General features: G+C 41.1%; 3 protein-coding genes across 5 annotated transcripts; 2 read left to right on the top strand and 1 right to left on the bottom strand.

Annotated features, from left to right (window-relative positions):
- Positions 1-56,677: 56,677 nt before the first annotated feature.
- Positions 56,678-80,092, top strand: IRF6 (interferon regulatory factor 6). The gene is made up of 8 exons (XM_044004570.1): positions 56,678-56,817; positions 62,662-62,838; positions 68,357-68,561; positions 71,199-71,324; positions 73,905-74,066; positions 75,746-76,135; positions 77,075-77,193; positions 78,326-80,092. Exons 2-8 carry the CDS (start codon positions 62,665-62,667, stop codon positions 78,548-78,550), a joined length of 1,401 nt encoding a protein of 466 aa, XP_043860505.1. The 5' UTR covers positions 56,678-56,817; positions 62,662-62,664; the 3' UTR covers positions 78,551-80,092.
- A 20,249-nt stretch (positions 80,093-100,341) lies between these two features.
- Positions 100,342-106,439, top strand: C4H1orf74 (chromosome 4 C1orf74 homolog). 2 transcript variants are annotated; one of them, XM_043962338.1, is made up of 2 exons: positions 100,342-100,379; positions 104,926-106,439. In XM_043962338.1, the coding sequence occupies exon 2, from the start codon at positions 105,023-105,025 to the stop codon at positions 105,821-105,823; it is 801 nt and encodes a 266-aa protein (XP_043818273.1). In that variant the 5' UTR covers positions 100,342-100,379; positions 104,926-105,022; the 3' UTR covers positions 105,824-106,439. The 2 variants fall into 2 exon arrangements, with proteins under 2 accessions (XP_043818273.1, XP_043818274.1); XM_043962339.1 differs by lacking the exon at positions 100,342-100,379 and adding an exon at positions 103,019-103,074.
- Positions 106,440-106,632: 193 nt separating this feature from the next.
- On the bottom strand, positions 106,633-143,603 carry TRAF3IP3 (TRAF3 interacting protein 3). Of its 2 annotated transcripts, XM_044004409.1 has the most exons (16): positions 143,422-143,603; positions 138,125-138,514; positions 135,615-135,756; positions 135,368-135,431; positions 134,996-135,020; positions 134,479-134,508; positions 134,291-134,386; positions 123,505-123,576; positions 121,323-121,463; positions 121,097-121,234; positions 119,428-119,563; positions 117,884-117,946; positions 111,149-111,208; positions 109,235-109,371; positions 107,661-107,774; positions 106,633-106,834 (listed from the first exon to the last, which is right to left on the bottom strand). In XM_044004409.1, the coding sequence occupies exons 2-16, from the start codon at positions 138,464-138,466 to the stop codon at positions 106,742-106,744; spliced, it is 1,653 nt and encodes a 550-aa protein (XP_043860344.1). In that variant the 5' UTR covers positions 138,467-138,514; positions 143,422-143,603; the 3' UTR covers positions 106,633-106,741. The 2 variants fall into 2 exon arrangements, with proteins under 2 accessions (XP_043860344.1, XP_043860346.1); XM_044004411.1 differs by lacking the exons at positions 138,125-138,514; positions 143,422-143,603 and adding an exon at positions 136,342-136,428.
- Between the last annotated feature and the right edge of the window lie 576 nt (positions 143,604-144,179).

Raw genomic sequence — 144,179 nt, 5'->3', positions numbered from 1 at the left:
AATTGGATTTAAGTGAGGGAGGGCTGTGCAAGGTCACCAGCCTTACTCTCTCCTCCAGAGCTACCTGGGTCCAGTGGCAAGATCAATATCAGGATGACTGGAGATGGCCCCATGCAGTGGGAGACTTTGGCTTTTCTAAGCTAAGGTCTTTCCCAGGTCTCAGTTTGCCTGAGGCAACACCCATTCAGTAATGAAGTCTTTGTAAGAAGTGAGGCAAAGAATAACCTCCTTTACCTAGTGAAAACAAATGGTGGTGGTGGTGGCCCTTTGTTCTTGAAAGTCTCCCAAAGAGGGGGCAGGTAGGTGGCCCTGCAGTGGATAAAGCACTGGCCCTGGATTCAGGACGACCTGAATTCAAATATGACCTCAGACACTTGACACTTATTAGTTGTGTGACCCTGGGCAAGTCACTTAACCCTCATTGCCCAAAGAACATGGGACTTGTAGGAAAGAAGATATAAGATGAAATTACACACACACACCCCAACACTTACTAGCTGTGTGATCCTGGGTAAGTCATTCAATCTTTTTCTGCCTCACTTTCCCCATCGGCAAAATGGGGATTATAATATCACCTACCACACAGGGTTGTTGTAAAGATCAAATACATTAACTTATGTAAAAGGCCCTGCAAAACTGAAAGTACCATATGCTTTATGTTATTAATTTTAGAGGGAGAAGAGTGATTGTAAATTCTTTGTAATTTGGAAGCTATTGAGGGCCTGACCTAGGTGGACGACTGTTTGAGTGGAAAGAAGAAGATGGATGTATCCACCACAAAAATAGGAAGGTTAGAGTCCTGGGGGGTTGAGCTTCATGGAGGTGGTGTCATACTCTATCTAGTGCATGACACAGATTGGTTGGCCCTGGCCAGATTGCACCCTTGTCCCAGCCCCCTCATCTATAGATATGGCCTGTGACTATAAAATGTGAGAGCCTTGAGGAAGCAGGCTGAGTCAAATAAACAATTCACCAGTGCTCCTCTGTATCTTCTGATCACCTGGGACTGACCATCTCTAGCTTGAATCTCAACTCCAGACAGACAGGCTGCCTAATGCGATGATCCAAGATAATTCAGAAGGATTTATGTTGAAAAATGCTATCCATTTCCAGATAAAGAACTGATGGAGACTGAATACAGATTGAATTATTATTTTAAACTTTCTTTATTTTTCCTGCTTTGGTTTGTTTTGGTCTGTGTTTTCTTTCACAATGAGACTAACATAAAAATAGATTTTGCATGACTTCACATGCATAATCTATATCAGGGCTTCTTAAACTTTTCCCAATCGCAACCACTTTTCACCTGAGAAATGTTTGTATGACCCCAGGTATATAGGTATATGAAATAGGTATAAAAATCAAACATTTGTTGCCAAAGTTTTCGAGACCCCCACATTCAGTTATATGACCCTATATGAAGAAGGTTAGAGGAGAGAGAGAATTTGGAACTCAAAATTTATATATATATATAAATTTCTTACATGTAATTAAGGAAAAATATTAAATTAAAATATTAAATTAGACACGGCCACCTGTTCTGCCTCAGCTCTTTGGATCTTTGCATTCCAAAAAAATCCAGGTTTTGAACTCAGTTTGACATTTGGTTTATGTCCTCTTGGACTGAGATTCTGACTCTTCCCCTTCAGGAGGTATTTTTTTCCATTCATATCTCCAATATTCTATCACTGGCATGTGTTTTCTCCATGCATAGTATGAGACAGTGGGTCAGTAATGTCACTTTCATATATGAAGAATTGTATCTTATTAAAAACTTTTTCTCTCTGGCATGGTACTCAACATTCAACACCATAGAACAAGATGCTATTCCCAGGATATAAAACTCATCAAGTCTAACTTCATAACCATGCTGCTAATTCAAACCTGGATACCACCTCCTTCAGCCTCCTCTTCCCTCTGATTGGAGGACTGGAGAGTGGAGTATTAAACTCCTCCCAAAGCCAGCCTTTATAGAGGACAGAAATTGGACTCTCAACTTGATCCACTTTGCATTTGCTGCTCTATCTGGTTTTAACTCCACTTAACAATGATGTTCCCTGGTCCTTCCCCAGGCCCACCCCACCCATTTCCTGAGTCCTGTATTGTCTTCCTTTGTTAAATTGCAAACTCCTTGAGAGTGTTGTTGTTGACTCCTGTCAGCCATGTCTAATTCTTCCAGACCCCATTTGGAGTTTTCTTGACAAAGATAATGGAGTGCTTTGTCATTTCCTTCTCCAGCTCATTTTATGGATGAGGAAATGAAAGAAAACAGGGTTAAGTGACTTGCCCAGGGTCACATAGCTAGTAAGTGTCTGAGGTAACATTTGAACTCATGAAGATAAGTCTTCCTAACTCTAGGCCCAGCATCTATCCACTGTACCACCTATCTGCCCCTGTTACCTAGCTGAGGACAGTCTTTCTCTTTCTTATTTCTGTCCCCAGCATTTAGCAAAGTATCTGACACATAGTAGGCACTTAATAAATGTTTATTGAATTGAATTACTCAACCAACCTGCATTCAAGCTGGAAGGTCTGTGGTTCCCAGAGAGGCCACAACCATGCTGCTGATAACTCAAAAATCTCTTACAGGGACCTAAAAATAACCTTGGCATGTAGCAGATCCACTCCTACTGTAATTCTGACAGTTTAACTCCTGAAGACTCACTGATATGCTTCCAATTTATACAAAATTAGTCATCACAATGACAACATTAATTTAAATTAAAACATTTACTTAATGATAAGGCAAAAGCAAAAATAATCCTATCATAGTTACTCAATATAAGGCAAATGAAGCAATATTAAAAATATCACAATCCACACATTAACCTATGACACAAATGCACATCATATCTGTGATGTAGAGTAGGCACACACTCATAGAAACCTAGCAGGAAGAGAATGGGGAAACCTTCGGGCCTTAGCCTGTTCAGGAAGCTGTTTCTCTACTCTCTGCTCCCCTTCTGGTCCTCATCATTCTCCTTCTGGGAGGGAAAGGAAAGGTGTTCTTCTGTTCCTGAGCTGATGAAAAAGTAACAAGCTCTTTAAATACATAAATAGCCTTATCCGAGCACTGAAAAAAGTATCATGCTATTGCAATGACAAGCGGTTCCCATAATCCAAAGAAAGGCAAACCTCCTCAGTTTGAATCTTTGGGCAACTCAAACAAACCTAGCAGTTCTTCCCTCAACAAGATTTATCTTTATCCCAGCAGCTATCAGCCAATTAAGCTTCTTCTCACAGCAAAGCAGATGCAAAACCTATCTTTTTCCTATTTCTCCTTTTCAAGCCAAAGAAGGGAGTAGAGAGCAACCCCACATCTCTCAGAAGTTTCCTCTCTCAGTTTGCTAGAGGGTAAAAAGCAGCTTTCTTCCAATGAACCTTTTAGCTTCTCATTGACCAATTAGTTTCCCAGAAACTATTTCATCATTTGTGAACATTTTTTATTCTGAAACTAAACAATAAAAAAAATTTCCAATACACAGCAGAAAACAAAAAGAGAATTCTACCTGCTTTTTTAAAAAGTAAGTTCTACATGATACTTTAAAAAGCATCCTGCTTGTCGGTGCTTCCTTCTATATATCCTTCTGTTCTTTTAGAAAAAAAATTGCTACAGTGGCCTTCTCTTTTGACTTCATTAATGCTAACCTCACTCACACTGACCAGTCTCTCCTAAAATTAACCAAGAAAAAGAAAGGGAGAAAAGAATCCTTGTAAACAGGAATAGACAAAGAAAATGAATCGATTCAGTTGTTATTGTTGTTTAGTTGTTTTTCACCTTTAGTGACCTCTTTTTGGGGTTTCTTGGCACAGATACTGGAGAGGCTTGCAATTTCCTTTTCCAGCTCATTTTACAGACAAGAAAACTAAGGCAAACAAAGGTGATTTGTTCACAGTCACACAGCTAATGTCTGAGGCTGGATTTGAACTCAGGAAGAATTCCACTGCCTCACCTAGCTGTCCTGAATCTATCTATACAGTTGTCACATCAAAAAAAATGTATATTTTTGTACTTTTTGTCTATAACCTCTCTGTTAGGACGTGAATAGCTTGCTTTATCATAGGTCTTCATGGTTAATTTTGCTTCGGTCAGAGTTCTTAAGCCTTTCAAAGTTGCTTTTCTTTACAATATTGATGTCCTTGTATAAGATTGATTTATTAGGGTGAAATTTGAGTATAAATCTAATTTTGAGTTTTCATATACCTGATTTTGTCCATGAGAAACAATGAGAATGCAGAAAACTACCCTTAGCAGAGCATTGTAAGAATACTTAGAATTCACATGCATGTACACCTCGTACATCTACCTTATTTCACCATGTGGGTTATCCTACAAGGTTGTGTTTTTCTGTTCTTTTGCATTTGTAAAATGTTCTCTATTAAAAAAAAACCCAATATTTAATCAATATCCCAAACATGTCTAAGTGCTATTTTTATTATACTCTGTATCTTTGGGGGGCAGTAGGAGCTGTGGGAAGAAGAGGGCTGCTCTTCATCCACAAACTCCATCCTCTCACCTTCTGCCATAGCAGCCCCCATATCCCAAAGTTTCGGCCCATGGAGACAGCTCTCTTGCCAGGAGCTGTCGTCGACTTGCCAGCCCAGGCATCTTAGAATTAATATGTACCTCCTCACATTTTATCTCACAAACTGTACTTCTTCATAAATTGATTTCATCATTTTTCCTCATACAAAAATTCTTTATCTGCCCCCTTTCACTAACCAAACTTTTTTAACATGAAAGGGGAAGAACTTTATAATAACAAATTTGTTTGATAATTTATAACTAAAAAGGTGTATTCACATACATTAATTGTCTCATTTGAGGTAGTATAAGAATTATTATCCCTATTTTGCAAATGGAGAAACTTAGGATGGAAAAAACCAATTGACAGGTTGGGCAAGGACTTGAACATAGATATTTCAAATTCCAAATCCATTGTTTTTTCTTTACCCTGCTTTTTCTTTATTAAAAGTCCAAATTCCTTGGGGCAGCTAGGTGGAACAGTGGTTGGAGCACCCTTGGAGTCAGGAGTACCTGAATTCAAATCTGGCCTCAGACACTTAACACTTACTAGCTGTGTGACCCTGGGCAAGTCACTTAACCCCAATTGCCTCACTTAAAAAAAAAAAGTCCAAATTCCAGCTAATGTCATTATCAAATTATTCTCAGTATTAGCCAGAGGAATCTTGATAACACTGGATATTCAAAACAAACAGAAAGTTTGCTTATTAACCAGGTTTGGCAAGGTGTCATTCCAAGCACTACAGTGTTTGTCCTTGGTGGTGTTAATTTGGTAATAATGTTTTAGCTGTAAGCAACACAGCTTCTCACCTCCATTTCCTGTAGAACTGCCCTTCCCAGCTACACTGGAGTACACCATTATCCTATGCCTTAGAGGTACTATCTATCATAGAACTTATCAAATGTTGGAGCTGGAAGGGACCTTAAAAATCATCAAGTCCAACTTATCAGACCAAGGTCTTTCTAACTTAGATTACTTAAAAGCTCATTCTGGAAATTGAAAACATTAGTCATTTTCAGTGGGGGATTTTTGTCACCACTGATGAGTGTGTGAGACGACGTGTGGTCCCAAATTTATAGCTTCCACATCTGATTTGTGGCAACAGCTTTGCCCTTCAATTACTCTGACTGATCACAACTGACATTCACAGTGGGTGATGATGTCGTCAGCACACTGATGATGTCTTCTGGCAAACTTAGAGGGAGCAGCTGGGCCAGTTTATCAGAATGGAACCATGGCTTTATTTTATAATATGTAAAAAAGGGAAAAGAAGGAAATACAGGAATGATAGTAAGCAGGAGTACTCAAAGGTTGAATCACTACTTGATGATTTAGTGAACAATAAATACTGAGAACAAAGCTTCAAAAAGAAGAAATTTGTGTTTTTAATCAGATTTTTGCCCTAGGCTACTCTATTTCAAGGGCTGATCTCCTCATAATAGGCATCTATGTGTCTGTCAGTCAATCTGTCACTTGGGCATCTACTGGGGATAGAACTCAAAATACAGAATGGGAATATACAGAAGATATGGAAGTCATAGTCTCCGATAGATACATAGTGGAAGAGGGGGCTATGGTATACAAACACTGAAATACACAAGAACACTTGGAATGGTACATTAAAACAATTGCAAATGAAGCTAGTGCTCAACAAAATTATGCAAAATTATGTTGGAAGCTCAGAAAAGATTAAATGATTTGCCCAAGACAACAGGCTTAACAACAACCCACATTTGAATAACAACAACAACAACAGTAATAATACCTAGCATTTATATAACACTTACTATGTACTAGGGACTGTGCTAAATGCTTTACAAATGTTATTGTACTTGATCCTCCCAAGAACCCTGGGATGTAGGTGCTTTATTAGCTCTATTTTACAGAGAAAGAAACCGAGGCAGGCACAGGTTAAGTGACTTGTTTCTTCCTCATATCTTAGTCTATTTTGTGACTTTTAGAGTTGAGGTCTGCTCCTGGGGCACAGGGTCACTGTTCCAAGTTTCTTGTGCTGGGGAATAGGGTCCTGATCACTGGCTTTCTGCTCTGAGGCCTCTGGGGCTTGAGGATTCCTAACCACTCTGGGCTTGCTTCCTGTGCTGGGGTGGCTTGGCCTAGTCTTGCCTGTCCTGTGGGTGATTCTCTAGCTGGAAGTTGCCCTCTCAGTTGCAGCTGGTGGGTCTCACAACTGGCCTGCAGTACCACCAGCCTGCTGAGACAGGACTGAGAGGCCTCAGCTACTGATCTGTGCTGTGGCCAAGAGCCATAGTGAGACAGACCCTTCTTGAAGTCTTCTAAATTATTTCAAGGTGGAAGATTGTGTCTTGCTGTCTTTTTGTAGGTTCTGTAGTTTCAGAATCTGTTTAGAGGCTTAATTTAATGTTGTTTCTGAGGGAAATTCAGGAGAGCTCAGGCAATTTCCTGGCTTCTCTCCACCATCTTGGCTCCGCCTGATGATTAAGTGATTTGTCCAGAATCACACAGCTACTGAATATTCCTGACTGGGTTGGAACTAAGGTCTTCTTGACTCCAGGCCCAATGAGTCCATTGAGTCACCTAGCTGCCTCTTATAGCATTTAAAAGTTACTATAGGGGCAGCTAGGTGGCACAGTGGATAGAGCACTGGCCCTGGAGTCAGGAGGACCTGAGTTCAAATCCAGCCTCAGACACTTAACACTTATTAGCTGTATGACCCTGGGCAAGTCACTTAAGCCCAATTGCCTCAGGAAAAAAAAAAGTTACCATAGTACTTTATATAGAACTTCAAGGTTACAACAACTTTGTGAGGCAGGGAGCACAAATATTATAATCCCCATTTTGATAATGAGAAAACAGAAACTCAGGGAGATTGTAACATGCCCAAGGTCACATCACCAGTGTCAGAGCTGGGACTAGAAACCAGGTCTTTGGACTCTAAGACCAAGACCAGATAACATAACAAAATTTCTAGGATTTGCTAAGGTAGTGCATAAGAGGAAAATTATTTCTCCATAATCATATATTAATAAAATATAAAAATAAGATTAATGAATGGGATGTGAATTTTTTTTAAAATTGAAAACCAACAAAATAAGTAGAGTGGAGAAAATATCAAAAGTTAGAGAAATCAATAAATTGGAAATCAGAGGATAGAAGTGATAAAACAAAAATCATTTTCTGGGAAAATTCTACTCCATCATTCCTCTTACTGTTGCATCTTGCCATCTCTCCTCACTTTAGGCACATCATCTCATTTAGAGGGAAGCAATTTGGAGAAAAAGGCTTTTCAGTTCATTGAGTTTTTGATGAGAGCAGGATAACCAGATAGAGCTCATGGAAATACATATTGTCAGAGCTGGGAGAACTATGGGATCATAGATGGGGCCAGAAGGAACCTTAGTCCAAACCCCTCATTTTACTAATAGGAAAAATGACACATCAACATTCATACAGTGAGCCACTGACAGAGTAGGGACTAGTCTCCCAGTTCTCATGTTAATGTTCTTTCAAATATGCCAGGTTACCAATATACCCAGTGGAAGGATAAATCTAAATTAACTATAAACAGATTATAGGGGTTTTTTTTCTGTATTATCATGATAGCATCATTAAAGGAAGCTGCCTAATTTCATAGAGAGAGAGAGGGCAGAGAGAGATGTAGGACAGAGGCTCAGGAGAGGTTGAACTGGAGATGCAGATTTCATATCAACCCAATCAGGGGTGTGTTGATAAATATTTTAACAACCAGCTCTCTGGGGAAAAATGTATTCATGACATACTTTTAAGTTTAATTTGCATTATCAACATTTCCTCCTTCACTTTCTTTTAAAAATATATTATTTATGGGGGCAGCTAGGTGGCACAGTGGATAAAGTACCAGCCCTGGATTCAGAAGAACCTGAGTTCAAATCTGACCTCAGACACTTGACACTTACTAGCTGTGTGACCCTGGGCAAGTCACTTAACCCTCATTGCCCCACCCCCAAAACATATATATAATTTATTCTTTTTTGGTTACACTTTGAGTTCCAAGTAGTCTCCCTCTGTCCCCACCCCTACCCCTGCAGTAGAGAAGGCCAACATTTGATATAGATATATTTTGTGGAACCATATGAGACATACTTCCATATATCAATTCTTTCCCTGGAGGTGGATAGCATTTTCCTTCATAAGTCCTTTGTAGCTGATTTGAATGATCATATGACTCAGAATAGCTTAGTTGTTCATTCATAGTTACTCTTTGAACAATATCACTGTGACTGTATATATCTTCACTCTGCATTATTTCATGCAAGTCTTTCCACATTTTTCTAAAACCAAACTGCTTCTCATTTCTTTTTAAAAAATTATGAAAGTATTTTATTATTTTCCAGTTACATGTAGAGATAGTTTTCAACATTTGTTTTTATAAGATTTATAGTTTCAAATTTTTCTCCCTCCCTCCCCTCCCACCTCCCCTCCCCAAGACAGCAAGTAATCTGATTTAGGTTATATATGTACAATAACATTAAACATATTTCTGCATTAGTCATATTATAAGAGAAGAATCAGAGCAAAAAGGAAAAATCTCAAAAAAGAAAAACAACAGCACCAAAACCAATAGAAATAATATGGTTCAATATGCATCCATATTCCACAGTTCTTTTTTTTTCCTTGGATTTGGAGAGCCTTTTCCATTATGATTCGTTTGGAACTATCTTGTACCATTGTATTGCTATGTTTCTCATTTCTTATAGCACAATAGCATTCCATCCCAATCATATTCCACAACTTGTTTAGCCATTCCCCAATTCATGGGTATCTCCTCAATGTCCAATTCTTAGCTACCACAAAGAGAACTGCTATAAATATTTTAGAAGATAGGTTCTTTATCTTTTTCCCTTATCACCTTAGGAAACAGATCTAATAGGGGTATTGCTGAGTCAAAGGGTATATGCGGTTTTATAACTCTTTGGACACAATTGCAAGTTGCTCTCCAAAATGGATGGATCAGTTCACAATTCAACCAACAGTGTATAATGTCCCCATCCTTTCCAACATTTATCATTTTCTCTTCTGTTATTTTAGTCAGTCTGCCTCTATCACTTTCTTAAGCCTAGACAATCATTGAAACAAAAAATCGACTTCTGATTTGTAGCATTTGCCAATTTCTGAGGTGTAAAATGTTCATGCCAAAAATGTAACCATTACGAATGAGAGTAATAGAGGAAAGAATGAAAAAATAGGTAATAACTAGGGAAGAAAGATGTGAAAAGGGAATTAAGAATTTGAAAAAAGAGGTACAAAACCTTCATGAAAATTTAACAGTAGGCTCTCTAACCAGTACAAGGTGGCTCAAGCACTCCCCTGAGGCCAATAAACATTTATTATAGGTGTACTATGTGCAAACACTGTACTTTGTGTTGAGGGGTACAAATGAAGTAGTCGCTACCTCCCCCCTCCCAAGAAGTTAACACATTCTTCTGAGAGAGAGAGAGAGAGAGAGAGAGAGAGAGAGAGAGAGAGAGAGAGAGAGAGGGGGTGGGGGGGTGGGGGGGTGGGGGGGAATAGTCTAGTTTTACTGTCACAGAAAATATATAAATATATGCAGGGAAATAGTTATGGATGGACTGCATCACCATAAAGAGGGACTTACTTACATGTTCCACCCAGAGTTACTGGCCTGTTTTAGGTCCAGATCAAGACCTAGCAGAATATAAAAGAGGAACTGGGGCATAATAGAAAGAACAATGGTCAGGGAAGTAAGAGAATTGAGATGTAGTCCTTTCTCTACCACTAATTTAGAGAGAGTAGAACCCATACTAGTCTTAGAGTCAGAAGGGGCCTGGGTTTAAATCCTGTCTCTGAAATTTGCTAGCTTTGTTACCCTTGGCAAGTCATTTCCCAAGCCTTTTTTCTCAACTCTAAAATGGAGGTAATAATGCCTCTATTATGTATTTCACCAAGCTCTTGTGATTATGAAATGAGATAATCTATAATAAAGGATGTTGTAAATCTTCAAGCATTATATAAATATCAGCTATCATTATTAGTGAACTGTGTAATTTTGGGGAAGTTCATTTCTCTGACTTCAGTGTCTCCATCTATATAAAAAGAGGAGATTGGACTAGATGAGTTCCAAGGTCCCCTCCAGCTCTCGTATTCTATGATTTTATTTGAATTAAATTTATCTTGAAGAAACACAGAAACCATGCAGAGGATGGGAAAGGTTCTCAGAGTTCCCTCTTGTGGAAACTTTGTGTATTTGCACCTCCTTGTCCTATAAGTCTTAGTGAAAGCCCTCTAGTCCAGCCCTGCTTTTAAACATAAGGAAACTGAGGCCCAGAATGAATAAAACAATGAATAGCATTTATTAAGCACTTTATGCAATAAGATACAAAGACAAGTAAAAATGGTTCCTATCTTTAAGGACTTTTTATATTTAAATGGAGGGTACTAATAGGTAAATAGCTAAGTATAAGAAGGCAATCAAAGAGGGGAGGGCATACGCATCTGGAGGGAACTGAGGCTCCCTATAGAAGGTGGCATTTCAGTTAAATCTTGAAGGAATCCAGGAAAACTAAGATACAGAGGTGAGAGGGCAGAGCTTGCCAGAGGTGATAGACAACCAGTAGAAAGGCACAGATAAGGGCAGCTAGGTGGCGAAGTGGGTAAAGCACCAGCCCTGGATTCAGGAGAATCTAAGTTCAAATCCGGCCTCAGACACTTGACACTTACTAGCTGTGTGACCCTGGGCAAGTCACTTAACACTCATTGCCCCACAAAGACAAAAACAAAAAAGAAATAAAGAAAGGCACAGATAACAGAGATGGAGGGCCATCTCTGGGATGCCAGCATTGGGGTGGGGGTGGGAGTCCAGTGCTGGTGGAGGATTGTTGTTTATCCTTCATTCCTGAAGAGGACCATGACATTGGGTAATGTCATGACTTGCACTGAATTGGATTTTTTTTAAGTGAGGGAGGACTGTGCAAGGCTTTCCTTGAAAGCCATCTGGGTCTAGTGTCAAGATATATACCAGGACAACTGGAGATAGCCCCGGGTGTTTTAAGGTAATTGGGGTTGAGTTGCCCAGGGTCACACAGCTAGTAAGTGTCTGAGTTAAGATTTGAACTCAGGTCCTCCTGACTCCAGGGCCAATGCTCAATCCACTGCACCACCTAACTGCCCCAAGATATACATCAGGATGACTGGAGATGGTCCCAGATATAAGAAGACTATAAAAGTAGGAAGAATCCAGGTATTACAATTTAGATATTTGTGTCTGAGTTTCTGTGAGTTCCATGAAGACTTTCTTATCTAAATGTATCTAACCTTAAGGCCGACCCTAATAGTAATTTCATTCATTCCTCTCTAACTGTAACGATTGGAATGACACCACCTGCTGGAGACTTACTGTAGAAAAGCTCCGCCATGAAAGGGAAGGTTTTTGAGGGCAAGACCATGCAGTCTTTTCTTTGGTGTCAGGAAGTGACGTTTGCTGGTGGGAGGAGGAAGGGGGAGCCCGGCGCTCTGTCTCTCTCTCTTTCCTGGGGACTCTGACGGAAAGTGGAGCTAGAAACGTGCTCTCCCTTTAATAGATAGATGAATGTAGGCCTTTCTCTCTCTTTACCAAATTCTTATTCTCCTTAATAAATGCTTAAAAGTCTAACTCTTGCTAAAGCTTATAATTTATTGGTGACCACTTGTTAGATATTTTAGACAGAATAGCTAGAATTTTAGCTTTAACATAACCTTTTCCCAAACATCAGAAGATCTATAGTACAGAGGTAAAGGGTTATATACTTCAATGATCTGGAATTGGTGTAGGAATTCCCTATGTGGTAATTTCCTCTACCAAGGCAGAAATCAACATATCTATAATTTATAGTCTTAGAGAGGTTCTTAAGGCTCAAAGAGATCACATGACCTGCCCATAGTAAAGTATCAAAGGTAGGATTTGGATCCCTGGTCTTCTTGACTCTAAGCACCCTAGTCACCATGCGATGTTCCCTAAGAATTATGATGGTGGCCTTACTGTTCATTTAAGAAACCTCTGGAGTTGAACTTTTAAAATAAGGGCTCTGGGGGCAGCTAGGTGATGCAGCGGATAGAGCACTGGCCCTGGAGTCAGGAGTACCTGAGTTCAAATCCGGCCTCAGACACTTAACACTTACTAGCTGTGTGACCCTGGGCAAGTCACTTAACCCCAATTGCCTCACTTAAAAAAATAAATAAATAAAATAAGGGCTCTGAAAGACCTTGCCTCATTGAAGATGATGAAAAGCAATTAATGCCTATCAAGGACCATTTCCATGATAAATGTTCTTTGTTCTCACATTCGCTCAGGTCTAGGCATTTTCTCTGCTGTCCCCCATGTCTAGAGTGTTCTTCCTTCCTCATATTTGCCTCCCAGTTTCCTTTCAGGTCCCAACGAAAATCCCACCTTGTACAGAAAGCCTTTCCCAATCTCTCTTAATTCTTCCTTTTGTAATTATTTAAGTAAAAAGAGTGCCTTCCCTCTGTTAATTATTTCTTATTTATCTTATGTATTGCTTATTATACGTATTCATTTTCTTATCGCCTCTGTCTTTAGACTGGCAGCTTCTTGAAGGCAGAGACTGTCTTTTGACCTTCATTGTATCCCAGCACTTAACATAGTGCCTGGCACATAGTAGGTATTTAATAAATGATTATTGACTGGCTGACCATGTCACTAATTCCATGTTTAGTAACCTGAAAGCATCCTTCAGGCTGAAAACTGATGTCCTCTTTAAAATTCATTATTTCTTCCCTGGGCACGCCATTCTTGCCCAAAGATGTCCATAACTATAATAAAGACAATGAGGCTTTCTTGTTGGAAAGATAGAGACTTTCTTATTTTCAACAGTGGAAAGAATGAGGTTGAGACCCTATCTTGAATAAAACTGCCTTAATTTGCTAATTACTTAGAATCAGCTGCAGGTCCTAAAATAGCTCATGGGTTTTGTTTTTGTTTTTGTTTTTTGGCTCATACCAAATCAGTGCCTAACATGGATCATACCATTCCAGGCTTATGCCTGGAACCAGTAACATCCTGTGTTTTTAGGAGCTGGAAACAGTCTTCAAAGCACTTGTCTTTTTTTTTTTCTCCAGGCAGTAATTTACATTCCAGTCTGGAGAGGTTTTCTTCTGAATACGATGCTGCTGATGGTGAAGCCTCAGCCATTTTAGTCTCTCTCTCAAATTTATTTCAACAGCTATAAATTTCTCCCTACCTCCAAAGTGGCTCTTTATCACCCTCTTCTTCAACATGTTTAAAACTGAGACAACACCTGCTCTCTCTCTCTCTTTCTTTTTTACTTGCAATCATTCTGGTTAAAACTGAGAATTTTAAAGAGGGCTTATATAGCTCATAAAAGATATATGATACATGTATCTTTTATTTTATTTTATCTTTTTTTCAAATCAATATTTATGTTCTCTCTCCTCCCCCTCTACCTCCCCCTGAAAAAAAGATAAATGAAACCTTTGTAACAAGTATCCATAGTTAAGCAAAACAAATTTCCCCATTGACCATGTCCAAAAATAGGTGTGTCATTCTATATCTGTAGGAGGTGGGGGTAGCATGGTTTATCATCAGTTTATTGGAGTCATGATTTGTTATTTTATTAATCAGAGATCTAAAATCCATCAGAATTATTAGTCTTTATAACATTATTATATCAGTTATTTTCCTGGTTCTTCTTGCTTTCTTCCACATCAGTTTACATAAGTCTTCTCAGAATGATTTTTATAGCACAATAGTGTTCAATTACATTAACATACAATCATTTCTTTAGCCATTCCCCAACTGATGGATACCTCCTTAATTTCTAACTCTCTGCCACCACAAAAAGAGCTGTTATAAATATCTTTGACCTCATTGGTTCTTTTCCTCTGTCTTTGATCTCTTTGGGGTCCATGCATGTCTTTTCATGACTTGTAAAGTGGGGATAACAATAGTGCTTACTTCAGAGGGTTGTTTTGAGGATCAAATAAGATCATGGATATAAATCATTCTGAAAACTTTAAAGCTTTATATAAATGTCAGCTACAGTCATTATTATTATTATTGCTTCATCATATTGTCTTCTCCTGAAAATTTAAGAAGGGCTTATTGCAAGATGGTTCATAGCAGGGTAGTCTGTGCTGGGTAATGCTGTACATAAGTTCATAGATTGACAGTTACTACTGCATATAGAGAGAGAACTACTAGGGATTTTGGTGTCTAAGTTTCTATGGTTTTGCCCTCCCAACTCTGCAGGAACATCTTCACCTATAGTTGACTGAGGAAATGAGGGCAATGGTGTTGGGGCTGGTTGGCAAAAGAGGGTAGTGGTGTGGGCTTGGACAGGGCACAGTGGGCATGGGTTAAGGTAATTGGAGATAGAGGACAGATGCTCTATCATATGAGACAACTAGGGCAGCTAGGTGATGCAGTGGATAGAGTATTGGTCCTGGAATCAGGAGGAACCAAATTCAAATCCAGCCTGAGACAATCACTAGTTGTGTGACCCTGGGCAAGTTACTTAACCCTGCTTGTCTCAGTTCTTTGTCTGTAAAATAAGCTGGATAAGGAAATGGCAAGCCACTTCAGTATCTTTGCCAAGAAAACCCCAAATGGGATCATGAAAAGTCAGACATGACTGAAATGATTAAACAACAAATCATGCAAGAGGCAAATGATGTAGTAGAAGGAACAACACAATTGATGACAAAAGACCATGGTTTGAGGTCCAGTTCTGGCCCTTATAACTGTGTGACCTTGAAAGAAGCCTTTCACTTGGCCATGCCTCAGTTTCCTTTTTTGTAAAATGGAAATGATAATACCTGTTCAAAAAACATGGTTGCAAAAAATCAAATGAGATATGTATAAAGTATTTTGTGACTATAAAGTATTATTTCATTGGGGTTTTTTATTTTCCCCATAAGCATTCATATTTGCTCTTGTAAGCAAAATATAAACCTAAATAATACAGCATAAAAAAAAAACATTAAAAAAGGGCACATAGCTGGTGCAGTGGATAAAACACTGGCCCTGGATTCAGGAGGATCTGAGTTCAAATCCAGCCTCAGACACTTGTCATTTATTAGCTGTATGACCCTGGGCAAGTCACTTAACCCTCATTGTTTCCCCCCCCAAAAAAAAATTTAAAAAATAAGGATAAGGGGCAGCTAGGTGGCACAGTGGATAGAGCACCAGCCCTGGAGTCAGGAGGACCTGAGTTCAAATCTGGCCTCAGACACTTAACACTTACTAGCTGTGTGACTCTGGGCAAGTCACTTAACCCTAATTGCCTTACTAAAAAAAAATAAGGATAATAGAACCCTATTTTGCTATACAACCCTGAGACTATAGTGGGAACAATGTTAGTTTTTCACATTTCCTTCCTTTGCAGTCCTTTAAGGAGTTATTTTCTTCAGTGAGCTTTTGTACCTCCTTTTCCATTTGGCCAATTCTGTTTTGAAGGCAAACAGGTTATTACAGTAAGGGGATGGCAGAGGTCATGGTGTTAAATGCTCATTACAAAGTATTTCAGAGAAAGGACAGCAGAGAATCTTCCCTGTGTTTCCCACCTCGAATTTCAAAATAAAATGTCTGCAGCAAGTTTTAAGTCTGAAGTATGAAAATCTGCTTGTCCTCAAGCTGATCTCATTTCTATCCGAGGAAACCATGAAGTGAAAACATAGTTCTTTATTTCTCCTTGTTTCAGTGAATGGGAAGGATTCAACCAACAAAATTCATGACCACAAGATGCAGGATGGTGCTAGCAAAGAGGAAGTCAGCAAAAGCTCGTTCTGGAGAGATGCCCTGGAAATCTCCCTTGTTCTGTGGGTTGATCTGTATCCTCAGACAGACGGCCAGGATGAAGCTTCCCACACAGGAGATGAAGCCGGAAAGGAAGGAGTTGAAGGGGAAGGTCCCCACGAGGAGGCAGTAACCGAACTGCAGCGCCCCGGTCAGCAGGCATTCTTTTCCTCATTGGCTTTTTGTACCTCTTTTATCATTGGCCCATTCTGGTTTTTGAGGTGTTATTTTCTTAAGTATTTTTTTGTATCTCCTTTACCAAGCTATTGACTTTTTTTCATGATTTTCTTGCATCGTTCTTATTTCTCTTCCCATTTTTTCCTCTACCTCTCTTACTTTATTTTCAAAGTCCTTTTTGAGCCCTTCCATAGCCTGACGACAATTCATATTTTTGCTTGGAGGCTTTGGATGTAGGAGCTTTGATTTTGTTATCTTCTGAGGGTGTGTTTTGATCTTCCTTGTTGCCATAGTAACTTTCTATGGATTTTTCTGTTGTTTGCTCACTCCCCAACCCTCTTTCTTGACTTTTACCTCTTTATTCCAGAGTGGAGGGCACACTGTTCCAAGATTCAGGGGGGTTGTGCAACTGTTTTCAGAGAAACTTCTAGAGGCTTGAAAATTTTCAGTTCTTCCAAGGTGGTATGATCTAAGGAAAGGTGTCTTTACTAATCTCCTAGCCTGTACTCTGATCTGTGAGCAACCACAAGCCCTCTTTTCTGCCCTGGAAATGTGAGGAGGGTCCCCACTCCACTGCAGGCCCAAGCTCTGGTGTGCTAGTGCTTCTCCCCATCCTGGGACTGTCACCCAGGACCATGACCTGGATCTGAATATATGCAAAGTAAGAGAGTCCTACCTCATTACTATCAAAGAGACCCATATAATCTCCTTCTGGCCAGTTGTTCAACCTTCTTATCCTCTGTGGGCTGAGAGTTCCATAAGCAATTGCTGCTGTTGATGATTCAGTGGCTCCCAACAGGTTCTGGTTTTCTGGGGCTTGGTCTGCACGGGCACAGCCTGCATTGCACTATGCTCTACTTTCACCCCAGTACAACAGACCTTTCTTGTTGACCTTCTAAGCTGTCTTTGGCTGGAAAATCATTTCCCCCCCCCCCATCCTTTTATGGGTTCTACTGCTCTAGGAATTGTCTTATGGCATTATTTAAAGGTAGTTGGAGGAGTTTGGGAAAGAACTCAGGCGAGTCACTGCCTTTCCTCTGTCATCTTGGCTCTGTCCTTTAAAATCTATCAAGATAAAATCTTCTAGGGGCAGCTAGGTGGCACAGTGGATAGAGCACTGACCCTGGAGTCAGGAGGACCTCAGTTCAAATCTGGCCTCAGACACTTAATACTTACTAGCTGTGTGACCCTGGGCAAGTCACTTAACCCCAATTGCCTCACATACACACAAATAAAGATAAAGTCTTCTAATTTCCCCCAAATATTAAGATCCACCCTCCAAATTTCTTGTATTGACTTGCTGTATATTTTATATTTGTTTATCTGCATGTTGTTTTCTCCTTTCCACCCCAGTAGAATGTAAGCTTCTTGAGGGAAGAGACTATTTAAATTTTTGTTGCATAGCACAAAATAGGCAATCAACCAGTCAACCAACAAGCATTTATTCAACAAATGCTGGTTGAACGAACTGAATTAAATTAAAGCTTATCTAAATTTTGGCTTGAATAGCCACATTTCAGGATTAGCTAAAGTCAATAATGGATAAGAACAATTAGCAAGTAAATACATTAGGGTTCCATTCATACTTCTGTTTCTATAATCTCCCCTCACCCTCTACAGCAAGACATCATGCTTTGAATATGGGTTTCAAAATATGGAAATATTGTTTTGTTTGGCTCCTGCTTTGAAATGCAAGATGTTTACATTTTAGAGATTCTATAGGGAACTCATACACATTTTCATTCCTTCATGGCTATTATTACCTACTATTCAAGGAAGTTTCTTTCTTCTATATCCTTATGGCCAAACTTGATAAGAGAAGTGTGAAGAGAATCTTAATTTATCCATTGCCTAATTCTTCATCCCTGCTGTTCCTGTTACTGATTTGATTCTTAGCTATTATAAACACATAATGAACACTTAAAGTGCTGTCCTAGGGTCCTTCTTTTCTCAACCCATGTTCATTGGACACTCCTTCACCTTTGGTCATATTCCAAAGAACACTTGGAATTAGCTGATGACAATCACCCCAATAACATTCTAGGCATGTGGAAGCTGATGTGCCATATCCCAAACTCCTCCATTATATTCACCCCATTACCTCCTGCATCCCGACCCCATGATCACAAACTCTCTAAGAACAGACTTTGTGTCTCTTTTTCCTCTACATGCCTCTTAGCCAATGCATGATGTCATCTGAGGATTGCCAAAGGGACAGTAGAGATTATTGACCTGCTTGATGAAGGCCTGCCTCTACAGACTCTGGGACCTGAAGTCCTCTAACAAAGCCTCATTACACTATGAACTTATTACTCTTTGTGGTCAGTGTTCCTAAACTAGCATGTCTTTGTCCCTTCCTTCTCCTCTTATTCTGTCTTCATTCCTTCCTGAGGCAGCCTATAATACAGGAGACAGGAATAGCCCCTCAGCTCTTGATGTCCTTTCCCCTACTCATGTTTCAGGACATGGGATGAGAAAGGGACTAAAGGAGAGGAGGCTGGGAAAGGTTACAGTTTCTATTTGCTAAGCCTGGAAAAGAGGCCAGGATGAAAGAGACTATCAGCTGCCTATTATCTGCCCAAGACCTTTCTCTAGCACATGCCAGTGCTAGAAGGAAAAAAAGGAAGGAAGGAAGGAAGGAAGGAAGGAAGGAAGAAAGAAAGAAAGAAAGAAAGAAAGAAAGAAAGAAAGAAAGAAAGAAAGAAAGAAAGAAAGAAAGAAAGAAAGAAAGAAGGAAAGAAAGGAAGAAAAAGAAAAAGAAAGGAGAGAGGGAGGAAGCATTTACATGATAGCTATTGGAATAAGAATTCACTATTTGACAAAAATTTCTGGAAAAACTGAAAAGCAGTCTGTTAGAAACTAGGTTTAGAGCAACATCTCACACCATATACCAAGATAAGCTCCCAATGGGCATATGTCTTATACATAAAGGGTGACAATATAAACAAATTAGAGAAGCAAGAAAGAAATTATCTCACATCTATGGATAGGTAGAGTTCATGATCAAATAAGGGATACAGAAAATCATAGGAATTAAAATGGACAATTTTGATAAAATAAAACTTAAAAGTTTTTTCACAAACAAATGGACGAAACCTTTAGGAAAAGTAATTTTTACATAATGTGAATTTTCCCAGATGTGGAGAAGGGAAGGAGGGAAGTAGAAAGGAGGCAACACTATGAAGGGGGCAAGACACAGAGAAGAACGAGCAGGAGGAGGAACATGTAGGGCCTGGAGTCAGCCATGTTGGAGCCTGGCCTTAACTGAAAGGAAGAAGGTGGGGATAGGGTGCAGGTGCAGCAGCTAGCACTGACCAATGGAAGACAGATATGTGGGGCCAGACAAGCCTGGTGGGTGGGCAGAGTGTGGCAATGGTCTCCCTTCATAGTGCTGGAGGTCTCAAGCCAAGTACCTAATCCTGAAGCAGGGTGGTGATGGTCTCTCCTCCAGTCCATTCATCTGCTTTCTCTTTTAGTTTTTTTTTTTTTTTGGGGGGGGGAGGCGGGATAGAGTGTGTTGGAGGGATTGGAAAGCTGTAGTGCACAAGGGATAGGAACAGAGAGAAGGCATTGTACTGTATAATAAATTTAACATAGGTTTTTTTGGGGGGGGAAATGCGTATTTCTTTCAGCCAAAGTTGAATTTGCATAAGGTGAATTTTCAGTAAAACAAGAATTGTGACTAAAATGAGAAGAAAAGCAGATGAATGGTTGAGGGTAATCTTTGTGGCAAGTTTCTCTGATAAAGAAGTTAGTTATTTCTAATATGTATATATATGTGATATAGGAACTGATTTAAATGTATAAGAATAAGATCTATTTCCCAGTTGATAAATTCTCAAAGGATATGAACAAGCAGTTTTCAGAGGAAAAAAAAATCCAAGCTATCAATAACCATGTGACAAAAGTGCTCCAAATCATTGATAATTAGATAAATGCAAAATTAAAACAATTCTGTGTTTCTACAATATATCCATTAGATTGGCAAAACTGGCAAAAAAAGAAAATGACAAAATCTAGAGGGGCTTAGGGAAAACAAGTAGATTAATGAGCTATGGGTGGAATTATGAATGGGCCAAGCCATCCACTACTAGCTCTATGCCTCAGAGAGATTTAAAACAAAACAAAACAAAAAAAGGAAAAGGACCTATATGTCCAAAAATATTTATAGCAGTTCTTTTTGTGGTGGCAAAGTGCTGGAAACTACGGAAGTGCCCATAAATTGTAGAATGACTAAACAAATTATGGTATTTAAATGTGATAAAATAAGATTTTTCTGTATTAATGATAAAGAAGACAGTTTCAGAGAAACCTGGAAAGACTTGTGTGAACTGATGCAGAGATCAATTTATATAAAAGCAACAATATATTGTGAAAACAAAAAATAACTGCGAAAGATTTAAGAACAGATTAAGAGCAGATTAATTGGGGGTGGGAATCAGTGCAATGAACAACTACAATTCCAGAGGACTGGTGATGAAACATGCTGCCCCTCCCCGAATTTCCTTATTTCCCCACCCCCAACAGAGAGGTGATGCACTCAGAATGAAGACTGAGACATGTATTTCTTGGATGTGACCAAGTTGTTTCATATATGTTATCTCATTTGATCCTCACAGCACCTCCAATAGGTAGGTGCTATTATTATCTTCATTTTACAGTCTGAGAGAGGTTGTCACTTACTTGTCACCACTTGGCTAGAAAGAATTTGAGGCAGGATTTGAACTCCTTTATTCCTGTTTCTCACTTCAGTGCTATTTCTACTAGCTACCCACCTGCCTACAAAGACATAAACTGAAGGCAAGAGTGAAACTGACATTTAGCATAGTCACTTTCAGGGGGGAAATGTGACAGCTTCCAATTGTTCTTCATGGGAATTTTCTTTAATAATTGCCCTCTTCTCAGTTTGAGGGTTTGGAGTAGAGGAGAGGGATGAAGGAAAAAACTCAGTGCAGGATCTCATAATGGAGTCAGAATGCTACAGAAGAAGGGTAAATTCTGGAAGGAACTTTTCTGAAGACCTCTCAAGGCATTAATATATAACATAGCAAGCGCAGTAGCTAGGGCAATCTATTACATAAGGACTCCCCAGAACAGTGCAGTGCTCACTCTGAACTGGAGCTCATGAGCCTCTATAAATGTATTTACTTTGACCGGTCATCCAGAGGACACATTAGTTCATAGTAAAAGACATTTAAACAAATAGCATCGTAAACATAGTGATAAGATAAGGTCCTCCATGCTTATTTGGGGTATAATTGCCCATAGGTTACCATACCACCATTAGGGAACAGCACAAATACAGAAAGCCTTTGTGAGCCTAGAACATGTATGAGGGGGAGGGGACAACATGACAGGGGTCCATGTAACTAGAGTTCATACATGGAGGATTAAAATTCTAACCTGACAATTCTAACATCAATAGAGCAGCTGATATTATCTTACAGTATTCTTTGTAGGGCATACTAATCATAACAACAACAACAACAGTAATAAAGCTAATATTTATATAGTGTTTACTATGCATCAGGCACTGTGCTAAGTGATTTACAAATATTAACTCATTTGATCCTCATCAGAGCCCTAGGTTAAAAGTGCTATTACTGGGGCAGCTAGGTGGCGCAGTGAATAGAGCACCAGCCCTGGATTCAGAAGGACCTGAATTCAAATCTGGCCTCAGACACTTAACAATTACTAGCTGTGTGACCCTTGGCAAGTCACTTAACCCCAAATGCCTCACCAAAAAAAAGACAAAAAAATGTTTTAAAGTGCTACTGTTATCCCAATTTTACAGTTGAGGAAACTGAGGCAAACAGAGCTTAAATGACATGCCTTAAAGGCCACAAAGTTACTAAAAGTGCTCTCTTCAATGTGATATTTTTAAAAATGTACCCCTGACAAAGGACAGCTAGGTGATGCACTGGATAGAGGACTGGGCCTAGAAAGAAGATTCATTTTTCTGAGTTCAAATTTGGCCTCAGATACTTACTAGCTTTGTGACCCTGGGCAAATCTTAAATTTAACCCTGTTTGCCACAGTTCCTCATCTATAAAATGAAATGGAAAAGAAAATGGCAAACCACTCCAGGATCTTAGCCAAGAAAACACCAAATAGGGTCACAAAGAATCATACATGTTTTTGCCTGTGTTTTCATTCACAGCATGACTTAGATGGAAATGTGTTTTGTATGACTATACGTGTATAACCTATGTCAAATTGTTTGTCTTCTCATTGGGGCAGGGGGAGAGGAAGGGAGAGAATTTGGAACTCAAAATTTGAAAAAAAAAAAGAATGCTTTAAAAAAAAGAGTCAGACATGACTGAAAATGACTGAATAACAACATCCCTCACAAGGGCAGGATAATAATTTGGTGGCATTTTTTGGTCAAGACTTGTGATTTTATCAGTGTAAGGAGTTCTCTGGTAAGGAAATTCCTTCTGTACATCAGGACCTTCTCTATAATTTTTAGGTCACCTAGGATCACTGTAAGTTAAGTAACTTGCACAGGGTCACATAACTGGCATGAGTTAGAGGCAGCACTCAAACCCAGATCCTCCTGTCTACAAGGTCATCTCTTTGTCCATTGCCTTTCTGACAATGGCTCTGGCAAATAACCAAGACTATGATTCACCAGCCTGAGCTAGGGTGAGCTAACAAAAGCCAGCATAATACCCTAAAGCTAAGATGAAATCTATTTTTTTAGCTTAGTCTGATACAAATTTGAAGTCCATAGTTCTAGATAATTGACTGAGGCTTAATAAATTCCTTTTAACTCCTGTTACATCTCTGATTGAGATCTTATAGTCAAAGACCAAATTCAAAAACTGTCCCTTTCAAAAAGAGCATTGTGGCCCCCGCCAGAACCCTTGGCAATCCTCAGTCTTCCCCATGCATTCATTAAGAGTGAGGTACAGGGGCAGCTAGGTGGCACAGTGGATAGAGCACCGGCCCTGGAGTCAGGAATACCTGAGTTCAAATCTGGCCTCAGACACTTAACACTTACTAGCTGTGTGACCCTGGGCACGTCACTTAACCCCAATTGCCTCGCTAAAAAAAAAAAAAAAAAAAGGACTCATGATGGAAAATGTTCTCCACATCCAGAAAAAAGAACTGTGGAATCTGAATGCAGATTGAACCATACTATTTCTACTCCTTTTGTTTTTGTTTTTTGTTTTTTTGAAGTTTTTAGCTTTTGTTCTGATTCTTCTTTCACAACACCGACTAATGTTTAATGTGATTGTATAACCTATATCAGATTGCTTTCTGTCTTGCGGGCGGTGGGGGCGGGGGAGGGAGGGAAAAAAATTTGGAACTAAAAATCTTATAAAAACAAATATTGAAAACTATCTTTACATGTAACTGGAAAAAATAAAATACTATTAAGATTGTGAACAAAAAGTGATGTACAAGAAGAAGAGCAACACATACCCCTTCCTTAGAAAGTTTACAATTATCTGGGGGAAATGGAAGGACAAGTAAGAATGCATTTAATGGAGGATTTAGGAGTATGACACATCATGACCTGGGGTGATAAAACCTATCTTGCTCCCAAGATCCTCTTTGATCACATGCAAATGAAGTTGGGCAAGAACTAAACTTAATATAGAAGTCAAGGCATTCTAAACCTACTCACACACACACACACACACACACACACACACACACACACCCAACCCTGACTTTGAGGCTATCAAAAAACTTCCTTGTTCCCTGTATTAGTAAAGCTAAGGCATCTGAGGCACCAAGAGGTACTTTTCTTTTTATGTTTATGTATTTCCTAAAGGAGGAAGAAGCAAGGATGGGACCCTCCTCCAGCACAGGTGTTTAGAAAAGAAAAGCTAAGGTAGACTTTTGAAATCTTGGAGTTGGATAAATCTCAGCCTTTTCCCTCTTGTGCCTTAGAGACATTGACATCTTTCTTTTCTCTAATACATGGAGTCAGGAAACCTGGATTCTAGTCCTGGCTTTGCCCCTAATAATTATGGGACCTTAGACAAATCATTGAATCATTCTGGGTCTGTTTCCTTATTTGCAAAATGAAAGGGTACAACTAAATGATCTATCCAAATTTAAGACAGAAGGGGAAATTTAGATGGTGTCAAAACAAAATATAGCAATAAAAACTTTTTAAAAATAATATTCTGTGATTCCATGTATCTTTGTCTTTGAGCCCCTCTTTCAAAGGCTTAGCTTTCCCAGAGAGCCACAGCCTGGCATTGGAGTGGCTTCTGAGGAGTAATGGGGAAAATGAAGGAGTACTTTATTTCCCGTTCTCATTATTCCCCTCGCTCTCTAGCTGACTAGTCAGTGATATTCTCAGGGGGGTACTCAACCCAAGGGATCTCATTTTCCCCTTCTCCCTTCAAGGTTTTGTGAAAGCCTTTTCAGATAAGGTGATAACATACCATGGAATGGCTTGGATACTAATTATGTTTTGTCTTCTTAGGGTGGATAACTAGATCCTCTGGTTTTCTCTTCCTCTAGAAGCCGTTCAATGATTGTACCAGAAGTTCTGACCAATCCTTGTACATGAGAAGCCTAGACGCTGCCTAACTTGGAATTAAGAAAATTCGGGCACTGAAGAGGTAAATGACCTTCTTAGGGTCACACAGCCTAGAGGGGTCAGATGATTTGCTCTATGATATGGCACTGGGGGAGGGCTTGGATAGCAGCATATAGTTATTATGTATTTTCTTTCTCCAAATATATATGTGTGTATATCAACATAGATATGTATATATGTCCTCATTTAAATATACACGTATGCTCTTAACAAAAGCTTTCCTGACTAATTCAGCCCCAAAGATCCCTCCCTTCTCTGAACTTCTGTGATACATAAGAATTCAAGTCCACATTAGACTGTGAGGTCCTTTTACCTCTTTTTTTTGTATCTTTAGCACTTAGGGGAGTGTCTGTTCAGTGTTCTGTTAGGGCACTGTTGTTGTTCAGTTGTTTTAGTCGTGTCTGATTCTTCCTGACTTCATTTGGGCAAAGATACTAGAGTGACTTGCCATTTCCTTTTCCAGCTCATTTTACAGATGAGGAAACTGAGGAGAATAGGGTGAAATGACATCCCCAGGGTTACATGGCTAGGAAGTATATGAGGTTGGATTTTAACTTAGGAAAAGGAGTCTTCTTGACTCGATGTCTGGTGCTCTACCCACTGAACCAAGCAGTGGAATTGGTCTAACCGCCATGAAAAACAATGTGTGTTGATGTCTTCAAAGTTACTAAAATGTGCACATTCTTTGATTCAATGATACTGCTACTAGGGCTATACCCCAAAGAATTTTCAAAAAGAGGGAAAAGACCCACATGTACAAAACTATTTATAGCAGCTCCTTTTGTGGTAGCTAAAACCTGAAAACTAAGAAGATGTCCTCCTATTGGAGAATGCCTAAATGAACTGGGACGTATGAACGTGATAGAATATTATTGTGTCATAAGAAACGATGAAGCCAAGAGAATTAGAAGGAACTGGGAGGATTTCTATGAATTGATGCAGAGTGAAGTGAGCAAAACTAGAACAATTAATATAATAATGACATTACAGAAAAAAAAAAAACTTTGGAAGACTTTAGAAGTCTGCATCAACATAAATGATAAACTACAAGTCCAAAAGAATGAAGATGAAACATGCCGCACCTCCTGATAAAGAGGGGATGAACAAAATATAGAAAGAAACATACATTTCAAAACTTGACCAATATGGGAATTTGTTTTACTAGAATATGCAGCTACATATTGAGGGGTTTATTTTTAGGTTTTTTTTTTTTAATTTGCTAAAAAGGGGTGGGAGGTAGGAAGAAAGGCAATAGAGGGGACAGATTAAGTTTTTTTTTTTTTTTAATAACAAAGTAGGGGCAGCTAGGTGGCGCGGTGGATAGAGAACCGGCCCTGGAGTCAGGAGTACCTGAGTTCAAATCCAGCCTCAGACACTTGACACTTACTAGCTGTGTGACCCTGGGCAAGTCACTTAACCCCAATTGCCTCACTAAAAAATAAATAAATAAATAACAAAGTATTTATGCTATGATATGGAATGATTGGAATGATGCCACCTGCTGGAGAGCTACTATAGGAAAGCTCCGCCATGAGGAGAAGGCATCTGAGGGCAAGCCATGTGGTCAAGGTCCTTGGCGTCACGAAGTAATGTTTGCTCGTGGATACTGTCTATCAAGGCTACCAGTCAATCAACTTGAGGAGCCTCCCATTTCTGGGAGGAGGACATAGAAAGTAGATGCTGGCAGAGGGCTTTTTCCTCTTTTGGTTCCTGACCTCACCATGGCGGGTCAGATGATGCGGTCTCTTAGAAATAGTTAGATTTTTACCTTTCTCTCTGATCCTAATGCTCTTTAATAAATACTTAAATACTTAAATACTCTTGTTAAAGCTTATAATTTATTAGTGACCACTCATTAGATTTTAGATAGTATAGCTAGAATTTAGTCCCTTACAAATACATCACATTTACTTCAATATAGTTTATTGCTGTGCAATGGTATTGCTCTAAATTAAAACTCATGTCCTGAGCCACACTGCCAAAGAGTAATTATGGAAATACACTGCATCATCTTGATACTAAAAAAAGTATATCTGGGGGCAGCTAGGTGGCGCAGTGGATAGAGCACCAGCCCTGGAGTCAGGAGTACCTGAGTTCAAATCCGGCCTCAGACACTTAACACTTACTAGCTATGTGACCCTGGGCAAGTCACTTAACCTCAATTGCCTCACTAAAAAAAAAAAGAGGTAAAAAGTATATCCATACACTACCTTGATTGAATAAGACTGCTAGCAATAGTAGTAGTAGTAGTAATAATGAATGAGGAGTATTTGGTGAAAAAATAATGTGTTAAGTGCATAGCATTTAAAGTGGACCTCATTTGTATTTTCAAATCCTTGTTGCTTGTCCTTTGTTCTCGAAGAGGACCATGATATTGAGGTGATGTCATGACTTGAGGTGAATTGAATTTAAGTGAGGGAGGGCTGTGCAAGATTACCAACTTCATTCTCTCCTCCAGAGCCATCTAGGTTCAGTGCCAAGATATATATATATATATATATCAGGAAGACTGGAGATAGTCTTGGATGTTTAAGGCAATTGGGCTTGAGTGACTTGGCCAGAGTCACACTGCTAGTAAGTGTCAGGTGAGATTTGAACTCAGGTCCTCCCAACTTCAGGGCCAGTACTTTATCTACTGCACCACCTAGGTATACCATGCAATAAGATAAAAAAATTTTTTTAAGAGTTAATTTTTTTGGAAGCATAGTTACAAGGTAGGCTCATAAATTTGATTATAAAAAGTACAACAAGCTTCTTTGTTTTTGTGGGTTTTTGTTTTGTTTTGTTTTGTGGGGAAGTTGCTTTCTTCTTGATTTCTGCAAAAGGTTTTACCCTCACTTCATGAAAAAAGTGGCTTCTATCAAGGTTTTTCTCAAGAAATTTATTAATATCCAAGCTGAGCAGACTGTGCCTCCTTTTTAAAATGGTATTTTATTTTTTCCAATTACAGGTAAAGGCAAATTTTAGCCTTTAGTTTTAAAAAATTTTGAGTTCCAAATTTTCTCCCTCACTCACTTAACTAAGACAGTAAGCAATTTGATATAGATTATATATTTGCAATCATGCAAAACATATAGACTGTGCATCCTGAGATGACACCTGAAAATGTTATTGATCATATGTAATCCTTGGGCTAATTATGGGAACCAGCCTATCTATCTATCATAATAGATTCGCCTTCCCCCCAAGACAACAGGTATTTGCATCTAAGGCTGCTGAAAGTCAAAGACTAATCAGGAGCATAGATAAGAATCCACAAGTAAAGTATATGTGTCCTGGCCAAAAAGCACTCAGAAAAGACTGTGAGCTCTGAAGTAACTCATATTCTTCATCATTGTTGGATTTCATTAAACTTTAACATATATTGAGTTTCACTTTCACCTTTGAGTAGGGTGGGAGCAATATTTATTATATATAACTGTTCATGCTTTCTCATCTTGTAGGATTCTTGTCAAGTTCTTTTTGTAAATCCCCTACAGAGGATTCACCCAATATTCTGGAAGCCTTCTTCTAGGTCTTTTGATATTTCATGGATATTTGTGTGATGCTCAGTCTTTCCACCTTTCACTACAGGACAGGTACATGTATCATGTAATACGTACCTATTTGGGAGAGCTAGTTTATTGTCATGGAAAGGAGGCTGGCTCCAGAATCAGGAAGACCCAGGTTTAAATCTTGCTTCTGACATAAACTAGTTATGTGATCATGGGCAAATCACTTACCTTCTCAGCTTTCTAGGAACTTAAAAGATTTTTTAAGATTATATGGTGAATTGCAGACAAATTGTCAATTTTCACTGGTGGAAGGAATTAAATCCAAGGTACAGAACCCCCTCATCTTCCCTATCCCCACTCCTCTCCAAAGAAACCTAAACCCATAAATATATACATACATACACATATTATATATGTAAATATAATGATGATGACTGTCCATGTCATTTGAATTGTGTCTCATAGAGCACATTGCCCCTTTTCTGACGTTCTAGCATTAATTTTTGGGCAGCTAGGTGGCATAGTGGGATAGAGTGCTAGGCCTGGAGTTAGGAAGGCTCATCTTCCTGAGTTCAAATCTGACCTCAGACACTTACTAGCTATGTGACTCTGGGCAAGTCATTTCACCCTGTTTGCCTCAATTTCCTCATCTGCAAAAAATGAGCTGGAGAAGGAAATGGAAAACTATTCCAGTATCTTTGCCAAGAAAACCTTAAATGGAGTCACAAAGAGTCAGACATGACTGAACAACAAAACCTCATATTCACACTCCAACCCTGGAGTGGGCTACAAACTTCATGCCATCTGCTTTCAGTTTCCTTCCTTAAAGTGCCAGCCTGAGGGGCTGAGCTCTCCCTCGGGTCCAGGGGGAAAACAGCTGGTTCATGATTAAGGTGAGGAAAACAGAGAGGAATACAACTGCATAGGAGCTGGTCCGATATAAAGTAGGCATCTAGGGTTGTTTAATCAATGTTCATGAAATGCAGCAAAATGGGGAGGGGAGCAGGGAGGTTAGTCAGGGGCTTCCCAGGGCAAGAGGGATCAGGAGTAGGTTATAAGGACTGGCCACCGAGCCTCAGGGTTTTGAGGCTCAGGGCTAATGGCCCATGGACACTTCTTTCTTTAGATACCCCCAGGGGACTTCCTCAGACTGTCATGAGGGCAGCTAGAGTGCTAGACCTGGAGGAAGGAGAAACCTAAGTAAGATCCTGCCTCAGTCACTAATTAGCTGTGTGGTCCTGGGCAAGTCACTTAACCCCTTATACCAGTTCCTTTCTATGTACAATGGGTGGTATAATAATAGCATCTCCCTCACAGTATTGTTGTGAGGAACAAATGAGATAACATATGTAAAACATTTTGCAACCCCTAAAATGCTATATAAATGGGAGTTATTATTATTATTATTGTTATTAACTCTTATGAGGAAATTAGAGGGAATAGTTGGAAGAAATTAGAGTGATTAACTGGAATGAGAGTTGGAGGAGTTGGGTTTCAACTTTGCAGCCAAGCAAAGAGTTATTCATATGGTGGAAATGCAAAAAGATCCAATGGAGACTATAGGATTCAAAATTAATTAGAATTAATTCCCTCCCCAAAGAGATCATAAAAAGGGGAAAGGACCCATATGTACAAAAATATTTCTAGCAGCTCTTTTTGTGGTGGCAAAGAATTGGAAATTGAGGGGATGCCCATCAATTAGGGAATGGCTGAACAGGTTCTGGTATATGAATGTAATGGAATACTATGGTGTTGTAAGAAATGATGAGCAGGCAGATTTCAGAGAAACCTGGAAGGACTTACGTGAATTTATGCTGAGTGAGATGAGCAGAACCAGGAGAACATTGTACATAGTATCAACAACATTGTGTGATGATCAACTGTGATAGACTTAACTCTTCTCAGCAATACAATGGGCCAAGATAGTTTCAAAGGACTCATGATGGAAAATGCTCTCCACATCCAGAAAAAAGAACTGTGGAATCTAGATGCAGATTGAACCATATTGTTTCTACTTTTTTGTTTTTTGAGGTTTTTCCCTTTTGTTCTGATTCTTCTTTCACAACATGACTAATGCAGAAATATGTTTAATGTAATCACATATATAATGTACATATATAACCTTATCATATTGTTTGCTGTCTTGGGGAGCGGGGAGGGAAGGGAGGGAGAGAGAAAAATTTGGAACTAGAAATCTTAAAAAAATGTTGAAAACTATCTCTACATGTAACTAGAAAATAATAAGGTACTTTTATGATAAGAAAGGAAAAACAAACAAAAAAATTTTAAAGAATTAATTCCCTCTCTCCCGCCCACCTATAGGGGAGTGTGTCCAAGTATCTGTACTTCTCCAGGATCAAATTCTCAGACTATATTCTTGGACCATAGGAAAGAAATTTGAACAAAATTCGTGTCGTATTAACTACAGTAAGCCAAGACTCACAATAAACTTTCAGTTTTAGAGAAATAAATGGATGTAATTTGGTGAATGATCTCCAGGTTCTGGTCTAAATAAGGTCATGATTACTCCAGAAGACTACCTCAGACAGAAGGCCCTTTCTCACCACTGAGCAAGAGCTTTAACTGTAACAGGAGAGATTTTGATCAGTCTTAAGAAAGACCTCCCTAATAGGCCCTTTTTTTGAGTCTCTCAGACACAGCAGCAAAGAGGCTATAAAATTTATCTGAGAAGTTTTTACTAGGTGGTTTGAGAGCCCAGATTTTATCTTATGCCACTGGTCCAAAGTGTTTATTCTAGGACTACCTGCTGTTTGCCCAGGTGTTTGAGGGGTGGGGGAAAGTCTAATTCAACCCCTGTTTTTCCTTCTGAGGCTGAAAGACATCGACTTTTTTCACTTTTTCCAACCTACATGTGGTCATTTAAACCTAGTATGGTATAAATGAAGAGGCTTGTAGAAGCTCCTTCCTGTGAAGTCTTTTCAAACGGGATAGAATCTCCCGTGACCTAGAAGGGTTCAGGACAGGAAGGATAGACTGGATCCTTTCACACCTTAGAATTCTCTAGTGTCACTGACTCCGGCCCCTGGGAAGGAAAGGTTGATTCAGAAGTCTTCATAGCCTCGCCTGGAGGGACAGTTGTGATCTGTTATCTTTTGGTCAGCATCCGGACATGCTCTTCTGGGCAGGACTCCTGCCATCATGGAGTTAAATGCCTTCTCCCTTCCTCTAGCCACCTCCCCCCACCCCTTAGAGAATCGCCAGCTCTTGGAATCCAGCTCTACTGTATCCAACAGGTGCACACATGCCCAGCATCAAGCTCTCCCTGTATGGCGCAACTTGCCTTCCTGTCAGTGTTTTGCAGGAGCACTCTCTCCCCTCCCCCCTCCCCCCTCCCAAGGCTTGGCTCTATTGAAAACTGGTTTTAAAGAAAGATTAAGAAGGATCCAGGGGATTGACTCTCTCTAGGACCTCCAATCAATCCATCATTCATTCGCTCAACAAGCATTTACTAAGTGCCTAGTATACGCCAAGCACTATGATGAGCACTGGGCTACAAAAGCAGCTTATATTCTGTTGGTGGAATAAACAAATATGTACACAGAAAACTAAATGCAAACACACACACATATGTGTATGTCCATATATATGGATATACACGTGTACATATATATGCGTATACAACATGTGATTTCCCAAGGGAGGGCTTCAGTCTCAGAAGAGACACAAAGGCCTGATTCATTTGACACTGTTGACCACTCCCTCCTTCTTCATTTTCTCTCCTCTCTGGCTTTTGGTGACTGTTCCCTCTTGGCTCTCTTTATACTTATCTGGCAGCTCCTTCCTAGTCTTATTTTCTAGATCATCCTCTATATTCCACCACCTATTCGTGGATGTCTCCAGGGATGTGTTAGTGAATGTTTAACAACCAGCTCTCAGAGGAAAAAAGAAAAAAATGCATACACTTTTTTTTTTTTTGCGGGGCAATGAGGATTAAGTGACTTGCCCAGGGTCACACAGCTAGTAAGTGTCAAGTGTCTGAGGCTGGATTTGAACTCAGGTCCTCCTGAATCCAGGGCCAGGGCTTTATCCACTGCACCATCTAGCTGCCCTGCTACTGTACTGTTTATATTTTCTCTATGACTTTCTTATGTCTAGACAGTCATCAAAACAATAAATCAAGTACTGGTTGACAGTTTTTCCTGTTTTTGAGGTCTAAATGGTCACACTAAAAATTTAACAATTGGCTCTTGGAAAGCTAGTTCAAGCTGGCTCTCACATAGCCCTGGGTGTACTCCACAATTCTATCCTAGATGCTTTTCTCTCATTCCTCAACGCACTCTATCTTGGCAATCTCATCAGCACCCATGAATTCAGCAATTATGTCTCTGCAAATGATTTGTGAATCTATACAACCAGCCTTAGTTTCTTTTTTTCCCTTTTTCTTTTTCTTTTTCTTTTTTTTTGGGGGGGGTGGGGTGGGGCAATGAGGGTTAAATGACTTGCTCAGGGTCACACAGCTAGTAAGTGTCAAATGTCTAAGGCTGGATTCGAACTCAGGTCCTCCTGAATCCAGGGCCAGTGCTAACCAGCCTTAGTTTCTTTAGAAGTCCATCCCATATGACTTAGTTGTCTCCTGGAGACACCTTCAAACAGACAACTCAGAGGCATCAAATTCAACAAATCCAAAAATAGAACTCATTATCTTTTTCAACAAACCCCACCCTCTTTTTTCTGATCACCAAATAAATTTATTTAAGGACAAATCTATGTTTTACAACCTTCAAATTCAAGCAAATCTAGGGAACATCCTTAAAACCTACCCAGGACCTACATGAAACCTTGCTGTCAAGTGAGCCCTGAGATCTGATTTGAGCCAGAAAGTTAATTTACCTACTGTATTGCTGAGTCTACTAGAACAGAAATGAAGAAAAACACTCCAGAAGATTAATCTCCCATCTTTTAAATTTCCTTATTTCTGTTGAAGTCACCATCCTTACTTCTAGCCACCCAGGGTGATCAAATTGGAGTCAACCTGGATGCTTGCCTTTGCCAAGTTGTCAAATCTTGTCAATTTCCCTCCATAGTACCTTTTGCATATATCCCATTCTTTCCATTCACAGAGCTACCACCCTAATTCAGACCTGGACAGTTGTAATAGCATCTTTTTATTTTATTTTTATTTTGTGTGTGTGTGTGGGCAATGAGGGTTAAGTGACTTGCCCAGGGTCACACAGCTAGTGTCAAAAGCATTTGAGGTCAAATTTGAACTCAGGTCCTCCTGAATTCAGGGCCAGTGCTTTACCCATTGCGCCACCTAGCTGCCCCTTGTAATAGCATCTTTTTTTTTTTTTTTAAAGTGAGGCAATTGGGGTTAAGTGACTTGCCCAGGGTCACACAGCTAGTAGGTGTTAAGTGTCTGAGGCCAGATTTGAACTCAGGTACTCCTGACTCCAGGGCTGGTGCTCTATCCACTGTGCCACCTAGCTGCCCCAAGAAGTATAGCTCTACCTTTTTTTGTTTGTTTGTTTTTTGTTTTGTTTTGTTTTTTGGTGGGGAGATGAGGGTTAAAGTGACTTACCTAAGGTCACACAGCTAGTAAGTGTCAAGTGTCTGAGGTCAGATTTGAACTCAGGTCCTCCTGAATCCAGGACTGGTGCTTTATCCACTGCGCCACCTGGCTGCCCCTGTAATAGCATCTTAATTGGTCTTCTTGCCTCACATCTCTCCTCCCTTCAATGCATCCTCTGCACAGCTGCCATTTGGATATTCCTAGAGTACATATAACAGGGGTCTGGCACATGTGCACAATACTTCTTATGCCACTCCCCACACTGAACAGACTAAGGAATCTACTTCCCTGAGATTAGTGATGACAGAAATTGGAAGTGCTCTGGAGAGACTGGAGCATGTTTTGGCATTCTGTAACTGGTTCTGCTCTACTGACATCATGGTGAAAGGAGCCTCTGATTAGCTGAGAAGGAAGAACTGGAGATGCCATCCAAAGACACTAGCATTACCTCAGTTCTTGGCTTGACTCTTTGCTTTGCCAATAACACTTAGCACAGTGCCTGGCACATAATAAATGCTTGTTGACTTGACTTAACAACACCTGATCTTGACAGAGACAGTGATGTAAGGGAAAAGGCCTTGGGCCCTGTCCCTATAAGGTCAACATATGGCCTTCTATAAACAGGCAACCAGGTGGTACAGTGTATAGAATGCTGGGCCTGGAGTCATTAAGATCAGAATTCAAATCCAGTCTCAGATATGCACTAGCTGTGTGACCTTGGACACTTAGCCTCTGTTTGCCTCAGTTTCTTCATCTGTAACAATAATAATAGCTGATGGGGCAGCTAGGTGGCACAGTGGATAGAGCACCAGTCCTGGAGTCAGGAGGATCTGAGTTTAAATTTGACCTCAGCCACTTGACACTTACTAACTGTGTGACCCTGGGTAAGTCACTTAACCCCAATTGCCTCACCAAAATAAATAAATAAATTAAATAAAAACAATAATAATAGCTGACATTTATGTAAGCCTTACTATGTGCCAGGCATTGTGTTAAGTGCTTTAAATTATTATCTCATTTGATTCTCACAAGGTGCTATCATTATCCCCATTTTACAGATGAGGAAACTGAAGCAGGCAGAGGTTAAATGACTTCCCAAGGTCATACAGCGTTAGTATCTGAGGTTAGATTTGAACTCAAGTTTTCCTGACTCCAGACCCAGTCCCACCTAGTTGCCCAAAATAGGGATAATAATAGCACCAACCTATCAAGGTTGTATGAGATCAAATGGAATGATATTTGTAAAGTGCTTAGCATAGTGCCTGGAACATAGTAGGTATTTTATATACTAGCCATCGTTATTATTAAATGTATTGTTGTTCTTTTGATTTAGTTGAGAGAAATTAATCTGGGGGTTCTGACATTTAGAGTTTCAAAAGGTCAGGAAAGTAAAACTCCAGGAATCTGGGGTCTCAGAAATCCAAGAAGCTGGGAGTCCAAGTCTACTGTGGGCTAATTCTCCTGAGGATCAAAGAAAGAGGACCTTCCCTTCCAGATATCTCTGATACATGTGGACATTAACTTGATGAGACCGGAGGTTATGTAGAAATTGTGTTAAGAACGAACCCAGTCTCCTCAGAGATTGAGGTGGTATGGTTTTTGGTTTTGGGTTTTTACTATATCTTCAATGTAAATATCACTTTGTAATTGATGTCAATTGGTTAAGTGGAATTTCAGTGGTAGTTATTGTTGACTAAGAGTGGAAAGCTTGTAGGGGCTTCAGCCAATGGCAGTAGAGAAAGAAACCCTAACCCTCAGGGCACCTAGAACCTGAGAGGGTGATGGGGCTGCCTAGCTCTGGGAAACTAAGGCCAGCATGTATTCACTATATATAGATCTGATGATACCACTCCTCTGTTCAGGACCCTCCAGCGGCTCCCTCTCAAATAAAAACTACAAACTCCTCTGTTTCACAGTCATACTTTGGTCTACTTAGGACATTGATAAGCTGGCAGTGTCCACAGGAGGTTAACTAAAATGAACACGAATCTCCATTTCATTTCACAAGAATATTGTTTGGGGGATCTAGACATGGTTAGCACGGGGAAGAAAGAAATGGGGGCGGGGGGAGGGGGGGAACACAATAGCCACCTTCAAGTTCTGGAAATACATAAGGAAGACTGCAGCTAGATTTGTTCTGTTTGACCCAAGAGGTCAGAATCAAGAGCCATGATTGGAAGATGCACAAAAGATAAATGTAGACAACATCAGGAAAAAGTTCCTTAAAATTAGAGTTAACCAAAAGTGCAATGGACTGCCCAGAGAAACAATAGGAAGTCTTCAAACAACGTCTGGATGACTGTCTATACAGTATATTGGAAGGAGAAATGGTTTAGACCCAAACCCCCAAATTCATTGATTCTGAGACCATCTTCCCAAGGTGAGGCATTATCTATGGGGAGGCCAAAGTTCCCCAGTTTTCTACTAACCATGTATGTAAAATTACCTTTAATGATGGTAATTACTGTACCAGAGCAGAACACTCCTCAGTACTGCTTTTCATCTTCAAAGGGGATTCTGGGATGGAATATTAACCTTTGACATGAAAGTCTCTGGAGTTTGAGAACTGAAACCAGAGGTGCCCTACCTACTGTGTGGGCTGGGGCCCCTGGGGGCTGCCTGGAAGGCTGGTACCCAGGGAGTTAGCCCAAGCAATTCCTGTTGTCTTGCCTCTAGGTAAGAGGCAATAATGCCCTTGGACAGACCCTGCTAACATTTGCTGCCTGGGAGTCTTGGAGATATCAGTTCTGAAGTTACTGCAGCAACTTCTTGTTTGAAACCTTGGGCAATTCATCAGAGCATCCTATTTAGACCTGGAAGGGATTTGAGAAGTCACTTGAGATCTGGAGATCATCCTTCTCCTCATTTGTACAGATGAGGAAATTGAGGGTCAGAGAGGAAAAATACTTTGCCTGGGGTCATATAGCAGACCGGAAATTAAAACCCAGGGTTTTTAACTGCAAATTCAGTACTCTGATTTCTCTGATTCTCAGGTTTTTTTACCTTCCAATGTCCCTTCCCTCACACACATGAGCAGGTATTGTCAAGTGCAAATGGCCATTATCATCTGTTTTCATGAGGCCAAACTATTTGAGTTTTTTGGGCTTAAATTCCTGGGTACTGGCCTCCCCAACGACCTGAAAGTCTGCTCATATGGGGTTCGGTATGTAGAAGAAATGGAACCCTCAAAGCTCTCCTGAAAACAAAGGTTTATCTGGGGTTGTTTGGGTGAAAGTGCCTTAGCAGAAGTGAAATTTACCTGTTCCTCCATTCCCCTTTTCTTTTCTCTCTTCTTGGGGTCCCCCCTTCACTCCTAGTTCACTCTTCCCCCTGCTCTTCTATAATCCACCAATGCTATAGTAGGAGACATCTATCTGTGCCCATGAACTCCAGTCATCTGGACTGCCAAGGGTAGAAACTCTTTAGAAATGAAACTCACAGTCAAACTATCACCAACCCCCAAATAACTCCCTGCCAAGGCAATAGAACCTGGGTTGCAAGATGGAAGCTAGTCCAGACCTGAGCTAGGGAAGCGGACAGTTTCCCTGACAGGCGGAGGAGACGAGCTGGTACTTGCCACAACCTTGAATAGTAACTGGGAGGTTGTAATGCCTGCTCTGAGCCCAAGTGAAACTCTGGGGCCTCCCCACCTTGATGCTAAGTGAGAGTCCCAGCCCTCTGCTGTGCTCCCACAACCAACTTCCTGAGCCCAGACTAAAAGAAGGACTGTGGACCTTTGTCATCTCCTTCATACCCACAGGGCACAATAACATGCACAGGCAGCAGATACAACCCAAGACAGAACCTTACTTGGATATTACTTCTAAGCCTGAGGCTCTTCCAGCCCTAGTTACTCAGTCCCTTCTCCTTAGCACCCTTCCCCTTCTCAATACTTATTTGTCCTCCATTTTCTTAACCCTTAGCCTCTAGCCTTGCAAATTTCCACCCAGTATCCTGAGAACTAGTGACCTTTTAAAAATAATTATTGAATTTTTAATTTATGAAATAAAACAATCATCTCTGTAACATAGTAGAATTTTAAAAAGATGAAACTACAAATCTAGTATGTACAACTTGCTATTCTTTTAAAATATATAATAAAGTTATCATGTAAATGTCTTTTTTTATCCTTTTTTTCTCCCCTCCCACCATGGCTACCATTAAACATTAGATAGATAGATAGATAGATAGATAGTTGGATAGGTAGATAGATAGATATAGATATAGATACAGATACACACACACACATATAATCATTCTATACATACGTCTATCAGTTCTTTTTCTGGATACAGATAGTGTCTTCTTTCATATGTTCAGCACCTTTTAAAATACAGAAAAATCCATTTTTAGAGATGGAGTTGGACTCAAATTCATTCCTCATCTTCCTTAGAGGTTCAATTTAGTCACCAACTCCTCCCTGAGTAATACTATTAGCTAGTGTTTATATAGTGGTTTAAGGTTTGCAAACTGCTTTACAAATGTTATTTCCTTTTACCCTCTCAACAACCCTCAGAGGTAACTGAAGCAGGCAGAGGCTAAGTGAACTGCCTATAGTCACACTGTTGATGGGTGTCCTCAGGCTGCATTTGACCTCAGAACCTACCTAACTCCAGGTCCAGCACTCTATCCACTAAACCACTGAGCTCCGACCCCCTCACCCCAGTTGTTAGTGCACTCTCCCCACTCAATTTTCTCTCTATTCACTTTGTGTGTGTGTGTGTGTGTGTGTGTGAATATAGTGCACCCCTCTCCTTTTCCCCAATGGAATTTTAGGTCCTTGAGGGCATGGTTACAATGCTTTCATTTTTGTTTCTATGGCACCTAGCTGAAGGTACTTGGCATCTAACAGGCATTTAATTGGTGATCAAATTGGAATGGAGTGAATGGAACTCATAAGAAACTGGAAGTGTTGCAGAAGAGAATATTATTGAAAAGAACAATTTCCTATTCAAACCACTATTGGAGAGGAAGGGAGCTCACAGGAGAGGAACCTCCCCCTTCTAATGTGGATGGGTACCCCTTCTACAAAGGATAACTGGGGGCTGTGAGAGATTAGGGAAACCCTCCAAAGACAAAGCAGGTAATTAGTTGTTTTAGGCAAGGCTTGAATCAGAGGAAGACTTGGTGTGATACTAGGTAATTCACTTACTTAATCGCTTTCTGTCTCAGTTTCCACAGCTTTAAGAAGAGGGAGTTGGAATCGATGACCTCCAAGGTCACTTCCAGACTTAGGAGTCTTCCTGACTGAGGCTGGTTCTCTGTCCTCTAGGATCTGGATATACAAAATAGGGGTAGCAGAAAATGAGGGGTTTGGATTAGATGATCCCATATCCTAATAATAAGCTACATTATTATAAGCTCTAAGGTTTATTTTCCTGGAAATAACCCTGAGAGGGGTTGATAATGTGAAAATTATTTATTATTATTCCCAAGGTCCAAAAAAAGAAATAAGCTCAAAGAGGATAAGGGGGTTTCCCCAGGTTACAAATAAGCATTACACACTTTAACAGTCTGGGCATTTTCTTTTTTTTTTTCTTTTTTCTTTTTTTAGTGAGGCAATTGGGGTTAAGTGACTTGCCCAGGATCACACAGCTAGTAAGTGTTAAGTGTCTGAGGCCAGATTTGAATTCAGGTACTCCTGACTCCAAGGGTGCTCCAACCACTGAGCCACCTAGCCACCCCCAGTCTGGGCATTTTCATTTTGTAAAGCTTGCATTTATATTACAATGGTGGTCCATTGAAATGGTAAACTTGTATTTTACCAGATTTCCATTGATCAGTTAGAGGTGGTGGTGGTGGTGGTGGTGAAAAGAACTGGCCATCTACTTCCTAGAAAGCCAGATATTACTGCTCCACTCTCCCTCACTTTACTTAGGCTAAGGTCTAGTCTTACACCAGCAATACCCCACCTTCACAAATAGTTTTTTATATGCTTATTTAAGGCCAGGTTGCTTTCCTAGAAGCCTGATTGGCTTCATCTCTGTTTATCCAGAAGTCAGGCTTACATATTCCATCACTTTTGAGGATGTTTTGGAAACAGCTGAACTAGACAGAGCATAGAAGGCATCCCAGCCATCCCTTGCATTCCTAAGGAATTGGCTACAGTGACAGGCAGGCATTTTCCTGGATAGTCGAGAGTCTAGATTACTTTGGTGGACACCAATGGGACCAAGTGATGCTGCTATTGCTCCCAGAAAGGTACCTCCCTAACCCAGCTAGGGCTTGGCAGAATGGTGCTGTGGAAAGAATAGGAATCACATGGACTTAGATCACGAGGTTTCAAATCTTGGCTCTTACTACCTGTGTGACTTTAGGCAGGTCACTTAACCTTGCAGCTTCAGTCCCCTCATCTGTAAAATGAGGGGGTTAGATTATGTGGCCTATAAGATCCTTTCCAGCTGTAGTGCTATGATTCAATTTGAGTTATGTATCCTTAGGCAGATGTTGCTGTCTGACAACTGACCAATGGCCTGTGAATATCCTTTATTTCTGGCTTCTCGATCAGTATAAATGTCAGAAAGAGACAACCAAACCAAACCAAAACAACAACAAAAAACCTGGTGATAAGATAAAAAGTTTCCCAAGAGAGGTTAACAAAATTACACAGAAGATATTTCTTATAAATTAGCAGAGCCAAGTCAACAAGTCAACAAGCATTTATTAAGCACCTCCTATGTACCAGGTACTGTGTGCCGAGCTGGTGGCACAAAGAAAGGCAAAAGACATTTCCGTAGTCTCAAATTTAACTCACAGTTGAACAGAGGAAAGAAGATTCAAACGAGATAGATGCAGATCAGATCGGGGTAGTCTCAGAGGAAAGGTTCCTTATAGAAGATGGAACTTCGCGGGGAGGCTAGGTGGCACAGTGGATAAAGCACCAGCCCTGGATTCAGGAGTACAGTGAGTTCAAATCTGACCTCAGACACTTGACACTTGCTAGCTGTGTGACCCTGGGCAAGTCACTTAACCCCCATTGCCTCGCATAAACAAACAAATAAATAAATAAAAATAAAAAATTCCTTATATTCTAGAAGATGGAACTTCAACAGAGACTTGAAAGAAGTCCACTGAAGCAAAGGGTTCAATGGACAAACTTTCTTTCCCCCACCCCTTCTCCTAATCACTTACAAATTATTGCACAAATCTGCTCTCTACCAGCTAAGTTTTGAGGGGTCATCAGAGCTTGAATGAGATACTATTTATAAAAGATTTAGCCCAGTGTCTGGCACATAGTAGGTACTTAATAAATGCACTTTCCCTTCCCTCTTGTTACCCTTTCTCCTTTTTTAACTTTCCTATCTCCTGGGCCCCTAGACAGCCCTGCCCTCCCACCCCCACCCCCATCCAGTTCTCTTAAAGGTACCTGTCACTGTAAGAGATAAACAGAATGTTAGGACTGGAAGGGACCTTAATGATTATCTAGCTTGACTCATTTTACAGTTGAGGAAAGTAAGGTCTAGAGAAAGCATGTGATTTGCCCAAGGTCATAGATTTAGATAGTCATGGTAGGGCTAAAAACTACATATCCTGATTTTCACTATAGTACTCCCCTTTTGTGTTCCACTTTCCCAACTATTACTATATTTTGTTATATAAAAATTCATTAAAACATGATATAAACGGCTCATAAGTATAAGTACCACTCTGGGCTCACTTCTTTTTTTATCCCCCCTGGGGCAATTGGGGTTAAGTGACTTGCCCAGGGTCACACAGCTACTAAGCATTAAATGTCTGAGGCCGAATTTGAACTCAGGTCCTCCTGAATCCAGGGCCGGTGCTTTATCCACTGTGCCACCTAGCTGCCCCCCCCCCCCCCCCCCCCCCGGCTCACTTCTTTAGTTGTGATACAAGCAAGGTCATCTAGTTCTAAGATTCTCTTTTATAACATTCTTTGCTCATCAATTACTTTTGTTTTATAAAACAATATGCTACATCTCCTCCTTACCCTTTTCCCCTACTTTTCTTTCCCACTGATCCTTGTTCAGACTCACATTTTCTCAGACTTCTAACTGGTTTTCCCATTCCCAGTGTCTCCTTGCTTCAATCCATCCTATCCTGTCAGATTCTTGTTCCTTATATCTGCTCTCTCTGTTTAAAAACTTCCTATGGCTCCCTATTACCTATAAGATCAAGGCAAAGTTCTCTAGCCTAGATAGTGCAGCAGATAGCATACTGAGCCTGGAATCAAGAAGACTGGAGATCAAATCTACCCTCAGACACTAATTAGCTATGTGACCCTGGGCAAATCACTTTAACCTCAGTTTCCTATTCTGTAAAATGGGGATGTTAACAGTACCCACCTCAAAGAATTGTTGTGAGGATCAAATGAGATGATATTTGTAAAGTGTGGAGCAAAGTGCCCCAGCACATAGTGGAGTTGTACAAATACATATCCCCTTCTCTTCCCTTTAGCCTTCCTGACACCTTCTCCAACCCTTTAAATGGGTTCCTGGCTAACTCCCCAAACTGAGTAGAACTCATTCAAACTGAAGCACCTTTTCTTTTTCTTTTTTCTTCCTTCCTTCCTTCCTTCCTTCCTTCCTTCCTTCCTTCCTTCCTTCCTTCCTTCCTTCCTTCCTTCCTTCCTTCCTTCCTTCCTTCCTTCCTTCCTTCCTTCCTTCTTTCTTTCTTTCTTTCTTTCTTTCTTCTTTCCTTCCTTCCTTCCTTCCTTCCTTCCTTTCTTCATTTATTTACTTATTTACTTATTTATTTTGAAGACCCTTTTCTTTTTCTTTTTTTCTTCATTCATCCATCCATTCATTTACTTATTTATTTTGAAGAACCTTTTCTTCTTCAAAGTCAGGAGACTTTGTTTCCTCTTGCTTCTCTACCTTTCATCTTTGCTGGTGCAAGCCCCTATACCTGGAATGCACCGACCCACTCCCCACTCATCTCTGCCAGCTGATATTTGAAGTTTGTTTGAAATTGGAGAAACCACCTTCCCCCAAAAGCCTTCCCAGAATCCTTTGGCCAGAAATGACCTCTCTTCTCAAACTCCTACCCAGCACTTTGTACCTCTCCTAAACACTTATCAGTCTACCTTGAATTACGGCTATCTGCCTACCTCTTTTTACCTCCCCTAATAATGATAAAATTTTATAATTAGAGAGCTTTCATATCCATTATTTCATTGGATCTTCACAATAACCCTATAAAATAAGTAGTATGGATATTATTTTCCTCTTTTGACTCCTAAGAAACCCAATGCTCACAGTGGTGTAGGGATTGTTTCAAGGTCACACAGCTGGAAGTGTCAGGAAGCAGATTTTGAACTCAGGTCTTCTGGCCGCAGTTCCTTCCACTATATCTTGTTGCTTTGAAGTCAGAAACCTTTGTATCTCTCACAGCACCTGGCACAGTGTGCCCTTAATTAATACATGTTGGATTGCCCTCCCCACCCTCCACCCCCCAAAAACTTATGGGTGATTTGATAGTGAAACTGTGGTTGGAAATAACAGCTGATCTTATGAAAGAGAAAGTTCCCACGGTGGGGAGAGGTTTGGCTGTGGGAGACTGGGAGGGAACTATTTATCGATGTCTAACTGTCAAAGGGCCCCATTCAAATCCTCCCTTCCTGCCCTTTAGGGTTATCCATACTTGATTATCAGAATTAATAAAAATGCCTTAGAACTAACTTGGACCTCAGAATCCAATCAGCAGAGAGAAGAGAGGGTTCCCTGCCACTGTTACCACCCCCCCAATTCTATTTTCCCAAAACACATCCAATAACTCACTTCTCTCACTTCTGAAGCTGCTATTTTGTTAGGCATAAAATGTGAGCCTAAGGTTTTGCTAATTTGCTGGGGTTTGTTGGGATGGAGGATGCTAAATGCAGAAGATTCTAATTACACAATAAGTACAATTTTAAAATGATAATTGAACTTAGATATCCAATTTTCTCATTTTACAGGTGAAGAAACACACCCCAATGCTTTAAATGATAGTACATAGCCCACAGTAAGTGCTTAATTGATGCTTGTTCCCTTCCCTACACCTCCCCCCCAAAAAATGTCTTGCCCAAAGTCTAGGAACGGAACTCTTTCCCTTAAGCTAGAATAGATAAGAGAGGAAATAGGTCTTCTTTGCCTGGAACAACGCACTACTGAGTGCCAGAGAAGGAGAATAATCCAAGAGTATTTATTAATCATCACCCATTTTCTATTAGCTGAGGAAATAAAGAGAGAAATAAAGACATCCCTGCTCTTGAAGAATTTATATTCAATGAGGGAGACAATGTATATAAATAATTTGATTGGTTTTTTGGGAGGAAGGGGGAGTGAGGGTAGAGGAGGTCATGGATTAAGGAAGAAAGGGGGCAAGGGAACTCCAAACATGTGATCTCATCAGTGTATGGAGCTCTGGGTAGGGAACTTTTGTTAATATAGATTGACAGGGGCAGCTAGGTGGTGTAGTGGATAAAGCACCGGCCCTGGATTCAGGAGGACCTGAGTTCAAATCCAGCCTCAGACACTTGATACTTACTAGCTGTGTGACTCTGGGCAAGTCACTTAACTCTCATTGCCCCGCAAAAAAAAAAACCCAAAACAAACAATTCTCAAAAGAACTGCAAAGTGTTCAAAGCCACATGAAAAAAATGCTCCTAGTCACTAATAATAAGAGAAATGCACATCAGAACAACACTGATGTTTGACTTGCTACCCTGCAAATTGGCAGAAATGACAAAAACTGATAAATGTTAATGTTGGAGGGGTTGTGGGAAGATATGCCCACTAATGCATTGTTGGTGGAGCTATTAAATGGTACAACCATATTGGAAAGCAATTTGGAATTATGAAAATAAAGCAACTAAAATATCCATACCCTTTGAACAGGTGACTACATTATTGGGCTTATACTCCAAGGAAGCCAATAAGAAAAATGTCCCCATATACTCTAAAATATTTATAGCAACACTTTTTGTGATAGCTAAGAATTAGAAATAAAGTAGATGCCCATCACCTGGGGAATAGCTAAACAAATTGTGTATATGAATGTAATAGAATATTACTATGCTGTAAGAAATTATATATATGATAAAATACAGAGAAGTATGGAAAGAGCTACATGAACTGATGCAGAATGTAAGCAAGCAGAATCAAGAAAACATCATACAGAATGATTACAACAATGTAAACGGAAAGAACAACAACATACCAAAAAATCAAAAGTCAATAAAACAAAACTATAAAGATCAAATGGGACTCAAATGTAGAAGAAGAAGAAAACATTTCCAAGCTACTCCTTCCTGGAAGTGGGAGGTCCACAGGTGTTGTACATTGCATATGTGTTTGGATTTATTCAATGTATTAATCAGTTGTGCTGACTTTTCCCCCCTCTCTAAAAAATACTCTTTGTTATACGAATCTCTCTCTAGAAGGGGGAGGGGGAGTGATATATGGGATACTAGATTGATGTAAGAAACAAAAAAAAATCAATAAAAACTTGAAAAAATTTAAAAGAGAGATTATTGGTAACTTTGGAGAGATTCAGTCAACAAACACTTATAAGTGCCCATTATGTGCCAGATGCTATGCTAAGCACCAGGAGTAGAAAGAAAGGCAAAAGATAGTCCTTGCCCCAGAGAAGCTCAGAACCTAATGAGGAACTCATCGGGGAGACAAAAGCAAATAACCACGTACAAACAATGTGAAGGATAAATTAGAAATAATTAACTAGAATTAAAAGGAACTAGCAAAGGCTTCCCATATAAGGTAGGAGTTTAGGTGGAACTGTAACCAAAAAACAAAAAGGAAAGCCAAGATGCAGAGATGAGAAGGGAGAACAATCCATGCACTGAGGATAGGCATCGAAAATGGAGACGAGGTGTTTTGTTTGAGGAACAGCGAGGAGGTCGGTGTCACTCGATCAGAATGAACTAGGCAGGGGGTAAGGTGTAAGAAGACTGGAAAGGTAGGGGGGAGGAGAAACAGGTTCAAACGGGATTCTATCTTTGATGCTGAAGGTGATAGGAAGTTTATTGAGGTAGAGTTGGTGCGGTGGGGCTGGGTCAGAGCTGCACTTAAGGAAGATCACTTTGACAGCTTAATGGAGGATAGACTGGAGTGGGGAGAGGCTTGAAGCAGGCAAACCTATGAGCAGCCTATTCTAATACTCCTGGGATGAGCAGATGATGCACCAAAATGGCGGCAGCGTCAGAGGAGAGAAGGGGGCAAATAGATTACGTTCGGAAGGTAAAATCGACAGGCTTTGGCAACAGATTGGATATGGCGAGGGGGGCAGGGGAAGGAGGTGAGAGACAGTGAGAAGTTGAAAATAACACCTGAGGGACTGGGAGGATGGGGATCCCCTCAGTAGTAATAAGGACTTTTGGAAAGGGGATGGTTTTGAGGAAAAGATAATAAGCTTAGGACGTGTCGAGTTTAAGATGCCTACAAGATAGAGGGCTGGCTGGATAGATTTGAGAATCATAAGCAGAGATGATAATCTATGGGAGTTTATGAGATCATCAAGTAAAACAGTATAGAGGGGGAAGCACAAAGGGTCCAGGACCAAGCCCCGGGAATAGCAGTTTGAGTTGAATTGAGTGAGGTTAGAAGTAAAATTGGGGGGCAGTTAGGTGGCCCAGTGGGTAAAGCACCCACCCTGAATTCAGGACGACCTGAGTTCAAATCCGGACTCAGACACTTGATACTTACTAGCTGTGTGACCCTGGGCAAGTCACTTAACCCTCATTGAAGAAGAAGAAGAAAAAGAAGAAGAAGAAGGAGAAGGAGAAGAAGAAGAAGAAGAAGAAGAAGAAGAAGAAGAAGAAGAAGAAGAAGAAGAAGAAGAAGAAGAAGAAGAAGAAGAAGAAGGTAAAATTGCAAAGAGTGTGTTAGTGGCTAGTTTTGAAAACTATCCTCCAATAGCTAACATTTATATAGACTTTAAGAAATGCAAAAAGCTTTACATGTATCATCTCATTAACTCCTCACAACAATCTTGGAAGGAGGATGATACAATTATTATTCCTCATTTTACATATGAGGAAACTGAGGCTAAAAGAAATCAAGTGACTTGCCCAGGGTCACACAACTAGTTAATGTCTGGGGCAGAATTTGAACCAAGGTCTTTCTGACTCCAGGTCCAGTATATGATCTACTATACTTAGCTGTCTCCCTAGCATATTACTGTCTAACATAGGCCAGCAATTTAGAATTCACAAAAGACTTTCACAATGAACCTAGCATATGTATTATTTTTCCAATTTTACAAATAAGGAAACTGAGACTCAGAGAGTTTTCCTAAGGTCATAGAACTAGTTCGAGGCAGAGCACAGCAATTAATCCTGATTGAAAAGTGTGTGGAGACTGTTACAGACTTTTAAGTGACTTTGAGTGGATGCCAATTCAATTCCTCCTGGTATCCCAACATAGATCCAGGTAGTAGGGAATTATGTGTGTGTGAGGGGGAGGGGGGGAGGGAAATCAAAACCTTTCTTGGGGAAACTTATGCAGTGTGGTTTAGGGACAAAGTAAAAATAACAAGAAATAACAAGCATTTTAAGAGTAATTTAAAGTTTGCAACTCACTTTCCATGTTATCTCATTTGATCGTCACTATAGTTTCATGAGGCAGTTGCCATTATCTTCATTTTACATTTGAACATATGAACTGGGTTCACATAGTGAATAAAATGTTTGGGGCAGGATTGGAACCCAGGTCTTCCTGACTACCACTCCACTGTTATATCTATTACACCATGTCACAGAGCTGCCAAATCCATTAGTTTTATGGGACTACATTACAGAGCCATCTGTCCAAATTCCAGGGACCAAATAATTACTTTTTTGTTGTTAAGGAATTGCAGTCTCACACCTTTTCTCCTTAGGGTCTCTTATCCCCAACCCCCACACCCACTCGCAGCCCTCAACAATAACAAGAAATGCAGGCTTCATTTTAGGGTCTTGGGAGGTGTGTTAGATCCTCTGGAATGACACTTTGCTAGGGGCAAGGTTGTAAGATAGGACTTGGAGGGAAAGGAGCCAATGCATCATACGGTTATTGCTCACTGCAGGCCCACACAACCCCTGGCACCCTGCAATGCTGAGGGTGGGGCCAAAAATACACAGACTAGAAAAAAGGAGAAGGAGGAATTGGGGTTAGGTATCACAGAACTCAGGATCCATTCTAGCAAGTAGAAAACATCTCCAATAGGAGAGTTTCCTTTATCTGTTTCCCATGCATAACCTCTCCAAAGAGCCAGAAAGTTCTTTCTTATATCTAACTCTAATCACTTCACCCTGTTTGCCTCAGTTTCCTCATCTGTGAAATGAGCTGGAGAAGGAAATGGCAAACCACTCCAGTGTCTTTGTTGAGAAAACCCCAAATAGGGTCACAAAGAGTCAGGCATGACTGAAATGACTGAACAACAACAAATCCCTCTTACTTCAACATTTTGTTTTTTAGTGTGAGACAAGTCACCTGCCTAGCCCATTCTCCACAAACCCCAAAGAATCTTGGGAGAGATTTCAGAGGGTCTGTGAATCAGATGAGGAAAAAAAAACAACTATAGACATTACCCTGTAGCTGAAATCTTCAAGTATTTAAAAACTTTATTCTGAAAAGGAGTCTATAGGTTTCACCATACTGTTTGAGAAGCTCATTACACTAAAATGGTTAAGAGCCTCTACCTTATAAATGGGAATCTGGAAAATGGGGATAATGATTGTACCCACCTCCCAGAGTTGCTGTGAGGATCAAATGAGATAAAATTTGCAAAGTGCTATGCAAATATTTAAGTGCTATATAAATGCTAGCTATCATTATTATGATTTATACTGACATAGCTACTTTCAAGTTTGCAAAGTACTTGACATAGATTATCTCATTGGATCTTCACAAAAACCTGGTAAGGTAGTTATTGTTATTATTCCTATTTTATCCTTATTTATCCTTATTTCCATGTTTAGACATTTAAATATAATAAAAGTGTAATCTCACTTATTGAAAAAATATTTATATTAAAATTAATTACATGGGCTTATTATCTCCTATTTTATAGTCACTAAGTGTCTGAAGCTGGGTTTGAACTTGGACCTCTTGAGTGAGTCCAAGCCCAGGACTCTATTTACTATATACTAGGCCTTTGCACACTCACTAGGACCTAAAACACTTATATGACAAAGTCCATTTTCCACACCTTCTGCTCACCCCTGCCCTTTGGGCAACTATAGACAATGGTGTTAGTAGTGGAAGTTAGTGATGGTGGACTGGTCTCTCTTGCAATACCTTTGGCATTGGAGAGATTAACATCTTTGCCCAATGAGAGGAAGCCCACTCACCCCTTAAAAAGCCTAGATAGGCTGGGAATGAGCACATAGGCAAAGGGAATTCCCTATTGCCATGAATCAGGGCCCCTGTTCCGCAATATGCTCCGCACTGCCGAAACTCAGACTCATAGCTGAGTCAGCTATGCCCCACCTGTGCAAGAGACAAAACACAGGGAAAACTCCAGATTTGAGCCTGTAGAGGGAGTCTGAATCCTGAGACCCAAAGTGAGGGGAACAAAAGAATATGATCTCACCCCAGAGCCCATTAGAGGGTCACACTATCTTTCCTCTTACATAATAGAACAGCTTCTTCCTTAGCCCAAACATAGGATCATTGATTTAGAGCAGAATGGCACCTTAGAGGTCTTCAGCTCTAATGCTCTTCCTCCTTTAACAAATGAGGAAATGAGACCTAGAAAGGTTGTGACTTCTCCAAGGTCATACAGTAGTAAGTGAAAGAGTGAAGATTCAAATACTTTTGTAAATGAGGATTTGTCTTGAACTGTCCTTCCACAGAAGGCCATGTTCATGGTCTGCCAGGGTAGTCTAGTTCATGTCATATCTCTTCAAGAGTCAGGGAGTTCCTTTTAATTTAAATCTAATCCCTCTTATTAGGGGTTGCTAGGTGGCACAATGAATAGAATACTGGGCCTAGAGTCAAGAAGACTTCTTTGTGAGTTCAAATCTGGCCTCAGACACTTACTAGCTGTGTGACCATGGGCAAGTTATTTAACCCTGTTTGCCTCAGTTCAGCAGCTGTAAAATGAGCTGGAGAAGGAAATGACAAACCACTTCAGTATCTTTGCCAAGACAGCACAAATAGGGTCATGAAGAGTTGGACGTGACTCAACAAAATCCTTCTTATTAGAGTCAAGATCCATCATCATAGTATGTAGGTGTAGATCCATTATCGTAGTGTGTCTATTTAGAGCTAGAATAGGTATCTAGTCTAATTCTGACATTTTACAGATGAGAAAACTAAGGTCTAGAGAAATAGTAAGCTGGAATTTCATCTGAGTGTGGTACTACGAAAAAGGGGCTGGATTTGTAGTTTGGGACCTGGGTTTGAATTCTAGCTCTGCTACTTACTACCCCTATGTTCTTGGACAAATTACTTGACATGTCTGGGCCTCAGGTTGCTCACTGGTAAAATGAGAAGTTGGGACCAGATAAACTTTTATGTCCCTAAAAGTTCATAACCCTATGATACCAAATTCAGGGTTGGCATCTTATGGAATTATAAATTGTAAATAAAAAACCTGTAACATCTCACTGTAGTGGTGTCAAATTCAAATAAAAACCATGGTCACTAATCTATATATAATCAGCCCTGCTGACAGCATATTGACTAGTTTAAAAATGTAATATTACCTATATGTTACTGTACTTTGTTTTGTTTTTTAAATTTTGCTCAATATTTCCCAATTACATTTTAATCTAGGTTGGATTTCATTTAGGAGTGTTGTGGGCTCCACAAGGTTGACACTTCTACTCCAATAAATCCATGCTCTCTTCAATGTGTGTCTGTGTGTATATTTATATCTATATCTATATACATAGACACATACATAGATACACAGACACAAACACAGACATACACACAAGTGTGTATGTCTGTGTGTCTACCATCTATCTATCTATCTATCTATCTATCTATCTATCTATCTATCTATCTATCTATCTATCTATCTATCTATCTATCTATCTATCTATCTATCATCTATAGCTATCTATCTATGTCTATCTCAAATGTTGTGAACACCAGTGGAGTCCTAAGGCTGTGTATCAGTGGTCCCTCCCTCTCAATACATGACTGACTCATCTTTTTCTCCAGGCATACATTTTTTCTGATATCTGTTATACTGCTTCTCCTTCATAAATCCCCATATGTATTGATCAAATTGCAGCCTACTCAAGCCTACCATGTAATTTTCTACAGTCCTTTGGGTCATCCTCAATTTTAATTCTTCAGAGACTACGTTCTTCTATAACTTCAATTCATAAAATATCATTTAAAGACTATTGGTTTTTGGGGCAGCTAGGTGGCAAAGTGGATGAAGCACCAGCCCTGGATTCAAGAGAACCTGAGTTCAAATCCGACCTTAGACACTTGACACTTACTAACTGTGTGAACTTGGGCAAGTCACTTAACCCTCATTGCCCCTCAAAAAAAAATAGAGAGAAAGACAGACTTTTTTTTTTTTAAGTGAGGCAATTGGGGTTAAGTGACTTGCCCAGAGTCGCACAACTAGTAAGTGTTAAGTGTCTGAGGCCGGATTTGAACTCAGGTACTCCTGAATCCAGGGCCAATGCTCTATCCACTGCACCATCTAGCTGCCCTGTCTATTGGTTTTTAAAGTGAGCTAAGAATAGGTTTGTTTCAGGAGAAGCTTGAGTTTATGAAAAGAACTATGAAGTTTCCAAAAGAATCCCTGTGAATTCCTTGAAAGCAGAGACTTTTTTCTTTCTTTTTGGCCTTTCTTTGTATCCCTAGAACACAACACAGAGCCTGGAATATAGTAAGTGATTTTTTTTAAGTCCGAAGCAACACTCTTTATGGGAGGGCTGGAAGAAGGTCAGGGATGGGGCTGTAGAGAAGAGGAGTGGTATGTACCACAGTATTCCAGTACAGTGGCAGTGATGATGAGTGATTCCTCAACATCATATCTGCTAGAAAAATTCTCATAAATACAGAATGTCTGGCCAGGGAACTGGCAAACCAACCCATTTTTTATCAGGGTCCCCGGTACCCCAGTTACATTGAGCTACTAATTCTCTAATAAAATTTTACAAAGTAATATTTACTTCAAAATGTATGACAACAAATATACAAACATACTCCTCTGACACATGGGAGGCACAGTTCTCTGCCTTGCACTAGCTCAGTCTTTACAGGGAGAAGGTGATTAGGTTCATAGTTTAGCTTCATATAGCACAGTCCCGATTCCAAATCCAAAATCCCCATTGAACTCTAGTCCCGATTCCTTGGCTACTTCTGGTCTCCTGGCCAGGTTGACTGCCTGCACCATCCAGGTGGGAATCCTGGCTTCAAGGTCTCCATGGCTTGAACTCCCAGTCCCATGGAGATTAGTGCTAGCACCTGATTCATTTCATGGTGTCAGAGCTGTGGGTAAATTGGCACCTTCACTCTTTGGACAGAACAGGAAGGAATGTGTGAGTCAGAAAGTCGCAAAGAGGTGTTTCATAGACTCTTATATGACTTTGATTACAACTCTGGAATAATGGCATATTGGATTATTAATCAATCAAAAAACTTTTTTTAAACTACCTTGTATGTGCTATTTCTGGGAAGACAACAAGAGGCAAAAGGCATTATCTGCCCTCAAAGAGTTTATAATCTAATAGCTCATAATCTAATTTGTTTTTTCTTGCAGGGCAATGGGGGTTAAGTGACTTGCCCAGGGTCACACAGCTAGTAAGTGTCAAGTGTCTGAGGCCAGATTTGAACTCAGGTACTCCTGAATCCAGGGCCTGTGCTTTATCCACTGTGCCACCTAGCCGCCCCCTCATAATCTAATTTTAAGGAAAGACCTATATAATGAAATGGCCTGCAAAGTCAGTGGAGCCATAACTGTGTCCATGAAAACCATAGGTATGTTTCGAAAAGAAAGAAAAAAGGAAAGAAAACAGGTTCAATTGTAGCCTAACTTTGGCAGACCTAGAAGTGGATACAGAACAAAAGTAACTTCTTGTTTCCTTATTGTTGATTTATTTGGTTCTACCTAGTTAAAAGCTATGGGTTTGAGGTGATATTTATACCCTGTTTTGTACATTGATTTTGATTATTTTTGTTACAAACTTAAGTTTAGAATGATTTTCTTTTCTTAAAGAGAATTAAATATTAGATTTAATATCTAGAGTACTAGACTAGGACTCCAAAAGATCTGGATTAAAACTCCACCTCTGACAGTAACTAGCTGTGTATAATACTCGTGAACCTAATTTTCTCCTCTGAAAAGGGAGGGGATTGGACTAACTTATTTCTAAAGTCCCTTCTGACTTTTAAAATTTTGCAGTCCTAGGATCCCATGTTTTAAATGAGTCTCATCTCCTTAAGGCTGGGCTTTCTCCTCAATATTAGGACATCTCTAGGGGACATGTAAACAGACAAACCAAGCTGTGTACCAGGTCCCCAGTATTTCATTCATGAGAAATCAGGTAAAAGGCTCAAAGGGTAAAAATAAAAAGTTATAGAATGACAACTTACAGCCTGAGAGGTATGTTTGGGTAGGGTAGCTGTATCTTTGTGTCTTGGTAAGGTGTGTGTTGGGATGGGGAAAATAACCGGCTATCAGATAACTGTAGGACTTTTTTTTTAGCCCTTCCTAGTCTTTCAACCTAGACTGGGGTTCTTTATTTTGTTTATCTATTATGGACCCCTTTAGTAATCTGGTAAAGCCTTTGGCTTCTTTCTCAGAAAAATACTTTTAAATATATAAAACACATTGGATTGCAAAGGAAATCTACTTCATAGAGGCAGCTAAGTGATAAAGTGTATAGATTCCTGGGATTGGAGTCTGGAAGACCTGAATTCAAATCTAGCCTTAGTCACTGTGTGACTCTGGGCAAGTCACTAAACCTCTGCTTTAATTTCCTTGTCTGCAAAATAAAGATAATAAAAGCAGTTATCTGCCAGGATTGTTGTGAGGATCAAATGCAATAGGATTTGTAAAGTTCTTAGCACAGTGCCTAGCATGTAATAGGTACTTAATAAGTGCTTGGTTTTTTCTTCTTATATTGAAATAATTATCAAAATATATATTTTTTAAAGTTCACAGACCCCAGGTTAAGATCCCCTGCCCTAGACTAATATCCCACAGATGCCTCTTGCTACATATCAGATTACTAATAAATTAATCTGATGATTAAATCCTTGCTAATATTTTAGCTAGTTAAGTTGTTACTAACCTAGACTAGAGTAATTTGGAGTTGGAAGACACAGGATGAGTCCTTATTTTGCCACTAATCTCTGGGTCTGTTTCCCCATCTGCATTTTTATTTGGCAGAATCATACCGGTACTGTCTACCTCAGAGCTGCTATGAATTGCATGTCATAGGAGCTAATCTATAAATATGTACTTATATATGTTATATGTATATATATTACATTTAAATATATTAGATAAAGCACTTTCTACTAATAAAAGTTGACACCTAAAATTTGCAAAGTGTTTATGTACATTATCCAGCTGATCCTTAGGATAGTCTTGTGAGGTCAGGGGCTGTAATTATCCCAATTTTACAGGTTTAGAAACCAAGACTCAGAAAGACATGATGGAATAGCTAATGTGTCAGAGGTAACATAGCCACCCAGGTCTTTTTTTTTTTTTTTAGTGAGGCAATTGGGGTTAAGTGACTTGCCCAGGGTCACACAGCTAGTAAGTGTTAAGTGTCTGAGGCCAGACCCCAACTCAGGTACTCCTGACTCCAGGGCTGGTGTTCTATCCACTGTGTCATCTAGCTGCCCCCCAGGTCTTTTTTGATTCTTTGTTTTGAGTTGCCCTCTAATACTTGGTGACCTTGTGTTCCCAAAGATTATGCCAACAAAGCCAAGGTCTTAGCAGATCCAGTGAAACTGGGAATCTTTGAGTAAGGGCCCTTTGATTGTATGTCTGTCATCCCCAAGTCTGGAGAGGCTCATCTTTTGAGGGTTGTTTACAAGGCAATGACTGTTTTTTGTTTTGTTTTGTTTCTTTTTTGTCATGACAACATATGAAAACAGGCTGGCCTATAAGCTGGGGAAGGGACTTCTGTCTGCATGGGTGGAAGGAGCACCAATTTCAATGACATCACAGATCTTTACAGTTGTGACATGGTAATTTCAGTGTGTGAGTAGAGTGAAAGATCATCTGCCTTTCTAGAATGAGATCATATAGGTGAGTATTTTCATTGGTTCTGGGATCCCAACACTGGGGGAAGGCAGGAGGCTGCATTTAAAAGACCACAGGATCTGGGTTCAAATACCACATATGCTCCTAATGTCCATGGGACAGGTCATCCGATTTTTCTGGGCCTCAATTTTCTGGGCCTTTCTTAATTGTAAAAGGGGAGGTTTGAACTAAATGATCTCTAAGGTCCCTTCCAGGTTTAATCCTATAGTTCAGTGAGGTCACTAGACACATAGAACAGAAAATAGTGATCCAACTTCCCAAAATAATAATATCCACTTCTATCTACTCTAAACTTTCCACCCATAACCTATACTCTAAGCAAGGTTCCTTGGCTTGGATAGGTTAGCATTTGTTTCATCTTGCAGTCCTCCGGGCCTCCCACCATACCACTTCCCCATCAGATAACCTGTCCACCCAGGCCCCCTTCTAACTCATCTTTATGTGATGTCTTTTCTGCATCAGAATAAAAGCTTTTTGAGGGCAGGGACTGTCTTGCTTGCTTGTGTTTATATCCCTTTCACTTAGCACAGTGCCTGACATATAGAAAGTACTTAATATATTTTACCCACCATATGTCTGTCTGTCTGATACCAACTAATTCTTGTCACTTAGGGAAAGAGAGATGATAAGGGGCAACATTGGAAAAAGAGGCTTTCGAGGGCGGGCCTTGACCACCAGGTATTATCCTTACTGCCTAGCACAGTGCCTACATAGTAGGTGGTCAATAAATGCTTGATGAATTGAACTGAGGCCTCACTGCATTTCCCTGGTTTGACCAGGTAGAGGAGGCCTAACGCAGGGTCCAGAAAAATTAAGACTCTGTCTTTGATAACCTTCACTTTAAACTAGTGACATTCAGTCCCCCAAGGGCCAGCCTTACTAGTTGCCACACCCTCCGTCCCACAGTTAATGGCCTTTTCCTAAGGTGTCCGCACCCCGTGGATTTATCCCCAAGGACTGAGTTTGAAATGCAGAAGTTGGGGCTAAGTCCTGGATACGAAATGGATCTCGCGCTTTGTTAGGGTGAGCTGGGAAGTTCTAAGTCGCCGATTTGGATTTGAGGGAGCCCCAAGAGGCTGGACCCTGGGGCCCTGCCCCTCCCAAAGAATTAAAGCACTTGCTCCTTGAGCCTGTCTTAAAAACCAATGGGTAATCGCTGAACTTTAGGGAACAGATACGCTGCAGACTTGTCTTGGTGAGACTTCGTGGACCCTTCCACTTTCCCAGACCACCAGCCGGAGGTTCAAAGGAGCGGACCTTAAGTCTGGGACTTTCCTCCGCCCCAGGCGGATAGGAGCGGGAGGGAGGGAAAAGGACCGCGGTGGAACGCGAAGTATCACATTCCTGGCGGCGTAGCCAATCCCTATGCCGGGGGCGGGGCCTGGGCCACCGGATTGGGGAGGGGGCGGGGAGGGACAGCGGCGGTGACGTGAGCTCCGCGCACCTGGGCTGGGCAGGTAAGGGCTGGTGTGGGACTGGGAGCGGAGCCTGGAGTCCCCGCCCGGATCGAGCCAACCACCAGTCTCCTCTGTCGGCCTGGAGCGCAGTGGTGGCGGGTGAGCACAGTTGGATTCTCTTTGGGGGGCTGGTCAGAGGAAGGCCGGGGACGCCCGCTTCTGGGGGCACTAGGTTGAGGAAAGAGGGAAGCACCGGCTCTTGCAGTGGGGTGGGGGTGGGGTGCACAAACCCGCGGCCGGGGACTAGTTTGGGGCTGTGTTCATTTCTAGGGCCAAGTGCTCACTCTTGTAGTCCAGGTAGAAGCGGGCAGGTCCCAGAGCCAGAGGGAGCTATCTCTCTCTTCCCTGAAATGGGGTATGCCCTCCTTTCCACTCCCGGGGCCCTCATCTGCTACAGCCAAGGGGCTCGCTGCGCCGCTGGGCTCCGTGCTTTGGGGAGGGGGTTTCCGAACCTGTTCCTCCGAGGTCTTGGTACGCTGGGGGATGTTGTGAGATATGGGGGAAAGAGGTCCAGTGACAGGTTATTTCCCTTTCTGTTGTTTTGACATTCCCTGGTCCCTTGCCTTGGGCCTGGGAAACACCCACAGACAGGCTCCAGTGGCCAAACCAGGTGCCACAGAGGGAGAGGCTGAATTGGCCGGGTGTGGTGCTTTTTTTTTTTTGGAGGGGAGTGGGGGGGATCGGGAGGGGGAGGTGAGGCACTCTTCTTTACAGATAGAAGGAGAGAGTTGAGAAGTGGGGAGGGAACATCAGGATCCATGAGGAAGGACTCAGTCAATCAAAAAAACTTTTATTAAATGCCTTCTATGTGCCAGAATGTATGCTGAGCACTGGGGATACAAAAAGAGGCAAAAGACAGTCCCTGCCTTCAAGGAACTTACAATCTAATGGGTGAGACAACAAGCAAACACACACACATATATATATATATATATAGGTATGTATGTGTATATATGTTTGTGTATACATAAACATCTATTTATATATAGCTATCTGCAAGATAAATAGGAAATGATTAACAGAGGGAAGGCACTGGAATGAAGAGGGGGGAGGCTTCCTGTAGAAGGCGGGATTTTATTTGTGGCTTAAAGGAAGGTCAGTCGTCAGAATTGAGGAGGGAGAGTGTTCCAGGTATGGGGGACAGCCAGAGCAAATTCCTGGAGCTGAGAGATGGACTTTTGGTGGAACAGGAAGTGGACAGTGTCACTGGATTAAAGAGTATTGTGTTGGGGATTCAGGTCTAAGAATGGAAAGATGGGGGCAGCTAGGTAGCTCAATGGATAGAGCATGAGGCCTGGATTCAGGAGGACCTGAGTTCAAATCCAGCCTCAGACACTTGACACTTTTACTAGCTGTGTGACCCTGGACAAGTCACTTAACACCAAAAAAAAAAAAGAATGGAAAGATGGCTTATGAAGGGTTTTGAATACCATAGAGAGCATTTTGTATTTACTTTTGGAGGCAATAGGAAGCCACTGGAGTTTATTGAAGGGGGGATGGGTGTATGTGATATGATTGGAGCTTCGATTTAGGAAAATCACTTTTCATGGCAGAGGGAGAGTGAATTGGAGTGGGGAGAGTTTTGAGGCAGGCAGACTCACCAGCAGGCTGTCCAAGTAATCGGGGGAGGTGATGAGGGCCTACACTAAAGGGGTGGCAATGTCAGGGGGTATACAATCTTAATGTTATCTGCCTCTGGTGAGGATGGGAATGAATCCTTCCCTACCACACCCCCTTGCCATTTCTGTCCTGTGCCTTTGGGGTGGGTGTTGGGAAGAAGATGCTTGAGGTAGATGCTAGAGGACTCAACCCTGTATGATTTTCCCCCATCCCCTCCACACCTTTCACTTTCACCTCTGCAGCTGTTAAATTCAGCCAAAGCTGTGTGGTTTTGGAGCACAGGGCTTACTTTGGATAAGGAAGAGGTGGAGGGAAGAATTGGACAAAATGAAGCAATGACCCTGTGTATCAGTAAGGGAACAGGAGATCTCACCACTGAAGGACCCCGGATAAACAGATTTTATACAGAGGAAAAGCTGTTTTCATCCAGGCAATTTCTTTCAATTCTCTGTGGAGACTCATACTTAGGAGCAGCTTCTAAGAACTAGTTTTGATGGAGGTGGAGGAAGTTTTGTGAAATGGCTATGTATAAATCCTGGTGGTTGTATAGGCAGTGTTGAAGGGAAGCCTGGCTGGAGTGGTAAAATAAATACCTTTGGGGGCACCTCTTTGCATTGTGGGGCAGTGCAGGGAGTGCCAGTTTTGTAGTCTAAGGATCTGGGTTCAAATTCCAGCTTTGTCATTTACTACCTGAGTGACCTTGATCTTGGTTAAAACACGACTCCCCCCAGGCCTCAGTTTCTGTATCTATAAAAGAAGGGGATCAGACTAGATGACCTCTAAGGTTTCTTCCAGTTCTGAATCTATCATCTTATGGTTAAGTGCCTGCTGTTGCAGGAGCAGGACCTACATTTCAGCAGCAAGAGATACTAAGCTCCAGGATTCATCTGATCTGGACTAGGTGACTCTACCTAGGCTTTAGAATTGGGGGCCTGAGGTACTTTGGAATTGAATTCTTGCACAATAGACTTCGGTGAAGGCTATGTTTGGATGAGGGATGATCATCTCCCCTCTTAACTTTTCTTCCCCTTTCCTTTCTCAATATCTGGATCCTTGTGGTTCTTTGCTGACTAGGCATTGTTTATTAAATGACATGGATGTAAAAAGATTGAGGAGAAAAGGGATTCAGGAAGAGAGAAAGGGGTTGTTTTAGGTTATTCACTCCTCAATTTCTCCCATGCCCATTTCCTCTTGTAGTAGCTGTGGTCCTTATTTGAAGTGATCTGTGTTTGGCTGATGCAAAAAATTTATGCAGCTTCCTGGAAGAGGTAGGCTGTTTGGGGTGGCTGTACTTTGAGGGGAGTTGTGAGTCTACATATAGAAGCTTTGATCTTCAAGGTAGGGAAATATTGGTACAGGCTGTTATCCCAAAAAGAACCTTTGCCATGACCCCTGGAAGGGTGGTTGAGTGTGTATCATCTTCCTTGGTTGAATGCAGGAACATGGAGTTCCTGATCGTGAGCACTCATCTTCAAGGGCAACTGGCTCTATCTCCCTTCCTCTTCCCACCCCTCCTCCCCAGGCAACACATTGAAGCTGGTCCTGGGGGGCCCAGTGGCCTTTACTTAATGGATTGTAGATTAGTCCCTTTTCTTGAAAGTTGATGGTCAGGAGATATATTTTGGGCTCAGAAACAAGATCTACCAGTATTACAAAAAGAATTGTTGAAAAACTTTCTCCGAGCCAGCCTGGCCATCTCCCCAACTGCATCTCTGTATGGATAACACAGCTGATTTATGAAACAAAACTATTTCCACACCTTGTGGACATTTACATTTCTGGGGTCCGTAAAAGCAGTGGGAGTCTGAAATCTTGGGTTTGAATCGGCTAGGCTGCTTACTCCTTGGGTGCACGAAACCTCTCTGGGTTTCCCCTCAATTGTCTCATCTGTAAACTGAATAGGTTGGACTGGGTTACTGGTCCCTTCTACTTCTAAATCTTGTGGATCTCCTTGTCTGACCATTTCTCTCTCTCTTTATCCTCCTGCCTATCCCCCCAAACCCCCAAACCAGGATTCTTGGGGAAAGGGACACTTAGGGGTTAAATGCTCTCCTCATTCCCTTCAGTTAAGGCTTTGAGTTATCCTATCACTCATTCAAAAGGTTCCAGTTACAAGACCTTGGTAACTGGGTCAGGAGGTTCATGATGAGTACCGGCCCTGTTTTGCCTGGCGCCTGCTTTTTAAAGTGACCATCATGGCTGAGTTGGACTAGTTTCCTCTAAGCCCACAGGAAACGACTTGGTAGCAGGGTCTGGGCCCCTCCTGGTCTTGTTTTGTGCTCACCTCTGCTCAGCTGAGCTCTTCCTGAGTGGGTGCCTTGTGCTGAGTCAGTCCCTTTGGTTTCTGCCTGATTCAGGGAATCTTTCTGGGTGTGAGCATGAGTACTCCTCCATCTCCTCCTCCTCTTCATGGGCCTGTCAGAGGTTGGGGACTTGAGATGGAACCAGGAGGTGCAGTGGAAACTAGGCTGAACCTGGAGTCAGAAGATGGTTTTGCTAGACATTTTCAATGTCTTTTGTTTTGACAACATGTTTGTTTCCGACTATATTATTCCTCCTCACTTCCCTTCCCCATGGAATTCATCTCTTGTAACAAAGATTTAAAAGGAAAGGGGCCTTATTCCCCTCCCCCCCCACATACACACAAAAGCAGGGGAATGGTTCATCAAACCAGCTAGCACATATGATATTTCTGACAATATATACAATATTCCACACCAGGCAAGTCACTTAACCTCTTTGAGCTTCAGTTCCTCATCTGTAAAATTAAGCTAAAATCCACCATTTTATGCTTAGGTTAAAATTATCCCCCCCCCCCCAATAATATAAAAATCATCATCAACAACAATCCATTTAAAATTATTCTAACTACTTTTTCCTCCATGGCCATCTGACTCAGACTTGTTTGCTTCCTGTTGTTGACTTTGCTTGTCCTGCTGTTATCTATCATGCCAATAAATTTTGTTGAGAATCGATTGTAGACTTTACCCTGGCTACTGCAGCCCATCTGGTTTCAGTTCTCAGAGATGCTGTGGGTTTACCTATATAGGCCTACTGAGGTTAGGAAGGTGTGGGATGACTCAGTGTGTGAATAACTTTCCCTAGTTCTCTGGGGATGGATGGCAAATGGGGTCATTTGATGGTTGCTGTTCTTTACCTTTCTCTCAACTTTGAGGCAAAAGAACTGGATTTTTATCTGCTTTCCAACTTTTCAGTATTCTTCCTCTGTTGGGGGAAGAACAGGATCCTTCACAATGGTTCTGCATGAATCATAATGGTCTTGTTGCTGTGACTTTTTCTCAGAACAGATATGGTCTTGGGAGAGATAAGCTCTGGACACTGAGTCAGGGGAGACTTGGATTTGAAGGTTCAGTTGAATATGGCTGATTTTGTTTTTGTTTTTGTATCTTCAGAGCCTAACTGAGCTTGACAGGTAGTAGGCCCTTAAAAAATGCTTGTTTTATGGAATGGAACAGGCATTAGTTAGGTGACCTTGTGCAAAATCATTTCACTTTAATTTCCTTCATCTGTAAATTGGAGATAATACGTGTACTGATTATTTTCAGGGATTATTGTAAGGCTCAAATGAGATATATCTATATGGGAAGTGCTTTGTAAACTTTAAAATGCTATGTAAATGTCAGCTATCATTATTCCTGGCATGGTATCCATAGGTAGCTAAGATGAAGGGAACCAGACTCCAGGCCTAGGACTGCTCAATTCCTATGGGCACATTGAATACTAAATTTAATGTGAGGACTTTGCAACCCCGGTATTCTTTCCTGTTCTTCCTCTTCCCGTCCTCACCTGCTGTGGCCCACTTATTTTCTTAAATGTTTCTTTTTCTCTTAGTGCTCTTGCTAAAATGCAGGCTGTTGCCCTCGCTATCCCCCTTTTCCCCCACCCCTTGTTTCTAAAACCTTTTTTTCCCCATGTTCTGAGATGAGATTGTCAAGCAGCAGCCTCCCTTCCACTTGTTGTAGGTGCTTCAGGAAGGCCTTCTATGTTCCAGCAGGGATGACATCACCTTTTATTTTTCTGTGGCAGGATTTAAATAGAAGCAGAAATGTGATCTGCTTGCATGATAAGTCTGATTTGGCTAGCACATGAAGTATAAATGGCGTTGGAATAAGAATCAAAAGAACCTTTTAACCTCTTTTCTTTTCTTTCCCACCTGGCATGGTTTATTCCCATATTTGGTTTCTGTACCTTAATCTGATGAAACTGCAGCTCTATCTATCATGAGTGAATAGTAGCTGGGACCAGCTCCCAGTGACTGGCCTAATTCTCATGGTTTGTTTTTTTCCTTCTACCTCAAACCAGATCATGGCTCTCCAACCCCGAAGAGTCCGCCTGAAGCCCTGGCTGGTGGCCCAAGTGGACAGCGGCATGTACCCTGGGCTTGTCTGGCTACACAGGGAATCTAAACGCTTCCAGATTCCCTGGAAACATGCAACTCGACATAGCCCTCAACATGAGGAGGAAAATACTATCTTCAAGGTAAAAACATTTAAACCCCTTTGGACTTCTCCATTGCTTTCATTTTGGCACTGTCTGCCCTAAAATGAAAACTTCTGGGTTTAGGAAACTATACCTGTGTATGGTGTGTATGTATCATGCCCAACATTAACAGGCACAAAATACCACCAGAAGATTAGATGTGTGTGTCTATGTAGCCAAAGCTGATTATTAATTCTCAGTGATCAGAAGTCTTCCTATCTCATCACCAAAGAAAGGGATCAGCTCTGCCTAGATTAATGGATTGGGCTTGATTTGTTTCTGAATGATTTAAGATAACATTGACCCACAGGCAACAATTCTACCTTTAAGGAATTCAAACTTTCTTTTTTAACTACTCTCCCCTCAACTCTAAACCTTTGAAACTAGGATAGTAGTTTTGTTTTGTTTTTAACATTAGTAATGATTCTTTCCAGATCAACTACTAAATAAATCCACCTTTTGGTCTGTCCTCCATTGGGTTTTGCCTGTCGTTAGGTCTTTTAACATTAGGTCAAGATAGCTTATAGAGAAATACTGTAAAGATGGCAATATTCCTTGGTTTTCTTGGCTTTTCTATTTATTGTATTCTGAGATGGAGTAGGGATAAAGGCAAGCAGAAATGTATGGTGCTACCTTCTGTCAGCCAACCTATGTAAAGTGAGAGCTACCTTGGGTCCCCTGCAATGGATTCCTTAGGTTTCTGCTAAACCTGTGTCAGGGGAAATGAATTCCCTGCCAGAAAGACCTGGATTCCCATCCTGCCTTTTGACCTATAGTAACTGTGTGACTATGGACAAGGCATTTAACCTCCATACCCCACTTAAGAGGTTCCCTATGTAAGGGAAAAAAAAATAATAATAATAAAAAAGAAGTTCCCTATGCAGATGAAATTAAAGGACTATTGAAACCTTTCTCTTCCCATAACCACCTCCACCCCTCCATAATAAGTTCTAAGAATATATACTAAGGAAGATCCAACCTAATTTTTGTTTTTGTTTTTGTTTAAATAAACTGAGTCAACCTGGCCCAGCCTAGCTAGGTCAGAGTCAAAATGAGGAAAGAAAAAAAAAAGAGGCTATAGGTTATTGGGTGGAAAAGTGTTGACACAGTGGGGAACATCTTTGTTATTTCATCTGTTAAACAGTGACGTACAAATGATAATGCATTGCTTTATGGACAAGACCTTGTTAGTTCTGAAGAGAAAATGTGACTTTTTAATAATGTGTTCTTTTGCCCCATTCTCTTTTTCCCATGATCCTGACTTCATTCCAGCTATATCTTTTTTTCTGGAGATTTGTTCCATAACTGGGTTGTTGTCTGAGCATGGTAGGCATTGGGGAGAAAGGGATTGGTTTTTAGGAGGCACACACAGTGAATGGTCTCTCTTTGTAAGGACTTAGACTTTGTTGTGTGTTGGGTGGTAGAAGGGAGGCCCTTTCTACCAAGGTTTGTTTTTATCTACCTTTGTGCATGCGATGTGGGGGAAACTTGTCTCTTGGAATGGATTCTTTCTTCAGGGTACCAGGTTCTCTGCATGCTTGGAAGACTATAATTGTGTCTCTGGTTTTTAGGAGTGGAATAAGTTATAAAGTTATAAGATACCATTGAGTCTGGTTCCTCCAAATCACCTGCTGATGGTCAACCCTTTTGAACTTAGAAGACAAACCCAGGCTGGTCTTCTGATGACAAGTTCACAGTCAGTTACTAGGGACATATTTACAGTCTGTCTAGCTTGGTTGGGACCTGCCAGAGCTTGCCCTCTACTATTTTTTTGTTTGTTTGTGGTTTTTAAAAATTAAAAAATTTTTTTTGTATGTGTGTGGGACAATCAGGGTTAAGTGACTTGCCCAGGGTCACACAGCTAGTAAGTGTCAAGTGTCTGAGGCCTGATTTGAACCCAGGTCTTCCTGAATCCAGGGCCTGTGCTTTATCCTCTGCACCACCACCTAGCTGCCCTGCCCCACCCTCTAATCTTTTGACACAGCTTTTGAGAACCTAGGGTGATAGCAAGGCATTGGAGTAGAAAAATGAATGAAAGCTCACCTGTCATCTCTTATTTCTCACTTTCCTGTGAGTGCGTCTTCATTTTATACAAAGAAGCTGAGGCCACAACCAAAGACAGGTTGAGGACTTCTAATCAAGATACTCCGACCATTATGGGATCATAGTCTTGGAGCTGGAAGGAACTTTTGTTTTTGTTTTTGTTTTTGTTTTTGTGAGGCAATTGGGGTTAAGTGACTTGCCCAGGGTCACACAGCTAGTGTTAAGTGTCTGAGGCCAGATTTGAACCCAGGTACTCCTGAATCCAGGGCCGGTGCTCTTTCCACTGCGCCACCTAGCTGCCCCTGGAAGGAACTTTTGAGGTGATCTTATCCAACCTCCGCATTTACAGATGGGGAAACTGAACGCTCAGGAGGTGAAGTAACTTGGATGGCACTGCTTCTGCTAGATTTAGATTTACTCCATGTGCCTGCTGACTTGGATCCTTGGAGGTGCTGGAATGATGGGGAGCATATGGCAGTAGCAGTTGCAGACATGGATATGGGAAGAGACTGGATATGAACAGGGAGATTGGTGCTGAGTTTCTGGGGCTAATGTCTGGCAGCATTCTATATAGGACACAAGCCACCCACTGAAATTCCCACAATCTTTGCCAAAATCTGCCAAACTTTGGACAGTAGACTTCAATGGCCAGGGTAGGAGTTTGGGTCAGAGATAAAACAGGTAGTCATGTGAGAAGGTTGGGAAAAGTCGCACCTCTTCTGACCAACCTGCCCATTCCATAATTTCCACTGAGTAATTGGAGCTAGGCTTCCACAGAGACTTAGGAATATGGGGAAATGGAGACCCTACCTAGGGTCCAGTGGGATGGAACAGGAAGCAGACTCCTCCATCTTTCTTTCATGGAAGAGAATGAAGGAGTTGGACAGCCTAGTCTGGCAAGTGACTTAACCCTCACTGCCCCGCATTCTTCTTTTTCTTTTTTCTTTTTTTGCGGGGCAGTGAGGGTTAAGTCACTTGCCCAGGGTCATACAGCTAGTAGGTGTCAAGTTTCTGAGGCTGGATTTGAACTCAGGTCCTCCTGAATCCAGGGTTTGTGCTTTATCCACTTTGCCATCTAGCCGCCCTTGCAGCAGTCTTGAGTTTAGAGAGTGGTACCTTAGTGTAGAATGAGGAGATAGTACCAAACCTCTGCAGTAGGAGTTAGATGACTTCTTAGGGTTTCAATTTAAATTTTTTTTTTAATTAAGAAAAACCCATTTTTCTTTCCTTCACACCTGTTACCCCTTAAAACAAAGAAAAATAGTCTTTTAAAAAATGCAGTGAGGGGTGCAGCTAGGTGGCGCAGTGGATAGAGCACCGGCCTGGAGTCAGGAGTACCTGAGTTCAAATCCGGCCTCAGACACTTAACACTTACTAGCTGTGTGACCCTAGGCAAGTCACTTAACCCCAATTGCCTAAAAAAAAAAAAATGCAGTGAAACAAACACTCAGGTCTTATTGGCTCTTGGTCCAGCACTCTATCCAACTGTACCACCCAGCTTCCTGGAATTGTAGTTAATCATTTTGTTGATGAGAGTTCTTAATTCATTCAATGTTGTTTGTCTTTACAGTGTTGCTCACTCCATTCTGCATCAGTTCATACAACTTCTTCTAGATTTCTCCCTTCAGCATTTCTTATAGCACGATGATATTCTATTGCATTCATATACCAGAATTTGCCCAGCTATTCCTAATTGTTGAAGATGCTTAGATTATCTAAGAACTTCCTGGGTGTTAGACATCTGGATTAGGGTGACTAAGTATCTCCTTTCCTCTCCTCTCTCAGTCTTTAAGAATATAACAAACAGCCATCATTCTGGGCCAGAGAAGAGGCAAACTTTTCTAAACCAGAGGTATAGGGCAAGATGGTCCCTGGGGATCTCTTCCTGTCTGCAGATACAACTGCCATTCACTCCCCTATCACTCCAGAACTTCCACAGAAGTAAATATTAATCTAACAAAAGCAGTACCACCATGTTAGCATGACATTCATGTTTTGATCATCTTTTCCATAGTAGAGTGTTTTTGTCAAATGATTAGTTCTTTTGAATTTGACCCCAAAACGGAATATTCCTGGAGAAAACTTGAAGTTGGGGAATGGAGAGAGAAGGGACATGTTAAGGAAAAAGTAAATATGCCAGCTAGTAGACCAGAAGGAATCTTGGTTTCTATCTCTATTTCTTCCTGTTTGTTTGTTTGGGTTTTTTTGTGAGGCAATTGGGGTTAAGTGACTTGCCCAGGGTCACACAGCCAGTACGTGTTAAGTGTCTGAGGCCGGATTTGAACTCAGGTACTCCCGACTCCAGGGCCGGTGCTCTATCCACTGCGCCATCTAGCTGCCCCTTCTATTTCTTCTTGCATAGGCTTGGTCTGTGATTGGGGATGATATAATTCTGTTTTGCCCTGTTCTCTGTCTTGCCCCTTCCTGGTCTGCCTGGGAAATGTGCTTATAATGTCCATAGTCAAATATATATTGTCAAGGGCTTGCTGAGCTTTCTCAAGAGAAACTAGTTACAAACATTGGAACTGATAGGATTGCTCTAATCTGATAATCAGGCAACAAGTATTTATGTGTAGGAATGTGCTTTTTAAATATATCTTCTTTGCTATGACTTTAATTTAAAAAAACAACAATAAGGATTTGTTTTCTCTCTCTTTCACCCCTGTGCCCATTGAAAAAAAAAGGAGAAAAACAGAAGCTTTGTAACAGATATGCCAAGTCAAGCAAAACAAATACCCACATTGGTCATGTCTAAAAATCCAGCAAGTATTTATTAAGTTCTTGCTATGTGCCAGGCATTGTGTTGGCACTGGTGATAAAAGGTCACATGACCTGAAGGAGCTTATGTGCCAAAATCTTGGCCAAGATCATTGGCTCATAGATCTGGAGCTTGAAGGAACCTCAGGGACCATTTGGTCCAACCCCTTCAGTTTATGGGTGAAAAGATGGGAAATTGGGAACCAGAGCAAGACAGATCTTTAAGATTCATGACCCTCAGCAGTGGGGTCCAGGAGTGGGTGGCTGGGCATCAGAATCCCAGGGAATATGTTTGTTTCCTCCCTTCCTGAAGGTTTTTAGTCTTCAGTCACTTGGTTATGACTGTCCTTTACTTACATTGTGGAACTGAAAAGCAAAGAGAGTAGACCAACAAAAACATACTCCTAGTTCACCAACCAGCCTTCCCCGCCCCCCCACCCCTTTAATTTAAACCAAAGGCTAAAAGAGGGCAACACCAGAGCTCTAGGATGGATTTTCTACTTTTAATGTGATTTTATTTGCCCATGCCCATGTTCTCTTAGACCCCAGGATGGTACAAACTCTGAGTTTTCCTACTGCAACTTTGGCTTCTATGACTGTGATGGTGGGGAAGTGGGAAGGTTGTTTAGATGAGTGTGTTAGTGAGAGATAATGGCCTTTCAGATGGTTCTGGACAGCAGCATGACTTCACTGCTGTTCTCTGTTATGCCTCCACCAGGCCTGGGCTGTGGAAACTGGGAAATACCAGGAAGGAGTTGATGACCCCGACCCAGCCAAGTGGAAGGCCCAACTCCGATGTGCTCTGAACAAGAGTCGGGAATTCAACCTGATGTATGATGGCACCAAGGAGGTGCCCATGAACCCGGTGAAGATATATGAAGTCTGTGATATCCCCCAGCCCCAGGGCTCAATTATTAACCCAGGTGAGGCCCCAGTTGCCTTGGGAAAAGGTGGGCAGTGTGCCAAGGACTGGAATAGACTCTTAAAGAGATAGTAGCTTTCAAAACAGTCTCATTTATAATGTCTAAAGGTTGTTCAAGTACAAAATCATTTTTTCCCCCTTAGAGGGACTGAGGAAACAAAAGAAACAAATGGCCACTACTCTCTAGGTGATTGGAGGTGGTAGGGTAGGGTAGGAGAATATTGTATTGATCTAAACAGAGGACATTCCCCTAAAATGAGATCTTTTAAAGAAAAAAAAATCTAGATCTGAAAAATTACAGATTACAGGCCATATATAGGTTTTTAACACAAACTAAATTAAAGATGATGGGGGGGGGACTGGTGGGAAATATATGACTTCTATTCTGTCAGGAAACATTTATTAAGCACCTATTATGTGCCAGGAATTGTGTTAAGTGCTGGGGATAGAAAAAGACAGTCCCTGCCTTCGAGGAGCTCCTAGTTTAATGGGGGAGACAACATGCCAACAATTATGTACAAACTATATTCGAGACAAATTAGAGGTAATCACCAGAGGAAAGGCACTGTAATTAAGGGGGTTCAGGAAAGGCCTTCCATAGTAGATGGAATAAATACGGCAACTCAAAAGGACAAGTTCAGGGGACCCTTTAAAATATTTTAGCTGGGACTTGAAGGAAACCAAGAGATGAAGATGAGGAGGAAGAGCATTCCAGGCATGAGGATCATAGAAAATGGCCAGAGTTGGGGGACAAGTTTTCTTGTATGAAAAATATCAAGGACACCAGTGGAACTAGGTGTGTGTGTGTGTGTGTGTGTGTGTGTGTGTGTGTGTGTGTGTGTGAGAGAGAGAGAGAGAGAGAGAGAGAGAGAGGGAGAGAGAAAGGGTACAAAGAAGACTAGAAAGGTAGGGGGTTGAGGAGAAGTTATGAAAAAGGTTTTGAATACCAAACACAGGATTTTATGTTTGATCCTGGAGATGATAGGAAGCCACTGGAGTTTATTGAGTAGGGAAATGACATGGTTAGAACCATGCTTAAGGAAGATCATATTGGGGGCAGCTAGGTGGCGCAGTGGATAGAGCACCGGCCTGGAGTCAGGAGTACCTGAGTTCAAATCCGGCCTCAGACACTTGACACTTACCAGCTGTGTGACCCTGGGTAAGTCACTTAACCCTCATTGCCCCACCAAAAAGAAAAATCATATTGATGGGAGGATGGGCTGGAGTGGGGAGAGACTTGTGGCAGGCCGACCTACCAGAAGGCTGTTGCAATACTCCAGGTGTGCGGTGATGAGGGCCTGTAGCGGGATGTTTGTGAGAGATGGTAGGAAGGTAGAAACAAGAGGCCTTGGCAATGGATTAGACATGGGGGATGAGAGAGAGTGAAGATGACACCCAGCTTGGGTTACTGAGGGAATGGCGGCACCTTCGACAGTAACATCCAGACTACTAGGTTAGGTGATTATCCAGGCTATCTTTAATCCTTCGTATAATGCAAAGTAGAACATTCTGCTATGTAAATACTCTCAGCAAGTACCCAAGTCTTTAAGCCAAATTTAATTTCCTTGGTGCTCCTACTAAATGCCCCATGTTGTCTACATCATTTAATACTTAGCAAGCGTTCCTCAGGAACAGAAACAGTACTCAGCATATAGAAATGCACTCCCTCAAATGCTTCTTCTTTTTTTTTTTTTTTAGTGAGGCAATTGGGGTTAAGTGACTTGCCCAGGGTCACACAGCTAGTAAGTGTTAAAGTGTCTAAGGCCGGATTTGAACTCAGGTACTCCTGACTCCAGGGCCGTTGCTCTATCCACTGCGCCACCTAGCTGCCCCTCAGATGCTTATTTTTGAGGGGAAGCGGGTAAAGGAGAAGGAGGCCCTTAAACTAAGGGGCTAGCTCGGTAGCACAGTGGACCTGGAATCAGTAACACATGAATTCTGATCTGGCCTCAGACACTTACTAGCAGTGTGATCCAGGGAAACCTCTCTGTCTACCTCAGTTTTCTCAAATGTAATGTGGGGATAATGATAGCACTTCCAGGATTGTTGTGAGGATTGAATGAAATATTTGTCAAGCACTTAGTACAGTACTTGGCACATTGTAGATGCTTAAAAAATATTTGTTGCCCTTTAGGTAAGAAAGATACAACTATTAAACTGTGGGAGGAGGGCTTAAGTGGGAATTATGGACTTTCTAATTTGGTATGATAATTGCACACCATATTGGGGGAAGATCAAGGAGATTTTAGTGCTAGAGAGGACTTCGAGATCACCTAATACAACTCAGTCTATATAAATAAGTAAACTGAGGCTCAGAGTGACTAAGTGCCAAACTTTGCATAGGCAGTTATAGAAATAGGATTTGAACTCGGGTCTTCTTGACTATAAGTTCTGCACTCTGTCCACTATGCCAAAATGACTCTCAGATATATTCTTAGTCAGAATAAAGGGGAAAACAAAGATTGTTGGCAGACTTAACTTGGGATATGCTTGGCTTGAAGTTTTATCCCAAAGACCAAAGCCTATCCTGTCTGCCCTAAGGTGGAGAGAATTATGATGGGAAGTGAATTAAACATAGGGACAACAATTTAATCTGAGCTGCTAACCCTTAAGTTTTGTGTGTCTATCCTTTGGATAGGATCCACAGGGTCTGCTCCATGGGATGAGAAGGATAATGAACTTGATGAGGAAGAGGAAGATGAGCTAGATCAATCACAACCTCATATGCCACTCCAGGACGCCTTCCCTTTCCTGAACATCAGTGGTAAGTGATGGGGACAATCAGAGAGTATCAAAGAGGCCTTGATCCTTTGCCACATGGGAGCACTGCTATTTATTACTCTCTTCTGAGCTCTTTGGGCTTCCTACCTGGCTCCTACTTTGAATGATTCTCATCAGGAAACTACTTTGCAAACCTTAAAATGCTGTACAAATATGAGTTTAAAAAAATTATTAATAATAACTTGTCACAAATATTCCTGTTAGTAAAAATTATTTTTAATATTACTACTTGAATATAAAACATAACTGAAGTAATATCATGGGATTATTTTGTAACCAGTTGAGGAAGTTGGGGGCCTGTTTCCAAATGCCTTTTTCAGAGACTTGGACAAGTGCTATTAGAACTTTCCTTTGCTTTATACTTGACTCCCCCGTTTTCTTCTCTTGCAGATAAGGTCATATGCTCTATTTCTATGCCTTAGAAACAGCAATAGACTTCCACAGCTGACCTCAATATGACTTTAGATGTTGTTTGAATACTATAGACTTTTCTCCTACTATCATCCTTTTTTAGATTCAGCCTTTTAGATGTAGTAAGTTCAGAGACTGGTGGAAACCAGATACAATTGCATGAATTCTAGACGGGCCACTAAATCTCCTGTTGTACATTCTTTTGGCTTAGCAAAAACAAGTCTGCTGGACAGAAGCTCTACTCTCCACTGAAATGCTCCTGGCCAAATGGAACTGTTTTTTTTTTTTAAAGTAGGTTCCAGTTAAGCAAGTTTTTAACCCTTATTTTCTTGTAGCTGTCTTATGTCCCCCTTGGTCAGATGAGTTAACTGAAACCACCTGGAAAACCTGGATTTGCAGAGGTGCCTGAAGAGGTTGCTCTGAGAAATGCCAGTGGTCCTTTAGATCAGAGGTTATTTTGTAGCCTGGAGTTTGTGAACTTAAAAAAAAATTGAAAACTATTTCAATATAATTAGTTTCTATTGTGATCCTATCTATTTTACTTTATATATTAAAAAAGTTATTCTTGAGAAGGGGTCCATAGGTTTCACCAGCCTTTCAAAGGGATAAAAAATATTTCAAGGGGCAGCTTGGTGGCGCAGTGGATAGAGCACTGGCCCTGGATTCAGGAGTACCTGAGTTCAAATCTGGCCTCAGACACTTAACACTTACTAGCTGTGTGACCCTGGGCAAGTCACTTAACCCCAATTGCCCCGTGCAAAAAAAAAAAAAATTTCAAAATAATTGGTTTCTGTTGTGATCCTATGTATTTTACTTTATATATTTAAAAATATTGGGGCAGCTAGGTGGCGCAGTGGATAAAGCACTGGCTTTGGATTCAGGAGTACCTGAGTTCAAATCCGGCCTCAGACACTTGAAACTTACTAGCTGTGTGACCCTGGACAAGTCACTTAACCCCCATTGCCCCACCAAAAATAAAAAAATTAAAAAAAAAAATATTATTCTGAGAAGAGGTCTGTAGGTTTCAGCAGACTTCCAAAAGGGTCAATGACACACAAGTAGGCAATCTGTGACAGTGAAAGATCCCCATACTTAGGATAGGATGGAGCCAAACTTCCCTTCTTCCTTCCAGCTCCCCCCACTTCCCCCACTCCCTCTCCCACCATCTCTGCCTGCCTGATTCTTTCTCTTATTTTCCCTACTCTCCATTTCTTTTTTTATACTTTTCAATCACCCAACAAGAACTATTGACTACTTACTATGGGCCAGTCACTGTTCTAGATAAGGTGACTATAACTACAGAAAGGACACGGTTGTTGCCCACAAGAAGTTTATAGTCTATATTACCACTACTGCTAGCTTTGCAACTTAGGCAAGAAGTAGGATATATATTTGGCGGTGACCTCATACCTAAGGTACACCAGGTCAATATTTATCATGTGCTATGTTCCTATTTAGATCTTGAAAAGCTAGGCCTTAGGAGTTCTGGATTCCCTTCCCAGGACATAGACTGACTCACCATGGAACCTCCTTGCGAATTAGCTTGTCCATAAGTCGGATGCATTGATGTCACCATATGTGCATACACAATCATCAGGGCAACATTGACTTTGGAAATTTCTAGAGAACCAAATATTTGGCCGACTGAGGAAGGAAGACCGCTCTTGGTGAGCAAATGTTCTTCTGTGGCAAATAGGAGAAAATGGAATTTGTTGCACTGATGTTGATTAGATTCAACTAATTAATTCATTTGAGTTCCTTTTCTGGGAACATAGTTAAAACTTGCAAAAATTATATTTGGCTGTAATTTGAATTTGTTGTTCCCTTCCTCCCCCCAAATCTCCTGTTCTTCAGCTCACTGACTAGGGGGCTCTTCTTGGTTTTCTTCAGCAAGCATATGCAGAGTTCCTCTCAGAGTTCCATGAAAACCCAAGACCCAGACAGGAGAAAAAGGAGGAACAGAGAAATTCCATTCCTGGCAGGCCTGCCCAGTTACCATTAGGCCATGGACTGGTTTAGTGCTTGTTTTCATGGCTGATTTGAGGCTCATAAATGGGTCTAGTGAGGAGCCTGTTTTACAGTTCTTAGAGCCTTGGGCCATTGTGTGTATGTGTGCTCTTCCTGCATGCTCACCTATCTGCGTGTGTTCCAGGATCTCCTATGGCGCCAGCCAGTGTGGGAAACTGCAGCGTGGGAAACTGCAGCCCTGAAGCAGTGTGGCCCAAAACAGAACCCCTGGAAATGGAAGTACCCCCAGCTCCCATGCAACATGACTTCTTTAGTTCTCCAGAATTATGGATCAGCTCTCTGCCAAGTAAGTGATCTATTCTGCTACTTGTTGGATGGTCATATTTTAGTCTACCTCCCCACCCCACCTGTTACTTTGATTTTCTGGCTTTTTCAAGTGCCTATGAGTGGCCTCCTTTGTAGACAACTTTTGTAGCCGAATTCTGAGCTTCTTGGCTGGCTGGAGTTTGGATTGGTGAGTCACCAACACTCTGTTTACCAGGAATAGTGAATGCTGGAGAAATGTCAGGCCGTTCTCACCTGCTGATGTGGGTGCTCTCATTGGTCAAAGCCCCAGCTTACTTACCTGCCTGGTAGCTCGGGAGGCCTGGGCATGCCTGTGCTAGCTAAAGGATTGGAGGGCAGGGCCCATTCAGAGACAGGGATATTAATGGCCAAGGACTGGATCCACCTAGGGAAGTTTTGTTCATGGATTTGGGAAGATCTGTTATCTATATGAAAAATCTCATTTTGAATAGGGTCAAGTTCAACTTACCAAATAATAACTATATAAACTATTATCTGGGCCACATCCTTGCTTGATATGTGACAAAATAGAAAGGTCATTATATTTGAAGTCTGAAGACACAGGCTTGATTTTGTTTTTTTATATGTGTGATCTCAGGCTAGCTGAATCTCACTGGGCTTTGGTTTCCACAGCCATAAAATGCCTTAAATCCTGGAGTCGATATAAAACCAGTGTTTCTATCTCTGTCAGGAATACCTGGGCCAAAGTCCTGCTTCTTTCAGTATACAGTCTGTGTGTTCTTGGGACAATTACTTAGCCTCTCAGTGCCCCAAGGCAAATCTTTAAGACAGACATGCAGGTGCCTCCCTGTATTGGTAGAAGGAGTTTATTTACTGGGAGTTCCCTACACCAATGACATCATAGGTCTAATAAAAAAACAACACAGCAGTTAGATGCTCATGTGCATCCGTGGGCACGTGCATGCCTGGGCAAAGGCGCGAGCAATTTGGTGCTCCTTGTTAATTTGGTCTCCTTAGTCTCTACAATGTGCTTAAAATGAGAGAGAGTGAGTGTGTGTGTGTGTGTGTGTGTGTGTGTGTGTGTGTGTGTGTGTGTGTGTGTATGTGTGCACACATGTGCAAGTTTACATAAACTTAATCAAAGTCTGGTGATAAAAGAACCCAGTCTGTATGAGACAGAGATACAAGGACAGAACTCCTGCAAGACAGGTTACAAGCTTTTAGGATCTGAGCCTTGTACAGACATGGTATGGGTTAACACACTTCATTTCTTCAAGACAGCCTTTAAAAATTATCTTGAATGTGATTATTTTTCAATTAAGAAGCATTTATTATTTACTCCCCTTACCCCTAATTGAACATAACAAAAGAAAAAGAAAACCCTTGTAACAAGGATGCCCAATCAAGTGAAACAAACGCTTGCATTCGCCATATCCAAAAGTATATATGTCTTTCTTCAGCTGGGGCAGTACAAGGGTGGTAGGCTTCATCTTATTCATTGCCATGACATTGATCAGATTTCTTAGCAAAATAGCCTTTTTGAAGTGAATTTCCAAGGATAGTTTCAATACCTTTCTTTGTGTATTGGTTGGGAGGAATGGGGAGGGAAGCTATTGATGAAGTAGGTCTGGGATAGAATTCCTGACCCTGTTGAATTTGCATAGTCTCTCTGGCAGCAGGGTGGAGCATTTCCATAACCATACCCTTTCTGTATTCCAGTGACAGATTTGGACATTAAATTCCAATACCGTGGGAAGGAGCTGGGGCAGACAACAGTGAGCAACCCTCAGGGCTGCCGACTCTATTATGGTGATCTGGGGCCCATGCCAGACCAGGAGGAGCTTTTTGGTCCTGTTAGCCTGGAGCAGGTGAAGTTCCCTGGGCCAGATCAGATCACTAATGAAAAGCAGAAGCTGTTTACCAGCAGGTTGCTGGATGTCATGGACAGGGGACTGATCTTGGAAGTCAGTGGCCATGCCATTTATGCCATCAGATTATGCCAGTGCAAGGTTTACTGGTCTGGGCCATGCGCCCCTTCACTTGTAGCCCCCAACTTGATTGAGCGGCAAAAGAAGGTCAAGCTATTCTGCCTGGAAACCTTTCTCAGCGGTGAGTCTCTCTGAGCAGCCAAAGAGGCACCAGAGATTTCTGTCCCTGAAGCGTCTTCTATGATCAGTAATTTGAGAGTGTTGGGGTGGGGGTAGAGACAGGAGACTTTAGTAAGGAAGCATGAGTCAGAGATAGAGAATGGAGAAGAATGGAGGGATAAAAGGCAAAAATGAAAAGAGAGAAAAGTAAAGATCATAGATTTTTCTTAAATGCTAGAGAGGAGCACAAACTGATAGATAACAACTAAATCTCACCCCAAATCAAGTGGCTGGTGGTTTTCTAAGTCAAATGTCCATGCTTCTATAGATGGTGGGAGCAAATGGGTGGAGGGGGGAAGGCTTGTGACTCTAGGGCATAGAGAATGAATAAGTGAATAAATGCAAGGCAGAATGCTGAGTGCCCCATGTGATTTCATTATGATCAGTCCTTCCCTCTTCCTTTGTACCTTTCTCTCCCAAAGTAGAAAAAGAGACTGAATTCTCTAATTCCATCCAGGTCTAAAAAGTGCTGGTGCTTAGTACCCCTACATACTAGAAAGGGGAGGGAAGCCCACATTCACATTTAAAAGTGACTTAGCCACTCAGGTAACCCAGTTTTCAAATTGTGATCTGCCTTGTGTCTGGGCTTCCTCTAACATCCATGACAGTGCTAGATAGAGTGGGAGGCTAGAAAAACCTCCTTACCAATAAGCTATCCAAAGCTATGATTTATTCTATTCTTAGGAATTTGATCTAAGTGGTAAAAACTAATTGAATGGGTTATTTTTTGATTCAGCTAGGAAAATCGGTTTTATCTCAACATAATTAGGCAAATGGGTGACTTAAGGGGACAATTGTAGAGAAAAGAATGGGAGGTAAGAAAGAGTGGATCAGTTCAGACCCAAGGCCCCCCTCTTTTTTTCCCTGAGATGCTGAATTTGTTTCATTTCACCTTCTGTAGAACTCATTGCCCGCCAGAAAGGACAAATAGAGAAACAACCACCTTTTGAGATCTATTTGTGTTTTGGGGAAGAATGGCCTGATGGGAAACCCCGAGAGAGGAAACTCATTGTGGTTCAGGTGAGGAAATATGAGTGGCTGCTATGGTCCTCTCTGTCCCTGGGAAGACAATTTGGGTATTTCAGTAAATCTCTTCTGAATGGGACCTTCCAGGGCCCCAAAAGTCCCAGGCATCCCAACTAGTTTAATGTCACTGTATAGTAGCAGATTTGGGAGTAACTCAGCCAAGTCTGCAGAGGGTCAGACCTTTGGACCAGAGGAATGTGAAAGTAATTCTGTTCAGAACCAGTTTCATAGGCTTCTGCACTAAGGCCTAATCAGTTCTGAGCTTGCCCCCTGGGGACTGTAGGCCTTAAAACTAAGGATTCTGAATTGTTTTAAGGGGCAGGGAAATTGAGCCTGTTCGTTGAGGTTAAGTGGCAGGATTATCCCCCAGGAATTGGTAGGCCACTGTATGAATTTGTTTAAAAGTTGATTTTGCTAATTAGGTATTTAGGCCTAATTCTGGCTTGTAGCATTAGAGGCTTCTAGGATTTAACACTTCTTTAAGGTCATTTGCTTCCAGGTAGAATGGCTCTGAATTAAGCTCAGACCTCTCTTCTATACTAAAGATGACTTGTGTAAGAGAGGCCAGCCCTTTGCTAGTCCTTACTATTGGAAAAGAATTCTTCCCTTAAATCCCTCCTACTGCAATTAAAAAAAAATATGGCGGGAGGCAGGGCAATGATGGTTAAGTGACTTGTCCAGGGTCACACAGCTGGTAAAAGTGTCGAGTGTCTGAGGCCAGATTTGAACTCAGTTCCTCCTGAATCCAGAGCCAGTGCTTTATCCACTGTACCACTTAGCTGCCCCAATTTAAAAAATTTTTAATGAAAAATTTCTATTTGTCATGAACTTAAATATTAATAAATATAGACATTTCAATAAGAAAGGCTAGAAAAGATTGTATATGAAATGGTGAACTTCTCTTGCATGCAGTTTTTAAAAACTATATAGTAAATTGAACACGATAGTAACAAAACTGTCCCGCTTGCCGCCATACCCTTCGAAATTTCCATACGCTGTCTGCCATGTTTTGCTTCATTGAGGCTCTTTCTTTTCTTGCGTGTCACTAATTCTCCCCATTTCCTCCCCTTTTTGCATTGAAAAGGCCCCTTTCCTCTAAAGACATGGTTTTCTGTTTCCTGAGCAGGTAATTCCAGTGGTTGCAAGGATGATCTATGAGATGTTTTCTGGCGATTTCACCCGGTCCTTTGACAGTGGCAGTGTCCGCCTGCAGATTTCGACTCCAGATATCAAAGATAATATTGTTGCCCACTTGAAGCAGCTATACCGCCTCCTCCAGACCCAGGAAAGCTGGCCTCCCATGAACCCTCCCCCCAACATGCATATGGCCCCTGCCCTACCGGCCCAATGATCTTGGTTGCTGCAGCCCTCTTCCCCTTTTCTAAATATTGTACATATGAATATTTTTTATTATTCAGATTTGTTAACTGACTTTTAGCTCTAACTTCTCTATAACAATGTTAATAGTTTCTGTATGTTTCCTACTCTGCCTAGCTTTTTTAAAAACTTGATTTTAATTTATATCAAAGATCAGATTGTATAAATTTCCTATTTTTCATTCTCAAAAGGCCCACTGGGGTTAAGTGTAGTGGCATAATGTAAGGGAAAGAACCTAGAATGGGAGTCAGGAAACCTGGCTTCTATAAGCTTAAGCTACTGACTTGTTATGTGACCTCAACCATGTCTCTGGGCCTCCATGAAAATGCTAAGAGATTGATCTCGGTCATCTCTGTGTTCCCTCCAACTCAAACATTCCATGACTCGGTGACTGAATTGTCACCTTGAAAAATATCTCAGAACAGAATGACCTCCCTTTTATTCCTTCCCTGCCCCATGCTGGTGATTTAGTACAAAGAAGCCTGGATTGGAAGCCATTGAACTTGTTTGAATACCTGGCTCTGTCACTTAACTGTTTATGTGTGGAACTCAGGGAAAATTACTTATCCTCTCCGGTCCTCAGTTTCTTCATCTAAAAAGAGGAGGATTTGGACTAAATGCCCTTCACTCTAAACCTGTTTCCCTACATTGCTTTGTCCTCAGACCACCAGAATCGTCTGTCTTTCATTAAATTTCCCTCAAGTGCTAATTGTTCAGGATGGAGCTCTGTTTGACCTGCTCATCTAGAAAGCAAACTGCCAGGTTGGGGGGAATGAGAGGGAGGGGCTACCTGTGGTTGCTTAGAAACTTGGCTCAATATTTAAATAGAAGAGGGTGCCAAAGTCTGAAAGTCTCCTGTGTGTAAAGTCTCATAAATTGAACCTCTAAAAAGAAGCTGTCGACAATAGCTAGCTCGGGATTTGGTGGAAGAATAGGTTATGTTTACCCTGTCATCCCTCAAATACATGTAAGTGTGTGTGTTGTGGATGTGTGTATGGCTCAGATCATTCTTTTCAGAAGAAGGATGGAGGTTTTGTCCCTTTTTTTTCAAGGCCACCTTGGGAGTGGGGTCAGTTTGGTTGGGTTTTTGCTATTTGAGGATAAATTCCCATGGTAACAGAGGGGCCTTTAGAATTCCTAGTATTCTTTGCAGCAGGAGGCTTAATATTAAGTCAGCAAACATTTATCGAGCACCTATTATTGTCAGAGTATTGTATAAGGGATACTATAATTGAAAAATGAGTTTTTGTCTTCAATAAGTTTCCATTCTACTGGGAATATACATTGTTTTGCTTAACTAAATGGACCAGGGACACAAAGGTATAATAAGGGTTTTCCAATTTTATTCTCTATATCACTTGAGTCTCACCTAGTGAGGTAGGTGCTCTTATTATTTCCATTTTACACGAGGAAACTGAGGCAGAGAGGTTCTGTGACTTGCTGAGGGTCACACAACTAGGAAGTGTCTGACACAGGTTTCAGACTTGGGTCTTCCTCACTAAGTCCAGCACTATTCAATATGTGACCTAGCTATCTTCTGTGAAGAGGATTGAAAGCATGGTGTGTGTGTGTGTGTGTGTGTGTGTGTGTGTGTGTGTGTGTGTGTGTAAAATGAAAAGCATTAAACATCAAACAGAGGACTTTATATTTGATCCTAGAGGTAATAGGAGCCACAGGAGTTTAATGAGTAGGGCAGGGTGACACGGTCAGACCTATAATTTAGAAAATTCACCTTTGCAACTGAGTGGAAAATAGATTGGTATAGGGAGAGACTTGGAGAAGGCAGATCAGCTAGAAAGTTATTGCATTGTCCAGGCTTGAGGCAATGAGGGCCTAAATATGATCACTGTTCAATTGGAAGAAAGGGATTGATTGCATGCAAGAGATGTTGTGGAAAGAGAGAACAAGACTTGGCAATGGATTGAATAATGGGGAGTGAGTAAAGATTGGAGAGTCAAAATGACACCAGGATTGTGAGTGTGGGGTGACTTGGGTAGTGCTCTTGTCAGACTTCCTAAATAGGGAAGTTTGGGAGTAGGGAGGGTTTTGGGGAAAAGATGAGTTGTTTTTTGTACATGTTGATTTTGAGACCTCCAGGACATCCAGTTTGAGATGTTCAGAAAAGGAGCTGATGTTGACAGATTGGAACTAGGAGAGGATAGGACTGAATATATCCACCTGACAATCATCTGCATAGAGATGATGGGGCAGCTAGATGTCACTATGGATAGAGCACTGGCCCTGAAGCTACGATGACCAGAGTTCAAATCTCACCTCATATACTTACTAGCTGAGTGACCCTGGGCAAGTCACTTAACCCCAATTGCCTTAAACATCCAGGGCCATCTCCAGTCATCCTGATGTATAGCTTGCCACTTGACCCAGATGGCTCTGTAGGAGAGAGTGAAGTTGGTGACTTTGCACAGCCCTCCCTCACTTAAATCCAATTCACTGCAAGTCACAACATCACACCGATGTCATGGTCTTCAAGAATGAAGAACAAACAAGAAGAGATGATAATTGGACCAAGGGAGATAAGATAACCAATCAAGAAAACATAGAGGAAAGGGGACCCAGAATGGTAGAGGGCTTGACACCTAAGAACCAGGAAAGGCAACTGGAAAGGAATGGTCAGACAAATAGGAAGAGAACCAGGAGAGAGCAGTGTCATGAAAACCTAGTAATGAGAGAATATCCAGAAGAAGGTGATTAGCAGTGTTAAATGCTATAGGGAGATCAGAGGATCAGGACTAAGGGAAAGGCCACTAAGATGTGGCAATTAAGAGAGCACGGATCATTTTGGAGAGAGCAATTTTGATTGAAGTACGAGCTCAGAAGCCTGAAAGTGAGAGGAGAGGAGATACTTATTCTAGGTAGCTTTCTCAAGTTGTTTAGCTGAAAAGAGGAAGAGAAATATGGGATGATAGCTAACAGGGATAATGGGATCAAGTGAAGTTTTAATGATGGGGAAGGCTTGAACACATATAGATAGCAGGGAATATACTAGATCATATATAGATAGGGAGAGATTGAAGGTAAGAGACTGAGGATGGTAAAATTTCTCCATTTGCTGGAGAAATCTGGAAGGACTGTATCAAGGATATTTGTAGAAGAGTCTGCTTTGGCAAGGAGAAGGGTCACCTTCATCTGAGCCTGGAGTGAAAGAAGAGATAATGGAAGAATATGAGTCAGTGATAGGAGATAAGGAAGAAGAAAAGAGAGTGAGCTCTCAGTTAAAGATCCTTACTATTTTTCAACGAAGCAGGTGGGCTAAGACCTTGGTTGAGAGGTTGGAGAAGGGGTGTGGTGGAAGGCTTTTGGAAAGATGAGAACATTGGGAATAGCCACTGTGGAGAGTGAGATATTAAATCAAAGGGAGGAATTAAATGTTTACCTAACTGCAGTAAGGGTCTGGTTGAGGATTTTTAAAAAAGCTTTTACAAGGAGATATTTAATGAGAAGATATAGCAAGAATAGAAGTATTAACATTTCCCCCAAATGGGGAGTACACTCTACCATAAACACAGAGTTTGGTAGAAGGGGGAAGAATGGGCTCAAATATAAAGTAGATGAAATGTTTGTCCCATCAAATTTACTTTCAAATATGGCATGGGTTAGCAGTGGATGAATTGCTATTACTCCTTTGTGGCTGTCTTTGATCTACTGCCATGTTGGGTCAAGCAAATTCCTTTGGGCTTTATTCCATCTTGGGCTCTGTGATCTCCAAGATCTGGTAGAGACTCCTGCTCCTAGACCTTTGGTCACTTACTCCCTTGACCTTTCAAAGTTCACAAGGTCAACACTTACTTAGTCTTATATTCCTTCATGTAAGAGCAAAAAATAAAAAAACCAAAAGAGGTAAAGAATAGAGGCCTGTATTCATAGGTTACTTGTTGGCCTGAATAGAAGAGGTCAAGGGCCCTCCCCATCCAGAGGCTCACTCAAACCAGCCAGACAGGAAAAGAGGGCCCAGTTGAGATTAGATAACATAAATTTATAGTGGGCCCAGTCAGCCAGGTTTTGTGATATCTTCCAACTCTATTCAGCAGCATATGAATAGGATAGGATTAAAAGAGACAGGTGATGGGAGCAGTCTGGGACTGATACTTGGCAAAGTTTGGTAAGTGATAGGAAAAGGGGGCAAGAAAAACAAGGGTGGGAGCTGAGTTGGTTCACTAAAGGATCCAGATAGAGAAGAGAGTATAGTTGGTGCAGAGGTAATAGCTTGGGAAAAATCTGAGGGTTGGAAGTAATGGAAGTTATGATGAGGATGAAGAATAGAGTTAGGGATCATAAGACATAGGGAAAGATGGAATAATAATATATTATGGCAGCTAGGTGGCGCAGTGGATAGAGCACCAGCCCTGGAGTCAGGAGGACCTAAGTTCAAATCCAGCCTCAGACACTTAATATTAGCTGTGTGTATATATATATATTATGATCAGATAAAGGGATTTCTGAACTCATGAACATGGAAGTGCAGCATTTGTGGGTCATGGATGTGACTATTTTGGTGTAATTGAGGTGAAGTACAGGAGCAGATCATAGGAAATGAATAGATTGAGGAATTGAGAAATTAGGGTACCTGGGAGAGTATCAATGTGTATTGTATTGATGCATACATCAGTATGGATGTTGAAATCTCATATAAGGGCAAGCATTGGGGAGGAGAGAAAGACCATGTGCCAACTACTGAACTCATTGAAGAAGGAAGGCGAAAGTCACAGGGGTCAATAGGTAATAGACATCTGGACCTAGATGTGGTGATAAATTGGGGTGGAATGAACCACAAAGGAGGAGAGATTACTTGGTGAAGGTAGTCAAGGGAGAGTGTGGAAGTAGCAACAAAGAGTAAGGCACACTCTTCATATCCAGTGGAGGTAGGGGAGCGATATGAGAGAAAGTGTAGCCTACATTGGAAAGGGTGGTGAGGGAAACAGTGTCATCAGGAAGTAGCTACATCTTATTGAGGGCTAGAAAATGGGAGGGGTGAAAAAGAGGTTTGAGATGAAAGGAAGTTTATTATGGAACAGGGTGGAAGGGTAGGAAGATCTGGAGTGGCACATCGTGAGGGTAGGGTTGAGGCAAATTGGCATGAGGAAGCAAAGAGCAGAGGAAGAAGAACGAGGTTTGTACCTTGGCCACTGGAAGTTCAGGATCCTAGGAATGGGGTGTGAGTATGCTTACCATTGAGCAGAGAGTTTAGGCAGAGTGGTTTTCGAGAAGTTTCTTGAGGAAAGCATAAGATTACAATGTTCGGGGTCCTCCTTTAAGATTCAGTGACAGACACCCCACCACACACTTATGATGAAGGATAAGGTCCAGTGACAAGGCTTTTGGGGATCTTTGGCCTGTTGCTGTTAAAAGCAGCTCTGGCCCTGAGCCCAATGGGAGGATATCAGCAGTACTCTGGGAGCTGAAAAGTAAGAGAATCAGTGACCCACCCCTCCCCAATGCCTGCACTTTCCCTCCTCTGCTGGAGTCAGCGTTCGGCTCTCACTGAGATTGCTTCAGGGCAGGGCTAGCAAGTGGCATGTGATTGTCATGGAGTCTGCTGCCACCATAAGTGCCCACTGCCTTTGACTAACACAAGGTCCTGGCTCTTTTCTCCTGCTATTAGGGTCTTTACAAAGGAGTTGAAAGTCAGGTCCATGCATGGGGCCATATGGGATGAGGAGGAGAAGAGGGAAGGGTCAACATCGTATTACCTCCAGCAAGAGTTGGAGAGAATTCACTGAATTAGTCTCCCTGTGCGCTTTGATTGGAGTGTGTAAAGCTTTTTTTTTTTTTTTTTAAAGGCAATTACAGGGGAAGCCCAAGGAACCTGCTAAGTGATGCTGGTTTTCTCCCCATTTTCTCATTCTTTCCTGTACAGATCTGAAAATTACAGGTGCCTGCAGATACCACATCTGGATGCTGAGATCTTGTAGTATAGCAGTTAGTGCTGTGAACTTAAAATCAGGAAGACTTTAGTTCAAAGCTAGCCTTGATGATTGTATGACTATGGGCAAATTATTTAACCTAAGCCTCATTTTCCTCATCTGTCAAATGGGTATAATAATCATAATACCTAAGGTACCTATCTCTTGGGGTTATGTTGAGGCTCAAATGAGAAACTATATATAAAATACATTATAATCTGTATAAAACTTAGTTATTATCTGTATTTGATATGGCATAGTTTACATGCAACATTGTGCTCTGCAAGTGCCCCCAAATACCAATCTTTAGTAAGTGACTGTAATTGAAAACATAAAGAAAGGCTGGAGTCCTCTGTGAGTGGTTTTATGTAGCCTTAACTAGATAAAACTAGAGTAGTTTCTTCATCTTGTGTTTTTTTGGCAATATGAATTTTCTCAAAAACCTGAATCAGGAACACTGATGTTTTCAAAAAGCTCAGAGCAGTTTTCTTTCCCTCCTTTGACTCTTAAGTTTCCAACTCTCTGTTAAGCCAAATCACTGGTGACTGATGACAGATTATACCCCAAATCCTAATTGCAAGTGTTAATGCCTCTGTTTTCTCCTGCATCTTCTGCTTTGGGATAGAATTGGAAAGGGCTTTCATATCACTTATTCTTTTTTTTTTTTTTAACAGAGCAATGAGGGTTAAGTGACTTGCCCAGGGTCACATAGCTAGTAAGTGTCTGAGGCCACATTTGAACTCAGGTCCTCCTGAATCCAGGGCCGGTGCTCTCTCCACTGCGCCACCTAGCTGTCCCATCAATCACTTATTCAACAAACATTTATTAAGGCCTTACCATGTCCCAAACACTGGACTGAGTGCAGGGGATATAAACCCAGCAAAAACCAAACAAACCGAAAACCAGTTCCTGCCCGTGAGGAGACAAGATGTAAATAAATTCAAATGGGGGCAACAACATGTAAATAAATAGGTACATACAAGCTACAGAAACAGGACATCATTAGCATATGGGGGAACCAGAACACTCCACCTCCCACCCCCAGCATTTAAGTTTAGCTTTGAAAGAAGCCAGACATTCTAAGAATGAAAGATGAGAGATAGCACTGGGGAGGGGGAGGGGGGCATGCCGGGGGGGGGGGGGGGGCGGGGAGGACAGCCATTGTAAAGGAATAGAGAGGGATCTGAGTGAGAAGAACAAATAGGACAAAATGTCTGGACTGGGTAGAATGAGTGAAGGAGAGAAATGTGTGAAAATCCTGGGAAAACAGACAGGTCTCAAGGTTGTGAAGATCTTTAAATGCCTAGTTTATATTTGAACCTAGAGTGTACTGAGCACGGGGTAGGGAAATGACATCGTCCTCTCCTTTGCTTTCAGAAAATCACTGGTAGCTGTGTGGAGAATGGAACGGAATGGAAAGGGGCTTAAGGCAGGGAAACCAATCAGGAAGCAATTGCAATTGTCCAGGTGAGGGGTGATAAGAGCCCGTAGGAGTGTGCTGGCTACAGTAAGTGCCTCTGGGACCTTACGGACCATCTAATCCAACTGCTTCATTTTATTTTATTTTTAAGTTCAAAGCATAAGACATTTAACCAAACAGCATGGCAGATTCAGAAATAAGAAAAGATCCCCCCTTCCCCCTATACCTACAGGGGTACACTCTTTCACAAGTTACCATACCACTTGTTACAAGTGTATGCACATAGTAAATACAAGTAAGGGCGGCTAGGTGATGTGTTGGATAGAGAGCCAGGCCTGGAGTCAGGAATACGCTTCTTCCTGAGTTCTAATCTGGCCTTAGTCACTTAACTAGCTCTGTGACCCTGGACATGTCACTTTTTGGGGGGAGGGGGGGTGAGGCAATGAGAGTTAAGTGACTTGCCCAGGGTCACACAGCTAATAAGTGTCAAGTGTCTGAGGTCAGATTGGAACTCAGGTCCTCCTGAATCCAGGGCCGGTGCTTTATCCACCGTGACACCTAACTGCCCCCCCCCAAGTCACTTAACCCTGTTTGCCTCAGTTTACCCATATGTAAAATGAGCTGGAGCAGAAAATGGCAAGCCACTCTAGTATCTCTGCCAAGAACATGCCAAATGGGGTCATGAAGAATGAGACATAACTAAAAAAAGACTAAACAACAACAACAAAAAAATACCACAGGAAACTGAGGAAAAGGAATAATGGCACAAATGTAAGGAACAAGTGTGGCCAGAGCACATGTATGTCTGGGGTAACTATAGACCCTCTGACATGCTTTGGTGATATTGACTGCTGCTCGTTTCTGAATGTCAAGCCATCTTTTTGGGTTGTTCTGGTTTTGCCTTTCATTGTGTCACTTTTGGGCATCTTGGCTGCTCTCTGCTGCCCTCTGCTGTGGTACAGCTGCTGGTAAGTCTCTCCCTTGCTAGGGGTGTTAACTTCATTTAGTCCACATCACACCTGGGCATCAGTTTGGTAAGTCAACAAAAGCAGAAGAAGCCCAGAGGCTAAGATTTCTTTCTGTCTCTCACTTTTTAAAACTACTACCTCTTCTTTAGCAATTGTTTATTCCCCCCTTTCCCCTCCCCTCCCCCCAAGCAACCATCTGACTTCGATTCCATTGATTTTAGAGCTAAGGAAACTGGTGATGAAGTTAAATGATTTACTCAATCTTACCCACGTGTTATGGATTTGAAGCTAGGTCACCAATTCTAAGGTCAATGATCTTTATACTGTATTTCCTATATTCTCAATATCTTAGAAATGCAGCTATTTTTTGGGTGTGGCATCATTGAACAATTTACGATAAAGACAGACACATTCAAATACTCATTGCCCTTAAAATTTTAATGATCTAAGACTTTGCTTCATATCCCATTCCTAAATTTCTAGCAGCCCTCCCCCAATCCCTGGGTTTTGCAGAGAGGTTTATTTACTCAAAAAACAATTTTTAAATACCTATGGTGGGCAAAGAACTCCTAGGTGTTGAAGGTCTCAGCTACTGCCTCTAAGATAAAAGACTAACACTATAGCTTGGCACCAAAAACTCTTTACAATCTGGCTCCAGACTACCACTCGTATTTCCCTTTACACACTCTAATGACCCAGCTATATTAGTCTTCTTGCTGTTCCCCAAACACAGTGTAGACCAAATGTGATGAGACTACTCATTTTCAATATTTGGGCTGGCCCATTCATCCAACCTAAACTCATGTCAGCTGGTCTGGGGTTTCCAGAGAGGGAACACCAGACTCAAACTTTCCCAGGGGAACTCTGTCAACCAAGAGGGCAGGGAAGGGGGAAAGAGTGATGGGATGTACCCATACTACCCACTATTGTAGCTCCTGAGCCTCTATCAATGCACTTCCCATTTACACAGACTCAGTCATTCACAATAACAATACTATTAACTTTTAGTAAGGCAAAACAAGAATAATTGTAACATCACAGTATTCAATAAAAGACAAATATAGGAATAATCAAAACATCACCCAGTAACCTGGGTCACGGTGTCCATGGGAGAGAGTGGAAACACCCTTATTGAAACCTGGGAGGGCATCCCTGTACCCTGGTGCAGACCTTCATTTTCTTGGGCTTTTCAGGAACAATATGCACAAGACAAAGCTGCTCTTCTGCTACCTGCTCCCCATTTCGTCCTCAACTTCTCTACTGTTGAGCAAATCTGATCCTCTTCTGCTCTAAAACTGATGAAGCAGTGTGTGGTAGGAGCAATATCCTAACCCTTGCCCTCATCCAAGTTATGCTAGTTTTTCTTTAAATGGTATTAAAACCATTCTTGAGACTTAATTGGCTCAGGGGACTGATAACTAGTTGGCTCAGAGGATAAGAGCTCCAGGTTTGGAGTCAAGAAGAACTGGGTTTAAATTCCTCCTTTGACTCTTCCCAGCTATGTGACCCTGGGCAAACCTTTCTCAGTCTCATCTTCCTTAACTGTAAAATAGAAATAATATTATCTACCTCATAGGGTTGTTGTGAGCTCAAAGTAATAGTATGTAGCAAACCATAACTCACTCTATAAATACTAGCTGTTATTATTATTACTACCCATTGCTGTTTGCCCAAGTACAAAACATGTCATGAGGAGCCTGAGGATTCCTCTCAGATGCTTAACTGGTGGAAAATGATGGAGAACTCAGGCAAGAGAGCTTCCTTTGGTCTGTTGTCACCTCAATGTCAAGGTGCCTGTCTTTAATGTCTATCCTGAATATCCTTCTGCTATGGCTGAGGGAATCTCTTTTTATTAACTGTCAAATTACCTATGTCTCGTTTTGTTCCAAGTAGCGAAAATAAACTACCAGGGACTGACCCAAATCAAGTACAGCCCAGAACTTGCATAGTTGTGCAGAGCTGAATCAGAATGATCTTGCTGAAGTAGAGAATGGGTTGTGAAGAGGAAGATGAATCCAGATTGGCTTTTGTGCTTCTGCTGGTACTTTTATTATTGCTTCTAAATATGGTGGTTGCTTACTGTGAAGTACCCCCTACCCCTGGGAAATTAGAGCATAAACTTCCCATGGACAGGCAAGGGTGCTGCAATCAGTAGAGGATGATGTAAAAATGTTCTGTGTACTTAAGGACTGTACTTTAAAGATAATTTTAAACTCTTTTTTACGCTCATCAGGTGTGTTCTCTCTGGGCCTTCCAGCCTGATACCTTTGGCCTTTTTCAAGTTCTACTAGGGGTTCTCCTCAGAACTCAGTTTGCTTTCACAGTAGTTAGAAGGGATTTAATGGGTTTTTTTTTAATTAATAAAATATTTTTTTTCCATTACATGTAAAGATAGTTCTCAACTTTTGTTTATACAAACTTTACAATTTCAGATTTTTCTCCCTCCCTCCCCTCTCCCCTAGACAGCAGGTAATCTGATATAGGTTTTATATATATACATATATATATATATATACACATAATAACATTAATCCTATTTCTGCATTAGTCATGTTATAAGAGAAAAAAACAGAGCAATGATGAAAAACCTCAAAATAGAAAAAAACACAACAGCATCAAAAACAAAAGAAATAGTATGGTTCATTCAGCATCTATACTCCGCAGTTCTTTTTTTTTTCCTTGGATTTGGAGATCCTCTTCCATCACAAGTTCCCTGGAACTCTTCTGTGCCATTGCATTGGTGAGAAGAATATATTCCATCACAGTAGATCAACACTTAATGTTGATGATACTGTGTACAATGTTCTTCTGGTTCTGCTCATCTCACTCATCATCAGCTCACACAAGACCCTCCAGGTTTCTCTGAACTCCTCCTGCTCATCATTTCTTACAGCACAATAGTATTCCATTGTATTCATATACCACAACTTGTCCAGCCATTCCCCAATTGATGGGCACCCCCTCAACTTCCAATTCCTTGCCACCACGTAAAGAGCAGCTATAAATATTTTTGTACATGTGGGTCCCTTTCCCCTTTCCATGATCTCTTTGGGGAAAAGACCCAAAAGTGGTATTGCTGGGTCAAAGGGTATGCACAGCTTTATCACCCTTTGGGCATAATTCCAAATTGCTCTCCAGAATGGTTGGATCAGTTCACAGCTCCACCAACAATGCATTAGTGTTCCAATTTTCCCACAGCTTCTCCAACATTTATTATTTTCCTTTTTTGTCATTTTAGCCAATCTGATAGGTGTCAGGTGGTACCTCAGAGTTGTTTTAATTTGCATCTCTCTAATCATTAGAGATTTAGAGCATTTTTTCATATGGGAATAGATAGCTTTGGTTTCTTCATCAGAAAACTGCCTGTTCATATCCTTTGACCATTTCTCAATTGGGGAATGACTTAGGTTCTTATAAATTTGATTTAGTTCCCTATATATTTTAGAGATGAGGCCTTTATCAGAAGTACTGGCCTCAAAAATTGTTTCCCAGCTTTCTGCCTCCCTTCTCATTTTGGATGCATTGTTTCTGTTTGTACAAAATTTTTTTAATTTAATGTAATCAAAATCATCCATTTTGCATTTTATAATATACTCTATCTCTTGTTTGGTCAAAAACTGTTTTCCTTTCCAAAGATCTGATAGATACACTATTCCTTTCTCTCCTAATTTACCTATGGTATCACCTCTTATGTCTAAATCATGTATCCATTTTGACCTTATTTTAGTATAAGGTGTAAGATGTTGGTCTATGCCTAATTTCTGCCATACTATCTTCCAGTTTTCCCAGCAGTTTTTGTCAAATACTGAGTTCCTATCCCAGAAGCTGGAGTCTTTGGGTTTATCAAACACTACATTACTAGTGTCATTTACTACTGCATTTCCTGAACCTAGCCTATTCCATTGATCTACCACTCTATTTTTTAGCCAGTACCAGATAGTTTTGATGACTGCCGCTTTATAGTAAAGCTCCAGGTTTGGTACTGCTAACCCACCTTCCTGTGAATTTTTTTTCATTATTTCCCTGGATATTCTTGATTTTTTGTTTTTCCAGATGAATTTTGTTATTTTTTTTCTAGCTCTATAAAATAATTTTTAGGTAGTCTGATTGGTATGGCAATGAATAAGTAAATTAATTTAGGCAGTATTGTCATTTTTACTATATTAGCTCTGCCTATCCATGAGCAATTGATATCTTTCTGGGATTTAATGTTTTTAGGATTAAAGGTGATTTCCCCTTAACAGAATAGGACAAATACAGAAGAATAAGATACTCGTTGCCTTTGCATTGCTAATGATCATAATTTAATTACCTCTGGGAGAGACTATGGAAAGAAGCTCCCCCCCACTGCTCCCAGGTATAAGGTATATATTTCCCGATTTGTGTGTGAATGGGGAAATAAGTGTTTAGTTTTGAATCTAGAAGAACAAGCAGTCCTCAGTCTTATCATTGCATACAGACATGTACTACCCTTGAGCAGTGGCATGATGTACCTGACATTGAAAGAATGCAAACAAAGGCAAATCCCTGGAATTTTAGAATTGTCTTGCTACTGTACTGAAGGAACTGTTTGAATTTTGTTTTGTCCTCTTTTTAAAAAGTTGGCATGAGAGAGGCCAACTGGAATTTTGCCAAATGGACTCTGTTGCTATTCTTTGGTATAAGCCATTGAGGGGAGGGACTTGAGAAGACAATGTTTATCTCTCAACAGGAGTCCAAAGACATTTCTAAAATTGGTGATATGGACAAATGTGTCAAATGAACTACCCACCCATCCCAGAGAAGTTGTGGAAGACAGGCAGGGGTGGTGCATCAGATCGAAAACTTTCCATTCTCACCTCTGACTATGAACTGGAAACTATAAATCTCTCTCTCTCTCTCTCTCTCTCTCTCTCTCTCTCTCTCTCTCTCTCTCTCTCTCTCTCTCTCTTTCTCTCTCTCTCTCTCTCTCTCTCTCTGTCTGTCTCACTCAGGCCACAGGTACACTCAACCACCGTGGCAGAAATGGGTATTATTTGTACAATGTAAATACGGCACAAGTCCTGGCCTAAAGGTCTCTTGTGAGATTGTTTTTTGTTCTGCTTTCTGCCTTTTCTGAGCAGAAGCAGCAATCCTGAGTTGGACATTCCAAGGCTTGGTGGCAACCTGGTGGGTTTGAGGTGTTGGATGCTCCTGTGTCCTTCAGGGGAGGCTAATTGAAGCAGGAAGAATCATATGAATTGGAGAGGATGGGGAAACCCAAGCCCCAGTAGGGTAGGTGAGAATCCTTTGGAGTAACCTGGCTTATTACACACAATAATTTCTGAATTCGTCGACCATGGTAGGCCAGTCAGGAGCAGTGACACTAAACCCTGCAGTACCTGACCCCAGCATTGGAGGGCAGGACAAGACTTTAGCAGTCTAGTAGCATACATGGTGCTCTCGACAAACAGGAGGGGAAGCGCAGGCTCACCACATAAGGGGAGTGGAGTCAGGCCTGTCACTGAATGAGCAGAGTTAGGCCTCAGCACCCAAGCCTACAGAAACACAGACCCAGCTAGAGAGGAAGGGCTCAGGCCTGCCTAATAATGGCAGTTGTTCTGCCCCAGAAAAGGGCAGTAGCTACTGATCTTGACAGAAGTGGTAGCAGGCAGTGGGTCCCAGAAGCAGTAGACAGTAGACCTATTTATTAATGTAATATAAAAGAAAAATGTATTTCTAACTCAAGTTTATTATAAAGCAGCAGAAGGGACAGAAGCAGATAGAGCAACTTGTAGTGGCAGAACAGTGGGCATGGGTAGTAACAGATTATAAGTCCACTGTAGCCCATTGCTTCCTCTCTAGAACTTGATCTAGAACTGAATGACCTCCTCCTGGTTGCTACCAGTACAACACCAGTAGTCATTATACTACTTGTCCCCAGGGAGGGTTTGGAGGGATGACTTTGCACTTAGTAAGCAATTAATATGTGTTTTTTTCATTCATTCATTCATTCATTCATTCATTCATTCATTCATTCATTCATTCAATTCAGGTGAGGGAGCTTTTAGAGCTGAATCAACTCAAAGTGTCCTCAGTGCCAGTCATTGCTGAGTATCATTCTCTAGCTATAGCTAAATAGGTCGTATTATTTGAATTTATACTATTTAAAATTATAATTACATGTAAAATACAGTGCTTGACTCTAGCCCAATGGTGTGCGATGAAAAAATTTTAAAATATGTTTTTCAATCTGTTTAATAACAGCAAAGGACAAGAAAAAACACTTGATTCAATGTTATTACAAAGTAATAGAGTATAGAAAGCAAAATTTTAAAATTTTAAAATAAAAAATTTCCAAATATGAAACTATGCTGGTGATTATAGAAACATAATTATAAATATTTAAAATATTTTAGTCATATAGATTGAATAGTGTTCTCTTTAAATCTTTATATATATTCTAGGTGGAACAACTTGCTTTATTTACATCTCTGCAAATTTATAGGTTCACATTCCCACACAATCAACCAAAAACATCAGAATATTTAGCTGCCACATCCCCATTTGCACTGGATGCCTCTGATAATTGTAACATTATTCAATTGATCTTGATTTTTAAATAGATGGACTAATACTTGAAGTAAAAGTTTCTTTACCATTCATTTCATTTCCATTTCCTTTCATTGATTAAAATAAACATGAAACTCTTTTCTGAATGACTACTCTAAGAGTAATGCATTTTGAATTGCATCCAATTTATATAGTTAAATGATTGTTCATTTCTATTACTGTAAAATGTCAATTCCTTTGTGTTTTTCTTTTATTTTGCCTGTGTTTTATAATATCTCTACCCGAGGTTCACACATTTGAACATCTCATCCTATCTTAGAGTTAATAATGACAGCAGCTAGCATTTCTATAGCACCAACTATGTGCCAGGCACTATGCTAAATGCTTCTGACCCGGTTAGCTGTGGTAGCCTGGGCAAATCACTTCATCTCTAGACAACTAAGGAGAATTCTCAACCTGGGGTCCAGTGAATTTATTTTGGCGTTCTTTAATAGGTTAATAATGAATTGGCTCCCTTTGGAATTCTATGTGTTTTATTTTATGCGTTTCAAAACAATATTCTGAGAAAAGGTTCATGACTCTAGGCCCAATACTCTTATCTACTTCACCACTTGGCAACCCACATAGTTACTATGACCATGTTGATACCATTCAATTACAGCAAATTTTTATTCTAAAGTAATAATGAGCTCCTCCTCCTCTTCCTCCTCTTTTTGTAGTGGTAGTGTTTCTGCCTGAAAGATTCTTGCTTTTGTCCATTTTGTTTTTGTTGTTGTCACTGTCATCTCTGATTCTTTGTTGCTCCATGGACCATAGAATAGCAGGCCTTTCTATCCTCTCATATATGTTCCTTCCATGACAATATCTATCCATCTCATACTCTGCCATTCCCTTTTCCTTTTACCTTCAATCTTTCCCAACATCAGTCTTTTCCAGTCTTCTACTTATGTGACCAAAGTATTTAACTTTCAACTTCAATATCTGACCTTCCAGTAAATAGTCTGAATTAATTTCTTTTAAGTATTAACTGCTTTCATATCCTTGCTGTCCAAGGGACTCTCAAGTCTTCTCTAGTAGTACCACAATTCAAAAACTTAGGTTCATTGGTGCTCAGCTTTCCTTATAGTCCAACTCTCACAGCCATACTATATGGACCTTTGTAGGCAAATTGGCATCTCTCCTTTTCAGCATGCTGTCAGGCTCTTAAAAAAACATAACCCAGGGGGCAGCTAGGTGGTGCAGTGGATAAAGCACCGGCCCTGGATTCAGGAGTACCTGAGTTCAAATCCGGCCTCAGACACTTACTAGCTGTGTGACCCTGGGCAAGTCACTTAACCCCCATTGCCCTGCAAAAATAAAAAAAAAACAAAACAAAACAAAAAACCATAACCCAACTGTTGGTAATATTATATGCAGCAGCACATTACATCCACACTTGACTGGCTTGCACACTTCACACAGACTGACAACACAGCACGTTAAAACTTCAGACACTTCATACAGCTGCATTAAATGCAACCTGATATCATCTTATAAATTCACATTAAATAAAATTTCATATTATTACAACTCACATTATTGGACCTAGCAGCAAATCTCTTTTTAAAAACTTGCTGAGTGACCTATCTTATGTTATTCCATCATTAACCCAAAACTACCAAGGTACTGGCCTGAGTCATGTCCAGCAAGAAAACAGTGATAAGCTCTTAACTTTTAACAGGATTCTAAGAACTTGTTATGCTATTGTAGTGATAAGCAGTCCCCTTGATCCAGGGAATTGCCAGGTTCCTCAGGTTGGCTCAGGGACGATGCAGAAGAGTCCAGCCAGATCTTCACTCAATAGGGTTCTACTTTGTCCAATCAGTGCTTATCTAGTTGGCCTCTCCTAATTGCAGAACTCCTTACATTTGCAAACAGGCATTTCTGCTTTGCCCAAAAAGCTTCAAGGCTCTTCACAGCAAAAGAAATGGGAAGACTATTTCCTTCTCCCTTTGTTTCTTCCACTCACACCATAAAGGCAGCAGATGGCAATCAGGTACCCCAGAGAGATTCCCCTTCTCTCATGCTGGTGCCAAACAGCAGCAGAATTCAGTTGTCTTAAAGAGCTTCCTGGAAACTCTTCCAGCCAAACAGCAAAGCAATGCCTCTACCAATTCATAAACTCAAAGGAAAATTGAGGTGGGGAGAGGGCTTTCTGTCACTTTACTCTCCTGCCAGTTTCTTCATAGGTGCCTTTCCCCAATTCTGCATTCCTCACATCAAAGAATGGTGGTGACCAGTGACTCATTTTTACCTGATAATGTAAAACTCATAAAAAGAACCCAAAACTTATTTTTAAAAATCTTCCCATAGTCTCTAAACGGTTATTTTTATTCACTATTTTGTCACAAGAAAACACTCACATGCAAATGAGCTGGTGGACCACAGTGTCCTGGAGCCATCTCTGTCTTCAAACAAATCCTCTCATCTGAGGTATAGTTTTCTGTCCAGTCTCCCTAATTGTTCTTCTACATTTTATCTGAAAAAAAAAAAAAAGTTTCTTCAAAAATTGATTTCATCCTCCCCCCCTCCCCCCCTGCCCCCATGCACCATAATTCTTTTTCTACTCATTTCATCAACTAAACTGTTCACACAGCAAAGTACTAAAGTTAGTAGTAGCTCATTTCCTGACTCAGTGTCTTTGCATAGATTATCTATGTTTGGAAAACACTTCTTTTTCATTTCTAGAATCCTTAGCTTTTTTCAAGAACCAGCTACCTGACCACATCCTCTGTGAAGTCCTCATTGTTAATTCTCTTTCCTTCTTCAAACTGCTTTGTATTTATTTCTTTACCTAGCTACAACAATTTGTATGCTCCAGTAGAATGTAAGGTCTATTTCCCTCCCTTTTTTATTGCCAGCTCTTATCTTAGTTCTTGCTTGTAGTAGGTGTGTAAATAATGCTTGTTAAAACAAATTAAATAGATCATAGATCTGAGTCAGCAGAAATAGCTGAATCTCAGTATCCCTGAGGTTCTGATGAACCTGGAACAGTTGGGGGTTGGTACTCTCTAGCACATAACACCATCAACACTAGGTTTCAACAATCTTTTTAGTCCCTTTCCAACAAAGGAATATAAGCTCTTTAATGGCAACAGGGTTTTTCACTACAAGCTTGAGTATATATAAGAGTGGGGGGCTGATAGAGTTAAGCAATCAAATTACTCCACCCCACTTAACCCAAGTGATAAATAGAATGTCCTAGTACCTAAGACATGTGGGAATGCAGCTTAATTGAACTAGATCAATCAAAAGCATTCCAACTAAGTGGGCAAAGGCCCTGGCCAATTTAGACATCTCCAGCCACTGGATGAATTGGTAGTGATGTTGCCTGGGGAGTGTTCAATTTGGCTAAGGAAACTTCATCACACTCTAGTGGTCTTCTATAAAATAACATGGCAGCTCAGTCAGGGGGAAATTTGGCATAGAGCAAAAAGTAGAGATGATGCAGTGTTACTTCTAGGAAGAATTATGTTTTTTGGGGTGAGGAGAAAAACACCCCAGGCTTCATCCTTAACCTCTTTTCTCAATCCCCTCTGCACCTTTGGCCAAAGGATGACCTCGTGAACTTTGGAGGTCTGAAGGAATTCTCATTTTCCCATCAGCAGTCTAGCAGCATCCTTGTTAGAGCTGCCATCAGTTTCTGCATTGAAAACCAAGGACAGACTGGGTCCATGAGGAGTCCAGAAAAGAAGACACACCACGCCTAAGGGAAACTTCTTGAGCACTCCATGAAAGGGAGAAAAGAACCAATCAGCATCCAGGAGCTATGAATTACCTTTTTGCTATGTGTTCTTTCATCGTGAGTCCACTTTTCCTTAGGCTCTGCATGTATTTGTGGGAGACTGTCACAGACATTTTGTTTTGGTTTGGTTTTTTGGTTAGGCAATCGGGGTTAAGTAACTTGCCCAGGGTCACGAAGCTAGTTAAGTGTTAGGTTTCTGAGGTCATTTGAACTCAGGTCCCTCTGAATCCAGGGCTGGTGCTCTCTCCAGTGTACCACCTAGCTGCCTTTGTCACAGACTTTTGGTGGGGCCTGTTTTTTATCAACTGCTCTTAGAATGAATGCCCTTTTAGTCTCTTTTTCTAAAAGCTAATTAAATCTGTCTGACTGTTAATCAGCTCATAATCATGGAAAGAAACCCATCAGTAGGAATTCATGAGTAGTAACAAATAGTGCTTGAGTAGTAAGAAGAAGCACTCTTTCCCCCCACCCCCCACCCAAAGCCCTCAGATCTACCCCTAGAACCCTGGGGGAGGGGTGAGGGGACATAGTAGTCATAATCTGGGGACCTGACTCATCAGAGCAAGGGGAAGTTGGGATAGTCATTCCATAGTATGGGATATCTAACAACACACACATGTATTTTCTGGTTTGGTGTTGTTCCTTAAGTATGAGGAACTTCCACTGTTACAAACTGGTAATTTGTAATTTATAATTTTACAGTAGCAGGTCTTAACCATTTGTGTGTGTGTGTGTGTGTGTGTGTGTGTGTCATGAACCCCTTCTCCAAATATAATTTTTAAATGCATAAAATAAAATACATAGAATGACAAAGGGAACTAGTTTATTATTAACCTATTTAAAAAAACCCAGATAAGTTCAGTGAATCCCAAAGGAAGGACCCTTCTTAGAGAGCTATCTCTAGAGACTGAAGTGATTTGCTCAGGTTCCCAGAGCTAACTGGTGTCAGAAACAAGACTTCAGCCTTCTTGCCTGTCTTCTGTGTACTTTGACTGTCCTGTACACGTCGGTCCTCTAGGATCAAATATAAAAAATACCCCAATTTGGCATTTGAAGTCCTATACAACTCACCCCTTCTCTGACACCTTTTCAGTCTTATCCCCCTCTCCCCTTTTCAATCCAGTGACTTTGGCCTCCTCAATGTCCCTGAACAAGTCACTTCATCTAATGACTGCTTTTCATGCCTGGAACTCCACCTCATCTCAGGCTCCTGGTTTCCCTTAAGTACCAACTAACATCGTATTTTCTACAGGAAGCCTTTCCTGATCTACCATAACTCTAGTACTTTTCTTTCATTAATTATAATTGTAAAGAATTAATGGTAATTTGAGGTTTTTATGCCTCAGAGCACACTGACCTGGGGTTCCGCAAACCGCAGGGTGCTCCACCCACTGGTTGTAGCCATTGCCAGGGCTCTGGCACCTCACGTCATCACCACTCGCAGAGGCCTACAGGGGCCTGGCAAAATTATAATGATTGGAAGCCTAGTGAGGGCAGTCATGTGACCGTCAGAGAGGCCATCCCATTGGCTGGGGCTGTGTGGGGTGTTTGTAGGTTGGGGGGAGGAGAATTGGGCATTCTAGGTGGAAGCTGGAAAGCTACAGGCCTTCTGCTGTGTATTTTCAGCTGATTCCTGGGCGGTGGTACTTTTTCAGGTATTATAATTTCCCTTTCCCCATTTTATTTCCTTTCCCTTGATCCTACTGATCCTGTTTGTGTTTTTTTTTTAAGTTCGTTCTTGTTAAAATAAATCTTGTTCTGTTTTGAGGGAGGCTGCCGGTCTCCTTCCTTGCCCCAATATTGTGGCAAAGCCGCTTAGCTAGCACTCCCCAATTAAAAATTGGTCCCCACATAATTCTTCATTATCTTGTTCTGACAGTTGTTTTCATGTTGTATCCCTCATTAAACTGTGAGCTCCCTGAAAATAAGGACTGTCTTTTACCTTTCTTATAAAAATTCAGGCATTTAGGTCCTAGAATGGATAGGGTGCTTGGGCCTATAGTCAGGAAGACGAGTTCAAATCCAACCTCAGAAACTTACTATATGTGACCTTGGGCAAGTCACTTGACCTGTTTGCCTCAGTTTCCCCCTCTATAAAATGGTAAATAATAGTACTTACCTTCTAGGGTTGTTGAGGATCAAGTGAGATAACAATTATAAAGTGCTTAGCACATAGAAAATGCTGTATGTGTTAGCTATTTTATAGGGAAACTTATTTTGCATGGCCTTACATGTATAACTGGTATCATATTGCTAGTGTTCTCAGTGGCTGGGGGAGAGGCAGGAGGGAGAGAACCTGGAACTCAAAATTAAAAAAAAATACTGTTTAAAATAAATAATAAGGGGGCAGCTAGGTGGCACAGTGGATAAAGCACCAGCCCTGGATTCAGGAGTTCCTGAGTTCAAATCCAGCCTCAGACACTTGACATTTACTAGCTGTGTGACCCTGGGCAAGTCACTTAACCCCCATTGCCCCGCAAAATAAAAAAATAAAATTTTAAAATAAATAATAAGGGGGCGGCTAGGTAGCGCAGTAGATAGAGCACTGGCCCTGGATTCAGGAGGACCTGAGTTCAAATTTGGCCTCAGACACTTGACGCTTACCAGCTGTGTGACCCTGGGCAAGTCACTTAACCCCAATTGCTTCACCCCCCCCCAAAAAAAATTTTCTAAGACAAAAAAAAAGCTATTATTAGTGCCTAACAAAGCTTGGTTGGTTTTCCTTAAGTATTTATTGTCAGTTTAGTGCAATTGTGCCCTTCTAAACTCTCACAATAGGGGGAAAAACAGACTCCCGGAATAAAATAAAAAGAATGAAAACTGCTAGCCTTCGTGTGGGTTTGCAAAGCACTTTATATTCTTAAATCATTATATATTCATTTTGCACTATCCTAGTCACACCCCTCCAAAAGGGGGGGAAGCCCCGTATACTAAAGTATTTTAACAAAAATGAGCTTCATTTCTTCAGTGTTTTGATTTAAACATTTTCATTTGTTGGAAAAAAAAAAACGGGACAGGAGGAACCGTCCGTCATTGCCTCTCGCACGCCTGAGGAACCACAGTCGCCCCACCCTTGGGGGGGGGGAAAGGAGGGCGGGGCCCTGGTCGGGGAGGAAGGGGCGGGACCACGCAGCAGCTCGTACTTCCGGCGAGCCGAGCTCTTTACGCTGCGGTACCAGGTGTGTGAGCCGGGGAAGTTGGGGAAGGGCGCGGGCCGGGGAGAGGGGGAGCCAGTTCGTGCCCGCGCTAGGGTCTGTGTGCGCACGCGCACTGTCCGACTCGGGCTCTGCGGACTGAGTCGGGGGAGTCCTGGGAGGCGGGAAGCAGAGCTCCTATTTCCGGGGCGGGGGGAGGGCAGTTACAGTGGCCACGGGTGACGGGATCTGGGGGAGAGTAGGACCACAGAAGCGCCCTGCCTTTTAGGGTTCTAGTACTACACAGGGCAGACTGGTTTCGAATTATTCATAGTTTTCAACCGCTTTTCAGTCGCGTCCGACTCTCCGTGACTCCATTTGGGGTTTTCTTGGCAAAGATACTAGAATGGTTAGGGGGCAGCTAGTGGATAAAGCACCGGCCCTGGGTTCAGGAGGACCTGAATTCAAATGTGACCTCAGACACTTGACACTAGCTGTGTGATCCTGGGCAAGTCACTTAAACCTCATTGCAAAAAAAATAAAAAAAGATACCAGAGCGGTTTGCCATTTTTTTTCTCCAGCTCATCTTACAGATGAGGAAACCGAGGCAAACAGGGTAAAGTAACTTGCCCAAGGTCACGCAGTGTCAGAGGCCAAATTTGAACTCGGTGTGACCTCGAAACTGGGTCCGAAAATATTCCTTTTTTTTTTTAGTGAGGCAGTTGGGGTTAAGTGACTTGCCCGGGGTCACACAGCTAGTGTTAAGTGCCTGAGGCCGAATTTGAACTCAGGTACACCTGACTCCAGGGCCGGTGCTCTATCCACTGCGCCACCTAGCTGTCCCCAAAATATTCCTTTTTCAAAGAATTACTGGCACACATGATCCAATCAAAATTTAATTAAAAGTTTTTATTATTCTGCACACAGAGGTATGGCCAGAAGTCTAAACTTAAACTCCCTGAACAAAGGAGAAGGTGATAGTTTTATAGAGGAGAGAAGGGGGTAGGGGGAGAGACTTAGGACTGAAAAGTTACAGCTGTTTGAGGAATGAGGATGCTAGCTATTTTGGGGAGTGGAATACATGAATAATAATTTCACATTTCTATCTTGAGATTATTGTTAACTGGTTCTAATCACATAACAAACACATAGGCTCCCAACTAAGCTCATTGCTGTAAATTTCAAGGTGCCCAACTTTCTCCGTGTCCATGACATGTGCATTGTTGTCTGCTTGACTAACCACTATCTGGTTGATTAACTACTTTGCTTTTCCAAGGAAAAAGTAATCTTTAATTAACCCCAGCAAATTGATCAACCATATTTCTCCATGGTCAGAGTTGTCTCCCTCAGAGTCAGAGTATCCCTAACTGGGCCCCAGTCCACCAGACCACCACTACATCTGGAAGATGACTCTTCTTGACTCCAGGGGACACTCTATTCACTGCTCCTATTCAGTATCGTAAATTGAGAACTGGGTTTGTAGTATAGAAGACCTGGGGCAAAAAAGTCCTGTTTCTGACACGTGGGTCACTAGCTGTGACATGTGGCCTGTCACTTCTCAGTTTCCCCAGACCAATCTCTAAAACCATAAATTACAGAAAAGGGCCCAATCTGCATTACTTGAGAAAATCTACTAACTAGGAGCTCCCTATAGCAATGAAAGCCCGGGGCTAAGGTTTAAAATTTTTTTTTTTTAAGGGTCACAGTAAGAATGTGAAGGGTACATTTTGAATTTGGTCTGTCTTGGAGTTTTGCTTGAGGTGGTTGGCCCAAGTAGAGAGCAACTGAATTGAGCCTTGGTAGTGGGCAGAAGTGGTACAGAAAAGGACCTGCCCTTTATATTCCCCTAGTGTAGAGGAGAACAGAACCTCTGAGGCTATCTCATACATATCTCATTTTATAGATGATAAAGCTGAGCCAGTGAGATCAGTTAACTTCCTTAGGGTCACATAGGTCGTAATTGTCAACATGTACATTGAGTGTAGGCACTTAAATTGGGGGAATGGCTGAACAAATTGTAGTAGATGATGGTAATGGAATACTATTGTTTGTAAGAAATGACAAGGGGGATAGTTTCAGAAAAATCTGGGAAGGCTTCTATGAATTTATGCAAAGTGAAGTTAGTAGACTCAGGAGAACATTGTACACAGAAATAGATTAGAAAATTAGGCAAAGTCAGTTCGTTCTAGACCTGACACAATTGGCGCGGTTGACTCAGTCTTTCTGTGTAGTCCCTCTTCTCTGGGTTTTTAGGACACAGATCTTTCCTTGTTCTCTTTTTATCTGTTTGATCCATTTCAGTCTCTTTTTCTGGGTCTTCATCTGTGTTCTGGCTCCTAGGAACAAGTGTACCCCCCGGGGTTCCATCTTGGTTCTTCTCTTTATATAGTTTTCTCAGAGATCTCAGCAATCCTGGATCCAGTTACCATCTAAATGCAGAGGACAATGAAATCTACTTATCCAGCCCCATTTTCTCTCCTAAGCTCTATTCCCCAATCACTATCTACCTAGGACACATCTCTACCTGGATGTCACATAAGTCTTTCAAACTCAACCTGTTCAAGTTAGAACACATTATCTCTTCTTCCTTAAACCCACCCCCTACTTTTTAAAAATTTTGGGTTTTTTTGTTTGTCTGTTTGTTTTGTTTTTTTTTTTCCGGGGCAGTGGGGGTTAAGTGACTTGCCCAGGGTCACACAGCTATTAAGTGTCAAGTGTCTCAGGCCGGATTTGAACTCAGGTACTCCTGAATCCAGGGCTGGTGCTTTATCCACTGCACCACCTAGCTACCCCCAACCCACCCCTTTTAACACTTTTGTTTCTATCAAAGGCAGCCTCTTCCCCCTTTTGAGCCTAGTCTTGTCATCACCTCTTCTATAACATTTCTAGTATCCGTTTCTCTCTACTCACATGGCCATCACTTTGCCTAAACAATTGCAATATCCTCCTCAATAGGTCTCCCTTCCTCTTAAATATATCCTCCACAGAGCTACCAAAATCTTTCTAAAACAGAGGTCTAACTGCGTCACTCCCCTGCTCAAGTAACTCCTTTGGCTCCCTATTTACTCTATGCTAAAAACTTCATTGTTTATAATTTAAAGTTGTTCATACTCTGATTCCAGCTTTTTTTAAAAAACCAAGCTTTACATTTGTTTTAACATTTATTTAAAAATTTGCAGTTACCAAATTCTCCTTTTTTCTAGTCTCTCCCCCACCTACTGAGAAGGCAAGCACTATGATACTCATTATACAAGTGAAGTCATGCAAAACATTTTCATTTGTCATGTTGTTCCCCCCCTGCCCCCCCCAAATCTAAAACAAACCAAAAAAAATAAAGTGAAAAAATATGCTTTGGTCTGCATTCAGCGTTTATCAGTTTTCTGGAAGTGGATAGCAATTTTCAAGGTAAGTCCTTTGGAATTATCATTGATCATTCATTGTATTGATCAGAGTACCAAAGTCTTCTACAGTTGGTTGGTTATTGTTACACTTTTGCTGTTAACCATGTACAATGTTCTCCTGGTTCTGTTCACTTCTCTTTGCATGAGTTCATATATGCCTTCCTAGGGTTTTCTGAAACTATCTTCTTTGTCATTTCTTACAGCAGGATAGTATCCCATCAGAGTCATATGTCACATTTTGTTCAGCTGTTCCCCAATTGATGGACATCCCCTCAATTTCTAGTTCTTTGCCACCACAAAAAGAACTGCTATAAATATTTTGTGCCTATAGGTCTTTTTCTTTTTTCTTGGATCTCTGGGATACAGATTGAGTAGAGATATTGTCAAGCCCATCTCTTTAGAACTGATTTCACATTCCTCCTACTCTCTGTCCCTATGCCTCTGTACACATGCATCATCTCCCATGCCTGCAACACTGTTCTTCCTCATCTTTATCTCTTGGAATCCTTATGTCCCTTCAAGGCCTAGTTCAAGTGCCCTCTCCTACATAAGATCTTTCCTCAACTCCTCGGTTTTTAGTGCCTTCTCTCCCCTTCAATATTAATTGCATTCATTTTGTATATATTTTATGTTTGTTTATCTGTATACATGTTGCACAGACTAGGCACCTGATAATAAATGCTTGTTGAATTGAAGAAAAGGGACTTAGCATGAAAGAACTGAGTCAGGGTTATATTTGAATTTGTAATAATAGCTAACATTTATGTAGTGTTTACTACATGTTAGGCACTGTGCTAAGTGCTTCACAATTATTGTTATTTGGTCCTCACCACAACCCTGCAAAATAGTTGATATTATTATCACCCCCACTTTACAGAGGAGGAAACTGAGGCAAACAGATTAAATGACTTGCCGAGGGTCACACAGCTAGTAGGTGTCTGAGGCCAGATTTGAACTCAGGTCTTTATGACTTCAAGCCCAGCACTGTGTTACCTAAGGTCTTATGTCTTCTTTTCTGGATAATTGAAATATTTGAGAGACCCTAAACTTTGGAATGTCTTGAGATGCCATGTTAAAGAATTGGATAATCATCTTTGAAAGGTGATATTAAGCCAATGGAAAGATGGTTGGAAGAGTGTGAAAGTGTATCATTGGTTTTCCATAATTATCTTCTGTTCATTTGCTTTCAGGTTCTTCCTCCAGGGCAAAAAGTCTGACAAGTTGAGTTGTTAGAGCTTGGCCCAGGCAAATTATGTCAGGTCATTCCAGATCTTGTCCAATGCTCTGATGTCGGCACAGAATCCTCAAGCATTGGTGGAAGTAGCTCAGAAGACCCTGGGTGTGGGGAAAAGAAGAGGTCCTCCCCGATCAGTCTGCCTACACCTAGCTGGAGAGGTCAGAGCTGTGGCCCAGGGGCTGAAGCCAGCAGTACTGTATGATTGCAATGCTGCAGGGGCTGACCAGGTTCAGAGATATGTGGGAGAGCTACAGAGGCTGGGCCTCTTGCCCCAGGCACTGCACATTCTGGAATTGGGGGAAAACATCCTGATTGTCAATCCTGGACAAGCATGTCAGCACATACAGCAGGTGCTGCTCAGCCCTATGACCTTCTTTGTGGATATTTCAAGCTTCAGATCTCACCCTGCCCTCTGCCCACTTGATGAGCTTGGAGACTTGAAGGACCACTTGGCTGAGCTCATGACCCACTTACAGAGCCTGGAAAGGAATCCCTTCTTGCCCATCTCCCGAAGTGAGCTCTCTTCTGCTGGCTGGAATCTTTGCACAGTATTTGGGATTCTCCTGGGCTATCCTGTTCCCTATTTTTTCCACCTAGCCCAAGGGGACAGCAATTGCTTGGCCCTGATCCCACTGCGTGTATTTACTGCTCGAACTTCATGCTGTTGGCTCACAGACCTCCCTCAGATTCAGCTCTATTCTTTCAGTGTCCCAGAGAGCTTGTACCCAGCCCTGAAAGACATGCTAGATGTATGGGTGGAGGACCTCAGGGCTCGATATGGGGCTCAGGGTGATTTTGCTGACCTTACCATTTCCACTGAAGTTGTCACATTGCCTTCAGTGGTGCTGTGATTCTGATCTACCTGCTAGGCACTCGATAAATGGTGGACTATTAGCTGTGTGATCATAGGCAAGACCCTTAGCATCTCTGAATGTGAGTCCTTATCTGTAAAATGAGAGGAGTAATACTTACTTGCACTGCCTACCTCACAAAGTGGTTGTGAGGAAAAATGTGGTGTTCTAATTATGAAGTGTGGACACTCTAAGAAGGCTAGGCCATGATGGCAGGCACTTTCTTTGATGTCTTGTTTCCTGTCCAGCAAAAAAAGGGCAGGAATGATGGAGATGGTGGGGAGTGGGTTATCTCTTCTGGGGAGAACAGTTTTTGACCCAAGATACTTTGCTGTTTTTTATAGTGACCTTGCAAAGAACAAACTACAAATTCTACCTGTTGTTTGCTTTTTTGTGTGACCTCTGGGTCAAAACTGAATAAATCAAAGGTTTCTTCCATGGGACAGCTGCAGTGTCCCGTCCCTCCCACCCCCATGCCTCCAGTATTCCCTTCTTTAGGCTAAACATCTCCAGTTTTTGTTTTTTAAGCAATCCTTATTTGGTGTGAATAAAAGGCCCTTCACCATTCTAGTATCCCTTTGGACGCTTTCCAACTTGGTAAAGACCTTAAAATGTGGTTCCCAGAAATGAACATGTGGTCTGACCACATCTAGTGAAGTTACTGGTTAAATGTCATCTGTCAGCCAGTAGTACACAGTGGACACCCAAAGACTGAGGTTATGTACAGTTTGGTAGAATTTATTGACATATCTTACAGTTAGCTTCCAAAGTAAAACAGGCCAGGATGTCTCCCCCGCCCCCCTCCCCCCTTCCCCAGAAGCATGAAAAGGAACAAAATAAAAGGCCCTCTTTGAATCTTCAGCCACTTCACTGCTTCTCCTCTCAAGGCATTTCTCCTTTCCAGCTGTTGTAGGGCATTCAGATCACTCGGCTATCCATGTTGGCCAGAAAGGCTGCCAGCACTGTAGCAATCACTACTATTAGCACAGGGAGCCAGTAGCCACATTGTCTCTGAAATGGGGAAAAGAAATAAATGGGCTGGAACCTGGATCTTCCTCCCCTTTGGCAGAAGGAAAACTTGGCCCCATCCCAATTGCCCAACCCTTTGCAGTCTGCCTTGCATTTAAAAAGAAAGCCTTGCAGATGGCCACCAGCCCACATGCCTGGGCAATTGATAGAATGCTCATGTGATTGATCTCTTAACAGCTATGCAGTGTTAACATTATCCTCATGCACACTTCCCCACTTTTCTTGTCCTCTTCTAGCCATTTCCATGTCCTTTTGGTCCTCACTTCCACGTTATTTGTCTCAGAATATTAACTCATGCCTGTTATGGATAGGGACTGATTCTGTGATCTTATTGGTAGAGGCCACTCCTGGGTGAACAAACTCCTTTGACTAATGCAGATTGGCATCTTCAATGCATTTTGTAATCTTGGAGCTGCCTGGAACACTGAGGCATTAAGTGATTTGCCATTATGTGACAGCCACTATGTGTTAGTGGTACTACTTGAACTCAAGTTTGGACTACAAGGTCAGTAGACATGGCATCTTTCATGCCTGCTATTAATAATAATCTTTTTTCCCTTCTAGTTTTAGAGTCTCAAGGAATCTAAATGCAGAAGAAACAAAAGACAAGCCACCGAGATTTTAAACTTTGTTACCTAATTCTTTTAGGCTCTTGGTACTTAGTCCAGCCTTGCTCTTTATGTAGCATGGGCTAGGGACAGTGGGACAGACAAGTTAGATGGTATGGCTGGATACATTTTATATGTAGTGAGTTCCAGTGGGCTTCTTTGGGCTGGAGGATCAGTGGGAGAGGGGGCCTCAGTCTTACTCTGTGAGGTGGCTGTTGGCCCCGGTTCAGCTCCTCCCGGCATTGCTGTAGCTTCCTCAGGCAGGAGAGGTACTCATCGCTCAGGCTGTCCAGCTCCGAATGTAACTCTCCACACTGAAGATATGATATGACCATAGTTGTTACTTCCTTTTTGCCATCCTCCCATAATTCATAGTCTTTCTAGGCATTTCTAGTTTTCCTTCCAATGTGGCAGGTACTTCAGGACTTTAAAGAAAGAGCTGGCCATGACCTGGGACCACCTTGGACATCTGGAGGAGTGTGTGTGTGTGTGTACACACATACACATATGTGAGAACTACCATGGTGTCACAGCACAGGGAAAGAACACTTAGCTGTGTGACCTTTGATTTAATGCAGAAGGCATGTATTAGATGCCTATTGTGTACTATGTTTAGGGGACAGGGATAGAACCAGGATCTGCAATTTCAGTGCTACAGGGATCTCCCACTGAGGAGTTTCTACAATGCAGATTGGCAGTTGCCTAGAGCACCAAAAGGTTTAAGTGACTCATCCAGGGTCATCCAGCCACTCTGCATCACAGGAGCAGGACTTGAACCCAGGTCCTCTTGGCTCCAAGGTTAGCTTTGTATAAACTACCGGGCTGTCTGGCATTGGGATCCAAAGACAAAACAAAAGCCAGTTTCTGCTCTCAAGAAGCTCATTCAACAGGGAGAAGTTGCTTAATCTCATTGAGCCTTGGTTTCTTCATCTGTAAAATGAAGATACTAATACCTGTTCTGTCTCCCTCACAAGGTTGCTGTGAGAGTCAATAAGAAAATAAAAATTACTAAGTGATTTATACAGGGATTTATAATTTATAAAGTGCTGTCCTCACTGGGAAGTAGTTTTGGCAAGGAGTCTTACCAATACTATTTCACAGCTGAGAAAAGTGGTTCTTAGAAAAGTGACTTACCCATGAGCACACTGTTAGCAAGGGTCAGGGTAAGGACTCTAGCCAGATTCCTCCTAGGACACCATAATTGCCTCTCTATGTATCTAGGAGCTTCTTGGAAAACTCATTTGCTAGATCAGTGTAAGGCATCATGTGGCTTAAAGCACAGGTGTCCAAATGTAATTGGAGAAATATTTAACAAAATAAATAAAACTATGATGAAACATAGACAATATTACATTTAAAAGTCAAGGTGAGACCTGCAGGGGTTGTTATGTATGATTTAGTGGCCTCTGTTTCTATTTGAAATTAAAGAACTACCTATACAATATGGGGACTTTTACTGGACTAAGACATGCTTCTGATCAAATGTGAACAGTGAATCTATTCCTGAACTGTGCTGTGAAAGCCAAAGATTATCGGTGAGAAAAGCCTGGTCTATGTGGTCTGTGTCATGACAAAAGATTGGTTCAGGAAAATGGAAAGGAAAATGTTAAGATGTTCATAATTCAGGCAAAAGATGTCATAAATGACGACCTTGGGGAAGATGCATGTATTTAGATACAACACCTGAATTTAGGAGTTGTCTTTTTGGCTTATGTTGTTACAGAAGCAACTGAATCTCTTCCCACATAGTTGACCCCCCCACCCCACTTCTCACCTCCTTCTCTTTGGCTTGGAGCTGCAAAGTCCTTTCTTGCAGCTGGTCCCTGAGATTATTTTCTCTTTCTTCCCCTGGACCCTTGGACTTCTCTTCCAGATGGGTGGGGGCTGAACTCCACGTAGAACAAGTCTGACCTAAAAAATCAGCCAGACTATCTGTGAGCATGCAGTCCATGTTTTGGAGAAAGAAGGGGCTGGTCTGTGGGCAAGAAGAGCCACAAACTTTGGGTTGTAAGGGCCTTGCTCTCAACAGGATTCATCTAATAGGCACCTCCATATTTAAAGATATCCTGTGAAGGAGACTCCACATCCTTTTCTGTCTTGTTTGGTGTCTAACCTGAGTGTTACTTTAGTTTGAATCCATTCTTTCTTGTTCTAACTTCAGTTGTGATGGCAAATAGCTGGTCACCTTTAAGAGATGGCAACTAACTAACTAACTAGCCAACAAGTCATTTGTGCCTTCTGGGCTTTTAACAAGAATGAGGTGGCCTGGATAATTTATAATGACTCTTCTAGATATGAACCTCATGATTCCCAAAATGAATCTTCATATATGTGAAGACAGTTATTATAGTATCCCTCTACCTTATCTTCTTTAGACTAATTAAACTGAAAAAATCCCAAAGATAAGGGGCAGCTAGGTGGCACAGTGGATAATGCACCAGCCCTGGATTCAGGAGGACCTGAGTTCAGATCCGGCCTCAGACACTTGACACTTACTAGCTGTGTGACCCTGGGCAAGTCACTTAACCCTAATTGTCCCCCCCAACCCCTCCCCCCCCAAACAACAAACCAAAAAATCAAAGATACAGCATGACCTAGTAGAAAGAATACTGGGCAAGGTGGCTGGAGTTTTCTTACATGGGCTTTACCACCAATAATTCCATGACAAGAAGCAAGTTACTCTTTTCCTCAGTTTCCTAATTTGTAAAATAGGCATCATAATCCTTGCTATTCCTGAAGATGGAAAGTGTATGTATTCTAGCTCTGTACTTCCTAACTGCCTGCCTTTAGCAAGTTGCTTAACCTTTCATGTTACTGAAATATGAAAACAACCGAAAAAAATTTAGAAAGTGCCACATGGAACTCTGATTTTCTTAGTATGGGGAACTCCCTCTACTAATGCAGATAGGCACTTTCTCTGACATGCAGAGTTTGAGTTGCTTAGAGCACTAAGTGACTTGCACAGGATCATACAAGCTAGGATATGTGAGAGGCAGGACTTGAACCCTGTTTTCATGACTGAAGATAGCTTGTTCTCTATTATGCCTCACTGTCTTTTGAATATCTGGCTATGAGACCCAGTAAGTGATTTTCACTTTCCTACCCTTTGCCAAGGAATATATACTTCACTTTCTAATTAAGTGGTAACAGGCAACAGAGTACATGGATTGGTCCATGAGAATTCTGTTGCCAATCTCCAGGAATGTTCTAGATATTCCTGAGAAGCAAATATCAACAAATCCTTTAGGCTAAGGGGAAAATCGCTGTGGAGGGTTTCCTAGCATTGTTTGGTGGCATGTGGGTAGAGGCAGAATTGTGGAAGTGGTTTAGGGGATCACAATCACAACCTCACTCAAGGAAGTAAGAATTGACATAGGAATCCTGAGTTCAAAATCAATTTATTTTGTATGTTTACCATCACAGATACAGGTTTTTTACAGAGAACAGAAATCTCATTTCACAGTATTTGAACATTTTACTGTCTTTATAAGCAACAGAAGCCTTCCTTAAGAGCAAACTAGCTTACTGCTGCACAAGAGTAGTCTGAAAGAGTAGTATTTTTTGTTTAGAGTAATAAAATCTCAGGGCTGGATAGGGACCTTAAGTATTCTTCTAGTCCAGCCCTCCGTCCCCAGGCAAACAAGACAAGTACAGAAGTCTTAGACTTGGGTGTAGGGAATGGGCTGACCTTTCTTTGTCATAAATTCCTCTTGGGTGTGAAGCTGGATGGATTGGTTCTGGAGAAGACCTGTGGAAAAAAACAGAATGCTCTGATCTTTTCTATGAGGAGCATGCTTGCCTCATTGAGTTTCAGGCCCCTTCCTTCGGCATGAATGAAACTTTTCTCTTTATAAATGAGATTTCTGGATGATGTTAGAAGTCAGTCTCTTCTCTTTATGGATGAGAAAGTGGGTGCCCAGACTTGGTTTTCTGTCCTAGCAGAAAACTACCAGGCCCTGCTCTTGAAATGCCTGTAATTAATAGCACGACTCTAAGTGATATGTTTGACTAAGCTCCTCTTAAGCATCCAGACCAAGGTTTTTTCTGTCCTTTCTATCTCTTCTCATCACATCCTCAGCAGAGTATATTCACCTGCATAGGTCCTTCTATATGAGTAACTCTGCTGCCTTTGTTCCCAAGGAAGCCTCTAAACATGTCCCATCTTTTGTCTTGTGTCAGCCCTATTGCTGTTTGATTCATTGGGAATGGGATCAAAGATGGTAATGGGGGAGGAGCACTGATTTAGATAGGTGTTCTCCAGCTGTTGCCAGGAGTATCCTGGTACTCACAACCTTGGAAAAGTACTCTTTAAGAGAAATTGCATATATGTGTATGTATAGATACATGTACATGCATTTTTATATGCATGTACACACACACACACACACATATATATATATGCACATCTCAATTGGTAATAGAAATCTATCTTATTCAACAGGGAAGAAGGAGGGGAAGGGGATAAGAGAAAGGGGGAGGTGATAAAAGGGAGGGGAGATAAAAGAAGACAGTGGTCAGAAGCAAAACCGACTTTAGAGTAGGGACAGGATAAAAAGAGAGAGAAGAATACACAGAAGAAAATAAGATGGAGGGAAATGTAAAACTAGAATCATAATTGTGAATATGAATGGGACAAATTCACTCATAAAACAGAAGCAGGTAGCAGAATGGATTAGAAACCAGAATCCAATATTTGTTGTTTACAAGTAATAAAATTGAAATAGAGAGACACACACAGAGTTAAAATAAGGGACTGGAGCAGAATCTATTATGCTTCAGCTAAAGTAAAAAAGCAGGAGAAGCAGTCACAATCTCAGACAAAGCAAAAGCAAAAATAGATCTAATTAAAAGGAATGAGGGGGGCAGCTAGGTGGCGCAGTGGATAGAGCACCGGCCCTGGAGTCAGGAGTACCTGAGTTCAAATCCGGCCTCAGACACTTAACACACACTTACTAGCTGTGTGACCCTGGGCAAGTCACTTAACCCCAATTGCCTCACTAAAAAAAAAAAAAAAGGAATGAGGAAGGAAGCTATATCTTGCTGAAAGGAGCCATAGACAATGAAGTCATATCTATTAAACTAATATGCACCAAATGGCATAGTATTCAAATTATTAAGAAAAAGATAAATGAATTACAAGAGGGAATAGACTATAAAACTATACTAGTGAGGAACAAGATAAATCTAACCACAAAATAAATAAGAAAGAAGTCAAGGAAATAAATAGGAATCTTAGAAAATTTAGATATGGTAAGCCTCTGGAGAGAATAATGGGAATAGAAAAAAGTATACCTTTTTCTCAGCTATACATGGTACTTTCACAAAAACTGTCCATGCATTAGGGTATAAGAACCTCACAACCAAATGCAGAAAAGCAGAACTATTAAATGCACCCAATTCAGACCATAACGCAATAAAAAAAACCACATTTAGCAAAGGGCCATGGAAGCATAGATTAAAAATTGAGAACTAAACAGTTTAATCCTAAAGAATGAGTAGGTCAAAGATCAAATCATAGAAACAATCAATTGTTGAGACAAGGAGACAACATCCCAAAGTTTTTGGGATATAGTCAAAGCAGTACTTAGGGGAAAATTTATTTCTCTAAATGTGTACATCAATAAAAGAGAGAAAATCAATGAACTGGGCATGCAACAACAACAAAAAAAAAGCTAGAAAAAGAACAAATTAAAAATCCCCAATTAAAAACAAAAATGGAAATACTGAAAATGAAAGGAGAGATTAATAAAACTGAAAAAAAAAACACCTATTGAACTAACAAAACTAGAAACTAGTTTTATGGACATCCCCACCCCAAATAAAATAGACAAACCATTGGTTACTTTGTCTAGAAAAAAAAAAAGAAGAAAACCAAATTGCTAGTATCAAAAATGAAAAGGGGAAATTCACTGCCAATAAAGATGAAATTAAAGCAATTATTAGGAGTCATTTTGTCCAATTATATGCCAGTTAAACTGACAATCTAAGTGTCAGATGGATTTACAAAAATATAAACTGCCCAGGTTAATAGAAGAGGAAACAGAATAATTAAATAATCCTATCTTAGAAAAAGCCATCAATGAGCTCCCGAAGAAAAAAAGCCCCAGGACCAGATGAATTCTACAATTGAATTCTACCAGACATTTAAAGAACAATTAATCCCAATTCTATATAAATGATTTGAAAAAAAATAGGTAAAGAAGGAGTTCTAGCAAATTCCTTTTTATGACACAAATATAATTTTGATACCTAAACCAGAAAGCAAAAACAGAAACAAGGCTATAGACCAATTTCCCTATCGAATACTGATACAAAAATTTTAAGTAAAACTAGCAAGGAGATTACAGCAATATATTACAAAGAGCATACATACACTTTGAACAGGTTGGATTTATATCAGGAATTCAGGGCTGGTTCAATATTAGGAAAACTATCAGCATAATCAATCATATCAATAGCAAAAACATCAAAATCATATGATTATATCAATAGATGCAAAAAAGACCTTTACTAAATACAATACCCATTCTTATTATAAACAGTAGGAAGGGGGCAGCTAGATGGCACAGTGGATAGAGCACCGGCCCTGGAGTCAGGAGTACCTGAGTTCAAATCCGGCCTCAGACACAACACTTACTAGCTGTGTGACCCTAGGCAAGTCACTTAACCCCAATTGCCTCACTAAAAAAACAAAAAACAAAAAACAGTAGGAAGCATAGGAAACAATGGAGCCTTTTTTAAAATGATAAGTAGTTTCTATCTAAAACCAACAGCAAGCATTGTCTATAAGGCAGATAAACTTGCAGCCTTCCTAGTAAGATCAGGAGTGAAGCAAGGATGTACATTATCACCACTGTTATTCAATATTGTACTAGAAATTATAGTATAGAAATAAGAAAAGAAACAAAGAAGAAAAATAGACAATAGGGAAATAAAACGATCACTCTTTGAAGACTAGATGATGGTATATTTAGAGAATCAACTAAAAAATTAGTTGAAACAATTAACAACTTCAGTAAATTTGCAGGTTATATCTTAATTTCTGTATACTACCAGCAGGAAGAGATATAAAAAGAAATTCCATTTAAAATAACCACAGACAGTATAAAATACTTGTGAGTTTACTTGCCAAGACAAATCCTAGGATTATATGTACAGAATTACAAAACACTTCACACAAATAAAGACAGATCTAAACAACTGTACAAATATTAATTGCTTATGGGTAGGCCAAGCCAATATAATAAAAATTACAATCCTGCCTAATTTAATTTACTTATTAAATGCCATAGCAATCAAACTATCAAATAATTATTTTATAGAGCTAGAAAAAATAACAATTCATCTGGAAGAACAAAAAATCAAGAATGTCAATGGAATTAATGAAAAAAAATGTGAAGGAATACAGCCTAGCAGTTCCAGATTTCAAACTATATTATAAAATGATAATCATCAAAACAATCAGGTACTGGTTAAGAAATAGAATAGTGGATCAGTGGAATAGATTAGGTACCTAGGATATAGTGGGAAATGACCACACTAATCTAATGTTTGCTAAACCCAAAGACCCCAGCTTTGGGGATAATAACTCACCATTTGACAAAAACTGCTGGGAAAACTGGGAAGCAGTTTGGCAGAAACTAGGTATAGACCAACATCTCACAGTGTTTACCAAGATAAGGTAAAAATAGATAAATAATTTAGACATAAAAGGTGATATCATTAATGAATCAGGGGAGCACAGAAAAATGTACCTGCCAGATCTATAGATAAGGGAAGAGTTCATGACCAAATAAGAGAGAGGATAATGGAAAGCAAAACAGATAGTTTTGATTACATGAAATCATGTAACCAAATTCAAATGTAATATGTAAATAAACTATTACAGCCAAAATTAGAAAGAAAACAGGAAACTAGGAAAACTTTTGTAACAAATTTCTCTGATAAAGTCCCCATTTCTCAAATATATAAGGAATTGAGTCAAATTTATAAAAACAAAAGCAATTTCACAGTTGACAAATGGTCATAGGATATGAACAGGGACTTTTCAAAAGAAATAAAAGCTATCAATAGTCACATGAAAATAATGCTCTAAATCACTACTAAATAGACAAATGCAAATTAAAAAAAAACTTTGAGATACTACCTCATACCTGTCAAATTGGATAACATGGCAGAAAATGAAAATGACAAATGCTGGAGGGCATGTGGAAAAATTGGGATACTAATGCACAGTTGGTGGAGTTGTAAACTAGTCCAAACATTTTGGAGAACAATTTGGAACTATGCCCAAAGGGCTATAAAATTGTGCAACATACCCTTTGACCCATTCTATGAGGTCTGTATCCCAAAGAGATCAAAGGAAAGATAAAATGACTTATTTTTACAAAAATATTTATAGCAGTGCTTTTTGTGGTGGCAAAGAATTGGAAATTGAAGGGATACCTATTAGTTGGGGAATGTCTGAACAAGTTATGGTTTATTATTGCTATAGAATACTCCTGTGCTATAAGAAATGACAAAGAAGATGGTTTCAGAAAAGCCTAGGTTATTGTTACACTATTGCTGTTACCATGTACAATGTTCTAGTTCTGCTCACTTTACTTTGCATGAGTTCATATACATATTCCTAGGTTTTCTGCTCCCTTCAATTTGCATGAGTTTATATAAGCATATGAACTCATGCAAAGTGAAAGGAGCAGAACTAGGATAACATTGTACACAGTAACTGCAATATTGTAATAATGATCAACTGTGAAAAATTTAGCTGCTCTGATCAAGACAATGATCCAAAACAATTCCAAAGAACCCATGATGAAAAGTGTTATCCACTTCCAGAAAGAGAGAACTGATGAACTTTGAATGTAGATTAAAGAATATATATATATATATATATACATATATATACACACACACACACACACACACACACACACATATATATATATATATATTGGTGAGGCAGTTGGGGTTAAGTGACTTGCTTAGGGTCACACAGCTAGTAAGTGTCAAGTGTCCGAGGCCGGATTTAAACTAAGGTCCTCCTGAATCCAGGGCTGGTGCTTTATCCACTGCACCACCTACCTGCCCCTTAAAGCATTTTTTTTAAAAAAAACAAAACACCTTTATTTTTATTTGTGTTTTCTTTTGCAAAATGAGTAATATGGAAAAGTGTTTTGTATTTCACATGTATAATCTCTATCAAATTGTTTACCTTCTCAAAAGGAGCAGAAGGGAGTGAGATTTCGAACTAAAAAAAATATTGTTTTTTTTTACTTTATTGGCAAATATTTGATGAAATAAATTAAAAAATTTGTAAAAAGAAAATTATTCTTTAGATATGAAGTTATTAGGAGAAGCAAAAAATTGGACTTATGTTCAGTTTTCCTCCAAGATTTTAGGAGAATGCAAGTGAGGCAACAAGGTGGATAGAGTGTCATGCCTGGAGTCAAGAAGACTCATCTTTGTGAATTTAGATCTGGCCTCAGACACTTACTAGCTGTGTGACCCTGGGCAAGTCACTTAACCCTGTTTGCCTCAGTTTCCTTATCTGTAAAATGAGCTAGAGAAGGAAATGGCAAACCATTCCAGTATCTTTGGCAAAGAAAACCCCAAATGGGGTCATGAAAAGTCAGACACAACTGAAAAATGACAGAATGACACTAAGGTGACGGGGATAGGGACTGAACCTGTGATTTCATTGGTATGAAGTATTGAACTCTGGGATGAAAAAACTCGCCTTCTCTGCAGCTTGCCTAGGGCACTTACATGTTAATAAACTTAGGACTTGAACCGTCTTCCTGGTGGGAAAGCCAGCTCTCTATTAATGGACTTGGGTAGGATACTTAAGAAGAGTTCAAATGACTCACTTGTAAAGAGCCATGCCATTACTCATGGGCACTACAAGGGCAGGATCTGTTAGTTTTCTGTTATGACTGAAGGTCTAAGTCTAGACCTCAATTTTCTCTCTGTCATGTAAGGAGGCTGGACTAGAGCACCTCTGTAAGATCATATCTCTCTTATCTCAACATCCCAGTTAGGATGCTGAAGCTGACTGAGTCTATAAGCCTCTGCCTATTTGGGGCTGCAGTCTTCCAACTTGGCTCTCATCCCGTTGTATCCCTGGTTGCTGATTCCTGTCCATCAATACCAGTGGCTGCCCAGGCACAAAATTCATTTTCTAGCTACTCCCCCAGCTCGATCCCACCCATGCCACCCCTTTCTCTCTAGTCCCTGTCCTTCTCCCCTTTTGTCATTGTCACAAGCTCTCTTCTACCCTTTCAAGGTGGGAAGTGCCTGACTGCTTTTCAGATGGGTCCCCATCAAGGAAAAGCGGTTGGAGCCTAGCTTTAGGTGGCCAGTTTAGGAGGAATTATTAGGCATGGAAATGGGAAGAACTGCAGGATAGGAAGGGAGGACTTACTCTGCAAGTGCTCGACTGTAGCCTTCAGGGCAAGCTTTTCCTCTTCTGATCTTTGTAGTTGATCTGGAAATAGAAAAGCACAAGCAAAAGAAGCAAAAAAAATTCAGTGACAATACATTCAGTCCATGAGGTTGGATTTACTAGACTGCAACTTTCCTGTGGGCAGGGAATAAGGCCTTTTTTTTTCTCTCTCCCCCAGAAATTGAGCACTCTGCACATGTATTAGGTGCTTAGTAAATATCCAATGAATTGAATTGGGAATTTACAGTGGCATCTTTCTTGTTTGGGAGGTATTGCATTGGTTAAGTTCAGTAGATGCTGGCTTTATCATTCCCTTGTCACAACATGAGGAAAAAAGAATCTGAATACCTCCGATTTAATAAAGAGTAGCTAACATTTATGTAGAATTTTAAGGTTTTTCAAACGTTTTCTTATTTAATTTAGCAGCTTCACATTGGGTTAGCTGGATTAATTGCTGTAGTTACTCATGGTTTGATCCTCACAGCTGGCATGGCTGGAGTGAGGTTCTGAAACTTAATGGAATGTCAGGGTTGGCAAGGACTTTTTTTTGTCGGGGCAATGAGGGTTAAGTGACTTGCCCAGGGTCACACAGCTAGTAAGTGTCAAGTGTCTGAGGTTGGATTTGAACTCAGGTCCTCCTGGATCCAGGGCTGGTGCTTTATGGCAAGGACTTTAAAGGGCTTTTTATTCAGCCTCTCCCTCAGTATAGGAATCTTTTCTAGATTGAGGACCCTTATATCTCCTATGCCTTACTCTGTCCTTCTTTAGCTGAGAATACAGGTGGGTCATGACAAGTTATATAAGCAGCTACAACAGAGCACCCAAAAAGATGGCTGGGGATGGGTGTGGGGGAGTGGTGGAGGATGGTGAGGGAAGAAAAGGTGAGAACTGTCAGGGAGGGAAGCCAGAAGATATGAGACTTCAAGATTCTTTAATATAGTGGAGTTGCTTTCCAAACCAAGATAAAGCCCCACTGTTTTTCCCTAATAAAGTTCTGGAACAATAATAATTTATATTTATATAACAGCAGTGATATAGTAGGTAGAGTGCTGGACTGGGGAGTTCAAGATCTGAGTTCAAATACTGCCTCTGACATTTAGTAACTCTGTGGTCACATTCAAGTGACTTGTCCTCTCTGAGCCTCAGTTTCTTCATCTGTGAAATGGGGATAATGATAACTGCAGTATCTACCTCAGAGGGTTGTTGTGAGGTTCAAATGAGATAATGTATTTTTACAAACTTGAAAACCTTATATCAACCTCAGTTATTATGCTTCTCACAATAACCTGATGAAGTAGAGAGTATAGGTATTATTATCCTAATAGCACAGGTGGAAAAACTGATCCTCAGAGAAATGATTTGTTTAGCATTACAGTGTCAGAGACAGGATTCCAATGCAGCCCATGTAATTCCACATCAAATTTTATAGTATATTGCCCTCCTATCACAAAGCCCACAAAACAAATAAATGGCAAGTAAGTGGTCAGTCAGTCGTGATACTCAGCTCTGGCCTGGTATGGTACCTTGCAGGTCACTGATGTTAGAACAGCCCAGTTCTCTGTCCCCTTGCAGGCGGTCAATCTGCCTCTGGAGGTCCTGGTGCTCACTCTCCAGAAGATGCAGGGCCTGGTTTAGCTGAAAATCTCTGCTGTTTGCTCCCTGCAAGGAGGAGGAACCCCCTCCCAGAGATGAGGGTCAGTGCTGGGAAGGGATGAAAAGCTCTGCCTGAACCTGTTCTCATGTGAGATAATCAGAGAATCTTAGAAATGGGAAGTTCTAGCAAAATAGCAATTCTTGTGCCCAGGGCAAAGACAAAATATTTTGGGAGTGGTGTGGAGAGACTACATGGAAAGATGTTAGAGCGTAGCTCATAAGGATCCTTGGAGGAGAGACCCTGGATGCTAAAGAGGAGGCCAACTTCAAGCCACTGCAAGGCTTGGTCCATGACTATGGGGAGTGAGATGGGTGGGGTATGGCCTTTAGGGCTATGTATACTTACTAACTTGGTCCTAAACTGGATGATTTCTACCTCCAGAAGGATTATAAATACTGCCCTCTAAATTGTGGCACCTTGAGGCAAATCTCCCCTTGCCCTGCCCAAGTTTTAGAGAGCTAGGACTATGGGAAAGAGTGAAAGATTTCCCTATATTACTAGGAAATATAGTCCATATCACACCAAGGAGAATTAGTTGTTATTCATGCCTTGTTTTCCTTACTTTGCAACTACCACTATTCTACCTTAAAAATAAATTAGCACAATTTTGAAGCTGTTTTCCTTACTTTGCAACTACCACTATTCTACCTTAAAAATAAATTAGAAAAACAAAACAAAACAAAACAAAAAAATAGGGGGCAGCTTGGTGGTGCAGTGGATAGAGCACTGGCCCTGGATTCAGGAGTACCTGAGTTCAAATCCAGCCTCAGACACTTGACACTTACTAGCTGTGTGACCCTGGGTGAGTCACTCAACCCCCATTGCCAAAAACAAACAAACAAACAAAAAATAAAAAATAATAAATTAGCACAATTTTGAAGCTGTGTAGAGAATTAACAACATTTGTTGAGTATGAACTATGTGTACATACTAGGTTTTGTGAAAGACAGAGCGGGAGAAATACAGAAGAAATAATAAATCCTTCTCTGTCTTTGAGGAGTTGTAAATCCTCAAAGACAAAGACTATGTAAGCAGAGAGACAGGGCATGCACATAACATAAATGAAAATTTATAAGGAAACCAATTGATAACTGAAACTCAGTATTTGTAATAAAGTTGTATGTACACAAAAATGCTATATGAACACACTCCTAGGATCTGTGATTTTGTTGTTGTGGTGGTTACTTCCTTCACCAGAGCTATACCTAGGGCAGGGTGGCTGGGATTTTGTTCCAGGATGCTGAAATTTAGAGGGCACAGGACTTACACTTACAAAGCATAGGACCAACTGAGGGCTAGTAAGTAATGGAGCTGGCACTCAAACCCAGGTCTCCTAAATTCAAATGCAATGCTTTCTCTTTTATGCCAGGATGCTTTATTTCTGAATTTCCTTGGCTGAGTAAGGGGTCAAGTGTAGGGCATAGGAACCTGGGTGTGGGCCTGAGAGCGAAATACCCTTTGTTCAGCTCTGCGGCCCCTAGCCTAGGCCCTCCCTCCCTCTTTTCCCAGCCCTTTCCCCTGCCATCCCTGGCCTGTACCTGCAATTTGGACTGTAGAACACAGAGCTGACTCTCCAGCTCATTGTGCCTCTCCCCTAGGTCTCTCCAGTCTTCCTTTAGCGTCTCGTACTGTTGCCTCCACTGCTCACACTTGAGTTCTGCCATGGCCAGGGACCTCTGGGGGAGCACAAAGATGGAGAGGGTGACACCTCTGGAGGTTGCCTCACCTCTTGTCCTGCCCCTCAAGCCAAGCCCTGCCCCATACCTGAGTGTTCTCCAGCTGCTGCTCTGCAGCTGTTTTCTCCTCCAGCAGTTTCTGCAGGCTCTCCTTTGCCTTTTGCTCATAGCTCTGCTTCTGGTCCTCCATTTCCAGGAGGACCTTTCTTATACCTTCTCTGGAGTATTTCTGCAAGCAAGAGGGCAAAGTTGCCATTGGCCAGATAGACATACTTTTCCCTCCCAGGATGGTGAAGGTGAATGGGAGAGATTAAGGCCTTCTTACCTGACTTCCCACCAGGAGGCATAAGAAAGAAGGGATTTGAATCAAATCAGTCTTACAAATCTATGCCTGCCATGTAGTAGGTATTTAACAAATGCTTGTTGACTGACTTTCCTACTGTGGGTGAGCAATGATATATCACAAGAATAGAAAAGAAGGATTGCTTTTAGAGTCAGTTATTGATTATTTGCATTAATTGGGTAGTGTCTAATTATAGATAATTCAAAATGCAAGACAATCCTTAATTCCCTTTGTTTGAGCACTTACATTTAAAACTAGATGTATCTAAGAATTCACAGCAAATCAGATTAAAGGATGAAACCTCACTGTGGAAAAACACCCAGGAAGAGCTAGTAAGTCATCTAGTTTCTCCATTCTTACCCATTTTCCCCTTCCTCACCTCTCACTTATGCCTACTCCATGCTAAGAACCTATCAGACCTCATAAAAATGGGAAAAGGACCCATGTGTACAAAAATATTTATAGCTGCTCTTTTTGTGGTGGCAAGGAATTGGAAATCGAGGGGCTGCCCATCAATTGGGGAATGGCTGAACAAGTTGTGGTGTGTGAATGTAATGGAATTCTATTGTGCTGTGAGAAATGATGAGCAGGAGGAGTTCAGGGAAACCTGGAAGGACTTGCATGAACTGATGATGAGTGAGATGAGAAGAACCAGAAGAACATTGTACACAGTATCATCAACACTGTGTGTTGATCTACTGTGATGGACTAGATTCTTCTCACCAATGCAATGGTACAGAAGAGTTTCAGGGAACTCATGATGGAAGGGGATCTCCAAATCCAGAAAAAAAAAAACAACTGTAGAATAGAGATGCTGATTGAACTATACTATTTCTTTTGTTTTGGGTGTTATTGTTTTTCTTTTTTTGAGGTTTTTCCTTTTTGCTCTGATTCTTCTCTTATAATATGACTAATACAGAAATATGTTTAATGTTATTGTACATATATAACCTATATCAGATTATCTGCTGTCTTGGGGAAGGAGGGAGAAAAATTTGAAATTAGAAATCTTATAAAAACAAATGTTGAAAACCATCTTTACATGTAAGTGGAAAATAATAAAATACTTTTATAATTAAAAAAAAAAGAACCTATCAGACCACTGCCAAGTACCAGCCTGAATGGAGTTGACCTCGTAGTCAACTCTCCAGTTTGCTTGTTATAGAATGATTAAGTACTTTGCTGTCAATGAAGGAAATTTCAATTCTCCTTCCCTTTTATACCAGCCAAGGAGTTACCAACGCTGAGCTAATAGTGTCACAAAAGAGATGAAGGCAAGACTGGTTACAGATGGGACAGCTAGGTGGCGCAGTGGATAGAGCACTGGCCCTGGATTCAGGAGGACCTGAGTTCAAATCTGGCCTCAGACACTTAACACTTACTAGCTGTGTGACCCTGGGCAAGTCACTTAACCCCAATTGCCTCACCAAAAAAAAAAAAAAAAAAGATTGGTTACAGATATACTAAACTGTGGATGATTAGGAGTTAACAGTATTTTACTTTCTTCCAGGGGCTAGGACTGGTCTCAGAGTCCCAGTGAACCAGGTATCAGTTTGTCAGACTTCATTAAAAGACCCAAAAATATAACCCCAGTTTGTCAAAGCTCAGGGCACAAAAATTGTCTGGTTAGTATCTGTGTTTATCAAGTGCCTCTCTTTGTTTTTAGTTAGATTTAAGGTTTCCCTTGAGCCCATAATAAGCTAAGTATTGAGAGTCATTGGAAGGAAAGGAGGGAAGGAGCAAAGCGTGCAGCCAGGGGAAAAGCCAGGGACTCTGAGGAGAGCCAGTGAAGAAAGCTGCTATCACAGAGCTCGGTCAGCTGGAACAAGTGTCTCTCAGTCACACTGGCTCTTCTGGGACACGGGACTGAGCTCCCAGGCAGGCTTCTCCTTTTACCTGTACTTAAAGGGTCCCCGAGGACCATTACCTGAGTACAAGTGTGCAGCTGGTTTTCCAGGGATCTCAGTTTGCACTTCAGCTTGTCCTCATTCAGCTGTCCCTGTGGAGTATGGGATGAATGAATATGAGTCTGGGCTCATCTGAAGCCAGCAAGGAGCTTTTTACCCCTTAACCAAAGGCTGGGTAGGACAAGGGAACAGACAATGGTTATTAAGACAAGCGCAGAGGTTCTACCTCTTCTCTGGTTGGAGCAAGAGATTACAGGAATAAGTAGACAGTTGCTTAATGTTGAAGGAAATGTTTAGTGAGAAATGACTGGTGTCAGAACACAATAATAAAAATGAAAAAGCAAATTTCAAAAAGAGATCTTAGGGACCAGAATGATCCAAAGGGCCTTTTACTAATGGCACAGAGATCATAGGATCTGAGATCTAAAGCTGGAAGGGACCCCATAGACCACCTAGTCTAACTCACCCATTTTACAGATGGAAAAACCGAGGCCCATGGAAAGCCAGCCACTTCCTTGAGGTCACACAGCTAATAAGCAGTCATAGGCTAGATTTGAACCCATGTTCTCTGATTCTAGAACCAAAGGGTTTTTTTTTTTTCCTGCCTGACTAATGCCACCTCAAAGGAGGCAAAATTGTGAATTAGGAACCAAGAAGTTTGTCTGTGGGCGATGATCCTACTCCCTCTTTTGGTGCTCCTCTTCCCACTTCTGGCCTGTTGCTCATTCCCATAGGGCAGTCTCTATTTTATCTTAGCTTCTGGGGCCTTAATTTTTGGCTAAGGTATTAGCTATTAACCTCTGTTAATGCTTAAGATATTACTCCTCTCAGAACAATTTCTATTTCATTAGGCAGCTCTTGAGGGGGAAGCTAGGTGGCCCATGGGATAGAGTGCCTGGCCTAGAGTCTGAGTTCAAATGTGGCCTAAGATACCTGCTGGTTGTATGACCCTGGGCAAGTCACTTAATCCTGTTTGCCTCAGTTTATCACCTGCAAAATGTTAGAGAAGAAAATGGCAAGCTACTCCAGAAATCTTTGCCAAGAAAACCCCAAATCGAGTCACAAAGAGTCAGACATGACTGAAAAATGACTCAACAACAACAACAACTAGAGGCTCTTGAATATTGAAAAGCCTTAATGACCCCTAGAAAGGAATATTTTCATCACTGGGGAGATATAGACTTGGGACATCCCTCAAATTACATCACATTAGAGCAATAGCGTCAAATAAATAGAAATGGAGGCCTGCGGGCCGCATATTGACTTACAAAACAACAAATCAACATTATCTATGCTTTATTATGTTTTTATTTATTTAATTAAATATTTTCCAATTGCATTTTAATCTGGTTCTGGCCACACTTGGGAGTTTGATACCTCTGCATTAGAGGTCTCCCATTCCAGCTATTCTTAGAGTAGCCCCATCTGGTAATTCACTGGAAATTCAATGAGAAGTTACCTGTTGGGGTAGGAGTAGAGAGGAATGAAGGGAATGCATACCCCTTTCATGAGAACTATTTTTGTCTAGCATTCCTTATTGATGCTGAATATAATATTTAGAACTTTCACAACTAAAGTGTGAATCTAGAGTCACAAGGGATGCTTAAGGAAAATTTAATCCAGTGCCTACACTTTACAGGTGAGGAGATTGAGGCCCATCAAGGCAGAGAGACCTACCCATAGTCACACAGATGGTGTTAGGGGTGGGATTCTAACCCAAGTCCTCTGACATTAGAGCCAGCACTAGTGTACCGCGCTGCCCACCACAGTCTCTATTTTGGGCTTTAATAAAGCAGCAACATTTTTGCTAACTTGGTCTTTGGTCCTCTTGATTCCCCTGTACTTTGTGATTTACTGGTTTTATCCCTACTGAGGATTTTTCTGCTTTTCCGACATTGGAATGCTGGCTCTGAAAGGCTCTGAGACTGGAGAGTTAATGAGGATTAATGACAAGGCATAGCGCATAGAGTGTCAGCCTTGTAGCTAGAAGATGTAGGTGCAGGTTCTTCCCTCAACACAGCCTATCTGTGTGACCCTGAACAAGTCATAACCTTTCAATGCCTCCAGGAAACCCTCCAAAACTGTAAAACTGTTCATTGAAGATCAGGTACTGTTCTGCATTCAGGCCTCTCTCACTAAAATCCAATTCAGTACAAGGCATGACATCACCCTGATGTTGTAGTCCTCTTGAGAATGAAGGACAAATAACAGCAACAACTGTTCTGCATTGGTAATGAAATTGACAGGTAAGGCAGTTCTACCAGGAAAAAAACCCAAACCCCAAACCCAACCGAACCAAACCTTATCTTCCAGAGAAAAGACGATCTGTGGTAATTACTACTACTACTACTACTACTACCACCACTGAGCTCAAGACATCCTGTTCCAACCTCGCCCAGCCCACCCACCCTCAGCTGTCCCTCTAAAGGGCTTGTAGGGCCGTTCATCACATTTTCAACCTTGCCTCCTGCAGTTAGATTCTAAGATAATATGGGTTTATTTATCATCCAGAACCCATCTGGCTTTTCTGGTTTAATTCCAGGCTGGGGTGAGCTAGTAAAGGGCAGAATGGGCACCTCTTTTCTGCTTTGGATACTCCTCTCCACACAAGTCCCCTCTCTTCTCCGTCCAATACCAGAACACCAAAGCATCCATGAGATATTTCACCACCAGTTGAGATGCTCTTCCCCTTTTGGGTCTATTTCAGGGGGTAGAGAAACAAGTGTCATTCATCTTCCATTTTGATCTTAGCTAGTGGCCCCTCTTCTAACCAACAGGAACCCCACCCTCTGCCCTTCCTGTCTTAGCTTTGTAACTTTCAACAATAAAAAATGATTTGTTGAAACAAAGCAAAACAAAAACCTCTCCTCTGGTTTTTTTTCCTCCCTTCTTCTAAATGCTTCATCCAGGCCTCTAAAGCCAACTGATAGATAGAAGAAGAAGCAAGGAATTTTTACTGTTCCAGGTATTTTAGGCTTCTCCAAGAGCAACCCAACAGTAGAATCTGGGGCCCTTAAGCCCAGTCTCCTGAGTATTCATTTATCCTGTGTGAAACCAAATACATTCATGGAATCATAGTTTATTAGTCCCAGAAAAGAAGACAAAAACCATCTAGTCTAAGTCCCTCATTTTTACAGATGAAGAAACCAAACTTTAGGGAATAAAGTGACTTGTCCAAGGCCACACAGCATATTAGTGGCAGAGCCATGCTTTATTATTTGCAGTCCTGGGCTTTTTCTGCTACTCTTTGGCTGCTCTGTATACTGACCATGTAAGATACAATCAAACTGAACCAAAATGTAAAGTTTACTAGGAGAACAAAGTGAGGTCAAAGGAGAACAGGGATGAGCACTCTTTTATTTCTTTCTCCCTCACTATTTACCAATTCAGACTGTTCCTTTGTGCTAGTTCTCTCTCCTTGTCTATTCCTTTTTGAAAAAATTTAAGTAAATTTTTTATTGTTATATTGTTTTTTACATTGCCTAAATTTCCCCCCATATCATTCCCCTTCCCTTTCTTAGACAGCAATCTAAGTATTCTTTTTTTTTTTTTTGCTGGGCAATTGGGGTTAAGTGACTTGACCAGGGTCACACAGCTAGTAAGTGTCAAGTGTCTGAGGCCGGATTTGAACTCAGGTCCTCCTGACTCCAGGGCTGGTGCTCTACCCACTGTGCCACCTAGCTGCCCCTAATCTAAGTATTCTTAACCAAAAACCACAAGGGATATAGATAATCATAACAGATAACATAGAGAATTTAAGTTATAGAATGAAAACATTTTACACAAACAGAATTAATGCATCTAGAAGACAATTTGTTGTGAAAAATTTCTTGCCTCATACATCCCTGATAAAAGTTTGATATTCAAGTTATATAGGGAATTAACTTATAAGGCCAAAAGTCATTCCTTAACAGATAAGTGGTCAGAGAATAGAAAAAACTTTTAAAAAATGAAATCAGTCAATAATATACGAATGCTCCAAAACAGAGGTGTCAAACTTTTAGCCCACAAATTGCTGCCTTCAAAACTCGCAAGTGCTGCCTGAACCACGCTAAAATATAATTGGGAAATAGTTAACAAAATCAGTAAAATACAATGCAACATAGATAATGTTAGCGAGGTTTTCGAAGGTATTGTGCTGCTAGCAGGGATCCATTTTTATTTGAATTTGTTACCACTGCTCCAACCCATCAACAAAAGCAAAGCAAATGAAAAGAATTCCAATATTTCACCTCACACCTGCAAATTGGTAAAAATGATAAAAAACAGAAATAGTCAACATACTTTGACCCAAGGAGGTCAAAGACAAAAGGTCCTATATATACCAAACTATTCATCCTCACACTTTTTCTGACCAAAAATTTAAAAAAAATTGAAACAAAAAGCAGTTCCTCATTGATTGGGTAATAGGGAAATAAATGCATTAGAGAGATGAAATATTATATGTCCTTACACTGTAAGAAACAATGAGTACTGACAAATCTGTAGGAACACGAAAGACTTGCGTGAACTGATGCAGGTAAGGTAGAATCAGGAGAACCATATACCCTGTGACTACAGGAATCTAAATGACAAAGTTAAAAGGCAGCTGAACTCAGATTAAATGCAAGGACCAACTCTACTTTGTTTAGAGAGAACAGATAATAACGCTTATCTCATACTTTAGTGTGGGGTAGAGGAATAAGGGAAGTTGGGACTAAAGATGTGAAATGTTACCTAAGGTGTCAAGTGGGGTCTTTTTGCTTTTCTTTTGTTTTAAGGAAGGGTTTGGTGGGTGGTGGGCAGAAGAAAAATCATCCTTTAAAAAGGTGTCCTAAAAGTTGTCTCCTTACCTATTCTAAGGAAAAATATCTAATATTGGTTGCTGATACTGAATGTGAATTTGAGTTAATACATGAACTCTCCCACCTGTATTTGCATTTAAAAATCTCATCTCTTTTTGATAGAATCATAGAATTTAGCACCAGCAGGCACCACCTTAGAGGGCTAGTACAGTCCTCTCATCTAATAGATGAGGAAATTGAGTTCCAACGAGGTAAAAGTGTTCAAAGGTCACATAAGTAGCAAACAGTTATGGCAGCATTCAAACCCAGGTCCTGTCACTCCAGATTCAGTGCTTATTTTGCACTGATGTTAGGACTGGAAGATGCTTCAGAATCCAGCTTGTCCAGTTCCCTTTCTTTTACAACTGAGGGAACAAAAGCTTGCAGACTCCAGGGGGGTCTCCTCGCTCCCAGGCCCTGCTGCCCTTAGCAGTTCACAATTGAAAGCAAATCAGGGTATTAAGTGGGACCAGAAGTCATCCCTTCAATGCATAGTTTAGGATCCCAGATCCCAGGTTTCCCAGATCCCCAAAGCATCTGGGAAATAGACTTATCAGCCCTCTCAGGCTTTGTGTACCATACTCCTGTCAGTCACTTGTGGCAGTAAGATGAAAATGAAAGGAAAAATAAGGGCAAATGAATAGGAAAACAGCCTTCCCCAACAAAAACATACCTGTGGCCTTTAAACAGGTTTCCTGAAAAGAGAGCTTTGAGGGGTCTCAGAAAGTGTATTAGCCCGACAGACTTGTCAAGAAGGGATGATTAATAATCAATTAATTAATCTGTGGAACTGAAATGCAAAATGAAGTTTAACATCTACCTATCATTAAAGTCAGAAACTGCAGATTGGCCTGGACTATACTGTACTGGCTGCCTGGTTTAAATTGCTCAGAATAAAATGTTATTTTTTAAAAATGGGTTATCGGGGCAGCTAGATGGCACAGTGGATAGAGCACGAGCCCTGGAGTCAGGAGGACCTGAGTTCGGATCCGGCCTCAGACACTTAACACTTACTAGCTGTGTGACCCTAGGCAAGTCACTTAACCCCAATTGCCTCACCAAAAAAAAAAAAAAAAAAGAAAAGAAATAACAAAAAATGGGTTATCGAACTTCGGTAAAACATGACCTCATTGTCTTTGCTCCAGACACCAGACATGTGGCTGCAATATTAAAGAAGAAAATGGAAGATAGGACTTTAGTATTGGTGCTGACTTCTATGGGAATGCTACTGAAGAACCTTGAAAAACCAACTACAGATGAACTGCTCCAGATGATAAATACCAATTTTCTAGCTTGACCCAGAAAGAATGTCAGGTTTTTTTTGGCCACTTTCTAGGAGGCATTAGAAAGTAAAAAAAATACAATTTGTGTTAGCATTATCTCCAATCTGTTCTGTTTTTAGGTGGGGAAAAGGCCTTTCTTTATTCCAATTGATAAATGATCAAAGAGTGTGAACAGCTGGTTTTTAAAGGAAGAAATTCAAGGTATCAATAGCTACATGAAAAATTACTATTAGAGAAATGCAAACTAAAACTAAGTTTCCATCTTATACTCTTTAGATTGGCAAAGTTGACAAAGGAAAATGACAGACTGTTGGAGGAACTTGGGAAATAATTAAAATGTGCAGTTGATGGAGTTGTAAATTTGGAATTATCCTCAAAAAAGTTAACCAAGCTGTGCATACCCTCTGATCCAGTGATACCACTATTAGGTCTATACTCTAAAAAGATGAAAGAAGAAAAGAACCCATATATACAAAAGTATTTATAGCAGCTGTTTTTGTGGTTGCAGAGAACTGGAAACTAAGGGGGTACCCATGAATTGAGGAAAGGCTGAACAAATTATGGCATATAAATGTAATGAAATACTATTGTGCTATAAGAAATACTGAAAGGGATGATTTCAGAGACACCTGGGAAAGTTGGTATGAACTGATACAAAGTAAAGTGAGCCGAACTAGGAGAACAATTTATACATATCACAAAATCAAACAGCTTTGAAAGAATTAAGAACTCATATCAATTCAATGCCCAACTACAATGATGAAGGACATTATTTACCTCCTGTCAAAGAGGTGATGGACTCAAGATGCAAGATAAGACATACATTTTTGGACATGGCTAATGTGGGAATTTGTTTTGCTTGACTATGTGTATTTGTTGCAAGACTTCCCTGTCCTTTCTCCTCCAATCCTCCCAAGGTGGGAGGAGGTGGGGAAAAGAAAAAATAACTACTTGTTAATTGAAAAAAAATTTTTTTTTACAAAAGACCATCAATATAGATATTTAAGATCAGATCAAAGTAATTAGGAAGCCCATGATATGTTCATCTTGTGAAGACCTCTCTAGATTTTCAGTTGGACATAATACTTGATCAAGGCAAAGATGACCAACCAATTCCTTATAGCAAGACAGTTACTTCTTGACAACTTTATACCTGCCTATGCAGAACAGAAAATTCCAGTTGTATTCAGATTGCAAACTTGTCTAATACTTCACTGCAGCTTTTGTTAATGATCACATCAGATAGCATCCAAAATACCTGAATGCATAATACTTCATATATGAGAAATCTCACACTGATAAAAGTTAACATGGAAATAGAACATTTTTGAAAAGATAGGCTTATGCATTAAAAATTGCCTGTGAAAAGTCCCTTCCAGTTTTGATCACATGGCCCATCACCTTCTGAAGAATGAATGAATAAATCAATACTATTTTTTTTTTCAAGAGATAGTGACGCATGGAGAGAGCTACTTCAGATGAGGTGAATTTCTTGCTGGTTTAAACTGTTCTGAGCTTCAAAACTTCAGTGCTTTTACAGCAACCCCCAGTATTCCCGAAGGGTTCTCTTCCCACAAACCCTTCACTACCCACCAATGTTCAGCGCTGTGGATGTCAGCTGTTTGGGAGGAATGAGCAGCCTAAGGCAGAGGGACAAAGACCAGCCATACACACCTGGTACTGTTGCTGTTGCGGAGTATGGTCTTCGTAGCACCCGGATTCTTGAAACTGTTTCAGTTTTTCCCCCACTTTGTCCTCGTTCTGTTCACCAGAAACACCACCACCTCACCTCACGGAAGTGTCAAACCGCAGCTCATTTCCCCACACCAGTGCATCTGTGCCAGGGCGGCCAATCCCCTGCCTCCCCACGGACTCCAGATCTCTGCTCATCTTCATTTGGAGATCTCGCCAGATGAAATGCTTAGTTCTCTGCTCACTTTTTTGTCAGCATCCTATAATCTCTCCTTTCCACTGTCCCAAGTAGATTCCACTTCAGGAACACCGCAGGCCTTCCCAGATGAGCCCAGCTTGCAAGGGGTCCCATTAAGTAAAACTAGTGAGAGTCCTCTGGTAGCTAGTATAAGGGAAGCTATTCTGTATGGGGAAGTAGGTTGTATGGAGAGAGGTTGGGGGTTCACCTTACCCAACAAAAGATTATAAACAAACTGCTTGGAGTTTGAGGATGGGCCAGACTCTTAAAATTCTTTTTTTTTTTCCAGGCCATGGAGACTTCTTGATGGGTTATTCATCTTCAGTTAAGCTGAGACGTCTGTTGAGTGGGAGAGCAAGGGCTCTGAGGAGCCCAGTAGAAGAGTCTGAGAAACTTTTGCTTAAAAACAGGAAATTGGGGGAGGGGTGTTACGGGGACTCAGTCAGAGGAACTGTTTCTCCCCATTCCTGAGTCTGGAGTGAAAGCCTTTTCTTCTTCTCTTCCTTGCTAGATGATATTAACCATTTGTCCAGGATCACAAAGCTTGTGAATATCTAGGGCTGGATGTGAATTTAGGCCTGACTCCAGGCCTTGGTCACCTAGCTGCCTCTAGGCTGACTCATCCTGTCAAGTAGTAATTGTGGCATTTTTCTTCTTGAATTTCACACAGATCTTTGTGCATCATCACCTTCTGAATAAATGTTTAATGTTTTCCTACTTTTCAGTATATATTCAGCACTATTCAGGTGTTTTTTTTTTTTTAGGTATATATCTCCCTCATCTCTTGTAATGAGAGTCAGAACTGGATCTCATTCTATCTCTGTTTTGTTTTGTTTGTTTTTTGCAGGGCAATGAGGGTCAAGTGACTTGCCCAGGGTCACTCAGCTAGTAAGTGTCAAGTGTCTGAGGCTGGGTTTGAACTCAGGTCCTCCTGAATCTAGGGCCAGTGCTTTATCCACTGCACCACCTAGCTGCCCCCTCATTCTATCTTTATCTATCCTCCAGTGCCTAGCATATTGTCACATGGATGTTGCTTAAATGCATTGAATTGAATTTATAGATCTCAACTTAATCCAGGAATTTAAGAATCTGAGCTAGCATTTATATAATGCTTTCAGATGTGCACATTACTTTACATATGTTATCTCATTCAGTAAAGAGCCTTGGTGGGTAATTAGGACTGTCTGCTCCAGCCCTATGTCCTCACTTTGCAAAAAAAAAAAAAATGTTTCACTTCCACCCAGCTAAATAAAGATGGCCCTGCAATGTAGCTTATGGCCAAGGGAACACAGAATGAAGTCATATGAAACAACTGAGGGGGTGGAACTAAGCAGAAAGACTGACCTTTCCAGTGCTAGGTTTGGTGCAATTGTACCTCTTTACAACAGCTTAGCTATTCAGGTCTCACTAGCATGCAGAGAATCAACTCTTGAGTTGTAACTCTGGAGTCACAGGATTTGAGTTTATAACATGCTTCTGACACTAGTTACTTTGGCTGAGTAACTTCATCTCTCTGGGCCTCAGTTTCTTCATCTGTAAATCAAGATAGTTGAACTAGGTGCCTCTGTGGACCCTTCTGACCATACATCTATGATCTTATCCATCTGCATAATGAAAGTGAGCAGGAATGCAGATAACTCAAACTCCTTTCATCTAAAATATTTTTCTTTGTGTCATTGACCAACCTTAACCATACCAGAAAATCTGGGTTCTGGTCATTTGGTTCTAGTCATCTGTAACCTTTGGGGCCTCAGGTTTCCTTATTTGTATAAATGGGTTGGATTTGATTGGTAAATTCACTAAAAGTGCTAACATTTTATTGCTTTGTATAGACTAAGGAAATGAGTTTGCACTGACTGAGTAATTACTAGATGGGTGGCAGGAAGAGGTAACCATAGAATGCACTCTGGTGCAGTGGAAAGAACACTAGATGAGGAATGAGATGACGGGTTTAATCTTGACTTTGTCACTGACTCCTTGTGTGGTCTCCTTGGGTAGGGCACCCCTCTTCTGGCCTCTGTAAAATGAGAGTTTTAGCATAGGTCTGTAAGTTATCCCTTCTGTCTGTGACAGTCTGTGCTCCTGTGAATATTTGAGTAGGAGGGTGAGGGATGGAACTGGTTTGGTTAATTCTGACTTTGGATGAGCTGGGAATCAGACTCATTGTTCCATATGGGGATAATTGAAATTTGATTGCAGTCAGTGTTTAGAAAACTTTGTTCATTTGTTTTGTTGAAAGAAGAAATGGGAGATTCTTATTCCTGGTAGATCCCCCAACTTCTCTTTCCATGGCAACATTATCTTGAGCTGAGACTCAAGAGGAGGGTTCTGTTTGTACTCATTGCGGGGGCTTGCTTTACAACCTGAGAAGCTGTTCAGCATCTCTGGGCCTCAGCTTTCCCCCACCCTTCCAGATGCCCTTTCCAAAAGTGGTTTTAAACATCTTAGCTTAGCATTCAAAGCCCTTCATGGTCTGTTTCTAGCCTGGCCTATCTTTTCCGATATTTCACATTAATCCCTGTCACACTCTGGCTTCTTTAATTATTCACATGAGGTATCACCTTAGTTGTTGTTCTCTCCCTCTTCAAGTTATTTTGACTTTGTGTACACTTTGTTGTATGACTTAGTAGAATGTAATCCCCTTGTGGGCAGGGACTGTTTCCTGCTTTGTCTTTGTTTGAACCTATGAGAGTGCTTTGCATAAAACAGCTGCCTGATACGTGCTTGTTGAACCAAATGGGCCACAGGCATGGAAAGGGATTGTTCTTACCTTCCAGGACCTGTCCGAAGCTTGAAGCAGTGTAGACAAGAGCTCTTGGAGAACCACCATCTTGTGCTTCAGAACCAACTCCCTCTGTAGGGCTTCCTGAAAGTGAAATGAAACAAGGATAAATTAAACTGAGAGGGATAATAGGGTTTGATTGGTAGGGGTGGGTTGGGTGCTGGCTTATTACTTACTTTGAGGTAGTCAGAAAGCTGGATAATTTCCTAAGGAGAAAGAGAAAGATATTTTTTAGAAAAACCCCTTAATATCCATGACCTCTAGTAGGTCACAAGCAGGGTTGAAGTGTGTGTGTATGTACATGTGTTTAGCACATGGTAGACACTTAACAGATGCTTGTTGATTATGTGTGACCTTAAGCAAGTGGTACAGTGGAAAGAGCATTGGATTTGAAATCACTTAATAAATGCTTTTTCACTCATACTCACTCACTCACTCACTCATTCATTTGAATCCTGGTTTTGTTATTTTCTACCAGTATGATTCTGGGAAAGTCACTTAACCTGTATCAGTTCTTCATCTGTAAAATGAAGCAGTTGGATCAAATGATCTCGTAGGTCCTTTCTAACTTTTGATATCCATCCTGGATTTTACCAGGGTTGTATTTTGGGCCCATGTTTTTTTGTCCAACTGCCTCGTTAATTCCTCTACTTTATAAGGAGTGTGTCCTATTCCAGTCTAGGTTTCTCTTACCTTATCCAGGACTGCAATTCCACAACTGAGAAAAGAAAAAAAAATAAAAGGAGATGGGTATTGAATTTGGGCAACTGGGTCAAAGAAACACAAAGTTCCGTGCACCCCTTCCATTCTATTCTTTCCCATAGGCCATGGTTCCTTTCTTTCCTTCTAATATTCAGGGAAAGGAATACGCACACATACATATATACACATATATATATATATATATACACATAACTATAGATATACATACATACATACATATACACGTTTATAGTCTCTACCCTCTCCCATCCTTTGGGAGCACATGTGGTATAGAAGAAGTCTGACTAGGGGAAGAGAAATGTGAGGGATTTGGGACTAGGAAATAACCATGGAAATACTCACTTGGTTTGCTGGCTGGCATCATTTTTAATGGTCAGTTGTACTCCTAATGACTGTGTCTGTGTACCTGAGGAAGACAGAGCAGTAGGGGAGAAGACTTGTTGGGGTGAAGCTCTGACCCCGAAACTGTTGGAGGAAAAGGAGATAATGGTTCTGGAGAAAGAGCAGCTGGGGAGGATAGTATCCATTGCCAGTAAGAAGGGGTCATTGCATGGCCTTATACCACTGGGGGAAAAGATCTTCTTCATACCTTGATGGATTGTGAGTGGCTTTTTGACTAGCACCTCTACTGGTAAGACTTTGCTAGTAGAAGGATGATCAGAAGAATCTTTGTGGTTTCCTGGGGCAGGATGGTGTTGGATTGAAAAGACCTTGGTGCTGGTCTCAAATTCCTGCAAATAATGGTGATAAAAGGAGATGATAAAGACCAATTCCCCAAACCTCAGGAGACTTTCCAACCTGCTACAAAGAAGTGAATTAGAAATTTGCTTAGATTTTAGGCTTAGGAACTCTCTGAATGACTCAAGAAAACTTTGTTTTTACTTATTTCCCTGCCCTGGTTTTCAAGGTACTAGAGTCATTCTAGAAATTAACCTTTCTTGACAAGGAAAATGAACATCTCAGTCATCCCTTTAATTCTAGGCAGTCCTATTGCGCCCTACTTTTCAAGCAGAAGATAGGGCTGTCTAATGGTTTGTGCTCTTCCAGACCAGTCTTTCATTGATCCATTCACAATATTTGGGGTCCTTGTAGTTCTTTATATATGGTTTACATAGCCATCATGATGCAGTGGTTTAAACACTGGACCAAGCAAGAATCAGGAAATGTGGTCTCAGCTCTCTTACAAACTAGCTTTGTGACCTTGGTGAGGCACTTAACTTGAAGAGAGATGAGTCAGGTATGGCGGTATGGGGGTATATCTATGTTATCCCATTTACCAGGGTGTTGGTGGATACCCTGAGTTTGGAAATTCTGACCTGCAGTGGGTTTAGCTGATCAAGTGTCTGCACTGAGTCCAGAATCAATATGGTGAGTTCCCCAGGGTGGTACATTCACCAGCTTTCCTGAGGAGGAGTGAACCTGTCCAGGTAAGATATTGAACAGGTCAAGGGATGTCACTCAGTAGTGGGATCAGGCTTCTGAGAAGCCCTTGAACTTCCAGTCTGAGCAAGAGAAGGAAAGCCAGTCTTTAAAAATGAAAAGATAAAAAAGAAACTAGATGAATGTTTGTCATGGACATTTTAGATGGGATTCATAATTTGGTCTAGACCACCTATGAGATCCCTTCCAACTCTAAGAGTCTATGTCATTTTCTATGCCTCAGGTTTCTCACCAATAAAATGGTTGAGTGTTCTGGACACTGAAGGCATGCTTATCAAATGAGATTCTTATTTGGGAGGATTAAGGAATAGTCTGGATGGCAGAATTAGGATCAAGTCAAATCAATGAACATTTAAGTCAACAAGCATTGTCAAAAATACAAAGACAAGCTAGAACAATGAGATGGCACTTAAGTAAAAAAAATCAATGGCATGAATAAAAAAACGTAAAGAGGGACATGGTTAGAATGCAGTTCCAGAATTTTAGCAGACTGCAGTGTCAATAAGAATCAGCATTGTGCTAGGACAGACAGAAAAGAAAGTTGCAATAAATAATGGGGGCATAGCATTCAAAATTAGGCCTTATTATATTATACCCTGGACAGGCCAAATCTGAACAATGTGTTCAGTTCTACACTTTAGGAGGGACATTGACAAGCCTAATATCCAGAGAAGGATAATCAAGATAGCAAGGAGCTTCCAAACCATGCCACATAAGCATCAGTTAAAGGAACTGGAGAGATTTAGTCTAATGAAGAGGAAATTTTTGTGGGGTTGGGGTCCCAGAGAGGTCCAACGGGATAGTTCTTTTCAAATAATCTAAGTGCTATCTTTTGGACAGAATCGAGAGGACAGAACTAGGACCAATGGATGGAAATTAAAAGAAGGCAGCTTTTGGCCCAATATAAAGAAAACAATTCCTCAATTAGAGCTGCGAATCATTGGAAGTGTCCAAATAGAGACTGAGTGATCTTTTATCAGGAATTCTGCAGAGAAAATTTATGTTTCAGGTAGAGGTTGTACTAGATGATTTCTGATATTCTTCCTAATTCTCACCATCTATCATGCTGAGCATTGCACTAAAAAGGGCCAAAAAGTCCAGGGAATCTTATCAGATTCAGAGACTCAAAGGAAAGGAAACTGATGAGTGACTGGAAAGGTGGGAGATTGGATACTCTGGTAGCTAATTTCATTTTCGCAGGGAGGGTAAAAAACCCTTTCACTGTATTATCGCTATAATCTTCTCTTCTATATTATCTGTACCAAGGGAGGATATGTATTTGATATAGTTTAGGAAGATCTTCAAGAAGTTTTGAAATAAAAAGAGTTGGCCAGGCCTGCTGGTATACAATCATAAGCCTGCTACCAGGGAGGCTGAGGTTCCTGGATGGCTTGGGCTTGGGAATTCTGAGCTGCAGTAGATCTGAAGTGTCTGTACTGAGTCCAATATGAATACAGTGAGCCCCCAGAAGCAGAAAGTTGGCTGAGGATTCTGATTAGCTTAGTCATGTTAAACTGCAGCTTTACTATGTAGCTAAAGGAAAGGGAATTGATTTAAAATCACTTTTAAGTGAGTTTATTCTCTGTCTTCCTCACCCCGCCCTCCCCTGGTCCCAGACTAGTACAAATAGTGTGGAGAACATCCCTTCTTAGTGGCTACCTGTTGTTCCAATGATGACGCCATGCCATAGCAGCAGATGGGAAAGTCGATGTCATCTTCTTGGCTTTCTTGTCTTAAGAGCCCCTGGGTCTCAGATAATGAGCCTTTCACCTTCTCTTCTTCCACCTCCAAGTTCCTTCTCTTAAGAAATTGTTGTTGACGAGGGCTCTGGGTCTGCTCGTTGGGAGGCCTTCTTTTGGTCCTCCTCATTTGACGACACGTGGTCACATTGAGGCGGCGGCGACGGCTCTCTCTGGTCTCTTGTCGACGCTCACACTTGGCCTCATAGGTCTCAGTGCGATGGGCTGGTCCAGCTGATGCTCTGGGGTCTGGGTAGATCATGATGCTTTAGTGACACGTCCTCTTGGTTCCTAGGACAGCTGTCTTATCCTAGAGTCAGCCAAGAGGCATGAAGAGGGATGAGGATTTTGTATGAGTGGAGAAGAAAAACCAAACAACCAAACAACCCCCGCTGCCCATATCCTTTTCCTGTAAGGAAGAGGGATATACATGGAGAGAGTGGAGTTCTGTTCTGGAGTCTGACCTCCTGAATCCATTGACAAGTTCTGTCTCCTAATAGGCAAGTTCCTACTTCTCTCTTGCCTTCAGTCTACCCTTGCAAAATGGGAACTGTTATCTTCCCTTTTCCATCCTTTTTAGTCAGGAATACCATGAACATGGATTAAATTAAAACTGTAATGAGTTTTCAGATTTTCAGAGATGTGAGTCATTATTTGAGGCCAGACTTCATTTTTTAAAAAATAAATTTCTATTAAATAAATAAACAAACAAACAAATGAATGAATAAATTTTTGTTCATATCTTTAGTTTTATATCTCCTAGATTTTCCAACATCTCTCCATGCCCCCTCCTGGAAAGCCATTTCTTTTCTTTTTTTTTTCTTTCTTTTTAAGATTTTTTGCAGGGCAATGGGGGTTAAGTGATTTGCCCAGGGTCACACAAGCTAGTAAGTGTCAAGTGTCTGAGGCTGGATTTGAACTCAGGTACTCCTGAATCCAGGGCCGGTGCTCTATCAACTGCTCCACCTAGCTGCCCCCCCGAAAGCCATTTCTTGTAACAAACACAAAAGTTCTGCAAAATGAACTAAACTGCTGAAAAAGTGTCCTACTGCATGCAGTGTTCCACATTCAGAGTTCCCACATCTGCCATGAAGGAGAAGGGGAGAGAACAAGCCTTTATTAAATGCCTACTATGTGCCAGTCACTGTGCTAAGCACTTTACATTTGATCCTCACAACAACTCAGGGAATTTGGTGCTATTTTACATTTTACAGTTGAAGAAACTGAGGCAAACAGGTGAAGTGACTCTCCCAGGGTCACACAGCTAGTAAGTGTCCAAGGTCACATTTGAACTCAGGTCTTCCTGACTCCAGACCCAGTGTTTTATCCATTTTGGCTAGCTGCACTTAACAGTGGAGGTCAATCTTCATTTTTCCAGGGCCTTCATAAGATTTACTTGAAATTTACCTTTTTTGTTCTCTGGACTCTCTAGTGTTCTACCCTGAGAAGGGAGTCAACATCTTCCCTCCCTGCCCTCCTTATAGAACAGACCATTACTAGAGGCTGTCAATGCCTGTTCCTAAGGCGGGTAAGACTGCTCCCAGCCAAAGTCCCACAGCATGAATCCCATTGCTGTCCCTCCAGGGTCGAGCCCTTAAATCAGTGTTCCTCTTCCATCTCAAACCCCAGTCTCAGCTCATGAGGCAGGACCTGACTTTTAGCTCCATTTCAAGTAATCATTGTTATTGTTGTTGTTTGTCCTTCATTTTTTAAGAGGACCCATCAGGGTGATCTCATGACTTGCAGTGAATTGGATTTTAAGTGAGGGAGGGCTATGCAAAGTCGCCAACCTCACTCTTTCCTCCAGAGTTATTTGGGTCCAGTGGCAAGATAAACATCAGGATGCCTGGAGATGGCCCAGGATTTTTTTTAAAAGGTAATTGGTGGGGTAGCTAGGTGGCACAGTGGATAGAGCACTGGCCCTGGAGTCAGGAGGCCTGAGTTCAAATGTGACCTCAGACACTTAATACTTACTGGCTGTGTGACCCTGGGCAAGTCACTTAACCCCAATTGCCTCACCCAAAAAAAAAGGTAATTGGGGTAAAGTGACTTGCTCAGGGTCTCACATCTAGTAAGTATCTGAGGTGAGATTTGAACTCAGGTCCTCCTGACTCCAGGGTCAGTGTTCTATCCACTGTACAAACTAACTGCCCCAAGTAATCATTAAGCATTTTTTAGGATGACTGTTATATGCATAGAAGGGTAGCATTCAAGCCTCAGATTTCAATTACTGGTTCAATAGCCATAGAAAAGGGACTCCTTTTTAAAGGCAATCATAGCCTACTAAGGCTGGGCCTCTCTCTTTCCTAAACATCTCTTAGAACTGCCTGCCAACCCTCCCTGGATCATATACGCTTAGCATCACCAAACTTCATCAGACCATGAGATTATAGATTTAGTGCTAACTCCCCCAAGTACCCTTGCCAGGGGCAGAGAGGTCATACTGCTATACCTTTGTATGGTCTCACTTCTGATATAATGTCTAGCACCCAGGCCTAAGGCTCTTGTTTTTTCCTCTTCTCCCCTCCTATTCCCCTTCCCCCACCCCCAACTCTTGCCCCACCTACCTTCCCTCTACATCCTGCCTTGTGGTTATTATACAGGCCTTTCATTTCCCTCTCTAGCAGCTGCTGAAATAGAGATGGATGGACCACAGTGAATTTAAGCCTGCTTTAGTTTAGGGGAAATTGTGCATCCTGTCCTTTCCTCTCACTGGCTACCTTAGGAGGTGATATTCACTAGACTGGGTGGGGAGTGGATACTTGCCCGAAGTTTGAGGTGGCCTGTAATCTTTGGGCCGGGTGAAGATTGGGGAGTAGCTGGGGCATAGTTGCTGTCCAGGCTGGACAAAATCAGGTAGGCTCAGACATGACTGGGACAGGAAGAGGGTGATTGGGAGGTGGGGGACAAGCTTCCTGAAGCCCACTTTGTCAGAGGTGGTGTTCTAGGCCATCACCCTATCCTGCCTCTGACTTTTGCTGATTCTTACTGATGCCAATTGACTCCTAGGGTCTGTAGCTGAGGTAAATGATCTGAATAATTGAGATGACTCCCCTTCCTCCCACTATGGAGGATTATAGAGATTGTGGCAGAACAGAGGGAGATGGCAGATGACAGCTAGAGAAGCTCAGCTGGCTACACTGATCCAATTAATTGCTCAGCTCCCCACTTCCCAATGGGGAGGTATAATGAGTGACCAAAGAGGGGGTCATGATGTAAAGGTCTCCTCAAAAAAGGGAAATTTCCTAGATTCCTGTGGTCTCAGAACTTTTCCTAGCTTTGTCCTGTCCCTATATCATTGTTTATGTGTACTTACAGATGTGATAATCTCAACTGCTAACATTTGTATAGGCTGGCTCCATGCCAGGAATATGTACATATTGTTTCCCCTGACAGAATGGAAACTCTGACTCCTTGAGGATAGAGACTTGTGTCACTTTTGTTTGTATTCCTAACTCTTGGCACACTAGAAGACCTTGTGGATCGATCAATTGATTGACATATTCAGCCTCTGAGGCAGTATCTTCTGGACAGTAGTGAACGGAGCTGTCCGTGGCCCTAGAGAGATATCTCTGTCTCTGTCTCTTCAGGCAGCAGAATGATGACCCAAGAATCTTCCTAATCAATGGGGATTTCCCAGAACTAGGAAGCCTGCTGGTCTAGGCAAGGGAAGAGAAAAGAAATAGAGAGCCTGTGGTACTCTGTATTCTGACTGGTTCATAGTAGGGCCAGAAGGAGGAGATCCTTGCTCTTGGTTAAGTGTCTGGTTTGTGGCATCTGGGTAGAATACCTGGTGCTCAGTTAGTAGTGTGGGCTGCATTGAGGCCAGGAAGGGAAGCTGTGGTATTGTTGCTTCCCCTCTTCCAATCCTCCTTCCTAGGAAGAAGTGTGTTAAGGGTCTGGCACTCTGAAAGGATGGGGAAGTTTATATCTTTTCTCACCTGGGTTAGCACTCCACTGGACTATGCTCTCCCTCTGGGAGAGCAATTTCTGAGGGACTTTATGTTAACAGGTCAGTTTGCTGAATCATCAGGACTTCCTGCATGACTAAGGGCCTTGTCTGTCTCTAGTCTTAGGAGTTAGAGATAGGAGGGGAAAACCTCTGAAAGGCAACATGGAATAAAGGATAAAATGCCTGATCTGGAGTAAGGAAGTTGTCCTCACCATCATCATCATTGTTGTTGTTGAGTTGTTTCAGTCATGTTTGACTCTTTGTGGCCCTGTTTTTTGTTTTGCTTTGTTCTGATTTTTTGCAACGAAACTGAAGTAGTTTGCCATTTCCTTCTCCAGCTCATTTTATAGGTGAGGAAACTGAAGCAAACTGTTAAGTGACTTACCCAGGGTCACACAGCTAATAAATGTCCGAGGCCAAATTTGAACTCAGGAAGATGAGTCTTTCTGATTCCAAGCCCAGCACTCTATCCACTGCGACACCTAGCTGCCCAAAGTAAGGAAGATCTGGGTTCAAATCTTGCCTTAACTATTTACAAGCTATATGCTCCTGAATAACTCAACTGATCTCTTTTGGTTTCAGTCCCTTACCTATAAAAATGAGGGGCTTGAACTAGATTGTCTCTGGGATTCACTTTTAGCTCTAAATATGAGTTTCCACAGTCCCTTCAACAGGAGCTTGCAGAAGAGCCACTGCTTCATAGTTAATATATGCAATTCAGGCTAGAAGGGAGCTTTGAAAGAGCTTGTCCTCCATTTACCTGTTTTCAAATAGCCTGATCCCTAAGCCTTTCTAAGGGACAATTGTATTTCATTCACTCATCAAAACCGAAGAGTTATGCAGGAAGGAGTAGTAGGAAAGAGTAGGAATTTGTAATCAGAGGTCTCTTCCACTTAGGACTTAGTACCCACTGGGCAAGTCACTTAATCTCTCTGGGCCTTAGCTGCCTTATCTATAAAATGAGGGGGTTGGGCTAGATGAACTCTAAATCTGTGATCCTATACGATCTTGTGAATATATATTTGTCTCCTTTCTTCCATATCATATAGAGGAGAGATGGAAGCTACTCTTTGCCCCACTGACTGGAGCTTTTGGAATTTAACTCTATTTTTATTCCTGCTCGTCAGATCACCCCGCAGTATTCATTTGTGTTTCTTTCTTCTGCCTCAGGAAGATTGAACTTGAAGGCCTCCTCTGACCCACCCCAAAGTCAGAGGCCAAAATATGTATATGGGCAAAAACACACACGCTTCTTCCCCAGTTACCTTTTTGTCTTGGATGCTTTCGGGCCAGCAGCAGAAAGAAGTCTTCTCAGGAGCAACGATGTTGGGGCCTCGAACATTCCCGTTCTCTAGGGCATCATCAGGTTTGGCTCTGGTCTCAGATGGGGCAAGAGAAATGGGTGAAGTTTGGGGTTTTCAATCCGCCGTTCCAATCCTTGCTGACATTTCCCTCCTCCACCGACCTTTCTTTTTTCAGTAGTCCTGTTGAAACAGGAAACAGATGAAGTCACAGCGCTTACAAACCCCAGTTCCTCTCTTACTTATTGGTATGGCGAGGGGGAAACCCTCAGTCCTTGAAGCCTCAAGGACTGGGTGTTGGAGTCTCTCTGTTTTGTTGGGTCTGATTGTCCTTTCCTGGCTATCTTTCTCTTCTGGCTGCTGCCTCTGCTAAATTGTGGGGTAGCTGTGCAGGGAGTTTTCATTTTGGGAATGGAAGAAGATGATACTGTGGGTCTGGGTTAAATGTTGTGTTTCTTTTTTTTTTTTTTTTCAAGCAATGGGGGTTAAGCGACTTGCCCAGGGTCACACAGCTAATAAGTGTCAAGTGTCTGAGGACGGATTTGAACTCAGGTACTCCTGAATCCAGGGCCAGTGCTTTAACCACTGCGCCATCTAGCTGCCTCTAAATGTTGTGTTTCTGAAAAAGACAGATGACCTAGAATGTTTTTATGGATATCTTTTGGTTTTACATCATTATCATTTCCAAATGTAACCCCCCCCCTTTTTTCTCCTCTGCCTAG

The sequence above is a fragment of the Dromiciops gliroides genome, chromosome 4 (genome assembly GCF_019393635.1).
Source record: "Dromiciops gliroides isolate mDroGli1 chromosome 4, mDroGli1.pri, whole genome shotgun sequence".
NCBI lineage: Eukaryota > Metazoa > Chordata > Mammalia > Microbiotheria > Microbiotheriidae > Dromiciops > Dromiciops gliroides.
The sequence above is the reverse complement of the archived record's forward strand: the minus strand, read 5'-3'. Positions and strand labels throughout refer to the sequence as shown.

What these genes read in the sequence shown, in the direction of transcription:
- IRF6 (XM_044004570.1), top strand. Translation starts at nt 62,665, where the DNA reads ATGGCTCTCCAACCCCGAAGAGTCCGCCTGAAGCCCTGGCTGGTGGCC. An exon ending in AGGAAAATACTATCTTCAAG is followed by an intron (nt 62,839 to 68,356) that starts GTAAAAACATTT and finishes TGCCTCCACCAG; the next exon opens with GCCTGGGCTGTGGAAACTGG. An exon ending in CCTGGAAACCTTTCTCAGCG is followed by an intron (nt 76,136 to 77,074) that starts GTGAGTCTCTCT and finishes CACCTTCTGTAG; the next exon opens with AACTCATTGCCCGCCAGAAA.
- C4H1orf74 (XM_043962338.1), top strand. Translation starts at nt 105,023, where the DNA reads ATGTCGGCACAGAATCCTCAAGCATTGGTGGAAGTAGCTCAGAAGACC.
- TRAF3IP3 (XM_044004409.1), bottom strand. Translation starts at nt 138,466, where the DNA reads ATGATCTACCCAGACCCCAGAGCATCAGCTGGACCAGCCCATCGCACT. An exon ending in CTTCGGACAGGTCCTGGAAG is followed by an intron (nt 123,577 to 134,290) that starts GTAAGAACAATC and finishes CATACTCCACAG; the next exon opens with GGACAGCTGAATGAGGACAA. An exon ending in GCCAACAGCCACCTCACAGA is followed by an intron (nt 106,835 to 107,660) that starts GTAAGACTGAGG and finishes TCCCCATTTCAG; the next exon opens with AGACAATGTGGCTACTGGCT.